This window comes from Megalobrama amblycephala, linkage group LG1, assembly GCF_018812025.1.
Source record: "Megalobrama amblycephala isolate DHTTF-2021 linkage group LG1, ASM1881202v1, whole genome shotgun sequence".
In the NCBI taxonomy this organism is placed as follows: Eukaryota; Metazoa; Chordata; class Actinopteri; order Cypriniformes; family Xenocyprididae; genus Megalobrama; species Megalobrama amblycephala.
Window position 1 is genome coordinate 44,942,376 of NC_063044.1, and position 122,201 is coordinate 45,064,576.

The 122,201-nt window shown below is 37.9% G+C and overlaps 6 protein-coding genes across 16 annotated transcripts in view; 3 read left to right on the plus strand and 3 right to left on the minus strand.

Annotated features, from left to right (window-relative positions):
• The first annotated feature begins 317 nt into the window (after positions 1–317).
• LOC125271270 (trinucleotide repeat-containing gene 6A protein-like) lies at positions 318–67,456 on the plus strand. 9 transcript variants are annotated; one of them, XM_048195384.1, is made up of 26 exons: positions 318–436; positions 1,059–1,180; positions 17,958–17,990; positions 37,746–37,797; positions 43,418–43,507; positions 48,576–48,893; positions 49,549–49,596; positions 51,693–54,269; positions 55,206–55,412; positions 55,528–55,694; positions 55,838–55,915; positions 56,058–56,109; positions 56,221–56,348; positions 57,190–57,348; positions 57,449–57,580; positions 57,912–58,049; positions 58,147–58,221; positions 58,309–58,747; positions 59,322–59,459; positions 59,786–59,947; positions 60,096–60,236; positions 60,523–60,630; positions 60,709–60,918; positions 61,026–61,093; positions 61,239–61,378; positions 62,883–67,456. In XM_048195384.1, exons 7-26 carry the CDS (start codon positions 49,551–49,553, stop codon positions 63,256–63,258), a joined length of 5,541 nt encoding a protein of 1,846 aa, XP_048051341.1. In that variant the 5' UTR covers positions 318–436; positions 1,059–1,180; positions 17,958–17,990; positions 37,746–37,797; positions 43,418–43,507; positions 48,576–48,893; positions 49,549–49,550; the 3' UTR covers positions 63,259–67,456. The 9 variants fall into 9 exon arrangements, with proteins under 9 accessions (XP_048051341.1, XP_048051334.1, XP_048051327.1 ...); XM_048195377.1 differs by having other exon boundaries at positions 37,746–37,793; XM_048195370.1 differs by lacking the exons at positions 318–436; positions 1,059–1,180; positions 17,958–17,990 and adding exons at positions 35,842–36,060; positions 45,504–45,596.
• Positions 67,457–70,356: 2,900 nt separating this feature from the next.
• Positions 70,357–72,870, minus strand: ndufab1b (NADH:ubiquinone oxidoreductase subunit AB1b). 2 transcript variants are annotated; one of them, XM_048195402.1, is made up of 5 exons: positions 72,608–72,870; positions 71,851–71,973; positions 71,522–71,609; positions 71,346–71,442; positions 70,357–71,226 (listed from the first exon to the last, which is right to left on the minus strand). In XM_048195402.1, exons 1-4 carry the CDS (start codon positions 72,776–72,778, stop codon positions 71,351–71,353), a joined length of 474 nt encoding a protein of 157 aa, XP_048051359.1. In that variant the 5' UTR covers positions 72,779–72,870; the 3' UTR covers positions 70,357–71,226; positions 71,346–71,350. The 2 variants fall into 2 exon arrangements, with proteins under 2 accessions (XP_048051359.1, XP_048051358.1); XM_048195401.1 differs by having other exon boundaries at positions 71,349–71,442; positions 72,608–72,869.
• Positions 72,871–73,643: 773 nt separating this feature from the next.
• Positions 73,644–75,891, plus strand: rpusd1 (RNA pseudouridine synthase domain containing 1). The gene is made up of 6 exons (XM_048195403.1): positions 73,644–73,901; positions 74,017–74,210; positions 74,317–74,440; positions 74,522–74,624; positions 74,703–74,804; positions 74,883–75,891. Exons 1-6 carry the CDS (start codon positions 73,860–73,862, stop codon positions 75,251–75,253), a joined length of 936 nt encoding a protein of 311 aa, XP_048051360.1. The 5' UTR covers positions 73,644–73,859; the 3' UTR covers positions 75,254–75,891.
• A 1,582-nt stretch (positions 75,892–77,473) lies between these two features.
• dctn5 (dynactin 5) lies at positions 77,474–80,050 on the minus strand. Its single transcript, XM_048195409.1, has 6 exons — positions 79,893–80,050; positions 79,566–79,634; positions 79,370–79,488; positions 78,363–78,474; positions 78,186–78,288; positions 77,474–78,023 (listed from the first exon to the last, which is right to left on the minus strand). Exons 1-6 carry the CDS (start codon positions 79,938–79,940, stop codon positions 77,926–77,928), a joined length of 549 nt encoding a protein of 182 aa, XP_048051366.1. The 5' UTR covers positions 79,941–80,050; the 3' UTR covers positions 77,474–77,925.
• An 18,365-nt stretch (positions 80,051–98,415) lies between these two features.
• gng13b (guanine nucleotide binding protein (G protein), gamma 13b) lies at positions 98,416–104,148 on the minus strand. The gene is made up of 3 exons (XM_048195421.1): positions 103,717–104,148; positions 101,401–101,533; positions 98,416–99,616 (listed from the first exon to the last, which is right to left on the minus strand). The coding sequence occupies exons 2-3, from the start codon at positions 101,496–101,498 to the stop codon at positions 99,511–99,513; spliced, it is 204 nt and encodes a 67-aa protein (XP_048051378.1). The 5' UTR covers positions 101,499–101,533; positions 103,717–104,148; the 3' UTR covers positions 98,416–99,510.
• Positions 104,149–111,389: 7,241 nt separating this feature from the next.
• Positions 111,390–122,201, plus strand: part of traf7 (TNF receptor-associated factor 7) — a 19,834-nt gene continuing 9,022 nt past the window's right edge. Inside the window, exons 1-17 of one of the 2 annotated variants that reach the window (XM_048195433.1) lie at positions 111,390–111,522; positions 112,522–112,654; positions 113,552–113,609; positions 113,944–114,029; positions 116,017–116,133; positions 116,278–116,370; positions 116,646–116,679; positions 117,713–117,896; positions 118,000–118,134; positions 118,218–118,435; positions 118,534–118,607; positions 118,702–118,750; positions 118,835–118,962; positions 119,047–119,129; positions 119,331–119,370; positions 121,454–121,570; positions 121,963–122,085. In XM_048195433.1, the coding sequence (XP_048051390.1) occupies positions 112,559–112,654; positions 113,552–113,609; positions 113,944–114,029; positions 116,017–116,133; positions 116,278–116,370; positions 116,646–116,679; positions 117,713–117,896; positions 118,000–118,134; positions 118,218–118,435; positions 118,534–118,607; positions 118,702–118,750; positions 118,835–118,962; positions 119,047–119,129; positions 119,331–119,370; positions 121,454–121,570; positions 121,963–122,085 (1,635 nt within the window). In that variant the 5' untranslated portion in view covers positions 111,390–111,522; positions 112,522–112,558. Of the gene's footprint in view, positions 111,523–111,579; positions 111,734–112,521; positions 112,655–113,551; positions 113,610–113,943; positions 114,030–116,016; positions 116,134–116,277; positions 116,371–116,645; positions 116,680–117,712; positions 117,897–117,999; positions 118,135–118,217; positions 118,436–118,533; positions 118,608–118,701; positions 118,751–118,834; positions 118,963–119,046; positions 119,130–119,330; positions 119,371–121,453; positions 121,571–121,962; positions 122,086–122,201 lie in introns of those variants that run through there. The other variant, XM_048195442.1, reaches the window with a different exon arrangement.

Here is a 122,201-nt window from a genome sequence, read left to right on the forward strand (position 1 = left end):
TTAAACATGTTTTTAGTACATTAAGAGAGAGGAAATGTCATTGCTGGCGATGCAGGCCTCACTGAGCCATCGGATTTCATCAAAAATATCTTAATTTGTGTTCTGAAGATGAACGAAGGTCTTACGGGTGTGGAACGACTTGAGGGTGAGTAATAAATGACAGAAATTTAATTTTGGGGTGAACTAACCCTTTAATTTCAGTCCACATCACGATTAATTTTAGGAATGAAACATCACCAGCCCATGAGCAGGTTCCTCATCTTGCCGCATCCGTACAGGACAGCATCTCCCCCTCCCCGTTTCTTTTATGTTTTTACACCACAAGATGGCGCACAAAGTTATTCAGCCCCGGAAAAAGGTGCAGCATTCCAGCAACAGACACGAACGCACATTGTAGAAGCATCTTGTGGAGAGCAAGTTCAGAGAGCAGAGTCAGGTATTTAAGGTTTGCTGCAATTCTCATTTGCTCTTTTCAGAAGGCAAATATAAAGGGCAAAAGTTCTTCACTTTATTGTAATCCAAATTGCTGAAACAAAGTCGGTGCTTTACATGTTGACAACAAACAAGCCAGCCTTGGAGGCTAAATTGGCACGTTATTGAAATCCATACAACATGCTCTAGTCTATTGCATGTTGAAATTCTTTAAGAAATACATTTTGGGTAAACTACAAAATGATCTTCAACTGACTTGAGAAGACAGCATCAAGTAGTAATTAATTAGTAATAAAAATAAGAATTATATGAGTCAGTCATCTCTGGTCAGTTTTTGTAGTTTACCCTAAATGTATTTCTTAAAGAATTTCAACATGCAATAGACTAGAGCATCTTGTATGGATTTCAGTAACATGCCAATGCTCATAAAAATTTCAGCCTCATATATTTATATATTGTTAGATGAACCAAAGTAAACATAACAAAAATGCATCAATTGGAATTGAGCTGAAGAAAGAGCATTCCTTTGGTGAGCTGGCACAGTGTTGATGGTTGGCACCAGCATATTATATGTCCTGTGTGTGTCCTCAAGAGAGGGTTTACCCCCCTTGTGTTGTTGCTTCCAGTTTCCTCCAGTCTCCCCCTGCCGCCATGTCTGGCACTGCTTTCGGTGTGCTGAGTGTGCTATAGTCTGCTAAAACCTGCTGCCATACACTGCGCTCTGGGAGTCCTTTCTACTGCATGCCAGGTAAGGGCAAACCCTCCACCCTGCTGCATACATACTTATACATTCAGAGGAAAAGAAGGCTGGGAATAGATATGGGCCCGCCACTCTCTTTTTACATACATATATACAGTATAATAAATAGAATTAGTACAGATCATATGGCGTGAGAAGCAAGCAAGAATACAGGGCAACTTTGCCCGTTTGCCAAATTGATGTGTTTTTGTTTGTTCTTGAATATTGTCCAGGATCTGGCAATATGTGGTGACATAGTTGCATATTCGGTTTTTGTGGCTGTGCCTGAGGTTCACTGCCCTGATTCTTTATAAATATAATTGTTAAACAAAGATGCACCTTTTGTTAACATTTTAGCACATACAGTGACTTCCAAAAAGATCACATGGGAATTTATTTATGTATTTTTTATTTTTTTTTAGTTCTGATTTCTTACTCATCCATGTTTTCACCCCCTTTTGAGTCTTGTCTGGTACTGTGTCCAGGCTCCATGCCAAGTCTGCCTCATTAAGGTGAAGCATATGCAGATCTGTTTTGTTTAAGCTAATGATGACCCTTATTTGTTGTGTCTGGTCTTCAGTGATTGGTGAACGTTCGAGTATATTTCTAAAGGTGGATGTTTTCTGTTTTCCTTTATGCTCTTGTCAGGAAATCTCTTGTGAATGTATGTATTTTCAAGACAATCTCATCTTTGAAGATTGAACGTTTTGAGGTTGCTTGTGGGGAGGTGTTGTTTCTTTCACATTGCCTTTGTGTTTTAATTTGTCTTGTAATTGATTCGTTCATCATGCCAGTCGGACGCCTGCATCCTGTCATTCTATTTGCTGGATCAGCACTGCTATAAAGGCCAAAGTCGATCTGTATCGTGCACACTATATGCTAAAACATCCTTTGGTAAACATGGAGGTTCACAAGAGCTTGCGACTCAGATGACTCACAATACAGCAGCTTCTTTAATGAGTGTGTCTGGTCTGGCAGTGGATCTCTGAAGGACTCTCCACTCACCTGGCACAGACACACAGATTCAGTGCCAGCAGCATTCGGGTAGCCTCCATATGTTTGGCCTGTCAGACTCTTAAAGCATCCCACATACTGGCAGTAACTCTGTCTTTATCTTTATCACGTTTTAAAACTAACACTCACAAGAGCCAAGAAACTTTGAAATTGATATTTTGTGCCCCGAATCCAACAACCAATGGTTTCAGGGTTAAAGTACTTTTAACATAATGTAGCTAATTGTTACTCAACAAAACAAGAAAATTGAATATTTTGAATTGAAAGACTTGGAACCACACACGTGATAAGGTCTATTTTTATGGGGTGGGGGAGCTTAGAGCTTGACAGATGTCATTATGATGTGTCAATGTTTGTAAAACAGCTTGGTGAAGATTAAAGTCATCACGAAATAGAAGATGCAGAGTTTTAAATGAGAAAAAATGGAGGACGGGACTTGCTTGTGAATTGACTGGATTGTTGGATGGTTGTGGTTTGCCCCGCCCTCACGCCAGTAAACTCGTCATCAGAGAAGAGAAGACATGTTGCTGCAAGATGGAGCGGATTATTTTTTATTAAAGATTATGAGGGCACATGAATTTAAAGGGTTTGTCCACCCAAAAATGAAAATTCATTAAGTACTCGCCCTCATGTCGTTCCAGACCTTTTTTCATCTTCAGAACACAAATTAAGATATTTTTGATGAAATCCGATGGCTCAGTGAGTCTCCATTGACAGCAAGATAATGAACACTTTCAGATGCCCAGAAAGCTACTAAAGACATATTTAAAACAGTTCATGTGACTGCAGTGGTTCAACCTTAATGTTATGAAGCGACGAGAATACTTTTTGCGCGCCAAAAAACAAAATAATGACTTTATTCAACAATATCTAGTGATGGGCGATTTCAAAACACTGCTTCATGAAGCTTCGAAGCTTTACAAATCTTTTGTTTCGAATCAGTGGTTCGGAGCGTGTATCAAACTGCCAAAGTCACGTTATTTCAGTAAACAATGCTTCGTTAAGTCATAAGTGTTTCGAAATTTCAATGGTTCATCACTGGGGGGTGTGACTTTGGCAGTTTGATACATGCTCCGAACCACTGATTCAGAACAAAAGATTCATAAAGCTTCGAAGCTTCATGAAGCAGTGTTTTGAAATCGCCCATCACTAGATATTGTTGAATAAAGTCATTATTTTGTTTTTTGGCGCGCAAAAAGTATTCTTCGTCGCTTCATAACATTAAGGTTGAACCACTGCAGTCACATGAACTGTTTTAAATATGTCTTTAGTAGCTTTCTGGGCATCTGAAAGTTAATTATCTTGCTGTCAATGGAGGCCTCACTGAGCCATCAGATTTCATCAAAAATATATTAATTTGTGTTCTGAAGATTAACAAAGGTCTTACAGGTGTGGAACGACATGAGGGTGAGTAATTAATGACAGAATTTTCATTTTTGGGTGAACTAACCCTTTAATAAAAAATAAAAAAAATACATGCACAGACAAATCATTTATAATAAATGCTGCAACATTCCATAAAAAATAAGAATTGTCCTTTTGTGTTCCACAGGTTAAAGGTCCCGTTCTTCGTGATCCCATGTTTCAAACTTTAGTTAGTGTGTAATGTTGTTGTTGTAAAATCTGTAAAATTTTAAAGGTCAAAGTTCAATGCCAAGCGAGATATTTTATTTAACAGAAGTCGCCTACATCGAACGGCCAGTTTGGACTACATCCCTCTACTTCCTTCTTTAATGACGTCACTAAAACAGTTTTTTGACTAACCTCCGCCCACAGGAATACACAAGAGTTGCGTTTGTAGAGTGTGTTTGTCACCATGTCGTCGAAATGCTGTTATTTTCATCCCGCAGTCCAATCACCGGGTCTGACTCCGGCTGAAATTGATAGGGTAAAATTAAAGACGTTTACAATAACACTGAGCGCGTGCATCTCCACGTTATGGTAAGAGGCGTGACTTTTCCGGGCACGGAGCGCTCAGAGCTGACGAATCACAACACAGGCAAGCGCTGGCACAATCAGAACTTTCTGAAGGAGGGACTTCATAGAACAAGGAAGTCATCAGCCCGTTTTTATGACAGTGGAAACAGCGGTATACAGATAAGTAAATTATGTGAAAAATACTGTGTTTTTTTTACACGCGAAACATGAACACATGTTATATTACACACTATAAACACAATCAAAGCTTCAAAAAACACGAAAAACGGGACCTTTAAAGAACAGCATACAGGTTTGGAATGACATGAGGATAATTACATGCTGACAGAATTTAATTTTTTTTTGTAAACTATCCCTTTAAGCAATATGTACCAATTGTACCAACCCATAGTGTAGCAAATGTAGTGAATGATGCAGAGAACGACCTCTTCTGCCTGAAATTTGTAATCACAGGACAGAGTTTGAATGGAACATCATAAAGATTTCTAAACTTCCTCTCACAAAATGAAATTTGATCTGCTTTACTTGGTTTACTATAGAATAACATGGAAGTATGGTGATTGCTTAGACTCTAAATCAGTGCTGGGTGGCAGTATTGTCTCCTGTGCATAGGCTCATACCAGGCCACAAAGCACTATTATGTGTGCGGTTGCTTTGGTATTATTCGAGCTGCTGCCTCTGGCTGTTTCTCTGTCTGTATCTGTGGCTGCAGTGGTGAGAGGTGCTGATTGCTGATCTCCTGTTTGCCACCACTGCTGCCTGGCCCCGCCTTTGACCAGAGCTGTGCATGGAATTTCAATGAGCTTTGTGAAGGAAAGAGACGTTGTCTGCCTCACTGTGCATGTCTGGTTGGTTTCATAGCTGGTTCTGATGTTGGGAGGTTTTTGCAAGCTTAGTTTTCCACTGGTTTATTTTATTTTGGAAGGCAAACAATGATGGGCACTGCGATTATTGGGACAGGCTTCCTTTGGATGGATCTAACAAAACCTGTCAAGAATATGTTCACATTATATTTCACCTCAAATGCAAAAAGAAATAATGTTTTAAGAATTTTTTAATGTTTTAAGAATTACATTTTTTCACCCCCATTCTCTTTGCTATAATGCAGAAGAATCTAATTCTGAAAAATTAATTAATTAATACTCCAGTCTTCAGTGTCACATGATCCTTCAGAAATCATTCTAATATGTTAATTTAGTGCTCAAGAAACAATTCTTATAATTATCACTGTTGAAAACAGTCATGCTGCTTAATATTTTTGTGCAAACTGTGATTTTTTTTTATTTTATTTTTTTTTTAGGATTTATTGACGACTTGATTTATTTATTGAAATACAAATCTTTTGCAGCATAATAAATATCTTTACTGTCACTTTTGATCAGTTAAATTAATCATTGCTAAAAAAAAAAAAGGTTCCTAACCTTTAATTTAGGTAGTAATTTAATCCAAGTATTCCAGTAATGAAAACCACTTTGAGAATGAGAATTTACACAAAAAATGTTTCTTAATAAATATTACAATATTTTTATATTTTTTTTATAATATAAGTATATATTTTTAGATTTTATTTGTCAATTTATAATATAATATAATATAATATAATATAATATAATATAATATAATATAATATAATATAATATAATATAATATAATCATTTTGATTATTTACACAGTGAAATGTTACTCTAGGTGTTCAGTTTCGATCTCAGGCATGTCTTATAACTTCAGATAAATGCCCGTCAGATCATCAGCTGTAGTTGAGCAGAGCAAACTTTAAGGTCTTTAGGTCCACCAGATTGTGGTATGGTGAGTGTTGGGCAAGAGCAAAGTGTCAAAGCTGTTATCTGAGTGCATGGCAGTGTGGAAAAGTGCCTGTGTGCATTTAAACAATGGTGGTTTTGTCAGCCTCTCACCCTGAATCAGAGCAAGTTAGTACTAGGACAAGTGTGTCTGCTTGCAAGGTATCCGTTGCATGTGTGACGCAGTGTTGAGCTCGCCTTGCAGCAGCTCAGGAGTGGCAAACGGCCCTGCTGATTTAGCTGTTAACAAAGGCAAGCATTCAAATGAATTAGGCTCTGCTCCAAGAAATGGGATGGGGTTGGGGGTGGAGGGTGGCTTAGCTGATAAATATTCATTGAAACTCAGGCATTTCTGCAGTGTTCTCACTCTCTCACGCCAGGGTTCTTTCTCTGTCCCCAGCTCCTTTCATTCTCCCTCTTTCATTTTGATCTGCATGCGTGATGCCACCTGCACAGAGAGGCTGAGGGAATCAAATAGGAACCAGAAGATGGTGCCCCCTGGTGTTCCCCTATCTTACTCTCCATCTCACTGTCTCCCTATATTCCCAAGGTACTCCTAGCCTGGGGAGTCTAGGTTTATCACGTGACCCTTTCGCCCATGTTCATGTGACCGTGTGGATTTTTGCTCGACACCACGTGTCGCCGAGCCACCTCAAAAAGAGGAAGGAAGAGCAATTTAAATAATAAATGGAAAAATTCTGCTATTTCACTGCATGTCCCCCATTACCTGTTGTCAGGCAGGTTGTTTGAGCGTATGTGTCAGCATGTGCATGTGTGTGTCGCTGGAGCGGCGTCTGTCAACAGCCTGACTCTGATTATGTGCTGCAGCCACTTGGGTAAGTTCCCTGACACTCGCATGCATTCGTTTGTGCTCCTTCATAGTGAAGTCATTGTCATGCGTGGTGTGTATGCAGAGCCCCCATGTAAATATTGCTATGCTGTCACTGAAATCGAAAGCATGGCGCAGTAACAGTGGGTTTGCTGTTAGGCTCTGATGTGCGCTCGATCGCAGACTCTTTTGAAATGGACAAAAAGACCTTTTGTTTAACCTCGCATGATTGTTTCTCTTCTGTTTGGGGTTATTACATGCTCTGGTGTTGTTCATTGTGACCTATATTATATATTAGCTATGTTACTCGTGCTGTATTTTACTGAATTGCGTGTGTTGTTTGAATATCCACCTGAAGCTCCACAGAAACTGGGGTAGAGAATGTACTGTTGTTTGGAGGTTGTAATGCAGTAAGTGGAAAGTTTGAGACCCATTAGACCTAGTGCTTATTATATCTCATGGGAGAAGCATGTGCTCATTGGGTGATCATTCTCAGATTAAATTATACAGAGCTGTGTGAGCACTTAATGCATTCATTCTTGTGGGCGCATTGAATGCTATTTATTTTTCTGTGTTAATTTTACATATGACCGAGAAAGTATATATATATATATATATACCACTCGAGTTTGGGGTCTGTAAGATTTTTAAATGTTTTTGAAAGAAGTCTTTTATGTTCAGCAAGGATGTTTATATTTGATCAAAAATATAGTAATATTATTACAATTTAAAGGAGCTATTTTGTATTTTAATATATATTAAAGGCATAATATATGATTTTTGGATTAAAATATCCAAAAACCACTAGAACAGTGTTATATATTTTGTTGACTTGAGAACTTACTTTATCCCAGATGTTTCCAAGAATGTTTAAATCCAGAGAAATAAGTAATTTTTCCATAGGACACTGACCGTGTCCGTGCGTCGCCTATCAATGACATCATACCTGCATTACCCTTGGTTTTATTTTGTAGAAACCATGGAAACACCAGTGACGCTTTTATATATTATATGTTTTATTAGACAGGGAGCAACTGTTTGGAGACATTTATAGACAGAAAATGAATCATTGTTATCAATTGTTCTTATTGTTTGAATCTCGTTTTCTTAAGTTACTGCGAGTACCATGTTTTACCATGACTAATATTGATCTGGCTTACTGCAGTTTGCATTAAGTGTCTCATAGGAGCCGCCGAGCAAACGCACCGAATAGCACTATAACTTTCAACACACAAATGTATCTAATATGATAAACAGTGCTGCTTTACCCCACATACTCTTGACCAGAAGAAGCAGAAGCGGCGACTGTGGCATAATAAAAGTTCTGCTACTGTCGAGCCGTGTGTCGTGCTCGTCTCTCATTAGCAATCACTCTAGCTGTCTCGTTGCGCTCCCACCACACTCGGCCCTGCGCTGCTTAATACTACAGTAAAGTTATTAATCTGATCCATGAACATGATTTCTGTCCAAGCCATATCCCGGTTCTTTTCCACCGGCTGTGAGATGAAAACGACATCTTCTAAGACTCCGAGCTCAATCTCGCCGTCATCAAGCTACGCCTTTGTTTTGAATCAGCGCCCTCTAGTGGCGAAATACTACATAGTGTGCCTTTAAGATGTAATTTATTTCTGTGATGACAAAGCTGCTAAATATTTTTGTGGAAACCATGATACATTTTTTTGAGGATTCTTTGATGAATAGAAATTTCAAAAGAACACAATTTTTAAAAATAAATAAATAAATAACTTTTGTAAACCTATAAATGTCTACTTTCAGTTTTGATCAACTTAATACATCCTTGCTGAATAAAAATATTTCTTTCAAAATCTTACTGACCCCAAACTTTTAAAAGTGTTTAATAAATGAATGTTTTATCACCAAATTCTTATTAGTAAATTTTATTGATTGAGATTTCAGAGGTTTTTAAACCACTAATAGTTAATCCTGGAACACACCAAGCCGACGATCGGACGTCTGGCAGTTTTTGTTCATTGGCTGACTAAGTTTTCTCAGTGTGTTCCGCGCCGTCGGCTGAAGTTGGTCCTCATCGGCTTTTTTTCGGCCGATTCGACATGTTGAATTGGCGTCGGAGCTCGTCGGTCAGTCTGGCCATCTGATCATTCTGCTGGTACGGATAAGCATTTCATCTTACGCAGGCGCAGAATGGACGAGCTAGTTGGCTGTCGGGTGTCGAGCGTCGGTTTGGTGTGTCAGGGACAATTTTGGACCCAGACGCTGCCGACGTGAGCCAACCCCACAGTCTGCTTTCGTCGCCATTAGTTTGGAGCCGTCGGCTTGGTGTGTTCTGGGATTTAAAGTGAAATAGTTGTCACGCTTTGTTTCTAGGCAATATTATTGTTGTGTGAATAACAAGCACACATGTAGACAACTGTGAAATCCAAAAATAAAACTGATGGCAAAAAAAAAAAAAAAAAAAGTAAACTGAATTGACAAACAAGCCATAATTGGCCTGCCAACAATTGGACTTTTTCAACTAAAGCATTAGCAGGTTTAATCCCCTGCTGTTCTAACCAGCAGCATTCGGAGGACAAAACGTCTCTAGCACTGTAGGTGTATGTTTGTGTATGTGTGTGTTTTGGCCTTCGTGCTCTGGTCTGATTATTGTTGACAGCCAGTCAGATTGTTTAGTCTGTTTCAGCAAAAGCCCCGGCTGAGAAGCAGTCGCTTCTCTTTTGGCCATTTCTGAGTCTGGGAGGAAAAAATGTGCTCTTTTATGCGTCATCCCAAGTATTGAATGTCATGCAGAGCTGCCTGGGGTTTTATGTTGCAAAGTTATGTAACTGAGTTTGAGTTGATATGCAGACTTCCTGTTGTTTAATTGCTTCAGTGTGGACAATCATGCAGAGGATTTGTTGGAAGGTATCAAACAAAGCTGGTCATTGTAAAGAAATCTCTGTCCATCTCTCTCTGTCTCTCTGTGAGTTGGGAGTGAGAACGTGTTCGCCCACACTTCTGGGAGCAGCGTTTAAATATGTGCTACATGCTTTCAACAACAAAATAAACAAAACAAAAATGACAGTAATGAGCAAACAGCAGTTAAGAAAGCATCTGATCATAGCGACATGCACGTTTGCACAAGCTCTGCAATTCGGCACTCCAGTAAAGTCACGTCTCATTTATTAATATATAGCACTTAATACAATAGATTGCTTTAAAGCAAGCAGCCTTACAGTATTAAACATGAAAAACGGTGTCAGTGTCGCTTTCAATTAGAATTACAACAGACCTTCCCTTCCCTGACATCCTAGGTTGTCTATGAAAGCCTGTAGACTGTTTTTTTTTATGTGAAGGGCTCAGGACATTTTTGCCTGTTACTGTACGAGCTCTCCTGAGAGCCTCTCTTCAGTTCTATTACATGCTCTAATTACCGTAATTTCTAGATGACACATAATGTTCTACTCGGAGCTGTTTATTTCCTCAAACTGGGAATTTTGCATTTTTATGGCAACACTATCAACAGCTAAATGAATTGGTCATTGATACAGTGGGCACGTAGTACAAGTAGGAGCTTACAAAATTCCCAGCTTTCAAGTTGTAATTACGAGCACTACAAAGATGTGAAGTTTTTATTTACGTGAAGTTGAAATCTCGTAATTATGGTAATTACGACATTACGCCGTGAACGAAAAGAATAGGAATTAATTCTAAATATAGTCTTTAGTTTTAAGTATACTTTTTATACATTTTTGTGTTTATTTTGTTATTAGAAGAAAGCATGCAGCACATATTTACATATTCATCTAAACGTCTCTCTCAGCAGTGTGGGCGGTGCAAGTATATCAGGACCTCGAACGTTCACGTTCATTCTCTTGTATGTTACGTATGAACGAGTGTGGCCAATGAGCAATAAGTTGCTGGCTGCAGTTCACTTAATGGCCATCGGTGTTGCTAATAACAAGGGTTTCTGAATTCTACTTATAGCCCCTTTAAGAAGTAAGCAGAGCCTCAGAGCACACCTACCTACTATGTAATCGCCACGTAGTTAGTTCAAAGGTTAGTTCATAGTTTGAAGGTGTTTACCAGCCAGAGTGAACTCTTCTGTAAAGTTCGCTTTGGCAAGCTGTTTCGAACTCCAAACGAACTTCGTTTCGGCCTGATTTAGTTTGAAATAATGTTACACCAGTTCGTTCTTCGATCTCACTTGAAGTATATCGGGACCTTAAGCAACTGCTGAGAATGCGTATAGCACCATGCTAAAAACCATTGAGAACAGGCAAAGACTATAGATATAGAAAGACGGTTCACTCCTATTAGTTGTGAATGGGAGAAACTGCAACGCGCAATATAGCGGAATAGGTCCCGCCAGCCAATCACTAATTGGTAAAGTCATCGCGTCACTGTAGCAGCCGTTAGAAGCTCCAGTTCCCATAGAAACCTGAGACTTGCGCTTAGGACTGCACATGCGCATTGGCTCGTCTAGCCTGAAAAATTAGCTTTTTTAATGCTGTTTGAGCATAAGAAGCAACATTTATGGGACAGTTCATGTCAGATTTTGTTGCTGATTTGAAATATGTTATTTGAGTGTGAGTTCACCAAGCAGTTTTTAAGATGTCAGGATTCGCCCATTCAAATAGATAGCACTTGGTCTTAGATGCCCGAAATAGCTGCCCAGACAAGTTGCAAATATGGCTGCCGGGTGAACAGACTTTCATTGAAAGGGACTTTAGGTTAGCAAGCCTATCAGATATAAACCACTGAGAACACATTAGCGACTGTGATTAAAATCATTTTTAATTCTAATAACATTTAATTCACACCAGTAAAAGGAAACTTGGAGAAAATATCCCAACTTTTTCTTTATCTTGGGGGGAAAATTTTTACCCTCAAGCTTGGAACATTCAGTCATCAGTGAAATATTTTAATGAAAGTCATTCATCCAGAGCTCAGTCCTGTTTTCAATCTAATTTCTTTTGCAGTGATTGTTATGAATGTGCAGAATCCCCACTTGGACACACTGTGTATACAGTGCCGTCAAGACAGATTTACAAGCCTCAATATTCAAGCTATTTTCAGCATTGTGATGAGGGATTGTTTAAAAACATCCCAACCATGGTGCTGTCTTTGCCAGCAAGAAATACCAACAGTGCAGTACTGTTCACACAGCCGCATATCTTGCCAAAACCCAGTCAATAAAGCCTGTTTTTAAAAGCTTGTATGGCACTGTTGTACGTAAACCATCTCGACTGATCCTCGGGTTTTCAAGAACAGAGTTCATCCAAACTCTATGTCCTTTAGTCATGTCCAAGGTTTGGTACACCAGCACTTCACACCACACATCCTGAATAGCTGCTTCTCTCAGAGACCTGTGTTTTTGTTTAAAGCCATAAAGGCAGCACTGAGCTTTTGTTCGTTACAGAACATGAGCCGATCGCAGCTTGGCACGCTCCCAGCAGCCTCCCGACTCTAAATACAGAGAGGTCTTTCATCCCTGCTCAGAATCTTCCTTACAGCAGCCAAACGTTGCACAGAGCTACAGCCAAGTGCCATCACTCAGTCCACACTGTGATTAATGCGCTCGGCAGACAAAACAGCACCGCATCTGGAAACAGCGGAAAGCCTGTTTTATTGCTCATGACTTACTCCCGACCCTGTTTTTAAATGCATTGGTATTAAGTGGCTGGTCAGTGCTGTTTTTAGATTAAAGGAGGTCTCTACTGTGTTGCAGTGGGTGGGTATTGATTTGCTGGTCCATCTAACAGGTGGCATGTTTGGGGAAATTTGGTCAAGTTTCCAGTGTGGCAGCATGTCCCAGCTAAACAAAAAGTGGCTAGTGTTTGGCCGCGCACAAAGACAGGAACAGCTCTACTTTGGCCATTGTACAGACAGCCCGGTTCTTGAGAAAACGGCCCTCACTTTCCCACAGAGAGGTTTGTGTTGTAATATGAGAAAGAGAAAAGAGAGAGCTCACTTCCATGACAACCATGACATCATCACAAACCAAACACTCTCTCTGCACTGTGCACATCCACTTGGTGCATGGCCTTAAGGAAATGGAGATTAAAGAAAACGACGCCAAGTCCTAAGTGCTGTTTAATTTGGACTGCAGACGTGGCCGACTGAATGTGTAGGAGTATGCAGAGGCCCCAAAATGTATTTGCGTTTCAAAGTTTCAGTGTTTTTGTTATGAAGGAAATATTGAAACAAGTTGCATTTACTTTAAAGCAATATAGCACAAACTCAAAAAATACATGAGATGCACTACAGTTTGTACATGTTAAACATATTTTATTTCTATGACATTTTTAACTTTAACAAAATTTTTGCTTGTCTTGCACATCCAGTGTTTATTAGACTCTGACAGATATTTCCCTCCATGTGTATTGTAACCATTGGAAATGATCTGTGTGTGATTATGTTGGCTTGGGTCTGAGTCATTAGTGAGAGGAAAGCTGTTAGTTCATTGTTTAGGTTTTGGAAGGACTGCTGTTAATATTGAATATAGGTTAGTATCGTTTTTTTCGATGTCTAAATACTCCATCCTGTCCCAGTTGAATATGCAGAGTCAACTAAAAGTAAGCCATTTACAGGTTGATCCTAAGAAATACTGTGGCTCTACTGCGATTTTAAAACATTGCTCTGTGTGTTTGAGCAGCCTGACCAGCCCAGCCAAGCATCAACCAAAGGTGTGAGTTTGGGGTGGGACTATGTGACTGTGAGTGTTTGGGGAAACCTGTTTTGCAGAAATTGTTACACTTCACCTTTAACCTCCCTTACGACTTGAATGTAACTTAATATGCACATTGTTTAGGTAAGTATTGTACTTCTGTTTCAACAATGAGAGTGATTATCTATGAGTATGTGTGTTTATGTGCATGCAGAAGTCAATAGGTCAGTAGTTCTTAGGCAAAGGTTCGGTCAAGGGTAAAGGCTACTTTGTGCTCAGACAACAGATCAGACGGGCAAGTGTGATGGGGTCAAAGGTGAGCTCATTAGGCTCAGATCAGTTTCGGTTTAGCAGAGCAAGACATACGAACACCAAGGAGCATCAAATTCAAACAATACACTCTTTGTCTGAAGTCTAGCCAGGACTATTTACGAGACCACTGCTATTTACTTTTGGTTTTAATGAAACTGTTATTTGTATTGGTGCCACTAGTTTATGCCAGTGTTAATGTAAAATGATTAAATTTTTTGATTATCTTTGTTACATCCCCAGTCTGAGGTTGGGGAAGCTAACATAAATAAACAAAGTGACTTTAATTCATTTTGACAATCTTAATTGTTCAAGACAGGTCACATTTAGTTTATCACAACTGGTTAATTTGTTTACTAAGGAAAGCAAGAACTGATAAAATGTGTACCTTGAATGCAATGTAAGTTGCTTTGGGTAAAAACGTTTGCAATGAATAAATGTACATGTTTTGCCACCCACTTTTTCATTTTTTTCCCATTTTACAAGGTTCTAAGCAATGAACCAAACTAACCAGATCTAAGATGAATCACAACATTACTAAGTTTAAAAAAAAATGGGAAAAGATACAGGTAAAATATTGTTCTTCAGTTCTTTTGTAAGGCAGTGATCTACTCATCCAATCATGAATTGCAAAATAGGACAAAAATGGTTCAATATAAAACTATTGCTCAACAGTGATTGAATATAAGTGTACAACACTATATATTACACTTCTTCTTTATTTTTGTAATATTTTTGTATTTTATTTATATATTAGCAAAGTCCCTTTAAGACAAGTCATTTCACTCGGCGGCCATCTTTGAAACGCCTCTCGGGCATCCTGGGCATCATGCAATCTCTTTGAATGGGGAAACATCAAATTCTCCAAAACTGTTCGCCAAACTTACGATTAAATTTCATATTTGAAATCACCAATGAAATCTAACAACAACCGGCTCATAAATTTAGTTTCTAAACGCTTGAATCATGACAAAAAAACTGTATTTTTCATGCTGGATCAAACTAATGCGCATGCGCAGACCTAAATGCGCGTCTCTTCGGAGGCGCGCGTCTGACTGTTTCTATAGAAACCGGTGATTCTAACGGCCGCTGCAGTGACGCAATGACTTTACCAGTCGGCGATTGGCTCTTATTTAGAAGGCGGGACTTATTCCGCCATATTGCGCGTTACACTTTCTCCCATTCAAAACAATACGAGTGACACGTCTTGTGTTATTCTATAGTCTTTGATATTAGTCTATAGCAAGGGTTTCCAAACTATATCCTGGAGAGCCACTGTCCTGCAGAGTTTAGCTCCAACCCCAGTTAAACACACCTGAACCAGCTAATCAAGGTCTTATACATACTAGAAACTTCCAGGCAGGTGTGTTGAGGCACGTTGGAGCTAAACTCTGCAGGACAGTGACCCTCCATGAGCACATTTGGACACCTATATAGTAATATACCATTATTGTTAAAAAAATCTGTTTCTCTGTGGAGAATGGAAACAACCATTTTTTGTTGCGCAAACAAAAAAGTATTTCCATGGTTTTTGGAAATGTACTAGATTGTTTAAACATGTATCATGGTAGTATCTTCTTTCAAATACCTTGAAGGTGAAGATAACATGGTAATTATTCAGTACTGTGATAAATATTGAAGAACATTCATATGAGACTAAAGCAGGTGGGACACGAGAGGGGTTGGTGACACGTGAGGTGTGTTTGGCCTTCCTAAACCGAAGGTGTAACACATTCTTCCAAAGCTATTTATGTTCTTTCAAGACAGGAAGATCACTTTTGTAGAACTCTGTGAATTAACTTCTATTTCATGGGCAGATTCATTGTAAAATAAGAGCAGATAATCAGGACACATGCATCAAATCAAATGTAATCAGGCTTGGCATTTGTAACGTGTTCCTGTTCATGTGTGCTTTGTATAAGCACGGTCCTCATGGGTATCATGCATGATACGAGTGTTACATTTTACTCATCTAGGGTTGAGAATGAGGTGAAGAAAGAGGAGAAGGGAGCGTACAGAGTGTGTGAGTGGATGAGGAGATGTTGTATACGCCTGGGGCTGAGAAGAGAGAAAATGAAACTGGCATACAGATGGATTTTTTCCTCTGCCTACAGCTGTGCACAACTAATGTAACCCAGTTACCATAATGAAATGAAGTAGCTAGCACTTCATAAAACCCAGACCGGGACCTCAGCTGTAAACTGGCAAGAGAGCAGGGGCTTATTTTAATCAATGGTGATAATGCAGAACAACATTAGCCCCAGTCCTGTTTTACTTTGCGAGTGTGTGTTGAGTGGGGAGGTTGGGGGGTATGTCTAGACTGAAATATTCTCTAGAGAGCCGAGGAAGTCTTGAAGTCGGACCAATATTTGACTTTCTGAATGTTAGCATCACTCAATACCTCATCATTGTGCTAAATATGCTAATGCTGCTTCTGCTAGTGCAATGACAGGTTTTATTTACTATAAAATGATTACTTCAAAAGTCATAGTTCACTCTATATACATTTTTCAGAAACTTTTGAGCTTTATTAACCTTAACGAGGTACAAGCGAGCCGCTTTTCTTTGTTAAATTGCAAAATGCGCTCTTCTAAGCCTTTTTCCTCAAAAGCATATTGACTGGCTTTACACTCTGCGAGCTGTAATTTACATGTCAGACGTTTGCTAAGCAAAATCATGTGCTATTTTTGAAGATGTTGAGCGGGTGAAATGCTATGGTTGGTGCTAATTTAATTATCATAGGAGTGTGGACAGTTGAGACAGTGGATCACAGCCCTGAAGTGCTTTTTGATTAATAGTCACTTATAGGGTTCTGGGCATCAAATACAGCTCAGCATGTGAATTAGCATCTCAAAAGGAAGAGAGGCTGATGACATCCTATTGTGAGGGGGAAATGACTGCATTTCTGCAGACCTGTCTTTTTATGTTTTGGCTCTTTCTTCACTAGGGTCCATTACAATAGAGAAACATGGTGCTGTGTGGCTTCTGCGTACTATGTATGCGTTAAATTTCACTGAACTCAGTTAGAAGTATGTTAAATAAAAGGCTTCCATTGAATGGGAAGGTGTTGGTATGTGAAGGTCTTTCTGTCAGGAAATGTTGCCTCTGGCATGCTACTGGGGGAATGATCTGGGCTTGTCTGCACCAGTCAGAATCACTATAGACAACTACATAACCTAAATCCAGCTTAGTGATATCTTAGTATTATGCTATTTATTAATATGTGGAATTATGTTTTATTTTATATTTTCATTTTGTTTCACATGTTCTCATGTTAATATTAGTTTTTGGTAGTTTTTTTTAATTATTATTATTTAGTTTTTTAGATATTTCTATATAGCTTAAATTCATTTTTATGAATTTTTAAGTTTAGTAGTTCTAGTACTTCGTTATACTTTTGAACTTCTTTTATTTTCATTTAGTGGCCATTGCAACATTTCTATTTTTGTTTTCATCTTATATTTATGTTTTATTTTATTTCTATTACAGAAAATGATTTTTAATAGTTTTAGTTAACAATAACAACACTGGCTTAAAGGATTAGTCCACTTTTAAATACACTTTTCCTGATAAATTTACTCACCCCCATGTCATCCAAGATGTTTATGTCTTTCTTTCATCAGTCGAAAAGAAATGAAGGTTTTTGAGGAAAACATTCCAGGATTATTGTCCCTATTCGAACGCGGCGCCAGTTTCGTTTTTTTCCGTAACTTGAATAGGGAAGGCGTAGGACATTCAGCGTAAGCGTTATGAAGAATGCGGAAGCGGAAAGTACGTTCAAGGCGATATTTTGTTTATAAAGCATAAACGGTTGTTTTTTTTTCCGAAAATGACCGATCGTTTCGCTAGATAAGACCCTTATTCCTCATCTGGTATCGTTTAAAGCCCTTGAAGCTGCACTGAAACTGTAATTTTGACCTTCAATCTGTTGGTAGCCATTGAAATCCACTGTAAGGAGAAAAATCCTGGAATGTTTTCCTCAAAAACCTTCATTTCTTTTCGACTGACGAAAGAAAGACATGAACATCTTGGATGACATGGGGATGAGTAAATTTATCAGGAAAAGTGTATTTAAAAGTGGACTAATCCTTTAAGCTTGTTTTGGAACATAATCGATCTAACAATCAATGCCTCAAGTGATATTTCACCCCAAAATGAAACTTCTGTCATTTGTTCACCCTCACATTGTTCCAAACACCAAAGAACATATTTTAAGAAATGTGTTGTTCGGACACCAGTGTTCTTCAAAATATCTATTTTTGTTTTCCACAGAAGAAAATCATGCAGGTTTTGAGTGACATGAGGGTGAGTACAATCTTTGCTCAATCAGTTTTGGACAAACTTTCTCTTTCAGATAGGCTTCACCTTGACTGCTAATACCCACACCAATACAGAATGAACCTCTTTTAATCTTTCTTTTGTTTGGACTCATGCATGCCGTAGCTGGATGGTGTGGCTTTGCCACTGTCTCTCTTTTCAGCCAGACCTCACATCATACATAACAATTCAGGCCAAATCATGGTCAGCTGCAGGGCACCGAGAGTGATTCAGCACACAGTGGTGTCCCGGTTCGCCTTTTTCTTTAATCAGGAGAAAAGGCCTTGATAAACAAGTTCAACTGGAAATGTGTCATCATCAAAATACTGTCCAGTACCACAGCTGTTAAATCTAATAGCAGTAAAGTGCAATGACTGCCAAATGGCTGCTTAGTAGGTCCAGACTAGTGAAAGGATGTGAGCCCCTCACCCAGTGCCTGACACCTGACACCAGATCCCATCCTGGGGGAAAAGGTTTATTATTGGATATCTTAGGGTACGTTTACACAACAACGATGTACTAAAAACAGAAAATCTTTTCTTTGTACAGATGACAACGTTATCAAAACTATCCCCGTTCACACAGATCCATGCCAACAACTAAAAACGCTGTATCATGGATGCCAGACAAGTAGTTGGCAATGTCACTTTGTAAAGAAAGACTACGCGCCTGCGCATATGCCTTCTTTTACAGAGCACTCGCCTCGCGCATGTCTGTCTACCTTATTTTTACAGATTACTGCACTTTGATATTCTTCTCGTTATTTCCCTATAGCTACTAATAATAAATAGGTTATGGCCCTTTCACACAGGACGCGGTATGTGCTGCGCTCGCCGCTGGGTTCAGCGCAGCCCTTCAGATACAAAGCGATTTGCGCTGCGCTGGCCAGAGCACAGTAGGCTGAGTTTTCCAAACTTGTACCGGGAGTTCTATACGTAGTCATTTGATTGTTGTTTCACCTTTCGGTCAGCAGCAAAGTATATTTCCCGTGCTAAGAGGTGAGCAATAGCAATAGCCCTGCTTGAAAAAAGAGAAAAAGAAAAAAAGAAGAAAAAGAGCAGCTTGACAGTGTTTGTCATGTCTCCATGACACAGCTTTTCTCCCGATGTCTCTATACGACCAGCAAACTTGTATTGTATAGCTCTGGAAATTCCAACACAGTAAATAGCAGTTCATCCATTTTGCTTTCCGATTGTTTGGATGCCCCGTTGATATTGGTCGCGCGGGTAATAGTCACAGAGCGCAGCGGCAAAAGTTGAACTATTTTGAACTTTGATGCGGCGTGCGCGCAAGCTGCGCTCTGCTGCGTCTGCGCTTTGGTCGACGCAGTTCTCGCGCGGCGCAAGCCATTGAAACAAATGGGTTTCATAGCGCAGCGCATACCGCGTCCTGTGTGAAAGGGCCTTAAGTCTTGCACATTCACAGAAAACACCTTATTTCCGCATTGAAAAATAAGGTGGATAGACCAAACATGTTATACTCGTGCATGCCGTCACCGTTTTCACAAATTCGCGTTTTTGCAGTTTACACGGAGATGATAACGGTATCGTTTTCAAAAGCTTCCACTTTGAAACCCGTTTTCAAAAGTTTGCATTTTCAGGCCACCAAAATGCCATTGTCGTGTAAATTAACGGCCAAAATGTATAAATTTTTTTCCGATTTTAGTTGAAAATGGTGTTGTGTAAACAACTGCTTAGCTTATACAATAGGTTAATACTTCAATTAGGCACAGATTTAAAGTAGGCCAACTCATGAATTCTGCAGATTTCCATACAATTGTAAAATTATGCAAACCTCCCACCCAGTGTTTATTAAAAAAAAAAAAAAAATCAAAATTTGATAATGATGTCTGTACATACATTTATAAATTTTATTTTTTTAATATTTAAAAATATTTTTCGAAAAATAAAGTTTTGCTATTATTACATGCATCTTATAAATGCCATATATCTATCGTATAAGTATTAGTTCTGCACTTCTGCTTCTTTTTTAACTTAATAACTCTTCCCCATGGAACAAAAGAATGTACTCATCGTTCTTTTTAAATCATTCGTCTGGCTTCTTTTTCCTGTTCAGTCTGATTAAATCAAACACTTCATGCCAGAGCTCATATCAAGGCCTCCATCTAACAACACATAATTAGCCCTAGCTGTGGCCTCTCCATTGTCCAGGCAGCACGTGCGCACCCCACAGTGAGGATGGATTAGGGGAATATGTGCCAAATTAAAATCCCACTGAGGAGTCAGCCCTGTTTGTTTTCCTTTTTTAATTCCAACCCGAGCCTTCTGAACACAATGCTTAAAGCTCTGGCCAGGACAGCTCATAGCATTGGGGAGTGGAATAAGTGTTTTTGCTAATTGCCCAATGTCCTCTCAGACCCAACATGTCTCTAATGTCTACAGGTTTGTGTACAGGTTGATACATTTCATAATCAGAATCTTTCAGTTGACAACAATTAAAAGTAAGTTCATTGGTAAGGTTTTTTTTTTATGGAAAAAATCGAATGCACCCTGGCTCAATAAAAAGATTAATTTCTTAAAGTTTTTTTTTTTGAATGGTACTGTTTTGCTTTTTTTGTTAAGCTATACAGTGCAGTCCAAAAGTCTGAGATCACTTTCTAAATGTGATGTGTGGCCCAGCTGATAGTCAGCAAAGCAGAACATGATCAATCAAGCCAATCAAAACAAAATAAAACAAAAGGAGTAACAGATATTGGAAAGGGAAAAACAACAAATGGCGAACAGACGGAAGAGGCTCCATAAAGCTGTTTCATTATTACAGGCTTATTTACCGCCAAGCAGAGCTACACATAACGAATTACCATTTGCCTCTCTAGTGTGCCGTATATATTATACTTTGTGGGCTATCATGACCCCCCTATTCCTAAAACAGGGGGTGTTGTTTGTAGAGGGGTAATTATGTAACGATTTGCTTCCATTCATTCAATTGGAGTAGATTCTCATTCATTTATAATTAACCACAATACATTGCTGCTGTAATTGCTTTAGTATTTAAGGAAACAGCAATTGCCTATTGAACAGTCTGAAGATCCTGTAGCTGGCTGCCTTCAGTAAACAATCACACTGCAGGCATCCGTTTTAGCGGTCAGCGTGTGTAAATGCAATCGGCATCATCTGACGGCTTGTGATTGGATCACCTGAGATGGGTGTTAATACCAGGTGTAAACAGGGACCATTGACAGGCTAGGCTTCTGCAACGGGACACCTGCACACCAGAGGCTCATTATCAGGATAGAAACGCTTGAGTCTGCAGGCCCTCACTGACAGTGTTGGGGAGAGTTATTTTTTAAAGTAATGCATTACAATATTGTGTTACTCCCTAAAAAAAGTAACTAATTGTGTTAGTTACTTTTTATGGAAAGTAACAGTACTTTTGCGATACTTTTTCTCACCTGGGCTGGGCTGGGCTTGCTTGTTACTAATAAAAAACACAAAAGTTCTCTCTCTTTTTTTTTTGGCAAATGTAAAGGCCCTTTCACTCCGAAAGTGAAATGAATAAGCCTCAGGCTGAAGGAAATGCAAATTCACACCTGTACTGTAGAGGGCGCTGCTCAAACAAACCTTTCAACTGTGCTGCCATTCTAGATCACAGAAGAATAGGATGCAGGAGAAGGAAGTTAAACATACTTCAGCACAAAAAAATTAAACGTGATGTTTATCTAAAGTCCTTTTTGCTTATTATGGTTGAATTGTATCATTAAAGGTCAGCAGCAAAGACATTGGTTAATAAAATGCGATTAAACGCATAAAGTATTGTGTTATTTAACATTTAATTATTGCTGGTTTGTGTAAACTGTATTTGCATTTTACTGTTTTTATTCATTGTGAGGAACACTAAATCTGTTTTCTTGCGAGTGAGTTGAGTAAATGCTCACGTTTAGTTTAGATCTACAGTAGCCATCATGTTTACACACAACTCCTCTGCACTTGCAATTTCTCTAGGGACAGAAGAGATGTCAGTTAATAAATGGAAAAACAAACTAACTTGCATTACTTATTTGAAAAAGTAACTCAGACATTATGTTTCAAATTTAAAAGTAATGCAATACTTTACTAGTTACTTGAAAAAAAGTCATCTTTACGTGTTACGGATTATGTAATTTGAGTTAATGTAATGCTTTATTTATTAATGCTTTTTTTTCCTCAGTCAGAACAAATGTGGCAGACATGTTACTTGTTCAGATGACATTTTCCAGTGAATATTCTTACTTTGGTCATACTTCAAGACTACAATCTGTGATTCCAAAGTACAGTATCCACATCATTGTGGTGACTGACAGCAAACATTAGATTCATCCACGCTGAGGAGTCGTGCCGAGGCACAATCCACGTAAAGATGATAATTCCGCAAATAACTGCAATTGCAGGTTTCAAACAGAGATGGTGACAAAGAGGCAAAACTTTAGGACTGCAGCTTTAAATGGTAATAATATTTCTCAATATTACTGTTTACTTTTACATCAATCGCCAAAATGGACACAGGATTGTGGTATGTCATAGACGGCAAAGGATAAATCCTTTTTGCCTTAAAAAAAAAAAGATTTTGAACAGACTTTAATTCCTAATTGGCTGCTGATGTGCTGAAGGGACTTAAAGGTTGACAGCTGTACTGCAGCGTGTGTTTGCTTTTGTTTGGCTATCTTGTTGAGAAAGTGAGCAGACGGACAACAGTTTGTGATGCCCAGCAGGCATCATGTCTGATTGTCTGCCTCCCCATTCTTTGTTTTTTCTGGTATGTAAACAGTAAATCTGCTACTGTCCCATTTATGGCAAGCATTTCACCGTGCATTTTAAAGCAGATTTTAAAATAAAACAAACCTAAACCTGACAAGTCTTTTGCAAGTTTATTGCATGATAATTTGTTAGACATTAGATATTTGTTCCTGCGTGATAATTTGTGTGACATTAGATACATTAGTGCCCCTGCGAGTCTATTTAGTGACTTTGCATTATTGAAAACCTGATAGCGCCAGGAAATTAACTCGGAATCATTTTGAGTCGGTACCCACGGTCAAGACGTGGAGGTGTGCAACATTATCCTTCACATAAATAAATAATCTTCTCCTGTACAGCCTTATCGCTGCTCAGTATGTCAATGCTCTGGAGAAAACACGGAGTGGAAATATCCCTGTTCTCTTTAGAGGTCTGGAAAGGAATCCAATGCTGTTTTTCCACTATGGGTTAAAACCTTTGTGTCTGAGGTTCATCTCAGATGGACATTGTTTTCCATACTAGGCGTTTTCAAGCCAATAGTCATGCACACACACACAGCTAATTCAATTAAAGTCAGCCTGTAATGGGAACATAAGACAAAATGTGGGCTTTATGTATATTACTGAAATTAGAAATGTTTATAAATATGAACACTTAAAACTAGACTTTTGGTTGTATCATTTTAACTATATCCACTAAAATACAGCTTTGATTATAAAATATAATGGTTTTGGAGATAATAAGAGTAGTATCTCATTACCAGCTCTGGTTCACGTGTCCTGAAGAGATTTCAAAGAGAAAGGGGATGTCTTATAACCAGGGCATCTGCTAGCATCTTACCTGCAGGGTAATACCTGGGATATACTCATTATAAAGATTTAGAGGTGAAGATGCTCATTAAAGGAAATTCACAGCTACCGAATCTCCCTGCGATCTGCTGTAAGTAGAGTATCGTAGCATTTGGTCTATAATGAGTGTAGTTCAGATGAAGAGCTCACTGTAATTAGGAAGCATCTGCTCAGGTGTGAGACCATTGTGTGCCTGTCTGCCCTCCTGATGCCACTACTGCACCCAGAGACTGAAGTCTCAGTGGGAGAACTACAAAAGGTTCAGATCTCTCCAAGCTGTTGATGTTAGCAGGCTTCCATTTTGGATACCTGACCAAGGTAGTCAAGTTCTTTACTTTTGTTGAGATCTTTAAGCATGGATCTTTCAGCAGTTTTTTACTGCTTTATATCATTTCGAATATAAAATTTGATTTGACTCGAAATGTGTGTGTGTGTGGTAAACCTTATGTTGAGGGGATATAAGGATGGCAATACCAGAAATCTTTGATCTTGTGGGAACATTTTTTGGTCCCCATGAAGCAAACAGCTTATAAATCATACTAAAATGATGTTTTTGAAAATGTAAAAATGCAGGAAGTGTTCTGTGGTGGATAGGTTTAGGGGTAATGTTGGATTAGGGTATAGAATATACAGTTAGTATAAAAATCAAAGTCCCCATAAAACATGAAAACCCAACGTGCGTGTGTATGTGTATAGGCCTTTTGATAAGATCCAAATATTTTAATATAATACTTATTTAATATTTATTTTATTTTATTCATTATTATACTGATCTCCAGCATTTCATTCTGTTGTCAATTAGTTTTATTTATTTTTTTCACACACTGTAGCAAAACTGCTTCCTGCATGTTAGTTATATCACAATGATAATCTGCTTCACCGCATATTTAAAACACCACAGAGGCAGAATGAGGAGCTAAAAATCAAGGCAGCAAGCATCAGACCAACTGCAAAAATGAGTAAAGACATTTGGAGACTATTTTAGCCAAAATGGTTGAAAGTCCATAAATACAATCTCTTGAAATGTGACATAATTGCTTATTACTTTTGACCAATAGGTGGCGCTGATCTGGTGTGGTCAGTGTTATGTGAAAATTACACGCATAAATTTTGGTGTCAATATGTAAAATCTTTCCAGAGATACAACCTCAGATGCAGTTTGGCATCATGCCATCAAATTCGCTGATGAGGTATATGAAAACCGTTTTATCTAGTTTTATATAAAGAAATTAATCAACACAAAATTCATTACTTATTGCCAGCATGGTTTGAAGATCATCCAACTCGAAAATCGGACAAACGGTCTAGGCGGAGTTTGTAAAATGAGTTTTTTTTTTTTTAAGGAAATCAAAATGGCGGACAGGAAATGCGGCTGACTATGGCAAAATTGGTACCAATGTTCTCGGCATGCCCCAATGAATATATTAGACAAGTTTCATTACAAAAGGAGAAATGAATCTAGGTAGCTCTGTCTCAAAACTTTTTGAGTACCTTCAAGGCATGGTATCGGTGACATTTACCGAGTTTCGTAATGATACGCCAATGCGTTCGTAAAATTAAGCATTTTACGACAAAATTCAAAATGGCAATCACCCAAAATGGCCTACATTGGAAAATTAAGTATTGTTCAACTCGACAAACTGCCCCGAATCTAAACAGAGCAGTTTCATGATTTTTGGTAAAACAAAAATATATTTCCTGACCACTAGTTGGCACTGTGCCGAAATTGTGCGGGTTCTAAACCCTCAGGTCATGGTTGTCATAACTTACACCAAGTTTGGTCTGAATACGGTTAAGCGTTTCAGATATATAACCTCACGTCCACTTTGGCGTGCTCTTTGTGTGCAAATTATTTGAAAACGGTTTGACTAATCAACTTGAATTCCATGTTTTTATGTCAGCATGGTCTGAAGATGATCTGGTTCAATTCTCATGAAAATCTGACATTCGGTCTAGGAGGAGTTAGAAAAAGTAGGTTTTTCAGAAAATTCAAAATGGCGGGAAAATTTTCATGACGAAAAATGATGTCATAGGGTGCAATTGTATTGTCCCTTTCTTGTATTGGCCCTTAAAATTTAAAAGCTATTAACATAAACATGAATGCAAATTTAGACAGTTGTTGTCACTAGAGGGATTGGGTTAGAGATTTCAAAATTGCTATGGCTAATGTTGGGACCGTCCTATATCCTTGTGCCCAAATATCACAACTTTTTTCCATACAGTTCCATGGGCTATGAGAATTTCAGTCTCTGGACAGTTACATCACTTGGACATTTTTTAGTTTGGCCACAAAAAAAATTCTTATACAAAAAAGAAGAAATAAAAGAAAAGCTGTATTCAGTTCATCAGATATATACTGGATGTTTTTCTGACATAGCTGAATAAGGGAAAGAAATGTGCACACATCACTATTGTCGCCATGTTCCGTGGCAAACAGCCGCATTTGAATAAAACCAATTTGTGCAGGACAATGAATATTTCAGTTTCTAACAGACAGCGTTAAAAGAAAATCTGCATGGAAAGCTGATGGTCTCATAGCAATTTATTTCTGTAGTACCAGCTTTCCACTGCCTGCGCTCACCCCCCACTTACAACCCAAAGATTGGATCTGTGTGAATTGAATTGAGTTGGTCTGCTGAAATATGATGCATTACATCGCCTGTCTGCTCTGCTGTTGCCATGGCAACGGGCGTCACATTGGCTGGCCCAACTGCACACGGGTTCTGCGGTAATGAGCAATTGGCAAGATGCCAGGGCAACATCCAACCAACCCCAGTGCTGGTTGTTTCTTTTTCCAGCGTTTACAGCTCATAATTCACAGATTCGCTCTGCATATTTCACCATGAAAGCGTGCTCACATCAGGATCCAGTAATGCGCTCTCTAGCCACCTTTTTGTCTGTAATAATTACCGTCATGTCGTGCCGCCTCATGGCTCGCTTTAGGATCAGTCAGTAAGGGAAGATACCTGACTTTATCATTCCTGCAGTATATCCCATTTTTGGATCCTTCGCCATTGTAGGACCGTGAATCAGTTTAGACCTTTTCACCCAAAAATGTACATTCTGTCATCATTGACTCCTGTATGACTTTCTTTCTTATGTGGAATACAAAAGAACATACTTTTTAAAAAAAAAAAAATGTCAATAAAAGTCAGTGGGGACCACTGCAATGTTGTTTTGGACCCCATTGACTTTCATTGATGGACAAAAAGAATTATTTAAAATTCTGTAAACCATTTTGTTTTGTGCTCCTCAGAAGAAAATAAGTCATGCTGGCATGGCACTGTCCCTTTAAGTCCTCACATGTGATTAAGTCTCTTTATTTGACTGGGAAAACAACTTATCTAAAATCAAAATCATTTTTTACTGTGGCAGCCTGATGATTGAATCAAACTGCATCCAAATGAATAAAGTAGTTAACTGTAGAGCTTTTTGGCTCCTTCTGGAATCCCAGTAATGTTAATGCTAATCAAGTCTATTAACATGTCAAGAGTTTTCTGTGCTCCTCCTCTTTACATGTTTCTCATGGAAGCCTGTCCTGTGGTGAAGTCTTTTGTTATACTAAATAAAAACACATGGATGGTATTCAGGATCTGGGGCTGTGAGGAGACTGATTTGCTACCAGACACCCTGCCAAGCTCATGGCTCCATATAATACACACGCTCTGCTGCACTGTTATGCAATAAAAGATTAATAGGAGGTAAAGCCAAGCACATTATTGGACATGCATACATTTTTAAAGTTTGAAGGTAATATGTTGTCCTGCAGAGCAAAAATAACCCCCTCTGACAAATGGATGCATTTTATCTATAGAAACTTGTAAAATAGACTGTAAGCATACACTACATTTTTATATATATTAAAAAAATATATAAAATTGATATAGTAAAAACCAGTGAATTGGTTAACCAACTTACCATACTATATACAGTGAAAATATTTAAATGATTTAACAATGTATTATTTGTAATTTTACTGTAAAATACTGTCAAATTTGTTTGTTTTTTTAAATAATTTACAGCCAAAAAACAGTAAAAGGACATTCCCAAAAGTCATTGTATGACACATCACATATGGTTAGATTTTGTATAAATATTTTTTCTCTGTTTCTTGTGTAAATAGTGTTGTGTGAACTTGGATACATTATGTGGCTTTCTGTTTTAACACTTGTATTATTATGGTGGTTATTAGTACATTTTAAGGTAGAAAGCAAATTTGATTAACATTACATCACTCAGTGGAATACACTGTTTGGTCATATAAGTTGTAAAATACACCGGCATCAATATCATTTCATAATATCTGAAACACTGCCTTATTTTTTACAATGAATTTAACAGTATAGTGCTGCTATTCACTCATTTGCTTCTCACAGTCAAATAGAGGTGAAATTGGCCATTTTCTTTCTGTCTGTGAATCATGCCAATGTGTAAAGTGGCAAGACAAAAACTATCTTTGCTTTTAATGTGGCCAGGTCTCTTTCATGTGTGGTTGGAAATGAAAGAAGACAGTTTTCTGCCGGAAAGTATGATAGATGGCTGTGGAAGATGAGTGGTCTGCTCATTAGAACTGCCATGAGGGCTGTCGAAAGAGAGAGAGGCATCATTAGGGCTCCCAATGTGCTTTTGCATTTCCTTTTTTTTTTTTTTTTTTTTTGTCAGTTCTCCTCAGGTCTTATATTTAAAATGCACCTAAAATAGTAGATCTACTACGTCTCAAGCAGCTGGTAAAAGCAGTTTATTTCAGTACAATTCTTTGCACTATATTTAATTAATACATATAGCTACATGCAGTTGTCAGAAACATTCCGGCTAGTTACTCGTGCAGTTAATTTAGTAAATTTTCCTGTTATAAAGGGCAGTTTAGGCCAGCATGAATTGTAAAGCTGTTCCAGGCTGGTTTGTGTTGGTCTCTGCTAGTTTGATCAGAGGAAGCTGTTTTAGCTCATTTAAGACCCTCTTTGGGACGGGGGCATCTCTAACACAAATATATGCTGCTGGATAAAACATTTCATTAAAAAAAAAAAAAAAAAAAAAGTCACTTCCAGGTTGTCATGTCACATGAACATAGGTGAGCATTTACCTGGCCCAACTTGCTGTTATGGAGAAATGGGGTGAATATTCATGATACTCACTTTATGTTCAGTTTTGTTTCAGTTTCTTTATTTTGATTCCATTCCATTTATATTTCCAGGTTGTAAATTACCTAATCATTTGTACATGTTGTTGTTCATTCATTATCAACTACTGCCTGCTGCTATAGGGGATAAAAACTATTTTTGGGCAGTGAAGGGTGTTTACAGGGCTATAAGAGAGCAGGTCAAAGTTTCTATTTACTGTAGTGAATATGGTCATGGTATGAGTTCATTCAAACCCTATTTTAACCTTCACTGCACTACACAGGGAGAGCTGTTTCTTACCCCTGCCCACAGAAACAACCCCCTGTGAGATACAACAATGTTGGTCACAAGGATATCCATCTATGTTATGGATATTATTTGACCCAAGCCAGATCAGATTAGCAAAATTTATCAAAGAATTCATCTTTATGCATAGAAATTGTTTTAATGAAAGAAGTTTTCTTGAATCTTGAATTGTAATATTATGGCTCAGGGTTCCAGGATTTACTTTTAGTTAAAGTGACATCTTTGAAGCATGTATGACATATACTTTTAAAAATACTTTTCCATACAGAAGACTGAAAGCACAGTGTGAGACTTCTAGAAGATTTCTCAAGTCTAAACTCATGCATGCCTTGCAGATGAAACACATCACACAGATAGGTGTGAATTATTGAGATGAGGGCGGCATGGGCACATGCAAATGAGTCTCATTTGGACCGGAGCAAAGTTTTTGAATGGAGCTGTAGGAGCTCTAGGTAAAAATGCCTCCATCTAAAATATACGCTGCATGCATTCATGAATGACAATAAGATCGCTCTTCCGAGCATCATTTGCATCTTTATATTGCATTTACGTGACTGGAGTGGATCTAAAACAAGTCAAGCTGTGAGATCACCACAAATAAATGTTTAAATGTGAAAGCGTGGAGCTCCATAAATATTTTGCAGTGTTAATCAAATTTGTCATGTTTAAAATGTTTGTTAAATTGAACATATAATCCATAATATGCTGCTAATATGAGAGACCATCTTATGTCTTTTGCAAGTTAACTGTTTTGTAGGCTATTATTGATAGGATATTATTGATCACTATACCACAGTATTTTATTGTAATGGATGGATGTATATATATAGGAGCGCATGGTCTCTAACATCCACCACATCCTCTGTGATGTTGCATTGGAGGAGTGGAAGATGACTCCAGTGGCAACCTGTGAAGCTATGGTGAACTCCATGCCCAAGAGGGTTAAGGCACCATGGAAAATAATGGTGGTGGCCACACAAAATATTGACACTTTACTTAGGGGACATTTTCACTTAGGGGTGTACTCACTTTTGTGGCCAGCGTTTAGACATTAATGGCTGTGTGTTGAGTTATTTTGAGGGTACAGCATATTAATTTACACTATTATACAAGCTGATACAGTACAGTCCAAAAGTTTGGAACCACTAAGATTTTTAATGTTTTTAAAAGAAGTTTCGTCTGCTTACCAAGGCTACATTTATTTAATTAAAAATACAGTAAAAACAGTAATATTGTGAAATATTATTACAATTTAAAATAACTGTTTTCTATTTGAATATATTTCACAAAGTAATTTATTCCTGTGATGCAAAGCTGAATTTTCAGCATCATTACTCCAGTCTTCAGTGTCACATGATCCTTCAGAAATCATTCTAATATGCTGATCTGCTGCTCAAGAAACATTTAATGTGTACAATTGTACAAAATATTTGTGTACAATATTTTTTTTCAGGATTATTTGATGAATAGAAAGTTCAAAAGAACAGTGTTTATCTGAAATCTAATCTTTTGTAACATTATAAATGTCTTTACTGCCACTTTTGATTGATTTAATGTATCCTTGCTGAATAAAAGTATTCATTTCTTTCATTTCTTTCCAAAAAAATAAAAATAAAAATTCTTACTGACCCCAAACTTTTGAACGGTAGTGTATAATGCTACAGAAGCTTTGTATTTCAGATAAATGCTGTTCTTTTGAACTTTCTATTCATCAAGGAATCCTGAAAAAAAAGTACACAACTGTTTTCAACATTGAAAATAATCATAAATGTTTATTGAGCAGCAAATCAGCATATTAGAATGCTTTCTGAAGGATCATGTGACACTGAAGACTGGAGTAACGATGCTGAAAATTCAGCTTTGCATCACAGGAATAAATTACTTTGTCAAATATATTTAAATAGTACACAGTTATTTTAAATTGTAATAATATTTCACAATATTACTGTTTTTTACTGTATTTTTAATTAAATAAATGTAGCCTTGGTGAGCAGACGAAACTTCTTTTAAAAACATTAAAAATCTTAGTGGTTCCAAACTTTTGGACTGTACTGTATAATATAATTAATTTATATCAATTTACACTATTATACAAGCTGTACACTCACTACTTTACATTGTAGCAAAGTGTCATTTCTTCAGTGTTGTCACATGAAAAGATATAATAAAATATTTACAAAAATGTGAGGAGTGTATAATATATATATATATATATATATATATATATATATATATATATATATATATATATATATAATATAATATTTGTTGATTATATATTTTGTGCTTTTTTGATAGATTATATAATAACACAACATTATAATAGGATATATTATCAGCAAGGATGTTATAAATTGAACAAAAGTGACAGTAAAGACATTTATAATGTTACAGAGGATTTCTTATTTCAAATAAATGCTGTTCCTTTTAACTTTCTATTTAATCTTGAAAACTATGTATCACGATTTCCACAAAATAAAAATCACAACTGTTTTCAACATTGATAATAATAAGAATAATATTGGAGCATATAATAATATATTAACATGCAAAACATTTTTAAAATTGTAATATTACACCATATTACAGTATTCGTGATAAAAATTGGGAGCAGGTGAGCATAAAAGACGTTTTTCAAAAACATTTCAAAAATCTTGCTGCCCCCAAACTTTTGAACGTTATATTATATTATATTATATTATATTATATTATATTATATTATATTATATTATATTATATTATATTATATTATATTATATTATATTATATTATATTATATTATATTATATTATATTAATTATATTATATCTATTTCAATAGAAAGGATGCTGTTTCCATAAACTAGCACAGCAGAGCAAAAATGGATGAGGCAATAGTGTGTATTAACATTTATAAATGACAGAGTGCATGGCTGTGTGAAAATGATAAATGCCTTGCAGAATAGTGGTCTGATAGATAAATCCAGCCTGGAAGCATGGTGGTGCAGGCTGATCTGCGGACAGTCGGACAGGTAATTGGTTGGATCCAGAGTGTAATTCAGCTCCGACAAATCCCTTTCACAGCTGGCACCCTGTCTGAGAGAGTCACTCTAGGGGGATGGGTGAGAGACAGATAGAGATTGAATATAATGATGGGGTAGTAGAGGAATTGGGCGAGAGCAAATGAAAAATAGCGCCCTTGTTGGTGAGACTCTGGGTACATCTGGGGTCCAGTGAATAATGAGGATTAGGGGGACAGAGGTAAAGACGAAAGAAGAGGACAGCTAACCAAAAGAAAGGCAAATATTGTGTGTGGCATGCAAAATTTGTCACAAAGCATAGTTTTGCAAAGTTTTGATGATTGAAATGTGAATATTTAGACTACTTTGAAATGTAACGCCAGCGTAACAGAGCTCACTATTAAGTGAGTTTGGAAAGCGAGTCTCTGAAAACCAAGGCCAGCCATGTATTTGTCATGCAAAGCTGTTCCCCTCCTCCTGCCCTGTCTGCCCGAGCACAATGCATCTGCCCGCGTTCCCAGGCTCCACTCGCTCTCGTCGGTCTGGGAGGGGGGAGAGCAGCCCACTGGCCTGACCAAACTGACCCTTGTCCTACTGCAGCTAACTCGCTCACAAGCAGCTGGCCCCGGACCTCCACTGATCATCAATATTCATGCCTCATACAAGATTCATTCTCAATACCACAGAGGCTGAGGCCTGAGCTGTCCCCAGCACTATGTGCTGTTACTTTCTCATTTTATTTTAGGACGTTTGTGATGAAACGAACTTGTTAAAGCAGAAATATGTCTTACATAATATTTGGAATGACTATGAATCTTATTTTAAGAAGATGTATGTCTATATTTAAGAACTTAATAAATGGACAGGACAAAAGTAAATAAATAATGTTTGAAGTTACAAAAGGCTCATTATTCTGTGATCTCATACAAACACCTGTTGACATAGTTTGGCAACAACATCATACATGCAAAATATCTTTGTATTGTACCTCTGAACTCAATGGAATGTGGCTCTACCTGCTCGTGTTTTTTTTAGCATCCTATTTTTGTGTGATCACACTCAAATTAAAATGGTATGTAAATTATGGGACCTGACATCAGGATTTGACTATATTGATCAAGTTTATACATTTAAACCAGGTTGTTATCCGCTTTCAATCGGTAGCTACTTCTGTGTTTCCTGCCTAGTGAGGCAGAATGAGTGCCTTCAAAAGGACAGCATAGCCGAGCCATTTTCAACTGTGTGCCACTGCTTTGTCTTCAAAGTGAAAACGCAGGCAAATTCCAGACTAAAAGCTGGTCTGTATCTATATTGTTGTAGATTTATTTAGGTTTTTCCCAGTCTGCACTTGGTTGGTGTTTTTGTCTTGTGATGAAAGAGTTGTAGGCTATATTTCACAATGCTGAAGGCATTCACTGTCAACAAACAAATGAACAAGATTGAGGAATCGGTTTTGTCTAGTAAGTTTCCCTAAAAGTGAAGAGCTTTGATTGCAACATTTTCATAATACTTTCATGACATTAAGCACATCAAACTATTCATGTAAACAAATTTTAAATAGGGCATCCATTAGAACACAATATTATTTTAAAATTCATAAATATGGATCATGAATGGGTCAGATTTAATAAAGTGAAACCGCCCGGTTTGAGATTAAATCAAATGCTATGTATTTGACTTTTATTATGGCATCTGTGTGACATTAGGAAATCAGTAATATTGCCAAATCATTAAAATTGTTGTAACCTAGTGTATATTATTTCATTTTACTTGCACATCGATTAATTTCCCCCCTGTTGTCATACAAATTTACGCTGTTTAAACAGTGTTGTTTTCTTAAACTGTATACTTGTCAGTTAAAGGGTTAGTTCACCCAAAAATGAAAATTCTGTCATTTATTCCACACCCATAAGTCCTTTGTTCATCTTCGGAACACAAATTAAGATATTTTTGTTGAAATCCGATGGCTCCGTGAGGCCTGCATAGGGAGCAATGACAATTCCTCTCTCAAGATCCATTAAAGGGATAGTTCACCCAAAAATGAAAATTTGATGTTTATCTGCTTACCCCCAGCGCATCCAAGATGTAGGTGACTTTGTTTCTTCAGTAGAACACAAATGATGATTTTTAACTCCAACCGTTGCCGTCTGTCAGTCAAATAATGCTAGTGGATGGGAACTTCTACTATAAGAGTAAATAAAACTTGCATAGACAAGTCCAAATTAAACCCTGCGGATCGTGACGACACATTGATGTCCTAAGACACTAAACGATCGGTTTGTGTGAGAAACCGAACAGTATTTATATCATTTTTTACCTCTAAAACACCACTATGTCCAACTGCATTCATCACTCGATTTGTTTGGTCTGATCGCGCTCTGACAGCGGCAGTGATGTCTCGCGCATATACTTCAATGAGAGCGAGACATCACTGCCGCTGTCAGAGCGCGATCAGACCTTACTAACGAGTGCTGAATGCAGTTAGACATAGTGGTGTATTAGAGGTAAAAAATGATATAAATACTGTTCGGTTTCTCGCACAAACCGATCGTTTCGTGTCTTAGGACATCAATGTGTCGTCACGAGGCGCAGGGTTTAATTTGGACTTGTCTATGCAAGTTTTATTTACTCTTATAGTAGAAGTTCCCAGCATTATTTGACTGACAGACGGCAACGGTTGGACTTAAAAATCATCATTTGTGTTCTACTGAAGAAACAAAGTCACCAACATCTTGGATGCGCTGGGGGTAAGCAGATAAACATCAAATTTTCATTTTTGGGTGAACTATCCCTTTAATGTACTAAAAACATATTTAAATCAGTTCATGTGAGTACAGTGGTTCAATATTAATATTATAAAGCGACGAGAATATTTTTGGTGCGCCAAAAAAAAACAAAATAATGACTTATTTAGTGATGGCCGATTTCAAAACACTGCTTCATGAAGCTTCGGAGCATAATGAATCAGCGTATCGAATCAGCGGTTCGGAGCGCCAATGTCACGTGATTTCAGCAGTTTTTCGGTTTGACACGCGATCCGAATCATGATTCGATACACTGATTCATTATGCTCCGAAGCTTCCTGATGCAGTGTTTTGAAATCGGCCATCACTAAATAAGTCGTTATTTTGGGTTTTTTTGGTGCACCAAAAATATTCTCGTCGCTTTATAATATTAATATTGAACCACTGTACTCACATGAACTGATTTAAATATGTTTTAGTACATTAATGGATCTTGAGAGAGGAAATGTCATTGCTCCCTATGAAGGCCTCACGGAGCCATCGGATTTCAACAAAAATATCTTAATTTGTGTTCCGAAGATTAACGAAGGTCTTACGGGTGTGGGACAACGTGAGGGTGTGTAATTAATGACAATATTTTCATTTTTGGGTGAACTAACCCTTTGGATGAGGTATTCCTGGACGACATTGGATTATGTCTATTTCTATAATGAATTATGTTGTTATTTTTTCCTTATAATATAATAATGTTCTTGTTATAACCCAGTTACTCATACATTTCCCTCCAATATTTGACTTTATATCACGTTGGAAAAACACATCTAGCAAAGCCACCGTGACAAGTGCTGGTGGTTAACCATCAGCTCTCTGGCTGTAACTCAAAACCTAGCGAGCTGCCTACCTAGACAGCATCTTTGAGCATTAAAATCAGCACGGCTTACACATCACTCTCCACAGCTGTTTCAGAACACAATGCTTCCTAATTCCCTTAGATGTCCAAAACTACTGCACGTGCCCTTGAAGCGCACCTCCTGAAACGCAGTTTAGGTAGGCAGCTCGGTGTGTTTTGAAACGCAGCCCGAATGTGGCCACCATTTTGGAGGTGAGTGTGTAGAGTTGGAGGAAGTGCTCTGAGAGCAGCGCTTGAGCTCTTCCTGCAGTTACAGGGATGAATGCATGAATGCGAGAGAAGAAAATGGCGATCGAGCAGGACAAATGTTTCCCCTCCTAGACTCTGCAAATGTGTTGAATTTCTATAGCCTTATTATTTGCTTTCATTTCATCTCTGCTGCACTTTAAACTACAAGAGGTGAGTTTTGCGATGCGTTCGTTCGTGTGTTTTTGTGATTTCCACCATGCTACACACATTTATCTCAACGTATCTAAGCTGAGCTCAGCAATGGAAATACACGGTTGAATGTTTTACCGTTTGCATGAGAGTTACACAATCTAATTGTTTATAAAACAAAAGTGTCTACTGTCTGCATGATGTCTAAAAAGCAAAAATGCATGTCTGTGGTACATTTCTTGGACATTGATCTGCTTTCACACATAATGGCATCGAAGTGACATTGCAGTCGGCTTTACTAAGTATCGTGTGTCGTTACTAACGTGTTTACAAACACAAAAGTCGAGTTAATTAATGTTTAATATTTAAATATAAGGTTTCATGCGTTCTGAAACGCTTTTCTGTAGTGTATTTTGGGAAAAAAATGTTGATTTAATTTGGATGTTTAATTCGACGTCCTGCAACTTTTCCCTGTGTTGACTCGTTAGTTGATAGCTATAACCTGGAGCATTTGCTCGATGATAATAATAATAAAGCAACAATGAACGTTACGATGAAATACGATAATGTCACAACACCTAATATGTTGTGAGCAACACTAAGCCCTTGTTTGATTTGTTGAGCAGTTATCGTGAATGAGAGAGGCTTTAGTAGCCAGCTGGTTTGTTAGCATTCTTAGCTCCTGAATTGCGCACATCGAGGAAAATGATCTTTAATACCTGGATAACAGTTAGTTTTCATTTTAACCGATTTATTCGCTTTAATAACTTAATACAGTGGCGAGTGTTAAATGCTACATGTTTATTTTGTGTTTAGCTTTTAAAGTACGCAGTCTCGGCTGCTAACTCAGAGGGAAAATGTCAGAGAAAAAGCTTGGTTTCCTTTTCCCAGACCAGAATAAAGGAAATACAGACACCCTGAAGTCGCTCGTTGAGAGTAAAAGTTGTTTGGAAACGTGTCGGGTGTGTTATATTGTAATGTTTTTAAGGGCAGGTCAAGGTTGCTGGTTTGCCCTGTTAGCAGCAGCTGAAGCCAGTGGTGGGGGAGGAGGAGGTTTCCCTGCTCTCTGCCTTTAACCGTCTGAATAAACTATAGCAAATGTTGAACTGCAATGTTTTCAATCAATATATGTGTTTATTAATCATGTATTATTTCAGCTCAAAGGTTAGCTAATGAATGTAGGCTGTTCTTCATGTCCCTATTACTCTGTATGTCCATCCATCTTTTCCTCTTTTTCCTACTATGGAGAGAGGCATAATAAGTTTATATTTTGGTTTCACATTGTAGTGCATGTTGTGGTGGTTTTGTTTGTTTGTATGTGTGTGGCTGTCATCAGATAAATTGCCCAAGTATGTGGCACTTGCTATTTTCACCAGTAATGAAACAGAGATTTTTAGAGAGAAGAAGTTGAGTTTTAGATCTGTTCGATTTACTGTTCCCAGGCTGTATAATTCCAAAACATTGCCTTGTCATTGCACACTTCAGTGTGGTTCACACAATATGTACAATAATTAAAGGTGCTGTTTGCATTCACCTCTCTAACGTTAAATATGTCAAGCATACCTATATAATCCAGTCCCACACTGATGTTGTCAGATTTATGCTTATGTATTAACTATTGGTTTTGTTAGCATTATATAAATACTAGAGAATGAAAAGTAAATGGCAGTTTATTAGTTTAACAGTTCTGTTTTATTTCCTTATAGAGAATTGGATGCTATTGCCACCAAAGACATTGAGGAGAAGCAACACAGGTCAGTAAGTATTCTCAACTCCCTGTAGTCATTTTCAGTTGTGTAGATGGGTGCTTGGTTTTTCCAAAGCTTGCATCCTTCTGGGCTTTTCCTATTCATGCCTGTGCTGGGCGGCACTAACAAAGCCGGGTCAAAGCAGCTGCTGCTGGTGTAAGCAAATGCAGTTCCATTTGAATTAAAGGGGTTCCCAGTGCTGAGTAAGCTTTGCTTTATTTAAAATGTTCAATGAAAACCGTGTTTGTGTAGCTCTTTGTGACGTTACTGTATTGCAGTCATGAGTCACAAACCCTTGCCTGCACTGTTTATGTCTGCCTGAGCTTGCTGTCATTTTTATGTGTACCAGATAAAAAACAATCAAGATCTCAGAACTGGTCAAGATATCAGTAACTCTTTCACTTTGATTTGTTTTCATCTTGTTGTGATGCCGTGAAGCATCAGTATATTGCTTAACCGGTTTGCTTTTAACTTCAAGTTAATCATAGACAGGTTTTGAGTTTTTCTTATCAGGGAAATGAACATTGCCCCTGTATGGTCATAACCACGTCCACACCTAACAATGCCAGAGAGAATAGATCATAACACTTGTAGTTATTGTAGTGCATTTCTAGCATTTGAACTATTTTTTTCTTGTTTAATGTGATTGTTTCGTAAGATTATGCTGCTTCTTTTTTTCGTCTGTTGATGCATAATAAACAAAGTCTCATTTAGATCATCTAGGGCTGCATGATGTGGGGAGAAAATCTAATTGTGGTTTTTCTGATAAAGATTGTGATAAGAAAAAAGCTGCAGGTTTGCTGTGCTTGTTTGTAGGGCTGAACAATTTGGCCAAAAGTTTGATTTATATAATTATTATGCATTCTAAATAAAAATATTAAACAAAATAAGATTGTATTACCATAATAGTTTTAAAATAAAAAAGGTTAGCCTAATTAAAATTTTTACAGTTCAACTGTAAAATAATAGTTAAAGCTGTCTTAATTTCTTCATTTTCATATGTTAAACAATCAAGCTTTTATTTTGGTCAAAAACTGCTGCGAGCCCTTAAAACTTCTCTAGTGGTGTGTCCCAATTTGCATACTATCTGTCCTAAATGGTACTCGAAATTAGAATTGGTGTGTCCCAAATTGTAGTATGTTGAAATGAGTATTCAAAAGATACCCGGATGGTCTTTTTCTGGTCAGAATCCGAAGTTCAGATCCAGGCACTCTTAACGGCTAATATTGCCCACAACCCATTGCGTGTTGGACAAGGGTTTGAACTACAAACAAGTGTTAAAAACTACAAACATGATGGAAGTGCGAGAAAAAGCATTGTGAACTTTTGTAAAGATGCATTTGGTCATTAACTTTTAAATGCATCATTATGTAAACATGAGTTCTCCGCATAAAAGACCCAGATCATCTTGCGACTACATTTCTCTCCAAAATGGTAGGAAATTAAATTAAATTGAATGTGGAGGATTTTAACTGTGACAAGATGATTGACAGGGCAGTTTAAATGGTGACAAGATGCACGCTGACTAAGCGACAGGGTTGTCCGTTAAAGACGCACTTGTGACGAGTAGGCGAATTGGGACGCAGCGTAGTTGACAGTAGCTGGTTAATATAAGTGTTTGTCATTACAAGTTTGGTAAGGTGGTTAGTGCATGTTGCGTTCACAAACGCACGCAATAAGCACCCCAAACACGAGCAGATGAGTTTGTTTGGAGCAGAAAATACTGCGAACTGATATCACCGGATTGTGAGCTGCTAACATGTAAATGCTGCGCTTCACTCTGAAACATGCAGCGCAATTGACCCTTCGCAAAGACCCGCCCCCTTAGTTACTGTTGCTTTGTCCGACAAGCCATGACACTGTCACGCCACACAGGGTGAAAAATGCATCGCGGAGCAAAGAGGACACTGACAACACATCGACAGACAAGACAGAGCAGGTTACTTATGATATGAAACAAAGTCCCAGCTTTAAAATTGTGTATCTTTTTTTTTTTTTTTTTTTTTTTTTTAGAAATTCGAACAATAAAAACCATTTTGTGGCTCTTTAATGTGTCGTGACAGATTGCGCCTCAGCTCAAGAGGCTCGTGAACCGATCATCTCTTCCTACTAGTTAATTTATAGCATCAAATAAACATGAATGAACATCAGAAGGAATGTTGTTTAAAACACAGAAAGACGTCAGTACACACCATTTTTCAAGTTCAAGTCCACCGAGGTTAATCATCTAACTCCTGACTGCTTTGTCGGTCAAAATGGCGGATTTGGCGTTATGATTGGTTAGATCGCTTGTCAATCAAACTCCCGGCGAAGGGTCAGTTATTTATTTAAATAAGTTGCGTTTGATAATTTCATTGTACCATGTCGCAATTTTGGTTTTATTTAAATTTCGCAGCCCTACTCAGATCAACTGTTTGTGAGAATTACGTGATGCGTTTATTTATTTAAAGTCTTGCAGTGACGTTATATGTGTGCTGGTATTATTTTTGACTGGTCATCTTTTAGCTGTGCTTATTATGTTGGCGCTTCATAAACAGATGCCCCTGTCTTTGTGTTTGTGTATGGGAGGCTTCTGTTGTTGAGATGGCCATCTGGTTAAACACTTTAAGGAGAAGAGGTTGTTCCTGGGGGAGGGGCAGGGGCAGGGCTGTGTAGCCTCAAGCTCAATCGTGATAGGCTGACTTTACCCCCCTGTAAGTGGCTATATTCTACTCTTCACATCAGATACTTGTTTGGCCCCCTCACGTATTTATGTGATGCTGTAGGCTTATTTTATGAGCTTGAAGGTTCCCCCTGGTTGTTGAAACAGGAGGCAGTGTAACTCTACCCCCCACTGTTGGTAACTGCTCGTCTTACCAGGCTACTATATCAGTAAGAGTGAAGTCACAATTATCACAGTCTCTCTGAGTGTCAGTTGTTTTTGCTGTCACGTTTTGTCCCAATAGTTTTTTAAATAGTTTTTAACTTTCTCAGCTTTTTAATGCTGTGGTTCGATTTTGTACCAAGACAGTGGTTTTATCATTTGTTAAAATTGTTGTAAATCTATTATTTTATTTATATATTTTGTCACTGACCTAATGGCCAAAGTCAGTGTTAGATCAAAATCGGTTCTGTTTATTTTCAGAATATTGCTGATGTTTTTTAAATCGATCAGTAACAATCATTTAAATTTTTGCATTGCGCTACTTGGTTATCATTTTTATTAACCACTTTGCTTAACCAACACAGAATAGGTGTCATTTTAAAGGCTTATATGTTTGGCTTGGCAGTGAATATAGGGAATATGACAGTCACAAAACAAGTGCTTTTAATTTTCCTTACGTTTTAGAAGTGCTCTATTTTCATAGCCTGAAAAAATAACTGAAAATGTCATAGTACACAACAAAAAGCTGGATGATGACGACATCACTGTTTTCTCCAATGCTGATATATAGCTAAATTAACTAAATTAAAACTATTAATTCTTACAACAGAATGAATCAATACTGAATGTACTTAAGCTAGACAATGACACCATGTTCTTCTAGAGCTGCTGTGCAGCCAAAATTATATACCAGTTATCACTGTAAAGCTGCTTTGACACAATCTGCATTGTAAAAAGCGCTATATAAATAAAGGTGACATGACTTGACAACAGATAGACTTGTCATGTATCGTTGAAAAGGTCTCACCTAGCAGAATACAACAAGCATACAAACTATACCAAGTATTTGTATGAAAAGTGCCACCAACACGTGTAAACAGTATACACATGATGCTTTTTTGCCACCTTTTTGCTTGTAGCCTTGCGAAAAAAATTTAAACCATAGTAGATTGCATGTCTTTATTTAGAGCAGATGGTCTCGAAACACAACACAAGACAATGCGTAGATTGTGTCGCCATCATGACGCAGTGACGTCATTTAAGTATGTTAAGTTATTAAAGTTAAAAAAGTTGATGCAAGATCGTTACGTTTTACTGTGTCTTTTTTAATATCAAGTCTAGGGATGTCAAGATTCCTCGATTTAAATTTGAGTACTCGATTTTAAAAAATCCTCGATTTACAATTTACCCGTGTTGAGTAACCGGCAAAATACCAGACGTGGCTCATTCCACGGACGAGAATCTATAAACCGCATTATTAGACTTATAGATTTTCTAAAGCTGCACGATGTATTAAAAACCATTTAAAAACCATACTATATAGCATAGGTCTATTCACAAAGGCTGTGATTCAATTAAATAAATATATGCCCTTCAGGTTAAATATATTTGCACTTTATTTACATGCGTGTAAGTTATGTGCGTCTCAGAGTGGCTCCATTCACAGTAAATGCTGCTCCACGTGAACTCTTATAATTTAGTGTGGACCGTCTCAAACTCCATCTCTGCATATGCTGTGAGTTTGGTTTGTTATAATGTTCATCTGGTAACGCAATGTGTGCCATTTCATCAGATTTGTAAGGTATATCGCTTATAAACCTACGCCAAAATGCATCAATATGTTTCTAAATATGCAATTTCTTCGCATTTTTAAAATAAAAGTTTAAACCTAGCTCTGAGTTTGCGATGTTCACATGTTCTTGTTCAAGAAATTAGTCACTGTAGCATTTCTATCGTAAGGAAGTGACCAAATATTAAAGATTAGGTAAACATTTGAATTAAATGTCGTATAGATTAATATTAAAACAAGGATTTGATCTGCTGTAAAGTGTAACAATGCCAGGCCGTTGGTGCCGTTCACAGGCATGTTGCAATACAAAACATACACAAGACGATTGTTTATATTATGTATTTTAAGTGTTGTTCTATGAAATCATATGATTACTTGCTTTTGATACTATATTTGAATCAAATATTATTGCCTCATTGTTATTATATATGTATTTTAAGTCATTTTAAAGGTTTAGGTCTTTGCTTTGGTCTATTTTTATTACCTCAAAAAATTTATATCCAATTTACTCGATTAATCGTCAAAATAAGTGACCGATTACTCGATTACCAAAATAATCGTTAGTGACAGCCCTAATCAACTCACTAATGACCTATCTCTCATCCACCCATCACCCACCCGCAATTAATTGGAATGTTATTTTTTATTACTTGGCCCGCCCACAGTTTTTTCACCGGCGGGAAAATATCCTTACTGGTAACTGATATGGTACCACTGTCATTCTTCCCTTTCTAGAATTAGTACATACAAGTATCATTACCAATACTGAGTACCAGTACACTAATACAATGTAATAATTAGCAGCCAATAATTTGTCCTGTTTAAAAAGCTAATCATATATAATCATGTATATTATTGTTAATCTAATCTGCATATTGCCAGCGAGTTGCTCACCTCATTGAGCTCACTTACTACATAAACATTGTATATCTTGCATAGATTAGCAAATCTTTGTTCACATCTAGAGTGTAGGTAGTCAATTGTTTGCCGGTTTGACCCACAGAGATAGTTGGCTGTTTATAGAGGAGTAATTTTCCAGTGTAATCCGTTAAGGAGATTACCAGGAGCTTTCTCCCTTTTACTAAATGCGTTGCTGCATCATTTATTCGGAGATGTAGCTGTCGGTAACTGTTAGAGTTGCTAAAGATGAAGCCAAGTTATCATGTCTTATCTGCTTTTTAATCCTTTTGTTTTCAGGGAAATCATTCGTAACACGGATGGAGAGTGGATGGAGGAAAGTGTAGAGCTCGTTGGAATGACGATAAGGAAGAGGGGGCTGGTATAAAGGTAGGAATGATTGTTCGTATACAGGGCTAAATATTACCAATAGCATATTTTGGGCTCAGTGTATTGTCACGGCTTCAGCTATCAAGCCATATTCATTAATGAAATTGTGCTATCTGTGTTTATTTCTGATTGGGAAAGAAAAGCAAAGCCGTCTTATCACAAATGACCATACTTTGCCTTTTATGCAGACCAAGGCACATCTTAGAAACTTGTCAGTGGGTGTAGCATTTTTCCACTGAGTGATGTGGAAAGGCTGATAGCTCAGGTCTTTATCTCTTGACCTTGTCTTCGCTCTCACAGTAGCTTAAGGGCCAGTGGTGTGACTGACGCTCAGTTCAGTCTGGTAACAGCGACTAAATGCTCACCTTGGAAAAGTTTGCAGGGGTGTCTGTGGTCTTGATAAAAGAAAGTCAAAAATTAAAATGTGTGGAAATTATGAAATGTAATGTAAGGAATATGGCTTTTTTTTTTAAAAAAAAACCTTCTTTAAAAGTAGTTTGAACTTGGGAAAAGACCTCACGTAAATACTGCATCTACTTCATTTGGTATCTGGGTGAAGCGATGCTGCTTAGAGATTCGCACGGCAAATATCCAAGAATCATGTTTCCAGTACCCACCCCTCCCAGGTTACCCCGGGTGACTTTTTACTTATCTGTTGGCCCAGATGTCCTTGTCTTCTTCATGATACAGAGTAATACTTGTGCAATAAAGTTGACTCAGTCAGCATTGCTGTATGCAAAACAATATTTTGCTCCCTTTATTTTGACTAGATAATAAACATTCACTAACACTTAAATGTATACCATGTCATGTTCATCAAAAAAAAAAAAAAAACAGCTGGAAACTATTTAGTCATCTAAAAATTTTGAAACATGTCCCAGTCTACCGTGTGTGTGTGTGTGTGTGTGTGTTTTCCTTTTTTTTTTTTTTTTTTTTTTTTGCACCTTTTAGTTTGAACATCTCAGTATATGAAAAGTCAAAAGTTTATCATGGACTCTCTTCTTTTTCTTCTACAAAACCAAGACCATGGAAAACCCTTCAAGAAATGATTTGTAGCGTCTGTGTTTTGCAAAGATGGTTTAGTTTGTTGACTAAATCAACTAGCTGTTGCTTAGCAATGACCATGCACAATATGTTTGCTTGCAAGGAAGAGCCACTGGCAAAGATGGCCTGCATTAAGTCATCGAGGCTGGAAAAAGCACTTAAAAATGCCAAAAGCAAAACTTCAGACTTCTAAAAGATAGTACCTTGTCTTTTTGGCTCTAATAGTTATAGATTACTGACATAGCTGGCACCAAATATGGAAAGCCATTTCAAGTCAGGACCTGTTCATGCATACTTGTAATTTTAAGACAAATGGCAGACCTGATCATGTCTGCAACTTTTTTTGGAAGCTTTGAAGAGAGACTTTTTATGATTCTCATTTATATTGAATTTTGTCTCCACTTGATTCAGCTTTTGACATTTATACAAGCACAAACTGTTTTTTGTCATTTTTGCATTTCAGCATGAACAAATAAATACACATATTTTTAGTGTTCCTGGAAAGATGCCTTCCGTTACTGCGTCAAACCGGAAAGCATTCATACTTTCTCTAATTTTGTAGTCATACAGGCTTGCCATTGAATGCACAACTGGTTGTTGCAGTGCAACAGATCTGCATGGTAGTCTGCTTGTTGCAACGTGACCACCTGACTTCCTGACGGTTGTCATTCCACAACAAGCGAGTTGAAACTGTCTGAACAGGAAGTTGCCCCTAAGAAAATACAGACTGTTGCATGGTTGCAGTATTATTTCACAGTTTTGTTTCCTTTTGAACTCAGCTAAAACATGCAAGTGATAAAGTAGACTTTAATAAATGAAAGCTCAAAAAAGCTCCCCCTTCACAGAGCCCCCACTACAGGCAGCAGGAGGAGCTGGCAGGAGTTTCAACTCGAGCAGTAAAATGACACCATGCCCCTCCATTTTTTTTTTTTTTTTCTTATGAAATGCAAAGAGAAGGAACAAAGCTGGATGTCTTTGAAGGCTTCTGGTAAACCTGGAGAGGAGAGGAAAATAAAGCTGTGATCTAATCCTGTATTACTTGAAGGTAGAGTTTCAGTTTTTATAATTCACTACAAATATGTATCTTGAGTTCTTCGAGTCCCTTTTCTTGTCAAATTGTTGAATATGTAAAATATTCACAGCTGTTGTCATGCGAATAGGAATTAATGCATTGTACTAGTCTGGTTATTGGTAGCTGTCTGTTCTAGACTGTGGCGGACCTGTTCTAGAAATGTCGGGACAGTTTCTGTTTTTATAAAGCATTTATGTAATTCTTTTTTTTAATGTGAAACTGAATTGCTGCTCTGTGAGGTCATTCCTGAAGAGGAAATTCCACAGCCAAAACAATGTCCATGAACAAACTGCTGGATATTGCAAACAGTTGAGCTGTAAATTTTGAGCTGAAATGTAAATTTTCCAATCTGTATGCATGAATAGAATTTATAGAACGACTGAAATCAGGTGCATTGCTTAGCAATTATTTTTATTCTTACAAACTAGATGCTTATAAAGTACAATGTCATGCTTTTGAGGACACGTTCCATTGTGTTCTTTGAAATCCTTTGCAATAACATCCAAATATGAAGGCACATAAATATAGTAAACATTCAGTATCATGGTATTACCATATGGTACTGTACCGGTATGTTAATACAACAAACGGATATAATAATTCTGGAATTAAATTTCAGTTTTTTTTTGTTTTGTTTCGTTTTTAAATCTGTTTATTGAACTTTTACAAGAATAACCGGTTACAAATACAGGAGAATCATGAAAAAAAAATTTATGATACTAAATATATTAAATATACTAAAAAAGTATATTTAAAAAAACTATAAAAAATAATAATAATAAAAAGTGTAATTAAACAAACTAAAAATAAAAAATGTAAAAAAAAAAATAAAAAAAAACACTCAATACATAATGTAATACAAAGAATGTCAAGCATAATGTCTCAAGCATAGAATATATGCTGGAGCATAAAAGTTTACACATTTCAGCCTAAATTTCAGTTTTTAAAGAGTTATTACATGTAGTCAGTATTGAATGGTTAAGACACTTGCAGGGTACACTGTAAAGGCCCTTTCACACTGAGAGTGAAGTGAAGAAGCGAGGCGAGGCGAATCGTGGAAGAACGGACCTTTCACATCAAACTCGAAACTACTGATCATCTTCTGCTAATTCACACCTGCACAATAGGTGGTGCCGATCAACAGTGCATTTGTCCTCATGTATGTCTCTCGTATATGGCATAATATACAGCGTTAAATTAAGATGAATAAAGTTTGGTACTACACTAGAAACACAAACTATCTATAATGCTTTAAAATCTATAATGCTTAAAAGAATACATCTAAAATATAATTAGAGGTACAATTAGCATCAAGCTACATTTCAAAATTTATGATTATTAATGTCTTTGCTCAAAACGCACTTTAAACCATAATCGGGTTATTGTAATAACTTCTGACGTGATCTAAAGTGGGATTTGATTCGATAATGGGCAGACATGCATTATTTGTATGTTTAATGGATTGAACTTTAAATCTGCTTATCATTTGTCACAAACATCCTTTATTGTTATAAAAATACCACGAACTGCATAAAAACACAGAAAACGTATGTCTATTTGCCTTCGTATTTTATCTGTAGAAAAATGTTTCTCTCAATTTATATACGGAAGAGCAGGAGATTTGATTACATTGATGATTGACGGATTACATGATTGACAGATCTAAAATTTTGCTCTCATAATCATAACAATCGCGCACATGGAAGAAAATGGACAGTGATCACATAATTCAGTGGAAAATTAATATAATCTGTATAAAGAAAATGTGAGAATAAATCTGTTCTTAGATACCAATGATAATCTCCTCCTGCATACTCTTCTTCAGTGTTTGTTTACACTAGTAAACAAACAGCAGCTTCTCCGGGCACGTGATCTAAAGCTGAAATCTAGTTGACGGCCCGTTTCATCGCGGAGCGGCGGGGGGAAAAATCGACAAACGGGTCGAAAAAAATCCTTGTTTTTTCGCGTTGCCAATGTTCACGCCCGATGTGAATGACCTCATAGGGATCTATTGTTTCGATTCGCGCCGAATTTCATGTTAAGTCTGAAAGGGCCTTAATGTTGTAAAACAGTTTAATGCATGTTTACTGTTAAGAGGTGCACTGTTGTCTTTACTTGTACTTGACAGTATCCATTTTACTTGTAATGTGAATTATTACAGAAGTGAAAGCAGATGTTAATTGTACTCACTTCTGAGGGAAATAATTGGATTATGAAAAGTGGTCTCTATATGACAGGTGGTTGTAGGGGAGGGATTGAAACGTAGGATGTCTACTTGATGTCTGCTATAAAGGAATATTCTGTTTTTTAAAGAGAATTTTGTCCTGTAGTAATAACAAAAACTGGAGAATCAGAAATATGCACTAACTCTTCTCAACCAGCTTTTTTTTTTTTTTTTTTTTTTTTTTAATTTTGCCTTTTTGATAATTTTCACTAGGGATGCTGTTGTGCAAGATTGTATTAATAAACTGCTAGACTATGACAACAACTGTACTATTTGTATGACGGTAGCCGCAAGTCTATACTATGTTAGCAACATTACAGAATGGTTAAGTTTGTGTCCAAAATTTCCCTCAATTATTCAGCCAATGTAGAGGGAGCATCATTAACAAAGTGGATTTAACATGGTAACCTCGTAAACCTCACTAAATACTGTTTTATTTAGATTATTGGCCTTCAAAATGTTTAAAATTTGGTCAATTTCAAATGTGGTACTTTCTGTTTTTTTTTTTTTTTTTTTAAGTTTTCCATAGTTTTTATTCTTTCTTTTAGTTCTGGGGCAGATTTTTAATCTCTAGGTCAGGAAAAATTACACAAAGAAAAGATTTTCTTTAGGCATCATTATTAAGCTGAAATAGATTTGTTGATTAGCTTTAAATTGTTCAGAGTTTTGTAGAATGAAAATATTGAGGTTTACATAGCTTTTAATACCTGTTATTGTTCTGATTTCAGTGCCAGAACATATCAAGTCCAGTTTCAGCCAGCCTCAGTCTGCCAATTAGAACAGCAGCACCTCCACTGTAACCTGCGCCATCAGCAATGCCAAGAGGGCCCCAGCCAGCGGCCAGCCCCAAGCCCTGCCTCGGTACCCGCTCTGTGAAGTTTCGTCGCATCTCTGTCAGCACAAACAGAAAGAGCTGTTGAAGCGTGGGCAATCCCTCACGGTCCTTGCTGCCACCCTGGGAACTCAAGTGCAGCTCAACTCTAGCCAGCCAGGGGAGCTTACGACTGAGAGGTCTGTCCTACACTGCGCCCAAAGCCACCTCTCAGGTACTAGCTCTCTACAAAGTGACCTTGCCGATTACGGATCAGCCAGGTGCGCTGAGACCGATATGTAGGTTTAAAGTTAGCCATTGGTGATGGGCAGAGGCATTCCATGCTGCAAAATAACATGTTAGTTATATGTTCATAGACTACTGTGTTTTTTTTTTTTTTTGTTTTTTGTTTGTTTGTTTCAACTAAAAACCAAAATGAATGTTAAATGTTTTGTTTCTTTGGTATTTTAGTAGTCATGTCGATAAACTGGCTAATATTTCACCATTTTCAGATAGTAAGCATTGTCTAAAGAAGTATTAGTTGTCCCTTGTGTCGGTTGATAAATGAGCCTTGTCAAAGCTTTCAAATATTTTGTTGTTTTTTTAAATGCAATTATTGTGTAAAAATATATGCAGATATTAGATATTGCCATGTGCATCTGCCACTGAAAAAAACCATTAGTCATGCACTAATTTAATGTCCAGTTCTGTAGTTAAGCTAATAGGATCACCCATAAATAGTAGCAGTGTTGAATTGGAATTGTCGTTGGACATAGCTGTAGAAATAAGCAATAATATTTGTTACATGGTCTTAGCGTGTGGCCTTTTTATTGGTGTTGAGACCTATTTTGCAGCTGTTTTTCCTCACGGTGTTGCTCTTTGTTTCATAGGCATGGCTCCCATTCGGGATTCTGTCAGCCACTCCCCTAACCAAACAGGTGACTCACTATTTCTTTTTCCTCACCATGTGCTGTTTGTTTACCATTTTTGTTTTGTTAAGTACAAAAGTCATCTGAAGACTTGTTCATCAGTTTGTGTTTAGGTAAATTGCAAGTTGTCGTCAGTATCTCTGGTGCATGCTTAATGGTTACAATGAGTACCTTTGATTTACTCTTTTAATCTAAATTTAGCCGTTTGCTCTAAAACTTCTTGTAAGAATTATTATAATGTCTTGGCATAGGTAAACTGACTTTCCCTGTTTCTGCCAAATCTGTTTTTGTTATACAAGACCAGACCAATAGTACCGCCAACTGTTTCAAAGTGCTCACTTTTCTGAGTCGGTTCTTGCATTGTAAGTCAGAGAATGTACACTGTGCCCATGACACAGTATGTCTCCTTAAAGGGATAGTTCATCCAAAAATATTAAAAGCTATCATCATTTACTGACCTTGTGGTTCTGAACCTGCATGACTGACTGACCTTCTTTTTTTTCAAAACATCTCCTTTTGTGTTCAACAGAAGAAAGTCATACAGGTTTGGAAAGACATGAAGGGCGAGTGAATGATTGCGGAATTTCCATTGTTCTCTCCCGTTAACTTGTAGACTACAAGTCTCTTCTTAGTTGACGTCTCTTTTTGTCTCCCCTGGAGAGATGAAATATGAGATCGAAATTTAATCTAACTGTAATTTTCCTTTACCTCAGTGACCTTCAGCAGAATCTCCCATTTTACTGAGTCACTCTTAAACAAACAGTTTACTTGAGACCAGCAATGAGATCTGTGCTGCTTTGTCTTCCCATATCTGTTGGTAACACAGCCGGGGAGAAGGATCTTAGACTTGGCAAAAGAACAGTGCTCAGGGAAGCTTGGCAGCCATCTTGCAGAAAAATATGAAAGCAAGAGCAGGCTACCAGAAAATGCTTATTTCAAGGAATGCAGCAGTTGTGTTATTGTTAGTTCAGTGCTACCACGCTTGTTGCGTCCAAACAAAATGAGCGAACTTGCAGAGACACTTCACACTTGGTGTTGCAGCTTGCAGTCATCCGTCTTTCCCTCCTCTTCTATCCTGGCTTGCAGCATGATCATGCTGCTGCTACAAAATGGTGGCAGCTCTACTACTGTTTCAGTCTGGCTTGAGTGAGACACCTCTCAGCAGGACAGAGACAGGGCCTATGGGCAGTTAGCCATTGTCGCATAATCCATAAATGGGCAAATTGTTACAAATTGTTTTGTATAAACTCTACCAAATGCTACTTTTTCCAGCACATTTATATACAGCCATTGGAATGTTTATGTTTTATTTACACTGGGTGTATTAAGAATAAGGATATTTTATTGTATGAGTCAGTGGAACTGAATGTGCTGAATGTCTAAGGCCGTGTGGGCACTAAAGCATTTTTTCCAAGGCTAGCATATTTTTCCAATTGTTTTCAATGGGAGCACTATGTTTTTTAAAATGGCAGGAGTGTAATGAGGCGCTGAGCATCTATTTCATGGCGAAACGCTGAACACTCGCTATTATTTACTGGTCACCGAGAGTTGAAGAATATTCAACTTCAGGTAAAACGCGGTGGGACAAATGCAACACCGTCCAACCGCCACATTCTGCTATTACAACGTTAACAGATGACAAGAAGCATAATAACAGAACAAAATAATTTAAAACAAGAGCCAGAGCAAATACATTACATTGTATCGACATTTTTATATAGAAACGGTACAGAAACAATCTGTACAGAAACAATTATCTGTGAAATGAGATACTAGTAGCCTAACATTTCCGCGGATATTCCGTGTCATAGCAAGCAAAACGTCTCAACTGAAAAAACGCTGCACTGCCGAAGCACTCTCAAGCGCCCACAGCTAGGTGTTTTCAGCAGTGCGCCTAGCGTTTTCAGCTGGCTAAAAACACTTCAGTGGACACACGGCCTAAATGTCTTTCTGAATGTCTAAATTGTCCCAACAAATATTTTTAGAAAGGTACCTTATGTTTTTAGTCACTACATTTTATTTAGTCCTTTCTAAACAAACACTGTCAAGATTTTTTTCTCTGTTTGCCATCTGAAATTATTTGACCTTTTATTTTGTTTTCACAGGTTTGGAACACGCTGGTCTGGAACCTCAGTATGAAAGTTCACCGTGGAGCTCTGGCTCACCTTGCAGCGACTCAAATAGCAACTGGGGAAAAGTCATTGCAGATAAGGGAACCTGGCCCTCCATCACTGGTAGTGACCCAGAGTTAGCCTCAGAATGTATGGATGCTGACTCTGCCTCCAGCTCTGGGTCAGAAAAAAATCTTAGTATGATGGCGCCTGGAAGCACTGGTGGTGACAACAATGGCAATAGACAAGGTTCTCATTTCATGATTGCAAATGGCAGCAATAATGTGGGTAATGGGAGTGTTAAGGGGCCTTGGGGTGTATCCAATGGCTCAATGCTAAGCACATGTCAAGGCTCCGGGGATGGCCCCAGTGGCAAGCTGACAGAAAGCAGCCATGGCAAAATTAATGCATGGGGTACCCAAGGTTCCTCAACCAATGTAGGTATAAATCCAAGCACTTTGAACCCAAATGCCAACCATGGTGCCTGGCCCGTTCTTCAGAACACTGGGCCCAATCCCCACGGGCCGGTGGGGAACGGAAATGGTGGCACCAACACTCAACAAAGCACCATAGGTCAAACACCCAGCATGCAGAGTATCAACTCTAAGATGTCCTGGGGATGCCTGCAGGAAAATATGTCCGAAGCTGAAGTCAATGGTACAAACAAGGTTCCAAGTGGGCAGCCTCAAAACCTTAACACTGAATTTAATGGACCAAATAACACTACTAACACGATGACCTCTAGTTTACCAAACTCTACAGGTTCAATGCAGATGAATGAACAGCCCCCAGGGCACCGAGCTTGGCCTATGAGTAAAGGGGGCTCCCCTCAGCTCCCTATTTCTCCAGTCTCTAATGGCACTTCCATTTCTCAACACGGCAACAGTGAGGGAATTAACAGCGGGTCTTTTGGTACAGCATGGAGCGTTCCGTCCAGCACTAATTACTCTGGAGACAAATGTTCCATCCCTAAAGGCCAAGCTGTGGGCGACACTGTGAATGCAACTCTAATGCAGTCTGGAGCCAACGGCTCCTCTGTGAGTGCTGCTTTAAAGAATAATAATAATAACGGGATAGGCGGTCGTGGAGGAGGTTGGGACTCAGCGCCCGCTACCTCACAAAGTATGTCTTGGGGAGCAGGTAATGGTGTGAGCCCAGCTGGGATCCCCCGCCCCTGGGGGAGTGCCTCCTCCTCCTCTTCTTCCTCTTCCTCATCCTCTTCAAACACTGGCACTAAGGCCTCAAACGGCGGGGAGTGGAACACTTTGCCCAACAACAGTCAGCATTCCAATGATGGCACGAATGGAAGCAGGAAGGGAACTAATGGATGGAAGTCTTTGGAGGATGATGCTCTTGGTATAGGGAGCTCCGTTCAAGCGTCACAAGGCAGCACATGGAACAAGTCTACAGGCAGTGAAGGTAGCGGAGAGAGCTCGGGAGGTCGCAGTGAGAGGGACGGACAGCGTGGTGGCAACCGAAGGAGGGGTAATCAGCAGGGTATGATCAGTGCAGCTCTCTCTAGAATTGACGTGGACCCCAGGGTGCTGTCTAACACGGGGTGGGGACAAACTCCAGTCCGCCAGAACACTGCCTGGGATGTTTCAAGCTCAGATAAAAAGACAGGAAATGGACAAACAGGCTGGGGCAGTGCTCCCCCTCAGGCATCTAACTCAGGTGGGTGGGGAGATGGACCCAGCACCAACAAAAGTAGCGATTCTTCAGTGTCTGGGTGGACTGAACCGAAACCTTCAACTGGCTGGGGAGAAACCAAAGGCCCAGCTGTGCAAAGTGGATGGGAGGATGCCCCTTCTGTTACAATGAACAAGGGCAGTTCCTCATGGAATAGCACCAAGGATGAGAAGTCCTCTTGGAATAATGCACCGAAGGCAAAGCAAGGATGGGGCGGCCCCTCTGCTGGAGAGGGATGGGGCGGAGAAGGCCCAAAGGGAAACCATTGGGGAGAGCCCCAGAAGTCTAGTTCAGGTGGCTGGGACAGCGACAGTGACCGCTCTGGATCAGATCGCTGGAGTGAGCCTGGGCGCTGTGGGACAAGCAACACCTGGGGAGGCAATGGGGGCACCAATGCTCCTGACCAGAGTGGTCCAACCACAGGATGGGGAGAGCCACTGAAGACCAACAATCAAAACCAAACCTGGGGTGAGCCAATCAAACCAAGCCACTCCAACCCTGCTTGGGGTGACAACACAAAACCGAACAACTCTTCAGAATGGGGCAAGTCCCAAGATTCCAGCATGGGAACATTCAGGAGTGGGAACACCTCTCAGACTGGAGCCCCTAGTCAGAACAAGCCTACAGGATGGTTGGGGGGCCCGATGCCTGCTGCCTCCAAAGAAGAATCATCCACTGGATGGGAAGAGCCATCCCCTGAATCCATCAGACGCAGAATGGAGATCGATGATGGTACTTCAGCATGGGGAGATCCCAACAAGTATAACAGCAATGTAAATATGTGGAACAAGAACACTGCTGGAGAGCAGGATGGCATGGTTGTTTCTCAGCCCCCACAAGCCCAAAGCTCCATGGCTCCAAAGGAAAAGAACTGCAGCTCAGGTGGGTGTCTTCCTTTTTGGCAGTGCCTTGGCAATTATTACTCACCCATTATATTTATCTTTAGTCATGCAGTCATCCCTTTGGAATTTTTCTGGATGAGCTTTTTCCTCCCACCCCTTTCCTCTAATACCTCCTGCACTGACAAGCTCTAAACTTAAGCGCAAGTGTTTGTGTGCATGTCTATATATAAATGTATTCATGCAGTACATTGAAATTTATATACATTGTAGAAACGCAGCTTTTTCATTTGTTTTGCGTTATTTGCTAAATGAGAAATGTAAAGGTATATGTTCAAATAGTGTTCCCAATTTATTTGAAATTGGCAGTAGATGAGCTGTGCTCAGGGAAAAATAAGCTTGGGTTACGTTCTGACCGATGGTGCAGTCATATGGCAGCAACTTGAGCAGGAGGGCACACATGAACAGGGCTATTTTTGAAGGAAGTATTCAGGGCATATGCTGGATGGTGAAAGTGCAAAAACCTTAGTGGTTAAATGTAAGCTGATCCATTAGAGGGACTTCAGAGTAAACAAAGCTTACATAAGCATGTTTATGCAAGGGTCGGATTTGGGCCATTGGAAAGTTTGCAAGTGCAGTCCAGTGCCACTTTGGAGTTTATTTGTAAAAAATTAATTACGTTGTCCTTGTTTACAGATTTCAGTTTTAAAACTATAACCTTGCCTTGTTTCAAGTATGTTTAAATATTTTTTGATGCAAATGAGGTGTTATATAGTTATTTGCCTTGTAGCTAATGCATCACACTTCTGATTCTTGTTTGCTCTGACAATTTAATTTTTTTTACAAAAAAAATAAAACTACACCTTTTTAATTGTGCTATCCTTTCATATGTTGCCTTCACCATATGTTCAGAACAAAATTTTGTCTGCTGGTCTTTGATTATATTATTTTGTTTTGTTTTTTTGCCCTCTGCTCACAGGGTGGGGAGAGCCATATGGTGGGCCACAAAAAATTGAGTCCTCTACCTGGGTTGATCATGCTGCTCCACCTGTCACTGTGGACAATGGCACGGCTGCTTGGGGAAAGCCTGTTGATACAGGTTCCAGCTGGGAAGAGTCAGGGAGGGACTCAGGAGGCAGTGGCTGGGGCATTGCTGCTGTAGGACAGCAGTCACAGCACAAGTCTGGTATGTCACAAAGAACTTTGATTTGTTTTAAACCCAATGTTTGCTTGTTTTTTTCCCAATGTAAATGTCAGGGAGAGAAAAAACTTTAATATTGTTTTTTTTTTTTTTTTTTTAGGATCCAAACCTATGCAAGACAACTGGTGTGGAGAGGAGATGTCTATGGCAGGGCAATCCAACTGGGGGGAGGAGGAAGAGGAAGTAGAGATAGGCATGTGGAACAACAATCCATCACAGGAAATGAACCAAACTGGAAACTGGTCCTACAAGAAGATGCCTCCAAAGGTAATAATTCAGACCTGATTTAGCCTGGCAGAACTACTTAAAGAATAATTCACTGAATTTACTGTATTTTCACAAGGACTTAAAGTGAAAAAAGTATGTGTACATTTTTCTTGCTTATTTATGCTTACCCTTTTCTTCCTTAGCTAAACAAAGGACCCAACAAGCAAGATGATTCTCCATGGATGAATCAGTTTGTGAAACAGTTCAACAACATGTACCCTGTAAGGGCTAATAGTCTGATTGTTACAATTTTGAGGTTTTACTGATTGTGAAACCTGTTTATGCTAAATTTCAGGTGACTGTAAATCCTTTGTGAAACAAAGTTATTCGTTAGCATGCTTACTCTTCCATGTCTTTTTATAGAGAGATTCTGCTGAAGATTCCCTGAAGAACAATAAGATGGATATGTCTGGAGGTAGGTAACATTCACATGTTCTTTCAGTGCTGATATTGAGCAATGTTTTTCACAGTCCATGATTACTAGCATGATTTTGAACAATCTATAAATTCCTCTCATATTCTGCAGGAATGACAGACAAGCGCATTGATGTTGACAAGCATGTTCTTAATATGGGAGACTACGGAAAAAATCCTGCTTCACGTCACCAGATTCACAAAGACTCTCCCATAGACCGTAATCCCTATATGGATAAGGTCAGTTATTTCCTAGTCTCCTGTAGCAGTAATGGAGCCTTCACTTTGAACACAGTGACTGTTAGTTTTGCTTGTTGGTTTCTTTAGCACCCTCTATGGGAAAGAAATGCAACTTAAAGACCCTATGATGTCAAAATCAATGTTTTATGGCATATTGGTAAAATTAAGAGCGTCAGAGTAAAAAATAGTGGTTGAGGGGGTGTATTAAAACAAAATTTTAAGCTTGGTTTCTTATTTTAAATCATTAAGTCATCTTGAGGCCCCTTGGAAATTTTAGAGCCACCATTTAGAACCACGTCTGTTAGATTTGTAGTCATATGCTAATGTATTTTAAAGTAATATCTTAACAGATAAACATAATTAAAATTTGTATTCTTCCAGGAAAACCGGCCAAAATATACTGACTTTTGTGCTCTTGGCCATATAAAAAATAAATCATGATTTATACCTGTGATGTGGCTGAAGGCTATTTAAAAAAAAAAAAAAAAAAAAAGGGACAAGACATTTGGTATGTCCCAGCCCAAACTTCCTGTTTCACAAGAAAAAGTCTGGTCAATTTCATGGGGCATTTAACATCAAGTCTTTCAGGAGTTGTAATCTCTTTCTTTATTCTTATTCCAATTTTCCCATTGCCTCCTTAACTAAATGAAAAATCTCCTAAAACAATTCTTAAAACATGCCAAAGAGGATGCTAACATAGCCTTTCTGTCTCCTTTTCTGTGGCTGTTAATGTGTCTTTCTCTGGTGGCCTGGTGTTCCTTCTGGTCTTTGACGAATGCCTCACTGCTGTTGTGCTCTGCGTCCTGCTTCTCTCTCTGCTTGGCCTTTGATTGTGCTGCAGCTTTCACTGCCTGTGTATGATAGCTCTGTAGCAGAGGAATTCCAAAACTCACAGATCACTTCCATGCAGAATCTCAGCTATTCACCTACAAATAATGCACAGCCAAACCAGTGTAACTTGCCAGGGCCTCACCATCCAAACTCTGTCTCTGTTAGGCAGGTGAGTTAGTGCATGCTGCTCCCTGTGTGCTGAAGCTGTGACTGCACTGGACTGCCGGATGCTCATTATTTACTTGTGGGGTGTTTGTGTTTCTCCACAGAATGTAAACATGTACAGTGTCGGTAATGCAGCAGCACAAGGCCGGAACGCCCAGCAGCCTCCAGCACAATCTCTGAACTCCGCTCAGCCCAGTCTACGCAACCAAGTGCCTCCTCCACTACTTCCCTCTCAGGTAACACCACTTGGGTTTCTAAAGCTCAGCTCTCTTTGAGATTAAGCTTTGTGGTATACAAGTTTCCCACAGTCCAGAAGTATCAGGAAATTTCCTGTGTGATTCCACCTAGAAATTAATCAATTAACTCTTAAAAGTAGGGCTGCATGAATTCTAATAGTGATTTCCTGAGAAAAATTGTGATTTGCAATTTTGAGTTTTTTTTTAAAGACAGGATTAATGTAATTTTGTAAACCAGATATAAACCATTAAAATATGTTTGTCTTCATTTTTATCTATACATTTTTCATAACAAAATTCATAACAAATGTGTACAATCTTTTTTTTGCAGGTTCCTCCACCCCTGTTGAAGTACTCTCCCAATAATGGAGGTCTGAACCCTCTGTTTGGCCCACAGCAGGTGGCTATGCTGAACCAGCTGTCTCAGCTCAACCAACTGTCTCAGCTTTCTCAGATTAATCAGTTACAGGTATTGATCTCACTGCAAGTAACAGCCTAGAAGATATTTAATTGATAAGTTACCACGTTCCCAGCGATACTTATGACTTTATTTCCCCTGGTCCTAGCGTCTCCTTTTGCAGCAAAAAGCGCAAAACCAGAGGGCCATGCCTGTTAACAGCCGCCAGCAACAGGAACAGCAGGTTTGTGATCTCTTGGACCAACTTATGTGTTTGTTTCTTTGTTTCTTGGCTTGTTTGACGTCATTCTCCATTTGTGATGATGTGTAGGGTCGTGGTTTGGGTCCGTCACAGCAGATGATCCAGCCTCCTCGCCATCTCGATCCCTCCCTGATGAAGCAGCAGACTTCCCCTCAGCCACCCTCACTGCATCAACCCAGCCTCAAGTCCTATATGGAGAACTTCATGCCCCCCAATGCCTCTGACCTGCAGAAAGAACAAAGTTCCTTGAGCTCGTTCAGTAATTTCCCTTTAGGTGGGTGTCCTCCCCATCTTAATATAGGCCAGACTGACTCTATGTTGCACCAAGCTGCCAAGCCCAACACAATGTTTGCCTCTGACATGTCAGGCTATCAGCCAGCTGGCATTAGTCAAAGTCATAGCCTCCTAGCCCCACCTCTGAGCAATGGCCACATGGTGCCAGGCTCTCCCATCAACCCTCGGGTAGGAAAGAACTTCTGTCCTGACAGCAGCTCTCTGCCAGCAAGAGGTGAATACAGTCTATCTATTTTGTTGTCCCCAGCAAAATTTCTTCTTGCATTTTATATTAGAGGGAAAAGGAAAACAATGCTGTGTTGCAAAACCTTTTGATTTTAGACCCTTATTATTTGATTGGAAATCCAATGTTTGGCTGGCATACATATGGTGCTTCTACTTATAATTTCTGCCGCTTGATGATAAGGTTGTTTTTCTTTGTATGTGCTTGTCGCCCTTGTTATGTTCTCCCACAGTTTTCATGCACTCTGTAATTTTTTTGTTTGTTGCATTGGCCAATCAGTGTCTGCACCAATGCCACTGACATAGTGGTGTGAACAGTGTCACACAAAAGCCAAAGTGTTGTTACGACACCATTTCCAAAATAAATTATTAGAATTTAAACTTTTTTTCAAAACTATGATTTCAAAGCTTTGAGGGGGGGGGGGGGGAATTCTGAGTGCATTTAAATTGCTGCTCCTGCTGTTAATTCCTGGATACCAGAAATGTTGTTTACTTAATTTTCTGTCAGGATGTGCATTTTCTTTTCTCTTTTTTCTTTTTTAATTTCATTTGTTGTATTCCTCTAGGTTTGAACTCAAACTTGAATGTAAGCAACCTCGACATTGGTAGTGTTGGTTTTAAGGAGCCACAGTCCCGTCTGAAGAAGTGGACTGCCATGGATATTTCCGTTAACTCGCCACTTGATCAAAACCCCAGCAAATCTGGTGGGTTTCCCCATTTGATATTCCTTTTTTTGTGATCAGTCATAGATAGCTGCACAGCTTTTTTTTATATATATATATCAATGTCAATTAGTGCATTCCATTTAAATGTTGTTCTATTTGAATATTATTTTAATGCTGCTAAGAGTGAATCTGACCATTAAGGCAGGGTTACATTAAGTTGAATTGGTAAATAATGTCATGCAGTTGACCTTTTTCCATTATCAAGGAAAGTAATCAACAGTCATTTTTCGTCAGTTATGCAGCCCTAATCTTATCTCAACAAAAAAAAGTGAGCGAAAAGTCTGATGGGTATGATTTTACTATAGGTGCTATAACATCTGGCCTGAGGCTTGAAGACTCACCCTTTGGTCCATATGACTTCATGAATGCCAGTAACACTCCCATCAGTCCTCCTGGCTCTGTGGGAGATGGCTGGCCCAGCCGTGCCAAATCACCTCATGGTTCCACCAATGTCAACTGGCCACCAGGTTCAAATCCATTCGCTTCATAAATGCTTTACGTGTTCCAATCAAATCTTTCATTGAAATAGAATATTACAGAGAAGCTCAGTTGGTTGAGCATGGCTCTGTGCCGTTGTGGCATGAATTAGCTCACCATGTTATGTTTATTTGTCAGAGTTCCGTCCTGGTGAGCCCTGGAAAGGATATCCAAACATTGATCCTGAAACTGACCCATTTGTCACTCCTGGCAGTGTGATTAATAATCTCTCCATTAATACAGTCCGGGATGTTGATCACCTCAGGGACAGAAACAATGGTAAGTGATCTGATAACCAGCTATTTCCTTATAAAGTACCATTAAATTGATCCAAAGCAACAGTAAAAGCTTAAACTTGAAATATATTAAAACAGACCAGTTAGATTCAATTGATATATTTCACAATATTTCTGATCTTACTGAAATCTGATCAAATCAATTCAGCCTTGATGTAAGAGAATTTGCTCAAAAACCATTAAAAAACTATTGAATGGGACTGTAATTTGCTGAATTTTATGTATTAGTGATTTCAATAATTAAATATTGAATTTTTCTGTTCTTCTAGGGCCATCCTCATCACTTAACACCACGCTGCCTTCAAATAGTGCCTGGACATCCATTCGTGCCTCCAACCACAATAGTTCCCTCAGCAGTACAGCACAAAGCACTTCAGGTTGGTGTGCAACCACTTAGGCCGAGTCACACAGGCCTATGGTTCAAATACGTTCAGTTAACTTTTTCTTCTCTGCAGCCAGAAACAGTGACTCCAAATGGTCTCCTGGTACAGTCACCAACACCTCTTTGGCTCACGAGCTGTGGAAGGTTCCTCTCCCCTCGAAAGGTATCTCTGCTCCGTCCCGCCCTCCACCTGGCCTGACTGGCCAGAAACAGCCCTCATCTTGGGACAACGGCTCTCTGAGACTGGCAGGCTGGGGTAGCTCTGACTCCAGATTCAACTCTGGTTAGTCACAGTTATATTCTCTTTCACCTATACAGACTCTATTAACATTGTCAGTACTGTAGAGTTTGAAAGAAATGAGAGAAACTCTAAATGATCATTGTTCATAGGTTCCAGCTGGGGTGACAGCAGCTCAGGGAGAACTAATTGGCTTGTTCTCAAAAACCTTACACCTCAGGTAAGAAGTTTTAATGATTTGGACTGCATGAACTCATTCACATTGAAACAGGCAATTCTAGAGGAAATTCTAGAAATCTAGATATTATGTGTAACACCACAGCAAAATCATTTCTTGTGTAACTTGTGTGTTCCTTGTTTTACAGATTGATGGCTCCACCTTGCGAACTCTGTGCATGCAGCACGGTCCACTGATCACATTCCATCTGAACCTTCCCCATGGCAACGCTGTCGTCTGCTATAGCTCTAAAGAGGAGGCGGCAAAAGCCCAGAAGTCACTGCACATGTAAGTCGATCTTTTTTTCAATGCAGGTAAAGAACAGAAATGATAGTATGATTGCTAATAATTTCTGAGCTGTGTAAGAGGAGGTGAGTGCATTTCATTCAACTATACATAACTTTACCACTTCTGCCTGGAATAACTAGATTCATCAAATTTTTTTTTTTTTTTTTTTTTTTTTCAGATTGGTTTGTAATTGTAAAAAAGTAGATTTTTCAGAAAATGTACAGCATAAGACTGCAAGTTCATGTTTTCTTCTTGTGGTGCATTGTTACTATTTTGAGGTTTAATAGATTCCTGTATCAAATTAAATGACATTTTGTCTTTAAAATAATATTTTTCTTTCATTCAAGAAATCAGCTTATGCAATTCAGTATTGCAGTGGTTCAAAACCTTTTTGACTTCAAGACAGATTAAGGAGAAGATTTTTAATTTGATGAAATATTTTATAGTTTATAGTTTTTTCTATTTATACATAGAAAAATTGTCTTGAGGCCCCCTTAGGGGCTTTCGTATTAGAGGAACCTTTTCATAGTTCCTAGAACTATTGGCTGAAGTACCCGGATTTTGCCGTGTTGGCACCGCAGGAACTTGGAACAATTTTAGTTCTAGGAACTCTTTTTGGGGGCACTAAATTAGCTCCTACTTCAGAGTAGGGTCTAAACCAGCACTATAGGAACTATTACTGACTTGAGTGTACGTTGATTGGTCAAACGCATGTCAAACACGGACACCTGGCATTTTTAAAAAGCCGTGTAAACATATTTACATAACGAACATGGAAAACGGCAATAACGGCATTTACCTGTTGTCTGCAGGGTTGTGTTCTTTTCTCTTCCTCGATGATATGTAATACTGAAAGTTGTCATAGGAGTTTTCATCTCTTAGCCCCACTTTTTGCTCTTTCAGTCCTCTAAATTATGCGTTTACATTACGTCTCGGTTATCACGAAACCCACAACAAACACATTTCCGATCATGGCTTCTTCCATCCACCAGTTTTTAGTGTTTGTAAATGCTGCACTTAAAGACGCCACTGTCGGCCGCTTCAGAGTTCCTATTTCCTGTGCAGATGCAGTCAGGTACATGGCCCGGGAGAGAAATTAGTTCTCAGGGAGCTATCCTAGTGGCTAGAACTATTCAGTGAGAAAGCCCCTCTTGAAAGTTTGCGGTAGCCCCCCTGGTTCAGAACCACTGCACTATAGGGTGAAATGCATATAATTGTTCAGTCAAAAATTTTAAATGAAGTATATATTATAGTATTCTAAGTGATTACATTTAAGGTTCCTAACTGGACACATGAACACTTCTTTTCTCCATTACTGTTATTGCTTGTTGAATTAAAGTTTATTAGCCTGCTTTCTTATTTGGTTGAAAAGCCGTAATAATGTGGCAACCTCTATGCAAAGTGGTTTCCAGATTCCCAGAACCCCATGCTGGAGTTCACACAGACTTGAATGAGTGTGAGGCACTATACTGATAAAGGCTCTGCTCTTCCTCTTCTTCCTCAGGTGTGTTTTAGGGAACACTACTATTCTTGCAGAGTTTGCTAGTGAAGAGGAAATTAATCGTTTCTTTGCACAAGGTCAGTCAATGACTGCCTCTCCCAGCTGGCAGACGCTGGGCTCTTCTCAGAATCGGATCGGATCCATCGAGGGTTCTCACCCCTTCCCAAACCGCACTGATCCAAATCACTGGAACGGCAGCGGGCTGTCAGGAGCCGGCAGCGGAGACCTGCACGGCTCGTCTCTCTGGGGCGTTCCCAATTACTCCACGAGCCTGTGGGGCAGCCCCAGTGGTGGTGAGGGGGGGAGAATCAACAGTCCCTCCCCCATCAGCTCCTTCCTTCCTGTTGACCATCTGACAGGAGGTGGGGAGTCCATGTAGTGCATCTTTCACCTTCTAACTTAAAAAATAAAAAACGACGACAAAAAAAAACAAAAAAAAAAACTTACAAACCCGTGACCTCAATGTGGAAATAGTTAATCATAATCATATGACCATATATATATTATGTATAAAAATCAAATGGCACTAGTTAGACTTTCTTCACTTACAAAGAGAAAAAAAAAAAACAATGCGGGGTCACCCTGTGGAAACAAGTTACGTTTTTTTCTGCACATATGTCCACTTTGTTTTAGCCCAAAACATATCAGTTTGAATACTTGAATCATGCAGGCCAATTCTATAATGTGAAAGGATGTATTTACACTTCCAGGTAGTGCTCTTCATACAGAAAAAGCTTCAGTTGAGCTCATCTGTTTATTCATCATGTTTATTTGAATTCCAATTCTTTTCGTTTTGTTTTTATTATTTGCATTTTGTTTGCTGACAATGTTGGAGTTTGAGCTTTTTTAACTTTGCACTGAATGTGGTTTTTCTCAGTATAATCTGCAATATGGAGGGAGCCGACAGTTCCAGTGTAGTTGTTTACTCAAGGATGTTCTTAAAGTGTGCGCTCTACTATGCCTTGATGTACGCCTACCTTATTGTGGTATTGTGGAGTTCGAGATCAAGATATAGATGCTGACTTAGGATTATTTGATGATATTACAGAAATAAGTATTGCACCAATTTTGTTTTAAAACTAAAGAATTTAGCTCTGCAGTGTAAAAAACTGTAGCCACAGCTGTGACTTGCAAACCCGACCTGCAAGCCAGGGGGAACAGCACTTTCAAAATAGGCTTTCAATTTTGTTTTGGAGGCGTCACATTGTGCCCTCTTGTTTACAAAACTTTTTGAGGGGGGAAAGTATGGTCATTCTTCCTTTTATTTTAAATGGAAAAATTACAACAAAAAAAATGCATAAAGAATTTTTTAAAAAATCATATAAAAATTATAAAATACAAAAATGTAAAAAAAAAACATAAAAAATCAACTAAACAGGAAAAAAAAAAAAGAAAAAAATCTTGAGGATGAAGACGAAGCTTTCTATCTCTGGGAATACTGATCAGTGTTTGGCCATGTCATTGGTTATTTTATCTATTCCTCTTGTCTGCTAAATAACCAGCATGGTTCTCAGGAAATATAGCCAGTTTTCCCCCATAGAAACTCCTTGTAGGAAAATCCAACTTTTAGCACTGAAACTACTTATAGCTCTGTAAGTTTTTCTCTGCCAAATAACTGCTTTAAGCTGGAGACATTCTACATACTGCTTTTCGAATATGCTGTCTTTTTATTAATGAGTGGATATGGTTTGCTGAATCACTATCTAGTCCTTCCCTTTTTCCCACTGAGTGGCTCAATGTTTTTCGCTTTGTGACTGTCGAAGTAACTGTCAAATGTCATAAGAAAAAGCAGAAATCTGTAACTATGCATACTGTGGCCAATGACTCGGCCTACAGAATCGCTTTTTCTTTGTCTGAAGTAATGTTTTATATGTTTTCAGCAATTTGCATATACATTGTTTGATATATATATAAATATATATATATTTTCCTCATCGCCAGAGCTGGTGTTAAAGAAAAATTGTTTGGTTATTTTAACAGTGCAAAAGTCGTCCACATTTCATTGCCTTGATTCAAATTGTGTCCGAAGATGCAACAAGTCAAGTGGCTTTTAACTGTTTACAAATAGAAAATGATTGTAATGTGTACAGTTTGGTTGTGTTAATCTGAAGTTCCTTACAATATTAATAAATCAATGTTTTGGCTGCTCATTACCATTTTATTTTCATTTTAATTTTTTGTTTGTTTTTTTTTCTTCCCCCCTTTTTCCCCCTTTTCCCCCTTCCTCAAAGCTGGTTTGTCATTGAAAATGGCTTGCCTCTGTACTTGTGGCCAAGGAAGGCTGGATTAGAGGTGAATGTAATCTGTTGCTGGTAGTTTAAATAATAATGTGCATAGATTTACAGACTATTTACCTTTTATTGTACTATATTTTAGGTGCACAATTTATGAGACGCTTCAAGAGCGAGAGGGAGAGAAAGATGTCAGCATTAGGCTAAGCCATGGACCTTAATATTTGTTTAAGCTGTTGTTGTTGTTGTTGTTGTTTTTTTTTTTTTTTTCCTCCAGTTTGTTTTATTTGAGAAGTAGAACTTGTGTGGTGTGTTAACTTATCCATATTTAATGACTCATCGTACAAAACCCTGAGTATTAGCCTCACTTTATGGTTGCGTGCCAGTATTGAACCATTTTAAGTAACTGCTTTACCAAATATTCTTCAATCAAAGGATTTGTTTACTTAATTCCAGACCTGGCTTATCTCATTTTGTTTTTGTCTGACTAATTTTAAGTGGAACATTGGAGAGAAACTACATAACGAAAGCCGAAAATGAGTTTTTGGAATTGCACTTGGTGTACATAATGAACTAGAAAAGCTTGTACTGTATTTGTGTTCTGGAGGCAGAGTGTAGCTTTGGAGACTGGACGGGCCTTTTGTTTGTCTTTTATTCTGTGTGTACAATGGCTAGACTCTTTAAGCGTGCGTTTGTGCCTGCGTGTTTGAGTGGTCCACTCCATTCCTGCGCATCAGGAGCCCAAGTATTCTCCTCTTGTACGGGGGCGTATAACTGCAGGTATCACCGATCGGATTGCCGTGACTTTGTTTACTCCCTCGATGTGGATTGCTCAATCTTTTGTGCTTTAGTTACATGTTCGTATGCGTCCGGGAATAGCGTTAGTCCTTTCTGGAAGTGTGGCGCTGAGCTTTACCAATGGTTCTTGAATGGGTTCTTTCCTGCTGTCATGGCAAACGTGCTAGTTTCCCTATTCTTCGTGGCTTTGTTTTTCTGAAGTGAACTTTGAAAGCGTAGGGAAAAGCCATTGGCACCCAGTTTGTTTCCACTTACAATTATTCATTTTATTTTATTTTTTGGTTTCATTCCCATCCCCCCCACCCCACCCCTTTCCTCTTAATTTTGTTTTATGTATGTGCAGCTGTTTGGTGTTAGACAGAACTGTCATGCTGAGACATTTTGATAATTCACTGTCATGCCAAATTATCGAGTAGGGGGAGGAAAGGGATTTGTTTTGTAAAAGCTGGACAATGTATATGCTTCAAATGTCACTTGCAAAATGGATGTTTTGAGGATATTCATGAGCAATGTACAATCCCCATTTTTATAGCCAGGTTGAACGTAGAGGAAACGAAAAAGTGACTTGGCCTGACATTCTACTTTTGTACTGAAAATGTCATTCTTTTTCTGATTTATCCTGTGAGCAAATATACCCATGTCTTTTAAATGGTTCCTACTGTTGAACAATGTGCTAAGGCAATTGACTTAAACTGTGAGTATTGCTGTCATGTCATTATAAACCCAAAAAGCTTTAGTAAAACCAGCACAAGAAACGGACGAACGAGAGTTTAAATCGAAACTTCCACCATGGGGAAATTCTAAGAGAGTCTATGCAGTGTAGGATGAGGCTTCCATGTCTGTGTCTTTGCTTAGTGAAATCCTGACCGCGGTAGCGGTCGGATTTAAAAATACGATTCCTGTAATGTGCCATGATTGAAACTTTCTTTGATTTTATTTTTTGTCTCAAAAATTGGCCAGTTGTAGCAAATGGAGGGTCGCATTAACATTTCCTTTTTCACAGCGCTCCTCACTGAACGGGCTGTGGAATAGCAAATTCTTCTAGTGGTCTGTCCAGAAATAGTTTGCTCACATGTAACCTATATGCACACTGCTTTGGTAGACTGTTTGAAAATTAATAGAAATAAACATCAATAAGATAACTTAAATGAGCAGGAAGTTCTTTTCAGCGTCTTCCTGGGGTCATCTTAGAATTTTAACTTGGGGAACTGCACTTTTTGAAGGACAATCCTTATTTGTATTGGTAACAATTGACACAAGGTTTAGTCTAGTAATACATGGTAGATACTCAAATGTGTAGTGATGAATGTTTTCTGTAATGCTGTTTTTTTTTTCTTTTTTTCTTTTTTTTTTTTCTCTTTGTTGCTTGGTTTTCGATTTTAGTACCCTTAAGTGCATATGTAACGAGGTAGAGGTAATAGAGTAGTTTTAGGTCTTTTGTTGGCTGTACTTGTAGACTGATAATAACTGTTTGTAAAGTCCTGATCTTGATATCGGAATACAAAGCTGTATAACTTGGGTACAACCCGCAATAAAGCCTAACAGTGATGTGATGTGTGCAATGTTTCTTTTTTCTTTAACCCATTTGTGCCCAAATTTTTCTGAATGGTTTCATGCATATAGTCCTGTTAATAGTGTCCTATGTGAACATGTTCTGCATTTATTTTTCCCAGGTTTTTGTTTTTTTTCTTAAAAAACGTGTTTGAATGTGCGGCAACTATAGTTGCCGGTGGGCAAATATGTTGTATGCACCCCTCAATGTAAAATTTGAATAGGAGGATAACATTTATGCATCTAACTCAAAATAACTGCTTTCAACAGATCAAAAGATGAATCAAAGTTGAAGAACATTCGATGTGAACACAAAAAAGCTGCATCTAGCTTATCTCTTGAATATGAAAACACAACAAACAACAAATCCGTTTGTTTTAAAGTGGTGGAACATAATGCAGAACAAAGTTCAGACATTAAGTTGCTCCAACAGAGCATTGTGAATTAAAATGTTAAATTACATTGTTCATTAGAAAAAATGACATCTATATGTGACCCTGGATCACAAACCCAGTCATAAGCTGCACAGGTATATTTGTAGCAATAGCAAACAATACATTGTATAGGTCAAAATTATTGCCAAAAATCATTAGGATATTAAGTAAAGATCATGTTCAATTAAGATATTTTGTACATTTTCTACTGTAAATATATACAAAATTATTTTTGTAAATGGATATACATTGTTAAGGACTTAATTTCGTCAACTTTAAGGCAATTATCTCAATATTTCAATTTTTTTGCACCTTCAGATTCCAGATTTTCAAATAGTTGTATCTCGGCCAAATGTCATATCATAACAAACCATACATCAATGGAAAGCTTATATATATATTCACCTTTCAGATGATGTATAAATCTTAATTTCAAAAAATTGACCCTTATGACTGGTTTTGTAGTCCAGGGTCACATATAACAAACAAACAAAAAATAAATTAATTAAAAAATAAATTAACAAATAACAATATATAATATATAACAATATAAAATATTATGAAAGCAAAAAGCACTAAACAAGACCAATAACCTTGATTTATTAACTCATTAAACACAGTATACCCCATTTCCCCATGATATATGTACTTACAAGTCATTTGCCCACCGGCAACTATAGTTGCCGCTTGGACTTTTGACTAAGTATACAAAAAACTATAGATCTCTTGTAAGATTTGTTTTGTTTGGATGATTCTAGAGACCCTCATGATTACGTAGATATATATATGTCAACAAAAAAATTCTAATATTAACATTAAAATTACTTTTCTTTGGGAGGGTTTGCCTTCACTATACTTCCTGGAAGTAGGGGTAGGAAGTTGACAGCCTCATGTCACAGGAAGGAAGTGAATACCTGTTCTTGAAATCCTTTTCAAGTGAATACCTGTTTTTGTTCTTGAAATCCTTTATTTGGATGTTTTCTTGCATGTCATTGAGAAATAAAACATGGAAAACATCTAGAAAAAAACCTACAAAAGGAAAATGACAACCATACACTGCGGCAACTATAGTTGCCGGTGGGCTAAAATGGGTTAATGTACTTTTCCTACAAATGCAATTGGAAAACACTCAAAAGTCATGTCTTTATCAAATGTTTTGTTACATTTTGGCATTAGAGCTATGCAAATATGTAGTCACTCAATAGTTGCCAAGGGCCTCGTTACAAAACATGGCAACACTTTACAATAAGGTTTATCAGTTAACTACATTAGTTAATGAACTGTACTTCTATAGCATTTATTAATCTTTAATTTCAATTTTAAAATTTACTAATACATTATTAAAATCTAGAGTTGTATTTGTTCATATTAATGCATTGTGAAGTAACAAGAACAAACAATAAACTGCTGTATTTTTATTAACGAACATTAACGAATACTAACAAATAACTACAGTAACAAATGTATTGCTCATGGTTAGTTAATGTTAACAAATTTTATTTATTAATTTAATGTTCTAAAATGTCATTAATTACTCACCCTCATGTCGTTCCACACCAGTAAGACCTTCGTTCATCTTCAGAACACAAATTAAGATATTTTAGTTGAAATCCGATGGCTCAGTGAGGCCTGCATAGGGAGCAATGACATTTCCTCTCTCAAGATCCATTAATGTACTAAAAACATATTTAAATCAGTTCATGTGAGTACAGTGGTTCAATATTAATATTATAAAGCGATGGGAATATTTTTGGTGCGCCAAAAAAACAAAATAACGACTTTTATAGTGATGGCCGATTTCAAAACACTGCTTCAGGAAGCTTCAGAGCATAATGAATCAGCGTATCGAATCATGATTCAGATCACGCGTCAAACTGCTGAAATCACGTGACTTTGGCGCTCTGAACCGCTGATTCATAACGCTCCGAAGCTTCCTGAATCAGTGTTTTAAAATCGGCCATCACTATATACGTTTTTTTATTCTCGTCGCTTTATAATATTAATATTGAACCACTGTAGTCACATGAACTGATTTAAATATGTTTTTAGTACCTTTATGGATCTTGAGAGAGGAAATGTCATTGCTCCCTATGCAGGCCTCACTGAGCCATTGGATTTCAACAAAAATTAATTTGTGTTCCGAAGATTAATGAAGGTCTTACGGGTGTGAAACGGCATGAGGGTGAGTAAATGACAGAATTTTCTGGGAGAACTAACCCTTTAAACTAAAATTAAAAAACTTATTCTGTAGACGTTCAAAAAAAACAGTAACTAATAAAGATGATTAACATTATTAGATCTTTAAAATCTCAGTGATACTAAAATAACACTAGAGCTCATTTTGATTACCATGTGTGTCATGCACACTGTTATATACAGTAGTTATATGGGTCTACACACACACAAAATTAACTGCTTTTAGAGGCTTACAACATGTTTACATGACAGACTCCAGTCAAACAGTGGCCTTGAAAAAGTAGTTTTATTTTACATGAAGGTGGGCTATCATGTTGAGATCACTTCAGTACTGCTGCAGTACTAAATCATATAAATCATGGGTGACGCTTGCAAATATGGTACTTTTTATAATTCCATTCTAACTGAAAACTTTTGCATGATGCCACATGCAGATGTCATTATGAAATCCATGGCTAGTTTGCTTTTGGGAAATGTTAAATGGTCTAATACACCTTTAACGGTGCAGTATAATTTCTGTGCCATTAGCGGCACCAAATCTCCAAAAAAATACTTTTCAAACAGGTTTGAGTGCTTTCAGAGTCATGGAAATGGAACTTATTTGTCTTCTAGGCTTTTTTTTTTTAATCCAGTAATCATAAGCAGATGGAAGAGTCAAAGAAACTTGTGTGGCATTTTGCAGTTTCCTAAACACTGCCTCAGTCTGCTCAAAGAAGTGTTAAACGTGCCACACATTTTGAAACGGCTTACAAATTACATACAGCCATCTATGCATTTTAAACTGGTGAAGGATGCAGTGTTTTGACAAAGAAAAGCAGCTATAAAGGATCTGCAATGACATTCACAAAGTGGCACTGACCTTGTAAATCAAGTAGCAGTTTTACTTCCCTTCCACTAGAGGGACCAGTGAGGCTTCACTTGTGGCATGACAAACCAAAGAATTACAGTTTAGTCTTGGCTTTATTTTCAGCTCAAGTTCCCAAGAGTTTATAGTGACATTTTCATTAAATACAATGATACACATGACAAGGCAGTTGACTCCATATGCAAGAGACAGAACACAGTATGATAGAAACTGGACACTGAGTGGATACAGCTGATCCACATCCATATTGTTTAATGCAGAGTCAATCCTACCTGCAAAAAAAGATGAAAAGAAACATGAGAATTCAGGATAAGAAAATTACTTTTACCAAGCATGCATAGGATTCCTATTGTAGCTCATAAGACAGGACTTGCATGCATATCATAAGACTTGCCTCTATTCATACACATCTTTTTTATCTGCAATGTACTGTACGATCTCCTCAGGAGTCATAAGCTTCTCCGCCTCTGCATCTGGGATCTCAAATCCTGTGGAATTTGAATTCAGAATTCAATGTTCATAAGATGTGACAGTTGTCAAATGCTACAGAAACAACCCTCTACTAACCAAACTCATCCTCCATAGCCATTATAATCTCCACCTGGTCCAAGCTGTCCAGCCCCAGATCTTTCATGAAGTGAGACGATGTTTGAAGCTTGAGGAGGGAAAAAAAAGAGATTGATGTTAGATTAGGAATATGTATAAAATCTCAAATGTTAACCAAGCAATAAAAACAAATCTGTATATCCACACGGAAAAATTAATGAAATGTATTAAAATGTGTGTTTTTACAGGTGAATTGCACATAAATCTCCTTCAGATTTCAGTATTTGGAGGCTAAGGTACAAAATGACCCATGCAACAGCACAGTACAATAAGTGTGAAGTATCTCTCACCTTATCTGGGTTGATCTTGTCATACAGTTTAAGGACGTACATAACACGGTCTTTGATGTTCTCTAAAGTGAGGGGAGGAAGATCACCGTAATGCCGACACAGATGAACAGACAGGCCTGAAATCTAGGGACATGCAAACATATACATTTATTCATTTAGCAGAGGCTTTAAAATCACTTAAAATGAGAAACATATTATGCAATTTGTCACAGAGACCAAATATTCATAGCACACAATGATCAATAAAAATAATGAAATCCCCCTCTATCAAGAGAAGGCACTAAAAAGATATTTGACCCAAAAATGTGTCTCATTTGTCTCCTTTTGTTCCATAGCAAACAAAAGATGTTGGACAGACTGATAGCTTCGGTCACCATTTACTTCAGTTTTCCTCCATACAGTCAAATGAAGTGGCTTCATGTTGGGAATGACATGACAGAATTTTTATTTTTGCGTCAACTACCCCTTTAATAATAGCTACAATAAAAGACGCAAAGACACTAGCAGAGCAGTGTTGTCCTAGTGCTTTTATTAGGTTAACTAGTAGCTATTTCTACTATAAATAACAAAGTCGTGGGTTTAAAGTCTTGCAGGTCACACTGATGTAGCAGATGTATGTTGTGAATGCACAGAGTATGGCTGACATGCACGAATAATTCATTTTTCTCTTCTTTCCTCGGAAAGACACAGGTAGGTCACTGAGTAATCCAGCACCAGTAGGCCACACACAAACACCCCCCATCTGCAGAAAGCTCACCCGCACTAGGTCAGTCCACCTCGTCCGCTGGCCGCATGAGAGGACAGAGAGCGCGCGCTGGTCTGAGGCGAGGGGCGCGCAGGCGGATCTTGTTAGCACGTTGCCATGATTTAACCTTGCAGAGGCGCGAGCGACGGAGCGCATACAGTGTGCAAGCGCACGGGACGCCATGTCTGTGAATTTCTATCCCACAATTCACTGCGACAATAAACTGGACATAAGTTTGACATGCGCGTGCGCACTCGGTCAGGGCAAGTGCGACTGTTCTCCGCGAATCGGTTCTTTTGAACAGCTCATTCACAAAACGAACAGTGCGAACCGAACGAATCCTGGAAAGATCCGACTCAAAGGAATCCATTATTTTTAGAGGAACGTTTCAATAATTTACTCTGTTTTACTTTCTTTTAATTATTTATTAATGTTAAATGTAACTGATAAATATATATAAAGCCATTTAAATTATGGGATATTGTATATATGTAACATATGTGACCCTGGACCACAAAACCAGTCATAAGGGTTAATTTTTTTGAATTTAGATTTATACATTATCTGAAAGCTGAATAAATAATCTTTCCATTGATGTATGGTTTGTTAGGACAGGACAGTATTTGGTCGAGATACAACTATTTGAAAATCTGGAATCTGAGGGAGCAAAAAAATCAAAATAATGAGAAAATCGCCTTTAATGTTGTCCAAATGAAGTCCTTAGCAATGCATATCCACTCACAAAAATACATTTTTGATATATTTACAATAGGAAATTTACTAAATATCTTCATGGAACATGATCTTTACTTAATATCCTAATGATTTTTGGCATAAAAGAAAATTTGATAATTTTGACCCATACAATTTTATCGTTGGCTATTGCTACAAATATACCCATGCGACTTATGAGTGGTTTTGTGGTCCAGAGTCACATATGTTACACATATACAATATCCCATAATTTAAATGACTTTATATATATTTATCAGTTACATTTAACTTTTTTTTTTTTTACAGTGTATGGTCACATATGAAAAAAATAAAGGCTTTTATTTTGAAAGCAATCATGGCTGCCAGTTACGCATAGGGTCGTCCAGTAATGGTCTATGAAAGTAAATTAATTTGCTCTACTCTTATAGAAACGTCCAAGTGTTGTTTCGCACGATTATTGAAGAAAATATAAACACGATAAAATGTTTTCTCTGAAGGAGAAGGTTTGTATATTCGCGCAGAGACAAAATAAACAGAAGACTTGAAGTGAATGATCCACAACCAGCATGCTGCACAACAACAATTAAGGCAGGTATTTATTTTATGTCAGCTTATAAAACGGTGGCACGTTTACATAGAGAATATTTCAATATGTTACAAAAACTTGTTGATATACCACGCAGAATAACCTTGGCGTTGTTTTGCAGGAGATGGAGACCATGGAGCCTGCGAGTCTGGAAAACTTGTGTGTTTTGTACCACAGTGCAAACTATATAGTTGTCAACAAACACTGGGACATCCGTATTGACAGCAAAATGTGGTATGAGAAGCAGACGGTCCAAAGTCAGCTGAAGCATCGCTTCCCAGAGCTTGCAGATCCTGACACCTACTACGGATTCAGGTCTTTTTCTCCAATGTTTCTATTGCTTTTCTATGAGCTGAGACCAATAATCACATCACATATGTCTTATCAGCAGTTCATTCATATGCATTCTTATATTCTGCAGGTTTTGCCATCAGTTGGATTTCTCTACCAGTGGTGCTTTGTGTGTAGCACTGAACAAGGCAGCAGCAGGACATGCGTACCGCTGTTTTAAAGACAGACTTGTTACCAAAGCTTATCTTGCACTGGTACTGTAGCATTCAGATGTCCAGTGAATATATATAAGGTTTTTTTCCTAATAACATAGTCTATTTTTATTTCCTGTGCAGGTCCGTGGTGTTGTAGCTGAGGAGAAAATGAGCCTAGACTTTGCGATAGGCAAGAACATAACAGAGGGCAAGACCCATATGATGTGCACTGAAGGAACAGAAGGTCAGAATCTCTTTTACTTCAAAATTATACAACCAGTTGAAACATATTCATGCATCTGATTCATATTGTATGCGGTAGGTTGTGAGAATCCCAAACCCTGCCAAACAGAGCTCACTGTTTTAGAGTATGGAGCATATGACGGAGATCCAGTCACAAAAGTGCTTCTGCAGCCTCTGACAGGTACAGTGTCATCAACAGTTCATAAAAACATAGATGTTGTCAAATGGAAAAAAGTCTTAAATATCAAAACCCTTGTAGGACGGACGCACCAGCTCCGAGTGCACTGCAGTGCCATTGGTCACCCCATAGTGGGCGACTATACCTACAGTCTGCGCACAGACAATGCTCCGTATCGCATGATGCTGCACGCCTACTTCCTCCACATTCCTCTAGAGAATGAACCCATCCATGTCATAGCCCCAGATCCCTTTACACCCAGCCTCGACCTCAAATGGGCACCACAAAGATGTGTGAACATTCTGGAGGATTTACTGAAGAATATTTTAACAGAGCCACAAGCTGAGATCCAAGAAGAACCCGAGCCAGTGCGCAGGAAGAGCAGCCCAGTGGAGAGTGAGGAGCAACGGGCACAGTGTCAGCAGTGGTTATGTGAATGGAACGTGGACTGAGGAACACTCGCGCTGTTTTACCAGTTAACTGCTCAAGCTACACTGCAGGCTGCTTATAGGGTACCCTCTTCTTTAAAGGCCAGCCCTCCTCAAGAACAGTGTACAGGAAGAACTGAAGGCATAAAGGGGCATTAAACCATTTGGCTGATCTGTGTATGAAGATCGCTGTGAGTGAAAGTGCATTATGGAGACCCCCCACGCTTATGTCATCCTACACTAGCGTTCAAAAGTTTGGGGTCGGTAAGATTTTTAAAATGTTTTTTAACTTTTTTTTTTTTCGTCTCTTATGTTCACCAAGGCTGATCAGAATTGCAGTAAAAACAGTAATATTGTGAAATATTATTACAATTTACATTAACTGCGTTCTATTTTCATCTATTTTAAAATTGTATTTATTCCTGTGACAGCAAAGCTGTTTTTTTTTTTTTTTTCAGTCATTATGACACAACAGTCCTCAGTGTCACATAATCCTTCAGAAATCTTTCTAATATGCTGATTTGGTGCTCAAAACAAATTTCTTATTATTATCAAAGTTAATATTTTGTGGAAACCATGATACATTTTGTTTAAGGATACTTTGATGAAATGGAAGTACAAAAGAGCAGCATATATTTGAAATAAAACTTTTTGTAACATTATAAATGTCTTTTATTCAGTTTAGTGTCTCCTTGCTGAATATATATATATATATATATATATATATATATATATATATATATATATATATATATATATATATATATAAAATATGGTAACACTTTACAATAAGGTTCATTTGTTAAACTATTAACTAAATTAATGTATTAACTAACATGAACTAACCATGAGCAAATGAGCAATACATTTGTTACTGTATTTACTAATCTTAGTTAACATTAATGAAAATACAGTTGTTCATTGTTTGTTCATGTTAGTTTACAGTGCATTAACTAATGATAACAAAATTTTAATAATGTACTAGTAAATGTTGAAATTAACAAAGATTAATAAATGCGGTAAGTGCAGTTCATTATTAGTTCATGTTAATTAATATAATGTTAACTAATGAACCTTCTTGTAATGTTATCATTTTTTTTTTTTTTTAAATCTTACTGACCCCCAACTTTTGAAGCTGAGAGAAAGAACTTTTTAAAAAACAAACCCCCATTAAAGAGACAGTTCACCCAAAAATGAAAATTTTGTCATCATTTACTCACCCCTAAAGTTGTTCAAAACAAAAAAAGATGATATTTTGAAGAATGTGGGTAACCAAACAGTTGATGGGCCCCACTGATTTCCATAGTATTTTATTTTTCCCCTCTATGGAAGTCAGTGGGGTCCATCAACTGTTTGGTTACCCATATTCTTCAAAATATCTTCATGTTCAGCAGAAGAAAGAAACTCATACAGGTTTAGAACAACTTGAGGATGAGTAAATGATGACTGAATTTTCATTTTTGCGTGAACTATCCCTTTAAGTGCCTTTACCTCTTTCAAGTATGCTATGTGTACAAGTGGTATTATTCATTGTATGAATGCATAACTGTATGGTTTTAAGTTAACATTTGTGTTTTTAAATCAAGTTTTTCAGTAATTTATTATTTTAATTAGTTTTTGTTGCAGTCTAGAAGGGGCCAAAACTCACCGTTTTGTCCACTAGACAAACAGTCAAGTTATAACAAACAGTCAAGTTATAACAAACAGTCAAGTTATAACAAGTTAATTTCTGTACTTAAATTGTGTGAAGCATGTTTGTAGAAATCCATTGCTTAAAATTGACTGAACGATCCCTACCTCACAATCTGAAATTGTAGCTTTGAAACATGAAATTTCATCTCTCTCTTTATCTACAAAGTATTTTTCTTGCATGTCATCCGGTTCCTTACACCGTTAGATAACCTTTGTACAGCTACAGTGGCAGTCACATTTGCCGTTGTTTAGTGAGTTTTCAAAATCTAGTCATTTTAACAAGAATTCATGTGATCGAGAATTTCGCATTAGGGTGAAATATTCTTTCAAAAGGTTCCTGTTGGTCACATGGATTCATTGCTTTGACCAGCAGAAAGCTGCTTGATTTGAAAGTGATCTCTGAGCTGTGCTTCATACATTGCTACATTATTGACAATAGACTCTTTTAGCCGACCGAAATTTCATGAATGTGACCACACTTAGCTAAAGGAATGTGTTGTTTGGTAAAAGCCCCCAAAACATGCTGTGATCACTTAAAACGAGTCTTAAAACTTTTCTTAAAAAAGCATTTATTAGCATCTGTAATCTGTCTTTGCACGCAGAACAGGTTTAGTGTTGCAGAAATTGTACTGTTCAATAAATAAAGGCCCTTCTGTCTAACAGCTAATCACTGTGTTGTGATATTTTTCCCAGCCAGGAAAACAAGACTGTGGTGTGCACAGCAGCGACATGAAATGAGAAACATTAACAGAAATCTAAAAATACTGACATGAAAAGCAGGAGATATGTGGTGTTTGCGTATAATACACACATTTATACATTTTAGATTCTATGTTAACATAGCCATGAACACAGTAAGGGATTTTTACTGCAAGTGGTCACATCTGTGAACAGAATTAATATTGGCATTTCTAGAGCAAGGGAGGGCTGGGGAATATTAGTCCACATTGGTTCCTTTGGTCCCAGAATGAAAAAGTGAGCAAGACACAAACTGAAGTTCAGTCCTAGATCTGGCTGAGAGGGAGGAATTTCTGGTAGTAACTCTTGGTAACGTCGATCATCAGTTCCTGTGTACATTCAGGGAGCTCTCCTGAAAATAAACCTGAAGTAAAGAATAACAAAGAAGCTTACATTTTGCAAGTGATATCAATTCATTGTTGGCAAAATATAAATAAAATAAATCCACTTCACTTACATTACCAGATGACAGTAATAATAAACAATAATTCTAATTAAAGAGCATAATATATCTGAAGGTGTTGACCTGGACAGCCAGAGAAAACTGTAAATGGAGGAACCACTGTCTCTGGGGGAAGGACAGTGTTATCCAGTATCTTACAACAGTCCTTCAAGACACAGCGTCGACCCTAAAAGAAAACATGCTTTATCACCGCAAATGTCACACCCACAAAACAAATGAGAGGATACAGATGATACTTACAATCACACAGTTCTTGCCAATGTGGACATATGACCCTATCTGAGCAGCGTTCACAACACAGTCCTCCTCTATGAACACATGGTCCCCAATATGCAAGGGGAAGAAAGCCACGCTAATGTACACAGAGAGCAAACATAAGCAAGTTAAAGGCTTAGTTCACCCAAAAATGAAAATTCTGTCATTTATTACTCACCCTCATGTCGTTTCACACCCATAAGACCTTCGTTAATCTTCAGAACACAAATTAAGATATTTTAGTTTAAATCCGATGGCTCAGTGAGGCCTGCATAGCCAGCAATGACATTTCCTCTCTCAAGATCCATTAATGTACTAAAAACATATTTAAATCAGTTCATGTGAGTACAGTGGTTCAATGTTAATATTATAAAGCGACGAGAATATTTTTGGTGCGCCAAAAAAAACAAAATAACGACTTATTTAGTGATGGCCGATTTCAAAACACTGCTTCATGAAGCTTCGGAGCACAGATGAATCAGCGTATCGAATCATGATTCAGATTGCGTGTCAAACCGCCAAACTGCTGAAATCACGTTACTTTGGCGCTCCAAACAGCAGATTCGACACACTGATTCATCTGTGCTCCGAAGCTTCATGGAAGCAGTGTTTTGAAATCGGCCATCACTAAATAAGTCGTTATTTTGGGGTTTTTTGGCACACCAAAAATATTCTCGTCGCTTTATAATATTAATATTGAACCACCGTACTCACATGAACTGATTTAAATATGTTTTTAGTTCATTAATGGATCTTGAGAGAGGAAATGTCATTGCTGTGAATGCAGGCCTCACTGAGCCATCGGATTTCATCAAAAATATCTTCATTTGTGTTCCGAAGATGAACGAAGGTCTTACGGGTGTGAACGGCATGAGGGTGAGTAATAAATGACAGAATTTTCATTTTTGGGTGAACTAACTCTTAAATCATACACATTCCAGTTCATCAGTGAGAAAACAGATGCTTTACATTAAATCCGTAGCATTACTCACCCTTTGCTGAATTTTTTAAACGGCGGTCTGATCACACTACGACTTTTAATGACACAGTGGCGCCCAACTCTGACATTAGCAAGATCTCCTCTGATGATACAGTCATTCATCACGATAGTCTAAAATACAGACCATTTCAGAAAGCTAGCACATTTGCTGATGAAAATAACAGAACGAAACAGAGGAAAAAGCTCACTTTTCCATTGAGGACGATGTTTTGACTGCCGCAAAGCACCGACTGTCTGCTGACTTTGTTGCCTGATGCCTGGAGAGAACAAATGTCAATCTTACCACCACCATCATCATATGACGCTCCAGCTTTAAATAAACTACATGTGCAACTGATACAGACGTTTACTGACTGGTAGGTTATGACAAACCAACACTTTTGCGCTGGCGGTAACGTTATCATCTTTGTTTATTAGAAAACATAGTAGGTTTGCAAAGACAAACTAGTCGGTCAGTTGATTCTGAATTTAATATTTGCAACCGCGTGATTCAACTGAAGAATATTATAACATACCGTCTCGATGTATTCAGCCTTGTTGTATAATATTTCACACAACTCCATCTCTGCACAATTTTATTGTTTTGTTGGCGAAACCCCTTCGAATGTCCGGCAGCTGTCAACCGCTCCCTCGCTATTTCCGCTTCCGGTTAGTGCCAAGATTGCAGAACATCGTTCAAGATTTTTTTTTTTTTTTTAATTTATTCATTGGTATATACCCATCAAGTGAATTTTTAAGACAACACTTTAATTTGGAAGAAAATACCTGTAATTTTGTCAAGTTGAAGTGATCGTCTTTTTTTTTTTTCTTGTGTGTTTCCAAATATTTTCTGGAAAAATATGTCTTATTGGTTGGAGACAAAGATTCATTCACTGCCCACTTTTGCTAGGAAACATATTATGTTTGGAATGCTGTTGGATGATAAAAATAAATAAATAAATAAAAATTATTAATGTAATGTAGATTCTGGGGAAATTCTTCATTCATAAATGCAAATGTATGAAGACGAAACCTTATTTTTCTATATTCAAAAGAGACTTTATTTGTAATTACTTTCCATCATTGGAATGTATGAAAATGAAAAAGGCCCTGAAATTTGTTGGAATAATACAAGACCTTGATCACTTAGAAGAGGAATGAAAAGACCCCTTCTTAATTTTTTTATTTATTATTTTTTTAAATATGTGTAAAATAAATAAATAAAAAAGATGAAATGTTTTAGATTATTTTCATTGCAAATGTACAAACATGTTAATGAGAGAATTAAATATGTAATATTTATTAATATGCATATAATCTATAAAAAATAATCGAACAGTAATTTCCAAATGTTGTTAGTTTCTTTTAAATATAAATTTTACATAAATGTGTATGCGTTTTATGCTTTCAAAATGGTTTCCATATCAAATTTGATTTTTTTTTTTCATAATCGTTTTTCTGAAAGTGTTTTATACATTTACTTATTTTACATAAATGCAAAATACTGTTAGACCGCATGATGGCGCTGCTGTATCGTTTCACAGTTTTGAGTCCCGCAGTACGGAGGTGGTATTATTTTAAAACGTGCCTTATTAATCCATAGCTGTATGTGCTCGTGGGCTCGAATCCCAACCACGTGGTTGATGAGCTTTTATCAGCACATCAAAAATGATTAGCCTATGTCAGAATGATGTGAACATTTACTATGCAAAAGTTAGTGTAATAGGCCTATGCTCTAATAATAGCCTACAGTAAAATCTAGTGATTTAGCTTGCACTCTAAACCAGCTGAGTTTTTTTCAGTGTTTGTTTTTATCACATAATAAATTCTCTGCTCTGCAGTATTTCTGTTTAGTCTTGAGTCTGGGAATAGCCTCCTGAATGCACACACACACAGCCCCCTCACCTTGACTGAAATGTGCTCAAGCAAATGCAGTGTTGTGTAAGACGGTCCTGTAATCCCTCGCTGACCACATCTGTCAGCTTGAAATTCTCTTATAGTTATACAATACCACAGATCAGTTATCACAATGTCACAGCAAAGGTCACTTTGACATTGAATCGACAAGTTATTAGATTGTACACACAGCTATGTGTTGTGCCCACAACTTACATCCCCAAAACTCCCGATATCACGGTCTGTTGCCCTTCGTGGGTCTTTAACAGAAACAGTTAACGGTAAAAAATCTATTTTTATTAGACCAGGCAGAGAAATGTGTTCATGATTGGCTGCTGGCGTCTGTGTGGGAGGATTTGTCTTGCCCATTTGAGACTTTAGCTTATCGATAGATTTACATCAGGAAACCATATCCAGCATTTGAACTCAAGAAACTGTTTATGTTTCCAAGCACTAAAGAGGAGCCTTTATCTCCTTGTGTATCTGCTGAAGAGACTGTTTTGATATTCACATAAGCGAGACTTTCGCTGATTTCATCAACTAATGTGGTGTTTATTCTGTCTTGTCCAGAGATGACGAGATGTTTGTCGGGGTTCTTTAAATAACAAACTATTTTCATAGGCTACTTTTCTGAACGCATCTCTTAGCAGTGAAGTTCTCAGCACTAGCTGAGCTAAAAATAGTTCAGGGGTCATAGTGTCTAGAGAATGTGCTTTTAGGTACTGTGTGTGTGTGTGTGTGTGTGTGTGTGTGTGTGTGTGTGTGTGTGTGGTAAACCCTATGCTATGGGAATAAAATGTCCCCACAATGATGTCAATTAGATTTAGGAATTTTTTTTTTGTTCTCTATAAGGAAAACAGCTTAAAAATCATACAGAATTATGCTTTTTGAAAATGTAAAAATGCAGAAAGTTTTCTCTGGTGGGTAGGTTTAGGGTTAGAGGATAGAATATATAGTTTGTACAGTCTATGGAAAATGTATATGGAAGTGCCTATAAAACATGGAAACCCAACGTGTGTGTGTGTGTGTGTGTGTGTAAATGCACAGTAAGATATAGTATGTGAAGCCTTGCCATCATCGTATAGTCATCACTGCAGCGGCCAGGGTTTCAGGAGGGCTTTATATAATACATCCTCCATGTCTGTGGGCGACGGACACGCTATCTGATGAGAAGAGCCAGTGGAGCCAAAGTCAGGACTGTATCGAGTGTGTCGAGATGATTTGTTCTGCCTGTTCTTAAAGAGAAAAGGGAAAGTGAAGGCACTGTTAGCATGACTTCTTTTTTTCTGTCCTTTAATTGCTGTTTCTTTCTCTCTTGATTCTCTTGAGTGTGTAGGTTTGTCTCTGTTGCGCTGTTATGTAATGCTTCCTGGGAAAATGCTATCTAATGCCATCTTCTCACAACTGGATCATATGTATTGAGTCATATAATTACTTTGGTGTAATGCCAGTTGAAATGGGTGTTTAGAGATAGATAGATAGATAGATAGATAGATAGATAGATAGATAGATAGATAGATAGATAGATAGATAGATAGATAGATAGATAGATAGATAGATAGATAGATAGATAGATAGACGCATTACCCAGTTATATTGGATCAGCTTAAAGGGATAGTTTGAAAAATTTGATGTTTTTCTGCTTACCATCCAAGATGTAGGTGACTTTGTTTCTTCAGTAGAACACAAATGATGATTTTTAACTCCAACCGTTGCTGTCTGTCAGTCAAATAATGCGTGTCAATGGGAACTTCGTCTATAAGAATCAAAAAAACATGCACAGACAAATCCAAATTAAACCCTGCGGCTCGTGATGACATATTGATAAGAGACGAAACCGAACAGTATTTATATAATTTTTTACCTCTATTGCACCACTATGTCCAACTGCCTTGAGCATCCAGTGTGTGAGGTATTATTGAAGTATAAGCGTGAGAGATCACTTCCGTCATCAGAGCGTGTTTTCAGACCTCACACAACAGGTGCATTAGAGGTAAAAAAATGATATAAATACCGTTCGGTTTCTCGCACAAACCGATCGTTTCGTGTCTTAGGACATCAATGTGTCGTCACGAGCCACAGGGTTTAATTTGGATTTGTCTGTGCATATTTTTTTGACTCTTATAGATGAAGTTCCCATTGCCATCCATTATACGACTGACAGACTGCAACGGTTGGAGTTAAAATCATAATTTGTGTTCTACTGAAGACACAAAGTCACCTACATCTTGGATGCTCTGGGGGTAAGCAGATAAACATCAAATTTTCATTTTTGGGTGAACTATCCCTTTAAATCTAGTATTAATTGACAAATTCTGGGATCTCACACATATCTGGCTCCATTCTGAATCTGAAAGGTCATACTCATTTCGACATGTTTAATTTGATAGGTATGTCGGTGTGTTCTTAATTTTCATTTTTAAATGTCAACTACCCAACTACAATATTACACCTATATGTAACACAAATTCTATTAATAAAGCACTGAGAAAATGACCATGACCTTGGTATAAAAAGCCCAGTTCTTAATGATAAATCACTTAATAAACCTTGTAGCAACAACACGATTAAGTTCATGTTCTTCATCCAAAGCAATTAATAGCATCCAAATTGCAGAAACATTCCCCTTAAGGGCCTTGTTCACACATAATAAAATATTAAGTTGTCTGTCTAGACCTTCTAGTGCCGTTTTAACTTAAGAAACTGTGCCTTCATTAGCCATGTCTGTCTGTTTTAGCATTCCTATAATCTTTGCAACATCTGACAACAAATCAATCATTAATTATGAATCAGATTCAATTGTGAAAAGACCTAACAGAGAGGACAATTATGTGAAAAATGCTTTTGTGTGTGAAAAACAATGGACACCTTTGAGGTTTCACCAGCACTGTGAGTCCTGTCCTTGCTTTGGCGCTCCACAGTGAGGTGACCTGATTTTGCAGGCTCTGAGGGAGAGGCCTTTCTCTGTGGAGGTTAAGACAGCCCGTCAGACTCCTTTCCTCAACTGCTTTTATAAGCACCATCACACTTACCATCCTTTTCCTGCTTTTTACATCAGTTTAAAGGAAGATGTGTGTTCATAATTTAACTGAATCCTATATTTATGTTAGAGATGGAACAAACTTTTATATAGCACAGACTGGATAAATAATTGGCCCTTACAAGTATAGACCTTGATGATACTGATAAAATGAAACAACTCGTTTAAAATATGTTTTAAAGGTGCCCTAGAATTAAAAATTGAATTTACTTTGGCATAGTTAAATAACAAGAGTTCAGTACATGGAAATGACATACAGTGAGTCTCAAAATCCATTGTTTCCTCCTTCTTATATAAATCTAATTTGTTTAAAAGACCTCGGAAGAACAGGCGAATCTCAACATAACACCGACTGTTACGTAACAGTCGGGATCATTAATATGTACGCCCCCAATATTTGCATATGCCAGCCCATGTTCAAGGCATTAGACAAGGGCAGGACGTCTGGATGTGCACAGCTGAATCATCAGACTAGGTAAGCAAGCAAGAACAACAGAGAAAAATGGCAGATGGAGCAATAATAACTGACATGATCCACGATATCATGATATTTTTAGTGATATTTGTAAATTGTCTTTCTAAATGTTTCGTTAGCATGTTGCTAATGTACTGTTAAAGGTGGTTAAAGTTACCATCGGTTATTACTGAATTCACGGAGACAAGAGCCGTCGCTATTTTCATTATTAAACACTTGCAGTCTGTATAATTCATAAACACAACTTCATTCTTTATAAATCTCTCCAACAGTGTAGCATTAGCTGTTAGCCACAGAGCATAGCCTCAAACTCATTCAGAATCAAATGTAAACACCCAAATAAACACTGTACTTACGCGATTAGACATGCTGCATGATCTTTGTAAAGATCCATTTTGAGGGTTATATTAGCTGTGTGAACTTTGTTTATGCTGTTTAAGGCAAGCGCGAGCTCCGGGGGCAGGGAGCGCATGATTTAAAGGGGCCGCAGCCTGAATCGGCGCATATTTAATGATGCCCCAAAATAGGCAGTTAAAAAATGAATTTAAAAAAAATCTATGGGGTATTTTGAGCTGAAACTTCACAGACACATTCAGGGGACACCTTAGATTTATATTACATCTTTTGAAAACACGTTCTATGGCACCTTTAACATTTTTAACAATAGTAAATAACAATTGATCTGAACACATATTTTCATGGCTAAAAACTGCATTACAGAAATAGAACAGTGGTTTTCAAACTGGGGCCTGGAGACCCCTAGAGGACCACAATTGGTTTGGGGGAAAAAACACACTTGCTGACATTATTATTTATTATATCTATTGACATAGGACTACCAGAAAATGGATGGATGGATCTGTTCTTTTTTATTATTTTTTATTTTTTAACTAAATCTTCTTTTTTGAAAATATGTATTTGCACAAGTAACAGCACAAGGGGGCAGTTGTGGCTAGGTTTGAGTCTCAGTACTGGCAAGAAATGTAGGTGGGGGGAGTGAATGAACACTCTCATTATGCTGAGCACCTAACCCCCAATCACTCCCTGGGTGCCGTAGCAAAAATGGCTGCCCACTGGTCTGGTTGTGTGTGTGTGTGTGTCACAAGCACATCACAAGCACAAATTCTGAGTATGGGACACCATACTTGGCCACACGTCACGTCAGAAGAGTTGTTGTTTAATTATGTGTAAAAATATCCCAAGAGTAATCCCATTCTATCCAAAAATTGCAGGCAATTTTGTCTGATTTATAAAATGTTACTAAGAATTATATAATTATGTTATGCAAGCACTATAATCCATATTCTAGATTTGGGAGGTGATTTGTGGTAATGAGGAAGTGCTGGCTGCAGGTATTAGTCGAAACATAGTGTGATGTACCCAAACAGTGTTGCATAACATTTAAAATCAGCCCTGTACCATAGCAATGTTACCCTTATGCCACCTAGAGAGTGGCTTAAGTCAACAATCACACACAGATAATACCCTTATAGGAGTTTAAAGATAAAACACACTTTATGCTTCATGTTTACCAATGACGGCATCAGAGTTCTGCATGTCTTTGACGTAGGTCATTGTGTCTGTTGTCAGTATGGGGATGTCCCTCCTAGAGCAGGCCTGATTTGGTGACATCTGGCTGGAGTGTCACATTGACAGCTGTGTCTCGGTGCCAAGCAGAGCGGCTAGTGGCAGGTGTGTCCTGCCAAAGGGATGCATACAGACACACACTTCTAAGCAGTCTCTGGACAGCGGACCTGCGGAGAACACTAAAGTCACATCTCTCCGTCACTCTCTCTTCTTCGGCCACCGGCACAATGCAGGCCTCTTTTCTCCAGGCCCGCTGCGAAGATCCAATCATGACCACAGACTGGGGTCTTCCTCTGATCATCGCTCTTCTGCTGCTTGGGCTCCTGTACGCGTTCCTCTACCTGCCTGCTATCACGCAGAGAGCCCTGCTGGAACAAGCCCTCACCAACCAGAACGCCAGCGTGGACTTCCTTCCTAAAGAGGACTGAGCAGAAGTTTGCATTCGTCCATTAAGGATTGAAACGACTGTTTGTTATGTCCTTCTATGCAAGTAACCTGAACCTTGAAACCTCTGAAGCAGCATTTCTTTATCAGGTGATGATAATGATGAAGAGAACAGACGGCCCCAGCTTTTCTTTTGAGTTTTTGTTTTATACACAAGATTAAGACACCAAGAATAGCTCCTGCTCTGGAGATGTGAATGGTGAATCATATTTTACCACAGTTGGAGGAGGAGGGGGAGGATTGTGCAGTTCTGAGATTTCTCACCACATAGGACAGCCTTGTGTTTCCAGTCCAGCCCGAGGGACAGGAATTAGTCATACAGAAGTCATCATTACAGCTTATCATGTCAGCCAGAAAGAATCACTATGATATTAGAGCTTGTAAATATTCTGTTTAAAATCCATGTTCAATCAAACCAGCACAGAACTAATCTGTTCAGCTCGAGGAAGGTGGGTGCCTTTGGATATAAACCAGTAAAAAAAGAGAGAAAAAAAAATGTAATTGTTGTAAATGTATTATTAATGATTTTTTTTTTTTTTTTTTTTTTTTTTTGTGAAAATAAAGAGACCTTTCAGATTGTAACGATTTATGCTTAGTTTTTCCACCGTATGTAGATGAATTTCATAATATTTACAAGTTACAACAATAATACAACAAATTGCATGTAATGTATTTGAACCGAACTTTTATAACAAGATCATATACAATATTTGAAGTAATAAAGTTCTAATTGTATTGTATTATGTCATCTAATAATGTGTCTTATTGATAGAATGAGTTGGTTCATCTTTCATAATTAAACTGAATGTGTTCAGATATGTTCAGGGAACAGGACGATGGAGGGCAGACTCCGACTTTGTTGAAGTCCTGCAACCTTCACATGTGACGTAACATCTCCTGCAGCCAGCGTGCATGTGTGGCTATAAGTGTGTGTGTGTGATGGAGAGACAGAGAACACTATATAGAGCGTATATCACACATCAAACATGTACTTGGAACAGCCTTATATTATTATTATTTATTTATTTATTTATTTATTTATTTTTAAAGATATTAGTAATTATGAGAACCACGCTGATTTTAGTTATGTGCAATTAAAAGAATAAAAATATAGGCTAGACAAATCTATGTATTTATTATTTCATGTACTTTAGTTCATTTCATAAAAACCTAATTATAAAATTGCCATTTAATATAGGCCTATATGCAAATTATTTAAAAAAATAAATAAGTTTTTTAAACAATAATTAATTATTTAAACTAACACACAATCGGTTTAAATACATGGATTGGATTAAGTAAATGGCCTCCATAATAATTGCTTATCTTCTAATGTGCTCAAGACATTAAGTTATAGGAGCAAGGCTTCAGTGGAATTCTGGGATCATGGTGCTTTCGTATAGTGAGGTAAGCTGATTTAATCAACAGCCTTCAGTGAAAAAGGAGATCTATTTTGTTTTATTGTATTTGACGGGAGTGCCCCATCATCAGATTAGCGCTTAATCTCTTACTGTCTTTAACTCTAGCAGTGGATGTGGGGTGTCACAGAATCTCTCTTGTTTGTGTAAAAGTAGGCTACATGTTCAGTATGCCTAATTTTTATGTGTGAGTGTGACCAATCGAGCTCTAAATCAAAGGAACTGTTTTATCTGATAGTTGCTTAAATGCAAAAAAAGAAGAAAAATAGAATTCTGAAAAAGAGAAAAGCCATAAAGACTATAAAAACGGCGCCTATCACCGTTGATTGGTGGTTCTTGTGTGTCTCATGGCCAAACGTCTTTGACGTCAACGGCGCCATATTTGATTTGAAGATCGTCATAAAATATACATTTAAAATAAATAACAGTGTTTTGTTACAAAAAAAGTAGTGTTGCATGGAAGTAAGAAAATCTGGATTTTAAATGATAGCAAAATTGTGAACTATCCATTTTTAATACAAAACTCTCACATATTTCAAATGAATACTCAAGACCGTTGTCTGTGTGTACTGTTGCAGCAGCTCCATTCTCAATAGGGGGTGATTTATAGGACACTGCATCCAACTGTCATGCAAAAAGGGTTAATACCATACACAGTCATCCATATAATGCTTTTTGATCTGGGCTGGGCAGCTTTATTTGCTAAATGACTGTTAAATCTTCTCTAGTGATTTTAGGAGTTGGGAGGTGGGTTGGTGGGTGGGCTCAACTAAGGCTTATGCAGAAAAGATGCCCTAAATGTGTGTTCATGTGGGTTAATGCTCGAAGACAGAGCCATTAAAGTTTTACCATGACAGCAATGTTTTATTGAGCAGCTTTCTCCGGACTAGGATATTCCAAAAGTTAGATCTTGCTGCAAATGCAGACCTCATTATTTATTTGTGTGAAAAAATGTTTTTTTTTTTTTTTTTTTTTTTTTCCCTGTGAGATGGACTATCAGAACTCAGTATATACAGTATTGCAGCTCATGTTATAAAGGATTTGGTTCTTTTATATTTAATTCATATATTATTATATTATATTATATTATATTATATTATATTATATTATATTATATTATATTATATATATATTATATTATATTATATTATATTATATTATATTATATTATATTATATTATATTATATTATATTATTATATTGGGTTTGTGTTTTTACAGTTAACTGAAGCCCAATTAAAAAAGTCCAAACAAAAATTAATCATCATTATATAAATGATCTTCATGTTGTTCCAAGCATGTATGTCTTTCTTTAATGAAAGTAAGTCCTGTTGACACTGTATATTCTGCTAAAACATCTTTTTTTGTTCTCTACTGGATTGGAACGACATGAGGGTGAGTAAATGAGAACAGAATTTTTATTTTAGGATGAGCTGTTGGTTTAAAGTGTTTGCTATTTTAGCAAAAATAAATATGGTCATGTAGTGTTGATGGGCCTCCTTTGATGGTGCCGAAGGAACTCTATCTCACTGTGCATCTTTCTATGGCAGGGTTCCAGTTTCATAAAAGTGCTCCAGCATGTGCAACCTCATGGGATGAAGCAAAAGGATGCTGTACTGGAGGAGGGAGTGAGCCGATTACGTGATAGATAGACCTACCTCGCTCTCTAGCAGGGACCTCCCTGACCCACCCTCCCCCTTCCAGAGCCAAATGGAAAGAGAAGGTCTGGTTATTTCTGTGATGTCTGTCCATGAATTGTTAATGCCTTTGAATTGGCTGACTGCGCTTTGCTGAGCCTGAACTGGTTAATTAGACCTAAGGGACCGAGCAAGAGAGAACGAAACTGACAAAGAAAAGTGGCATCATCTACTCTGAGAGTATGCACAGTAGATCTCACCAGGTTGAATGAGAAGAGAAATCTATGTATCTGATGTTATAACTCATCCAGTGTCAGAGAGTAACTTTTACATTGATTCAAGGGAAACATTTGACCACTGTTTTTTTTTTTTATTTTAACTGGAATGAAACTGGAATTGTAATTGATTGTATTGATATTGTTTTTATCTGAATTGATTAGTATTTTTATAATGTTTATATAATTAAATAATTAATTAATACTTTTATTAATTAATCAAATTAAACATTTAATTGATCAAAAATGACAGTAAAGACTAAAAATAATTAAAATAAATGCTGTTATTTTGAACTTTCTGTTCATCACAGAATCCTGAAAAAAACGTCACGTTTTCCACAAAAATATTAAGTAGCGCAACTGTTTTTAACATTGATAATAATAAGTGCAGCAAATCAGCCTATTAGAGTGGTTTCTGAAGGATCATGTGACACTGAAGACAAGTGTTGGAGAAATTTAATTTGAAAAGTAATGCATTACAATATTGCGTTACTTAGTTACATTTTATGGAAAGTAATGTGTTACATTACTTTTGCATTACTTTTTCTCACCTGGGCTTGCTTGTTTTTTTTGTTTTTTTATAAAAACAAAAAGTTCTTTTTTTGGCAAATGTAAAGGCCCTTTCCCACCAAAAGTGAAATAAGCCTCAGGCTGATCACAAATATGATGTTTATCTAAAGTCATCTTTGCTTATTAGTTTGGTGGAATTGTATCATTGATGGTCAGCAGCAAAGATGTTGGCTTATAAAGTGAGATTAAATGCATAAAGTATATTTGTTTCATTTAATATATTTAAGTATTATATTCTGAGATTCACTGTTTTTGTTCATTTTGAGGAATACTGACGTTTTGTGCAAGTGAGATGAGTAAATGCATGCTCACATTTAGTCTAGAACTACAATAACCATCATGTTTACACACTACACCTCTGCACTTACTCACGATTTCTTTCAACATGTGGACAGGAGATGTGTCAGTCAATACACGGAAGAACAAATTAATTTGTGTTACTTATTTGAAAAAGTAACTCTGATATTTTGTTGTAAATTTAAAAGTAATGCATTACTTTCCTAGAAACTCAAGTCACTTGTAATGTGTTACCCCCAACACTGCTGAAGACTGGAGTAATGATGCTAAAAATTCAGCTTTTCCATCACAGGAATAAGTTCAATTTTAAAATATATTCAAATAGAAAACAGTTATTATTGCTGTTTTAATGTATTATTGATCAAATAAATGCATCCTTGATGAGCATATGAGAATTCTTTCAAAAACACTGAAAAACCTTACCAAACCCAAACATTTTTAAACGATAGTCTGTTTAAATACTAATTTTGCTCCACTTTTTTAATTATGGGGGCATTTTTTTACCCAGAGCCCCCTTTAAATTTGTAATCCTGCTCTAATCTGATGCTTTGCGTAATTTCGTAAGAAGTGTATTGTAGGTGTTTTGTACTGCGGGTGGCATTTCAAAAAGTGCCCACTAAATATTTTATCTCAGCTGTGCATTGCTTGAGTCTGCACTGTCTGCATGATAGTTCCTCTTAGATTTATTAATAATCCATAACCATTTGTATGCTCTACTTGTCTACATTTTAAACCCAACCACAAGTTAATTCAAATGTTGCAAGAGAACGACGTAGAAACAAAGAATGCAACCTCATTATCTCGCCATAAACATTGGTACGCTGGCAAATCTCCAGCTGTTGCGAGCACACGAGAGAGCGCTATAAAAGGACGACTGTGGTCTTAAAGCATGTACCCTGTGTTTCTTCTTTTGGAATGTTTCTAGAATCTTGTCGTCTTTTGGTCAGCGTGTTGCCATGGAATTCCCTGAGTGCCGCTCCCTCTCCTTATGTCACACGGTAAGTTAGAGTGAGTCAGTATTTTTCCACATTAAGACATACAGCATATACAGCTGCCATCCGTCTTAGAAGGCACACAGATGATGTGCACAGTTTGGAATGTCCCATAGACTGTGCACCATACTTAAAATGTTGACCTTGGCAAAAATATTCTCTCAAGAAGATGCATATTTTCGGTGCACTTTTCAGAATCTGTGAGTTCAGCGATTAATATTTAGGGTAACGTTTGATGATTTTACCTCTATCTCAGCTGCTGATGATGTGAAATGTTGTGGATGACTTGGTCCCAGACCTATTCCCCATAAGGCACTGCTGCTTCTACACCACATGGTCTGCTAACAAAGCACCAGAGATTAAAGAGCTGTCAGCTCGGGGCTTTAATCTCCTAAAGAGGGACCGCTGGGGCACACAGGCACGTCACAGCACATACTTCCTGTCACTGCCTGTTGTCTGAAGGAGGGATGGCAGTGACAGCATTTATGCACGACTTGATGATGCTTTTTTTTGCAAAAGACTCACAGTGTTTTCTTAGACAAGATGTGAGTTTCATTCGGTTGTCTGAGAGATAGTGGGAGTGGCCATGTAACACCGAGTGAAATAAGAGGCATTCAGTCCCTCTTGGGCAGTTCAGCCAGATCGTTGTGCAAACACAGCAGGCCCACTGGGGTTAACTCAGCCATGTAATGACACCACAGTGGAATAATGGGCAGCCGTGCTCCAGTTTGTTTTTGTTTGCCTTGTTAAAATGGATGATTCTGAATTGCGAGGATACATACCCTGGGAAGGCACCTTTCACTCGCATAAGATCAGACCGCCGTTCACAGCATTAGAACCATACATCTCCCTCATTGAGCACATTTGCACATGTACCAAAATTGGGCCAAAGATCACAATCCCAACACGCATTTCCACTCATTCAATTTACACTCAGCCAGTTCCAATTAGCCCAGGGCGCGGAACAGAAGAGTTTTGAGGGGAGAGGGAAAAAAATGGGTGTCTCCAGAATCTTTGCACTGTCCTCATTTGAGGAAATGAAGCATGGCCTCGGCTTGACCCGTCTCCCCTGGCACTCAGGCAAATGGAGTTGGGCGTGCAGGTGTTTGACAGCGCAAAAATATACGTGTAGGTTGACTATATAAGAGTGCACTGACAGAACTGGATCAGTTGCCTTTGCCAGGGGACAAGAGCCACTCTGCTGTGACAGAAATGGCTCATAAATGGCCACACACTGCATGCTACTTATCATATACTGTCTTAAGTCTGAAGAAGCCTACTTGCTCATTGCTGCAATCCATCTCTCAACCCCTGATACCAGAATGAACAATTCAGGCATGCTTATGAGTCTCGAGTCCCACTCCTTTAGTTCTGATTCTGAAGTGATTAGTTCTGAAGTGTTTCTTCAGTCGAAAAGAAATGGAGGTTTATGAGGAAAATATTCCAGGATTTTTCTCCATATAGTGGACTTGAGGGTACAGCGGGTTGAAGGTCCTAATTGCAGTTTCATTGCAGCTTCAAAAAGGGCTCTACACGATCCCAGCCGAGGAATTAGGGTCATGTCTAGCGAAACGATCTGTAATTTTCTAAAAACAATAAAAACGCATATACTTTTTAACCACAAATGCTCCTCTTGCACTGCTCTGCGATCCGCCCCACATTACGTAATCATGTTGGAAAGGTCACGCGTCCAAAATCGTTGTTTTACCTTTTTTTTGTGAAGGCCGTTTGACTTAGTCTTTGCACGTTCACATTGTAGACATTGGATCGGTACTTCCACCTACATGACGTGTGACCTTTCCAAAGTGATTATGTAGGCCTAATGCGTGGCACATTGCAGAGCAGTGCAAGACGAGCATTTGTGGTTAAAAAGTATCTCGTTTTTATTTATTTTTTTAGAAAATGGCCGATCGTTATGCTAGACGAGACCCTTACCCCTTATTTACACTGCACACGTCTGCGGTGCGTTACGGCTCCGGTGAGGTTTTGTTTCGTCGTCTACGCGGTGTCAACTCACACCAGAAGCATTTCGGAAGCAAAGCGGCTGGATTCATGAGACCACGAGATTTGCCTGTCCGATTTTGTTTTCCTTGATTTCTCGTGTTTTTAATAGCTAAATGATTATATTTTGTCCAGTTTAATTGTGTTTATTGCCATGCCCTACAGACAAAGTTAATAAGCCTTTAAAAGTCCAGTTGTGGATGACAAGGATAAAAGATTTTCAAGTTTTTCAACTTCGAAACTCTTGTCGTCAATTTCTGGCCTCCTAGTGATGTGAAATATGAGCAGGAGTCTTCACAGGGTGATTATTTTGACTTTATTTTGTATTTAAGCTGCATGGCTTGGACACGGTGTCCGTCGAAAATAGACTTGGCGCCTATCTTTAGCGAAGCAGTGCGGCAAGCCGCTTCTGGGACGTTTCTGAAATGAGCCGCGGCTGGTGTAAACACAAGGATTGACTAGAGTGGCCGTGGATCGACTCTAGTAGCCCCGTCGCAGCCATGACGCAATGCAGATGTGTGCAGTGTAAATAAGGGGTTATTCCTCGGCTGGGATCGCGTAGAGCCCTTTGAAGCTGCATTGAAACTGCAATTTGGACCTTCAACCCCTTGTACCCCAGTGAAGTCCACTATATGGAGAAAAATCCTGGAATGTTTTTCTCAAAAACCTTAATTTCTTTTCGACTGAAGAAAGAAAGACATGAACATCTTGGATGAGGTGGGGGTGAGTAAATTATCAGGAAATTTTAGTTATGAAGTGAACTAATCCTTTAATGAACCTTGGACCATGAAACCATGGTACCTGAAAATCAGGTTAATGATAGATCAGCTAGCATTACCTATTGTATACAAATAATGAAGAAAAAGCTTTATTATGAGAATAAAATAAAAAGAATATATATATATATATATATATATATATATATATATATATATATAAAATATCTATTTTCAAATATCCCCAACAATATTTCTAAAAATGTGTTTAATATAGGGGAGTTGCACCACACCATATATATATATATTAAATAGCTATTTTATATATTTTAACTATATAACATTTTTAAGAAAAATATTTTCACCAATGTTTTTTGAAAATAATGATTAAACATCTACCAATGACTTATAAGAAAAGTTGATTTGAGTTGATAGCAGACTTAACAGCCCAACTTGGTTTGTCGTGTGCTCATGACACGGTCATGCATGAGCACTGCCTTGTGGGTAAAAATAAAATGATGTGATTAAGGTTGACACTAACTATGTTTAAATGACCACAAAACCTGGTGTTAACCTCATCTAAACTGGACCTATGTGATGTTAAGGGGTTAAATACTGCCTGGATCACACTTTTACACACTGAGATTGCTCTCACAACACATCTTTTTAGGATCCTCAAAGGAGAACAGCAAGAGTGTTTTGAGCAGCAAGTGGTTTTACAAGTCAGAACCCATCATTTATTCTCTCCTGTAATATATCTATTCGCAGTCCATATGCCCTTCTTAGCATAAATCCCCATTTCAGATCCAGATATAGGGTTCAAACACATGTATTCGCCATATTTAGATTAAAGAGGCATTAAGCTTTGCCATATATGCAGATTTATGGTCATTGTGTCAGACTTCGTCAGTGTAGCACATTACCCCAGATGTGTACATTTAAGCAGACTATTGGTCCATGTGATCCCATATGTATTTAGAAATGGAGATTTGTGAAGGGGGCTGAGAGAGTGGATTATTTGGGGCAGATTAGAGTGTCATCTGCTGCGGGTTCAACCGGCGTAGAGAGCAATCATGTGAATGTGTGGCAAGGCAATGGGCATCAGGATTACCAATCCTAATCTTAGAGAGTGAGCCATTATCCACTGTGTTAGTCTCACAGCCCCAGAACCACTCATGGCTTTTTTTTTTTTTTTTTTTTTTGGTAAACGGGCGATGGCTGTACGGTCCGATACTCACAGCTCCATTAAGTGCATAAAGATGTATTGACTTTGATTAAAATGCCTGGCAAAGTTTCACTTGCTATACACAGATGGGTCTGAAATGACTGAATTAAAAAGTGTGCGAAGAGCTACGTTTTTCCCTAAGTTGGAAAGAAAAGACTCTGATGTGTTCCATTATTTAGCAGAGAATGTGTTTGTAATGCTTTTTTACAGTGATTTGGGAATGTGGATAAAACAGACTGTGTTCATTGTGCTAGAGGACTTGTTCTACCTAATCTGTTTTATGACTTTCCATTTGCAAAAGAGGTACCAGATCTGTTAAAGATAGTGCTGTTGCTTCTCTCAGTAGGAGGTGAAAAAACATAATTACTACTGCATGTCAGTTTCAATTACTCTCACCAATATTGTTTAGGATGAATCGCTTGTATTCTTCATTTGCTTTGGATAAAAGCATCTGCTAAATGAATCAATATTAATGTAATTGTGGCGACCAGGGCGGGCGAGAGCCGTGAGGGAACGGCGCGAGGCCGGTGGCGCGAGAGTTAACGAGCTACACCTGGGAGGCGCACCGGCCTTGAGTCTCTCACGGAGGAGCTCCGGGAGCATAAAAGGAGGAGCGACGACCGTGGAGGACGAGAGAGGACCAGGCCTGGACTTTATGTTATGTTTTATTATGTTTGTGTGGCCGGCAGACGTCCGCGAGGGTCTGTCGGCATTACTTTCGTTTTGTTCTTTGCTTATTTTGAATTAAACTTTTGTTGAACGTTCGCCGGTTCCCGCCTCCTTCTTCCCACATCTACTGACCTCGTTACAGTAATATTTGTTGAGAAAAGCCAAATAAATGTAATTTGAAGAGATTAGGTTACATTATTTTAAAGAAAGCACTTAATAAACATAAAAAGTGACTTTAGAAGTCAATATATTGTTTGATTTATTTCAGTATCATAAAACATAAGCCTAGCACGCACCTACAGTCCACAGCAATCGATTTTCAGTTGATTTTGTTTAACTGTTTGACTTAGGGGCTGTCCATACAGAACACGTACAGAATCTTGTTTCTTAAAGGTGCAACAGGTGATTCTCTACAGAAACATTTTTTGTTATACTGGTTGAAAGTCTCCTCATATCCTGATAGCAATCACTATATTAAATGGTCTAAATGTATTTTTATAAATATATATCGTCTGTGGAAGGCGTAGGACCCTAAAATGTTCATCCAATTATTATATTCGGTCCGAATGAAATAATACGATGTCCTACCTGCCTGTCAACGTATGTTTTTACATTCCCTCGCACACCCTGTTCACGCAGACATCATACGTCATTAGCGTGTTTCATGCTATGCAGAGTTTATAGAGACAGACGTCAGTCACGGAGCACCACAAACAAACAGCAGCCACCTTTTACAGTTCCTACCGAATCAGATCAATGATCTTATGTTGCGTTCACGCCATAAGAGATGGCAAACCTGTGACGTTCTAGCTGGAGCTGTTCAGTCAGACTCAGAATTATGCGTTTTGATCAACAGTATCAACGCTGAAATTAATCTTCAGCAGTCACGTACAAGCTCTAAGTTGTTTACGTTCATTATTATTGTAATTGTTATGTGCTTTGAGACTTGAGATAGTTTAACGCCATCTCTTGTGACACTTTGCTGAGATCAGCTGCGTGTGTTTGTTCATCTATTTTGGCGGAGGCGTGGCTTTGGACGGCGATTTGCAGGAGGGGCGGGATTGTAGGCTTTCAATGCTAGCAGGCTAACATTAGCATTTCTCAGATCACCTACTGCATTTTAATTGTTGGTCTATGCATACATGCAGATGGATGTCTCTTTTTTGTGTCACATTCTGCTGTTTTTCAGCATCTCATCATGTTTTTAAGACACTGTGTAGAGTTAACAGTAGTTCAACTCTAAATGTTGAACCCATTCATTTGAGTTCCAACTCAACTGAATATATATAGCTGTTTTGTTTCTCTTATTCTTTGGCTTGGAAATACATAAAGGTAGTAATTCAAGTTTGGATGGCTCTTATTGTAGGGAAATCTCATATGACTTACACAAAATGTTGTGGCCATGAATTAAGAATTTGTTACCATGTTTTAGTTAAATTGTGGCCATGTTGTACTGATTTGTGACCTTATTTGAATCCCACAATTTCACAAAAAAATTGGACACAAATAAATATGACGTGGCCGCAATTTAACTAAAACAAGGGGATGAATTAATAAGTAGTGGGAACACACAAATTCTTAATTCATGTCCAACGTTATCATGTTTTTATTTTCCCCGCATGTCATGTGCAGGGCTCAGTATTGGGTTGAAGGGGCATGATTTCATTTTTTTATGACTGTTTTATTTTAATCACATCTATCTATCTATCTATGACCACCATAGTTATTTCTATAATCTCAATATAATTATTGTGTAACAGGACAGATATAAATTGCCATGACACACACCCAATTGAAACACACAAATGACATTAAAGCTGTCTAAAAATCCTCTACTTTATTCAATAAGATGTTTTGTAAAACATTCAATAAAAAAATGTAATCACTTATTGCTTGTTATTAAACTAGTACTTGATCTTATGCATATTTTCTCAAAGCATTCTCATATGTAACACACCTCTAGATAATTAGACAGATTTCTACTGTTTGAATATATAAAAACATGAACAAATCAAAAGTCATAAATTAATCCCACATCCTTGCCATAAGTGCAGATTGAGCTATTAATCTAAGAAAAAGAAAAAAGCCTTGGCCAGTGCACAACCTCTCCGTTTGCATATCCATTCAATGCTTAAGGGTGCTGATGGTTTACAAGTCCCTCACAACACACATACATTCTTTTTAAGGAAATTGTGTACAAGGCAGTATTCAATGGTGACCTGGCAAGATGCGTTGTTTTTTTGTTTTTTTATCCTTTAGCTTTCAAGGAAGGAAGGGTGCAGTTGAACAACAGCAGGTCCATTGTAGCTTCTAAAGCAGTCGGCGCCGACAGCTTCGGTGGTGATGCAAACCATAAATAAATAAATTAATGATCATAAATAAGTTAATAAATTAAAACGATCTGTACATGTTTTAAAAATGGTCTGTGAGAGTGCGGAGTGTGGTGTAAATAGTACACGAGCCTGCAGGAGACATGAACATGCTGCGTAACAGAGGGAAACTCACAAATTTGCTGCCTTTGCCTTTTTGAGGCATTTCCTTTCAACTCTGTCATGCAGTATGTTGTCTAACAGGCCTTTTCTGGCATTTCCATGTTGACACTACATGCCTGAACTCAAGATCAAGCGTGCAAGCAGCGGCGACAACACTGAAGTCAAAGAGAAATTCCACTAACTGCATATAAAGATATATCGATGGTTATAAATATAATAGTAATGCATGTCAAAGTGTCCAATTCTGACTATATCGAGCTAGTGTTGTGTGTGTTTTTTTTTTTTTTTTTTGTGCAGTGGATGCTAAACTGCTGTACATTCATGATGAGGGAATGAAACAGAGAGCAAGCGCCGTGTGATCCTGTCAGGCTGGTGGAGGCTCAGACGGGGGGCTGGGGTGACCGCTGCTGCTGCTACTCTTTTATAGAAGCACACACTTGCCCTTCTCCACCCAAGGGTTGTTCTTCATCAGCTCGGGATTCAGGAAAGGGTCCTCGGGCACACACTCCTCGATCCACTTCACCAGGCTGAGGAGAGGAAGGAGAAGTTTCCTCATCATTCTGGGACACAGCGCAAACTGCGCAACCTATTTAAAGTGACAAACCTCGCGTCTGATGCAAAAATGGCTACTATTTAGGAGTAAATAGAGCAGAGATTTGTTCTGGATGTCTGCGACTTTGAACACGGATGCTGAGTGATTTATGAAATTGGGGTCATGCGAGACCGCACCCATGTTGAACAAATGATAAATGAGGGTGATAATCATGTAACTCTTTGCAGAGGCACCATCCATCACAGACGATTAATAGAAATGATGTGTCCAAGATGAGAGTGATGATCTCAGATTCATGTGAGACAATTTTTAAGTCATCATGACCCAACTTTATGACTTTATAACTGCACAATAACACTGGAGGAAACACCACGCTGGCGTAAACTGGCCTGTTCACTACTGGCCGGTAAAATGTAATCTGTAACAAAGAAATTACCATTGTGAATATTTCAGAGCCCTGGGACGCAGGGAAATGAGATGTCACTGTAATGTGACAGTGGCGGGTGTGACTAAGAGGCCATGCTTGCTCTCAAATTGGAGAGTAAAGCACCAGAGATCTGAGAGCATTAGCTCTGTCCTGAACAATCACCAAGAGGACCTGACCTCCGGGCAGCCTAATTTGTGACATGAGGTGAACCTGCAAATTCAGAAATAACTGCAATTATGAGTTCATGGTGACATTAGGGTTATTCAATCAGGAAACAGGTCAGGGAAAACCACTGACAAAACTGATTACTCTTCATTAAAAAAGGAACTATGAAGTTGGAAATATAGTAAGTGGATAAGACAAAAAAAAAACTAACTGTACATTATCCAACTTATTAAGAGACTATTTACCAAACAAGTAACAGACAGACAAGAAATAATGATTTGAGTTGAAGTTATTTTATTATTATTTTAAATGTTTCTTACTTGTATTACTTATATTACCTAGTACTTACATCCGCTTAAAGCTTCTGCTAAAAAACGGACCCGCAATGGCCATTGCTGAGGGTTTTTTGCTCACCATATCCACCTTATTTTTAATGTAAGAGTGGGTGCAGCCATTTGCAACTAGTGTCACCTGCTTCCATTTATTTTAGAAATGTTTCTTGAGCAGCACATCAGCATATTAGAAGGATTATGTGACACTGAGGACTGTTGTGTCATAAAGACTGCTGAAATAAATTCAATCTTAAAATATAGTTATTTTAAATTCTAATAATATTTCACAATATTTTGACTGTTTTTTATTTTGTATTTTTAATCAAATAAATGCAGCCTTGGTGAACATAAACAGACTTTTGAACAAAAGTGTATATTGAAATATTACTGAAACCACCCTTAAAAAGGCGGCAGCAAAAGAAGTCGCAAAATTGCTCCAATTACCTCATCTTGCATTTATATGCAAATAGAGAGGCCACAGAGTGATATTAGAGACATGAGAGTAGCAGTAGTACTATTGTCAAACCAACGGTCAAATGTGCATTTGAGAGTTCATTATTTATAACAAAACACTGGACAGCTCAAAGCCACAACTGACCAATGAGAATTAAGTATTTGTATAATAAAAGGACAGAATATATGGGTGATGTTTCGATGACTTGATGTTAGGTTTTTCTGTGCTTGATTGTGTGACGTACAGTACCAAAAATAGAAGCAGGGTAGAAAGGGTCATTATCTTTTCTGTTGTGTTACGAGGCGACAGCATAAAATATATGGGTTGCAACTTGGAACAGAGACTATCACAGTGTGAAGAACAAAAGAAATCACACTCACTCTGTCACTGTCTTTGAGGATTTCTCCCTTTTGAAGGCCAGCTGGTACTTGAGGCTTTCTACCTCCTTCTTCATTTGGGGCAGGTCCAACTCATCCATGACTGAAGCTTGATGTGGAAGTGCTCAAACTTAACCTAAACAACAGGATTGAAACAAGAAATAAGATTGTTTCTCGAAACCGATTCTCCTACTGAAACTGCTTTAGCGTATCTTTTACATGACTCAGTGATTCTTTCAACAGCCATTCCAGGCGAGCTGTGCCTGCTCCAAATAAAAATGTAGCATTGATGTATGTTTATGTATTTTTAACAGCTGATTTTGCATCAGTCAATGTGGATTGCAATTAAAAATCTTGCCAAATCAGCACATCATTTGATGTGTTTGCAACTAATGATTTGTGGATGTGATCTGTACGTCCATGCTGAACAGATCGCTTATGTTAAATGATGTGAAAATAAACAATGCAATGACTACTAACAATGCAAAGCTACTTTTTATAATGTTTATTCAATTACTTTGACTACCTATAATGTATGTGGGTTTTTTTAAGCAAATAATGGTATATGTGATTCATTTTATTTATTATGTAGCATTTGATGAATTCATTTAATTAAAATGTATTGGCCGCTCTTGTGTTTTTGTTTTACAATTAAAAAGGCAAAAAATGTGCCGTTACTAACTTAAGGGACTGTTTCTAAACCTTTTCGTGTTTTATCACCATGTGTTATAAGTCTGATTCAGTCATGCTACATTATATTTTTGACTTGAAAAACAGATGTCACCAAATGAATCACATTTTCTTGAACATAACTACACATATTCTGTTATTTTATTTTTGTTTTGGCCCCTGTTTTGTTCTGGGATGTACTGCATGCATGTGTTTAGCTTTGAAATAAATAAATAATTCAGTAATTAGATGCTTGTCTAATGCTGGCTCCTTTCTGAGCAGGGATAACTTGGGTGATCAGAGTTTGCGTCTTGAGAGTTTGAGTGTTGAGAGGAGTCCAGCATTAGGGCATGTGTGTGAGCCAGAGACAGTTCAGCATGCAGGTGTTCTGCTGCCTGTCTACATCCGTCCCATAAAGGCTTTTAAGCGCTTCCCAGCAACACCAGCCAGACACTGGAGCCTCTCACTCTTAAAAGCTCTGATTTCACTATCTGAGACTAAACACACTCAGAGCAGCTGGGAGACTGTGATGTTCTTCAAATCAAACATGATGTTCAGAAATAGTTGGGGGACAAAGATGTTTTGCAAACTGCATGATGAACTGTAACGCTCTAAAAATTTCCACTTCTCTCAGGCCACCCATAAATACTTAATTCATATGGAGATATTCATGAAATTCATGACATTGTGTCCCGATACAATGGAAGCAGGAATCGGTTGTTGCCAGAAGGTAAATACACTGATTTCAGTGCTTCACTGAGGCCCTAAACAAATATAGAATCAATAATGTCCTAGAATATACAGCAGTTTGCCGCAAGGCATAAACCTTTTTCCCCCTCATGAACCAAATATTACTGATGCATGACATATTTGATGAAACGGATGCATGATACCATTTTATACGTGTTAGTTTGATTGTAACATTACGTGTAGCCTATACTCATCAGTGCAGTAGGACTGTGTGACATATTAGATGGAGGATGAGGATGAACTTCTCAAGCCAAGCTCTTCATCTAGGTCGTTCAATGATGTAGGTCATCTCCATGTAGCATCAAAATAGGGGGGATTGGATTTTAGTTTGATTGAATTCAAAATATAATAGTTACCAAACAGAAGCATATCATTATTGTGTCATCATAACTGATGTAAAATGGTGTGGAAAGAACTAAAGAAGATAAATCAAATCTGTCAATGAATGTGATAGATGCGTTTCGTGGTCATCTGATGAAGACCAGAGCATGACTTGCTTATCTCAGTTACATCCAGTGGGTATATTAAGGTTTCACAGAGCAGATAAAACTATTAAGAAGCTATACTGCAGGAATTGTAGGCTTCTTCCTGTAAATATAGGCTGCCTTTAAATAACCCAATGATTTTGTTAATCAAAAAAGAGGGATGAATGAGGTAAAAGCAGGACGCTGCAAATCGAAGTTTTATGTAACACCGGCAAAATCGCTGGCAGCCACAGCGGTGATGGAGGGAGTGGAAAAACAATATGAAAAACACACACACACACACAAAAAATAAGAATATATGGATGTCAATCACCAACATTTCACGCTAACATCATAAGTTATGTCAACTGTAATCAAGAGTCGATCGCGGAAAAGATTAGATCGATACGAATTCACATTGAATTGTGTCGCTTACCTCGGTGATGTGTCTTTGGGTAATACCCGAAGCCCGTCTTTGGCGCAGACTGTTCTTATCTATGGGAAATGTCCTTAGATTGAGCAAAAAACACACATACGCCTGTTTCTAATTGGCGAAAACAAACGATGGACGAATGTGTGTCCGCTGTAGGCAGCCGAAGGACTGGGCAGGGAGACTGAAGATAGGCTCCGGCAGTAGCGGCAGAGACAGCTGAAACGATGCTGAAGAAGTTGAGCTGATGGCAGTGGTTACAGCCTAGTAAAGTGCAAGGACGCTGTTCAGTCGCTGCTGGGCCAATGTAGAGGAGGTGCTGGGGCAAATCTGTCTGGGAGGGGGGAATCGGGGGGCGGTTATATGCTGTTGAAGTCTAAATGTCTCTTCTAATGTTGGAGACAAAAGGACGCCCGATGTCCCTTGCCTATTCGCTAGAATTGTCAGTGTAAGTGTTTTGATTTCCCATACGGATTTGCTCCTACTCTTCTGGTAGCCTACGCTTTATCCAGTGCCTATGCCCTAATATGGCAAAATTGAGCTTCAACATGTTACAAGATTAAGCTTTTCTGTCAAAGAAAACATTTAGCTGTGCGATTATTTTATATCTTATAATCACACAGCAACAGTGCTTTTCTGAATACCACAGCTGTGAGCACCAGCCTCGTGCTTTAATAAAGCAATTCAATAAACAAGAAAAAAATTTTGTTGTCTTGTTTATTTTCTCTCCGCCAACTAAAATAGTTCCAGCTAAAACATCAAGCTTTGCGTGTTGCCAAGCAACTGAAAGACTGAAACACGGTCTGGAGCGGCGTGTATTGTGACCCGGAGCCACAGAGTTTTCCCCTTCCTAACTCAAAGAATTTGTGTAATCCGCTCCAACTCCCCTCCGGGTTTTCCATCTCTCACTCCTTGTTTATTAGTGAAAGAAACCGCGCTCGTTCCGGAGCGGAAATATTTACGCTGCGACTCTCAAAAATTGTCGCTTGCCAATATTTAAAGCTATACTACCTATTTAAAAAAAACAAAAACAAAAAAAAATCCATCTTCCAAACCATGCAGTGTTGCCAAGTCCGCGATTTTCCCGCGGAATTTTTACACTGTTGCCGCTGGTTGTTTTTAATGTCAGCGGTTTGAATCGACCCCAAAAAACTTGATATTTAGCCCTTGGAATGCGAATTTGACCAGGGGAGCCCCGCCAAAAACGCAGATTTTACCCCGCGGAACGCGATTTTTACCGTGGGAATGCGATTGGGCTAGTTTTGAGGAGCAATAGTGAAAACCTGGCAACCCTGAAACTATGTCTTTACTTTACCCAATTGACCCTTTGCCAGGAGTTTGATTGACAAGCAATCTAACCAATCATAACGCTGAATCCGCCATTTTGACCGACCAAGCAGTCAGGAGTTAGAAGATTAACCTTGGTGGACTTGAACTTGAAAAATGGTGTGTACTGACATCTTTCCGCATTTTAAACAACATTCCTTCTGATGTTCATTCATGTTTATTTGATGCTATAAATTAACTAGTAGGAAGAGATGATCGGTTTACGAGCCTCTTGAGCTGAGGCGCTACAGCAATCTGTCACGACACATTAAAGAGCCACAAAACGTTTTTTATTGTTTGAATTTCTTTAAAAAAACTACACAGTTTGAAACTGGGACTTTGTTTCATATCATAAGTAACCTGCTTTGTCTTGTCTGTCGACGTGTTGTCAGTGTCCTCTTTGCTCCGCGGTGTATTTTTCACTGCGTGTGGCGTGACAGTGTCATGGCTTGTCAGACAAAGCAACAGTAACTAAGGGGGGCGGGTCTTTGCAAAGGGTCAATTACACTTTGATCAGCTTAAAAATTGTTTATAGAGCTGTCAGATGAATTCATCATTTAGCCGTGCATGTCATGTCATATTCGTACACAGTGAAAAGTAGTTCCGGCTGTGGGTAGCTTGAAGGTGAAAATTTGTTGTCACTACGAACTAGAAAAAAACTGACCATGGTTCACTGAAAACAGCAAACCTCTGGGGGGAAAAACAGTTAGGCTATTTAGTTGCTCTGAGAAGATTTGTACACTGTGTACACCATTTGTAGGCTATTCATCGGCACAGAGCAGCAGAGTCAAAGCACAGCCATAACAATGTTTTTCCATAAGACACATATGCTGCAGTTCTATTTTTTAACTGCTAGAGGGTCAAATGAGTGTATAGACTATCTGTCGTACAATACCGTTCATTCATGAAGAACAGAAATAGAAAAAATTCAAGCTGTAGCTTGTATTAAATAGCCTATGTTTCAAATACTATTGCACACAATTTGACATAAACCTGAAAGCACTGACAATAGTATTCTATCAAAGGTGTTAGGGCTGTAAACTGCTCACAGGGAGATTTAAATGTTTGTCTGTTGGCTGATACAAGGGCATCTGTCATCTGCTCATCTCAGAGCAGCACTCATGTCAGTCTCCTGTGGCATCACACCCAAGAGCAACATCACGAGGTGTAAGATGAGGAGAGGTGCCTGCAGGACAGCAGGAGCAGTAGATCAGATGAGCATCCTTTTGTGGGACCACCATCACCATGCAATGAAAGAAGGGATGTATTGTTGAATCGCAGACAAATCTGAACAACTAACTAAACAAAATGCAAAGATGGAGAGGAAGTTGCTGTCACTAAACAAAGTGAACCACAGCTAAAAATACTACATAATTCAAAGTACCCATGTGCTTGATAAGATTAATGGTGAACATTTCTGTGTGGATTAAACATATTCTGAACGTTGATTGCAAACCTCCACCATAAAGTCTATAGTGTTGTCTGGTATTTTTTTTTACCAAAAGAGACTGCTTTCAAAGCGTATCCAATACATTTTTATTGGTATCAGTTAACCTTATAGCACCATGCATTAACCAGTTTGAACCATTTTCTTCAGATATTTGTGTTTCACAAACAGAAACTGACTAATAGCCACTGACCAGTTCTCCCTTCAGCCATCTACGTCCTAACTTTAGCACATCCTATTTTTATTGCATCCAACATTTATTGCACAGGCATACGGGAATAATGGAGCTCTGCTCTGAATACAGTTAATGGATCCTGAATGAAGAACTTCCTGCTCTGCCGATGGGGTCAAGCTTTTGATGGGTCCGCTGGCTATTCTTTGGCTTAACAGTGCAAGGAGTATCTTAAGTGGACAACAGTTCATAGAGTCTGTGATGCTTCATCAAAGAGAATTTACACAGATACCCTATAATAGCCTGGGACCACATTCTGAAGATAAAGACATATCCCATGTGTCCTAAATTGATGGGTGTCCATGAGAAGCTCTGCCATTAGTGCTTTAACACAAAGAGAACATGCAGGGGATCTCTAATGGAGGTTGCAACTGAAAAGAAACAAGACCGTAGCAGCCTAGACATATTCACATTTCTGCATTATTTTTCGCCTTAAGATACCTGTGACTCTGAGAACGGCATAACGGAGCATCTCCAGCCAGGTGAATGCATGTCAAATCATTCCCCTTCACAAGTGCACACAACAATACAAATGTCAAAGCATTGTTGTGATCTTATATATTGAATATAGGACACAATTTTAGGTAACCTATTATAATATTTTCACGTGCATTACATATTCCTAAAATACTGCAATACAACAGGTGACATGCTTTTACCAATTGTGTTACACATGAAGGAATATTTCACTAAAATATCTATAGGCTACTTGACAAAAACTTAAGGAACATCTGTAGATACAAGAGTATTATTGTCTAAATTATAGTGTTAGAGCCATTTCTGCTGCCAGACTCTATAATGATCTGCCGAGTGAAATGTGAATTACAGAGAGGAGTTGAATTCATGTCCAGACTCAGGATCTGAGCAAACAGCACCCCCTTCCGTTTAACTAAAAAACCCAATATGGTAGATCCAGACTCGTAATGGAAACAAAAATGTAGATGCAGAATAGACTGTAGGCTACACAAAAACTGTACACGGAATTATGAAAACCTTACAATCATAAATAAAAGATTTACTAACAAAGTGTGTAAACGTGACGTTAGACACGCGCATGTCGAATGTTGTTTCGTGAATGAATCTTTTAAATGAACGAATCGCACGAATCGTTCATTTCCATGCTCACTTTTTCCTTGAAGTCTATTTTTTGAAGCGTGTGATTGCTTTGGTGATTTTATTGTCTTCAAAACATGCAGACTTGCTGAACGACTCGGAGTTAAATCAATTGAGCCAATCAGTTACATCACTCAATCATGATTCATATACACATATGGCGCAACCTGCAGGATTCAAAAGATTCGACTCATTGACATGATTTGTGTGTGTGTGTGTGTGTGTGTGTGTGTGTTTTATTTTACAAGACAAGTATAAGACATTGTAATACATATCAGAGCATATAAAACAAAGAGTACCAACAATAACTAAAATACAAAAAGAAAATGTATATGAAAAAATAACAATAAAAAAAGAAAAAATAATAGGATACAAAGTGCTACATAATTATTAGGGCAGTTACATGAATTTGAAAAGCTTTAGAATTTGCATTGTTTTTATAAGCTTTTTGTTCTGTGATCTCATGTTTGAAAGAGTTTCAAAATATATTGTGAGATCAGTGTTATAAAAGGTAATATATGAGGGTTTCTTTTGAGTTATTTTTGTCTTATGAATATAAAACTTTGCCAAAATAATTAAAATAATTAATAATTAATAACATAATTTTGTTATGGGTTTTGAAAACAAAGTAAAATGTCATGGGGTTCTAAATTAAGAGCTCTGTTTAATTTTTTTGTTATGTCTATTTTAAAGTCAGTCCAAAAATAAATAGAAATGGGCAATAAAGAAATAAATGTTCAATATCCTCAGATACTCAAAAAGTTCATTTATCACAGACAGTATGGATATATCTACTAATGCTGCATTTACAGGATAACATCTACACTGCGTTCCAAATTATTATGCAAGAGACAAATCAGTAAGATTTCTGTACAATAAACATTCAGATTTTAGTTTTTCTAAGAAAATGTTTGTTTGTTTATTTATCCATGTCTTTTTAGATAACTGGTATCAATCTCAGACAAAATAATTTGCCAGGTCTATAGAAACCCTACTTAGAGGTTGTTCCACATTATTAAGCAAGTCACAGTTCTCATGCAATATGGGGAGGAAGAAAGATCTTTCTGAAGATGAAAAGCATGAAATGGTGCAATGTTGTGCAAAAGGCACGAAAACAACTAATATTGTGTGAAACTGAATGGAGATTATCAGATTAAGATTTGTGAGTGATTTAGAGCACAACAGAACTCGGTCAGATAAAGGCTTATTAATGAAAGTTCCTGTCAAAAAAATTAATTGTATTAAAAGGGCAGCTATAAAAAAGCCAGTGTTGAGCAGCAAACAGGTATTTGAAGCTGCTGGTGCCTCTGGAGTCTAAAGAAACTCTCCATGCAGGCTGGCAGTTGTGCGTAAAGATGCATTTCAGCCACTCCAAACCAAACCTAACAAAGAGAAACATTTACAGTGGGTATAGAAATACATGAAGACTCATTTTCAAATAGTTTTATTCACTGACTAATGCCGTACTACAATGGATGGTCTAAATGGATGATGGTTGGTGAATGGCCACCATGTTCCAACAAGACTGCGACGGAGCTGGTGGGTGATGATTTGGGCTGGAATACTGGGAAGTGAGATAAAGAGGATTAAAATGACTTTTGCAAGATATGTGAAGTTCATAACTGGCCATTTTCAGCTATGTTATATAAAAGGAGGATAATGCACAGTACAATGCACTACACTGTAAAAAAAATCCCGTTGTTTCTACGGAAAAATACCGGCAGCTGTGGTTACCAGAATAATACTGTAAAAATGACATCAAACCGTAAACATACTTACGGAGTTACATGTGAATTTTACATTTTAAATATGTATATTTAACATTGGATTTCAGTACACTGTAAAAAAAATCCCAGTAAAATTTACGGTAAAATAACGTATTTCATTAACTGATATAATGTTAATTTACCAACCTAATGAAGTACTAATATCTGTTTTGTACCTTTATAATACACTGACAGTCACCAAACACAGTGGTGATGAGAGTCACATGATGAATCAAAGTTCATCACAAGCAGCTTTTCCACAAGCTGAGAAGGACAATACTAATATATAGAAGGTGCACACAGTGTCATTCACACACACACTAAACACCATCATGGTAACATGCATGAAATTTTAAAAATGCAATAAACATTAATTTAACAACATTAGATGTAACATAAAACCCTAATGTACATAACTGATTAGAAAAAAATGAGAAAAACTAAGAAGAAACAGTTATTTCAACAAAAATATATCAAATGTGAAGTGTCACGCAGGGAATTGTGGGAATGTCAATTTACGGTTTTTCACTGTAAATTTGACAATGAATTGTTATTTTTCACTTTCAAAAACTGTGAATTTAACGGTATTTTACCGTAAAATTACATTAAATGTACCGTTAGATCTATTACAGTTATTCACCGTATATAGTATGGAAACTTTCTGTAAACCAATTAACAGTTTTTCACCGCAGCATTTTTACAGTCTTTTACTGTTAAAATCACGGTAATTTTTTACAGTGTATTGTACAATGCACTATGCTCTATCCCATGCTGCAAAAAAACACCACAGCAATAAACCTGTTTGAAAATGTATTTCTACACCCACTGTAAATGTTTGGTTAGTGGTGTCTAAAATGCATCTTTACGCACAACTGCCAGCCTGCATGGTGAGGTTCTCAAGACTCCAGAGACACCAGGAGCTTCAAATACCTGTTTGCTACTCAACACTGGCTTTTTTATAGCTGCCCTTTTAATACAATACTTTTTTTTTGACAGGAACTTTCATTAATAAGCCTTTATCTGATCGAGTTCTGTTGTGCTCTAAATCACTCACAAATCTTATGATAATTCGATAATCTCCATTCAGTTTCACACAATATTAGTTGTTTTCATGCCTTTTGCACAACATTGCACCATTTCATGCTTTTCATCTTCAGAAAGATCTTTCTTCCTCCCCATATTGCATGAGAACTGTGACTTGCTTAATAATGTGGAACAACCTCTAAGTAGGGTTTCCATAGACCTGGCAAATTATTTTGTCTGAGATTGATACCAGTTATCTAAAAAGACATGGATAAATAAACAAACAAACATTTTCTTAGAAAAACTAAAATCTGAATGTTTATTGTACTGAAATCTTACTGATATGTCAATTGCATAATAATTTGGAACGCAGTGTATGAATAATTTTGTCAATGATTTCTTTTACTTTATTAGATATTATATATAGTAAAGTCCAAATGCTGTGCCAATATAGACCAATGAGTTTTAAGCCATTTTGATTGACATGAAGGAATGGATCCAACATTAAAGGAATTTCTTATAAAATTGTTATTGAAATGTTTATCAAAAAAGGAGAGACCATTTACAAAAAGCTGAGGATTTTGTAAGGTTGTATTACTAACATCTAAATCTGAGAATTTGGTTAACATTATTATGCCATTGGGATAGCCTTAATTACTTTGTTAGCCTATATTCTTTTTCAATTGACATGATTGAAAATCCCCAATAAAATCATAATTGTTCTGATAGTCTTTAATATGCAATAATTTATCGCCGATTCCAGGAACGTGTTGTGTCAATTCCCGACAATGAAGCGCATCTGCTGTTCCGCACTACATTTCCCACAAACCCTTGCTGCGCGAGCCTGGGCGTGTGAGAGAAAGATTAAAATTGGACCATCTGCAGACTTTGATTTAGCATCAATGGTGAGATCCTACATTGTTTGGCTAAATAGACATGCGAGATGTATCTTGTCATCATGTCTTTTCTGTAGCAGAGCTAGAGGTCTATCTGACAACATTTCGTAAAGCTGAATCCGATGTTTTATTAAAGCTGCTCGAAAAACCAACTTCGTCGGCTAGCCAACACAGCTAGCAGCTCACTTTAGGCATGCGAATCACTCGTACATCATCAAACGTGTGTGCTTGCTTGTGTTTTAACGGGGTTGTTGTTGTAAATATGGTGTAGTAAACAAATTATGTCTTTTATTTCCGTTTAATCCGATGCTTACGTTACAAGACTGAGCGATTTTTCGCAATCACCCGCTAACAAATCTTGGCTGTGTCTCAAAACATAGTTAGCTGTCTAGTTTAACAGTATTTTTGCGATCGGACCATTCTAAATCTCACCATTTTTTAGTCATAAGGACACCTAAAGCGTTGATGTTGCTGTTCTGCTGACATACAGCCGCCGGCACTGTTTATTTTGACAGATGAACGCTTTTGATTTGTTTTGACGCTGTGTCAGGAAGTGTCTAAATGTCTTCACAGCTTATATGTTAAATGTAAATGTATATAACGAGAGTGAGCTTCACGTTTTCGAGAATGGGTAACGTTAGTTGACGGAAAAGTGTCTATGGATACTTATATTTTAAGAGAATGTCAAAATAATAAATAGGATGTTTATCTAAGGTTCTGTACCAGGTCACCATTTCTTAAACGTTTTCACCATTTTAATCACATTTTTTCTACTAGTTTATTTTAAATGGTCCTGTGGGTTGATTTATAATTTTCATACAAAATACAGGTATTCCATGAAGTATCTTAATAGCAAAAATGAGCACAATGCTGTTTACAATAGTATTAGATGAAGTATTGCATATCACAGACATGCCTGTGTGTGTGTGTACCATAATATCTTGTTTCATAAACTATATGTAGATATGGATGTATGTTAACAATATATTTTTTCCCTATTGTCTACAGGCTGCAGCAGCTCTTTTCTACAGGGCTTTGCTGTATTATGAGCTGTTGTAAACCGTCACGTTTCAATCGATTCTCAGGAGGATCTGTGCCAGGTGCCACTATCGCTGTACCCTCACCTGACATCAGCAACCGGGTAAGAATGTGATATGTATTTACATTTGAAGAGTTTGGTTCCAAAACGCAATAACTCCATTTTTATTATTTTGAGTAAAAAGGTGTTTTCTTTACCAATAAAGTGGCAAGATGAAAACCACTATTTCCTGTTTCAGACTTTCACATAGCATCTTTTGGTTATAAAAACATTAAAAATTCAAATCTATATTTTGATTTTAAAAAGTTTATTATAAAAACTTCCCCAAAATGCAATAAATCCATGACACTTTTTTTTTTTCAAAATGCAATTAATCCATCAATATAAAAGTTATTTTTCAAATTGAAAATACACAACAAAGTAAGTTGATTCACATATATGACAGGGTCTAAACTTTGCCAATATTTATCTTTATATTCAGGCATTTTACTAAAAATACATTCAGCCGTCGCTCCCAAAATGAATTCAACGGGTCATCTTGTTAAAGTTATAAATTATTTGTTATTACTGATTAAAGAGCATCTGGCGCCACCGCACGGTTAAGTAAACACATTTGCCGAGTACATTGATATTAAAAACGGCTTTTTAAAAAAAACTTCAATGTTTACATTCCACGCACATTGTTTTCAGTGGTGCGCTGTGATTGGTTAAGAGCAGATATATCGCGTTCCGCAGAAAAAGGAGACTGGCGTTTGTCGCGTTTTGGAAAGAAAGGGAGAAAACATGACAGAATAACACGACGGATATCGCATTTTGCACAAAATTAATAAATGACTTTTCAATACCGACCAGATACAATACTGATTTTGGCGGAAACAAAATTTTTTGAAAATGGCGTTTATCGCGTTTTGGAACCAAACTCTTCATTTATTGAGCTATGGAAAGACTTCAGTGGCAAAAATTCTCATTGTTTTCTTATTTCATAATCTTTGATTGCAGACCAAAATGGAAGCTAGTTTTGGATCCACGTTTCCAGCAGTCCCTCAAGTAGCAAAAGGTCAGTGTTATCTCTTGAAATACTTGGACTAGAGGCTGGAAAATGGTCATTAAATACAAAAATATGGCAAAAAAAAAAAAAAAGACTTAACATTTGAAGTGGTCCTCAGGGAAACAAAATATTTAAAAATATGTATGTTGGTACAGCCTAAAAAATAAAGGTTATCAAATTGACTAAGATTTACATTTTGAGTGTCGTATCTCAAACCACTATGAAAGTAATTACTGGTGTTGAAATTGACCTAGATCAGCACTGATTGGACAGAAATCCATGTGAGTGTTTGCCTAGCAACATGGTTCAATCAGTCGCTTGTAACTGTGCTTTTTCATTTCAGCGGAAACCAATTACAAACAGCATCGTAGAACCCCTTCATCCTCCAGCACTCTGACCTACTCGCCTCGTGACGACGATGATGGCATGGTAATCACAACGCCATCCCTTTTCAAAACAGACAATCACATTTACATACTGTGGAATGGAAATCAAAAACCTCACGATTTTGTCATTGACGTGCATCACAGTGGGCTTCTGGATTAGCTGATTTGCTGTTTGGAAGGTTCTTCGTTTTCAAACCAAAAATTATTCAGATATATTTTTACTAGAGGGTGCAGGACGCTATAGTTCATGTATGTAAGTGAGGATAGCATGTGACATTATACCCAAAAATTCTTCATACAGTGGACTACCAGTAAAATTGATACAAATTTGGGACCAAAAATTATTCAGACACTTTGTCCTCCTGACCATGTTTTGCTTAAGTGTTATCTGACATAATTAAGGTTAATTTTTTCTGACACAGTTTAACTCTGAGATCTTGTCATATTTTATTACCATTTTTTAAAACTATAGTGAATAAACTGTATTAATGAAAGAAATGTTCAAGGTGTCTGAATAAATTTTGGTTTGACTGTATCTGTTTATGAGTGGCTATGTATACCGTTTATTTTTTCCCAGACACCACAGCGTGAATATTTGTATAGATGTCGGCTGTTTTTTGTGCCTTGCTAGGTGCAACAGATTTGCTTTTCCACCAAATTTAAGTGAATCAGAAGATGTTGAGGTGCTTTCATCCTGTCAGTCATTTTGCACATTCACAGGAAAGCCCATTTATGAGAAGTGGGAAGCTTGAGGTAGTTGAATCAGAATATTTTAGTTAAGGACTATATTCAGCAACATAAACAGTTGTTTTACTACTGTTGATTTTGGTAACACATGTCTTTCCTGATTACAGTGGTATCAACAGTATCTTTGTAAAGCGGGATTTTGAAAAGAGGGGGCGTGTCTTACTCTGTGGCTTTTTCTATTCCGGAAAGCAGGGTTAACTTACCATAACTTTCGGTTGGTTAACCCAAACCTTTCTTGAAATTATCGGTTCTGTGAATGCAAACGGAAGTTCAGTAAACTCAGAGTATGTTAATGGTGAAAACGCAAACGCTATGTCCGAAATAGAGTACTGAATAGGTACTACATTTGAATTTGAATTTACTTCATGATCATTAAAAAAATATATAGTCTAATATATATAATAAAATATATACTATATAGTCTGTTTTTCAAATACTATGTCTTTGGACATACTACTCTTTTGGTGTACTGTTTTTCGCATACTGTATAGTAGGGAAGGGGAGGTGCACCATACTACTTTTTTTTTTTCCCCTTCTTTTTTTTAATGGCAATTTACATTCTTACTGCATATTGCCACCTACTGGGTGGTTGTGCAATTTTTTTTTTTAATCTTTTGACTTATAATCTTCAATCAGTTTTTTAGTAATGTGAACAATTATATTGTTTGTTTTTGCTAAATATTAAAATTATACATGAAAAATTATTGCTTGAACTAAAAAATGGTTATATAAGTTTTTTTTTTTTATGTTTAGCCATTTTGCTTATACATTTGTTGTAAGGTGAGATGTCACTTATTTTTTGTTATAGAAATAAATTATTATATATATAATACCTCTGGAAAAAAATGTTGAATGCAGATCCATGATGTGTGAGATGAGGAGAATAATATAAATAGATTAAAATCAAATAAACATTGCTTTGTTATAATAGTGCTTTATAGTTTAAGAAATTTTGTAACTACATAATATATTATTGTGTAAAATCTGTCATGCCCACTGAAGCATGGTACGATAGGGCATGTATGAATGCATGAATACTTCTCTTTAGAGCAGGTTATGTTCAGAGAATAAGTTGTTATGGCTACTTACATACCCTGTAAGTTACCTTTTTGGAAGTAAGGGTTAAGGTAATCGGTTTACTTATCCGTACACTTATGAGTATGTCACTTAATCTGCTTTCTGGAATACCCTCCATCTCATTCAAAAAAAGTAAAAAAAAAAAAGAAAAGAAAAGAAAAAAAAAAAAGTGTTGAAATAAAAATAAACTGACTCTGTCCCTACAGCCGCCCATCAGTACCCCTCGTCGGTCAGACTCTGCCATCTCGATTCGCTCCCTGCATTCTGAGTCCAACATGTCGTTGCGCTCCACCTTTTCCCTGCATGAGGAAGAGGAAGACACAGTGAGTGTCAGCAATCTTCTGTTTCCTATTCGCATGTTGATCTAGTGTAGTGACGCAAAAGGCTGACAGACATACACCTTTGCCAGGATTGACATTCTCTCTCTCTCTCTCTCTCTCTCGCCCTCACTCTCTTTTCTTACCCAGGAGCCGCAGGTGTTTGCAGAGCAGCCCTCCGTTAAGCTTTGTTGCCAGCTGTGCTGCAGCGTGTTCAAGGACCCCGTCATCACCACCTGCGGAGTGAGTCAGCCAACCGTCCCCTCACCTCTCCCTCAGGATGGGGCTGTCTGTCATGATCTGGTTTCAGGCCATTTATTGATTTCCTGTCAGTTTGGGCCGTGAACAGCACGCCTCATTGACCCGTTTCCTACGGCACTGTCGGGCTGTTGAACACCACAGTACAAGTGTCCGTTGAGAGATGAATTACATTTAAAATAGCTGAGTAGATGAAAAAGTAAAATTCATCTCTTATTCACTCTCATTGTGCTCTCTTTTTCTTCCTCTTGTCACCTCAGCACACATTCTGCAGGCGATGTGCCTTGACCTCTGGTAAGTATAGCAATTTTAATCTATGCATTTGTCTTGCTTTCACCTTTCCCATGATGACTGTTTCTGCCAGCTGTGAGGAAGTACAGTGAGGGCTCAACACAATTTACACAATTACAAATAAAAAAGACCGCAAGACCGTCATTCATCTTCAGAACACAAATTAAGATATTTTTGATGAAATCCGATTGCTCAGTGAGGCCTCTCTATAGACAGCAATGCCACTGAACTTCTCAAGATCCAGAAAGGTTCTTAAAACATATTTAAAACAGTTCATGTGAGTTCAGTGGTTCTACCTTAATATTATAAAGTGACGAGAGAACTTTTTGTGCGCAAAAAACCCCAAAATAACGACTTTTCAATGATATCTAGCGATGGCCGATTTCAAAACACTGCTTTGAATCTTATGTTTCAAATCAGTGTTTCAAAGCGCCAAAGTCGTGATTTCAGCAGTTTGGCATTTTGAAACGCGAAAATCACAAAATCTCACAAAATCCTGTGGGAAACACTGGTGGAATATATTTCACAAATTCTCTTGATGTTTTTGTGAGGTTAATAATTTTATGGTCAGAGTCACAGACAAAAATATAAATTTGTAATAAAAAAAAAATAGCAAAATAACTTTACAGAGCTGGTAAGAAATATTAAGATTTCAGGGTTTTTTTTTTTTTTCATTTTAATACATTTGTAATGTTCTTTTTAATATGTTTTTGCTTCGCCATTAATCAAGTATGGAGTGCAGATTGATGTTAAAAAATAATTTAGTGCATTTTATCATAAAGCTGCAACATAACAATATGTGGAAAAAAGTAAGAAGTCTGAATACTTTCTATCTGAATATTTATTTATAGTTTCTAAATTTGCTTGCCATTAGCAGGAGTGGCTTTAAGTTAATTTTAGACCGAGTACAGATCTCTACCTCTGTTCCTGTTTCATTTCCTCGCCATGCTGAATCTTTAATTTCATGCTCTTAATTTGACTTGTTTTTAACATAGAGTAACTATTTTGTTTTGCCAAAAACCTTGTGGTTCCACAGAGAAATGCCCTGTGGACAATTCCAAGCTCACAGTGGTAGTGAATAACATAGCGGTGGCTGAGCAAATCGGTGAGCTTTTCATCCACTGCAAGTACGGCTGTCGGCCAGCTGCTTCAGGCAAGCCCGGTGCCTTTGAGGTTGACCCACTTGGCTGTCCTTTCACCATCAAGCTCAGCACCAGGAAGTGAGTATACAGGTTCATTTCCTTTCGCAAGGTCAGCTTGTGATTTCTGTTGTTGCGACATAGTTGTGCAAAGAAAGCATAATGACTCTGTTTTGTGTGGCAGAGAACATGAAGTGAGCTGTGACTACAGACCTGTTCGCTGTCCCAACAACCCCAACTGCCCTCCGCTGCTCACCATGAACCTGGAGGCCCATCTGAAAGAGTGTGAACACATCAAATGCCCTCATTCTAAATATGGGTATGGAATTTTGGAAAGGCTAACATTCTTTTCTTCAGTTCCGTAGATGAACCTTGAATTTATCTCTGCCGATTTCTCTCCAGTTGCACCTTTATTGGGAATCAGGATACATATGAGACGCACCTGGAGGTGTGTAAGTTCGAGGGGCTGAAGGAGTTTCTCCAGCAGACGGATGACAGATTCCATGAGATGCAGGTGACACTGGCGCAGAAGGATCAGGACATCTCATTCCTGCGCTCCATGCTGGGCAAACTCTCTGAGAAACTAGACCAGCTGGAGAAGAACTTGGAGCTCAAGTTTGGTAAGGACACAAAGCTAATTCTTAACCGCTTACAGTTTTTAAGCCAAAAGATGCATGAATGTTCAAATTGTTGTTGTTTTCTTGTGCTAATGTGGCAGATGTGCTGGATGAGAATCAGAGCAAGCTCAGTGAAGATCTGATGGAGTTCCGAAGAGATGCTTCCATGCTGAACGTTGGTCTATTTTCGCTCTGGTTTTGCCAAATTGAGACGTACAGTTTTAGTGTTCCAGTATTAAGAGCTTTCTAACTCATCCCTCCTTTTGCAGGATGAACTGTCCCACATCAATGCCAGGCTCAATATGGGTATACTGGGCTGTGAGTGTCTCTTTCTCATTTATACTCTTCATTTCTGTGAATAAAATGAAATGTCATCATCTGACTGTATAAAATGTTTTGCAGCCTACGACCCTCAGCAGATCTTCAAATGCAAGGGTACCTTTGTGGGCCACCAGGGTCCGGTATGGTGTTTGTGTGTGTATTCTACCGGTGATCTTCTCTTTAGTGGGTCATCAGATAAGTCCATCAAGGTAATTCCGCCTGCCATCAGCAATCTGTCCCTGAGTATCCCTCTTCATCCAGATAAATCTTCTGTACTTCTATGCTCATCATAGGTTTGGGACACATGCACCACATACAAGTGCCAGAAGACCCTAGAGGGCCATGACGGCATAGTGTTGGCATTGTGCATTCAGGGGTGAGCAATTTTATAATTTTCATGGTCTTTCATCAAACTCTAAAATGACTTTTCACTGCCAGTCATCGTAGTAATGTATTAAATGTTTACAGCTATAATAAAAATTGACAATTGATTTGAGAAAGGGATTGCAAATGTTGTTTCATGATGGCTTTAAGTGGACAGGAGATCTTATAAATCCTTTTCTTCTTTCTGCTGCAGGAACAAGCTCTACAGTGGCTCAGCTGATTGCACGATCATTGTGAGTGTTCCTGAAATGCATATGTCAGAGGAATTAAACTGTTAATGAATAGGGATGTGCTCAACGACTAGTTTCATTAACATTTAAAAGTTCAACATTTTGCAACCGACTAGTCTAACCCTTAACCCTTCGGGTTAACAGACAGTCTTTGTTTGTGATCCATTTGAAATAGATTAGTTAATCTATGAACAGTCAAATCCCATACTGAATGCTGCTAAAAAATAGGTCAGAAAAATGCGATGTACTTGCCATCGTATGTGATCCTTGTATATTAAACTTGAGCGTTCACTTAAAGGGTTAGTTCACTCAAAAAATTACATTTCTGTCATTAATTACTCACCCTCATGTCGTTCCACACCCGTAAGATTTTTGTTCTTCTTCAGGACACAAATGAAGATCTTTTTGATGAAATATGAGCGTTTTCTGTCCCTCCATTAACAACTATGCAATTACCACTTTGAAGCTTCATAAAAATAAGTCTAAAGCCCGGAACACACTAAGCCGACGCCGATGAACTAGTGGCGACGAAAGCAGACTGCGGGATTGGCTCGCGTCAGCAGCGTCTTGGTCCAAAGTTGGCCTGACACACCAAACCGACGCTCAGCGCCCGACGGCCAAGTAGCACGTCTGTTCTGCACCTGTGTAAGAAGAAATGCCTTTCCATACCAGCAGGTGGCAGTAGCTGAACAGCCAATCAGAATGATCAGTTGGCCGACTGACCGACGAGCTCCGACTCCGATTCGAAAAAACCCCAATGAGGACCAACTTCAGTCGACGGTGCAGAACACACTGAGAAAACTTAGTCGGCCGATGAACAAAAACTGCCCAACGGCCAACAGTCGGCTTGGTGTGATCCGAACTTAAAACTAATCCATATGAATTGAAATTTCATCAACTCACACATCAGTTGTGGTTCACGGAAGCTCAAGCATGTTTGCTTGACATGCGAGAACCAATGAGGTTCATTCTGGTGTGTTACGCAGCACGTTTGAGCTTCTGGAAGACATTTGTTCTCACGCATAAAGCAGATTCGGTTTAGCTTCTGTTTATGTTCGCTGGTCAATGTTTATATGTGATTGAAAGCCTAAATTCAATTCAGGAAATTTGGACTAAACCGCTCAATTCATGTGGATTAGTTTTACAATCACTTTGACTTTTTGAAGTGTCAAAGTCGTAGTTGTGTATCTGTCAATGAAGGGACAGAAATCTTCATAAAAAGATCTTCATGTCTGTTACGAAGATGAACAAAAGACTTATGGGTTTGGAACAACATGAGAGTGAGTGACAGAATTTTCAATTTTTGGGTGAACTAACCCCTTAAGCAATGTTAGCCATTATAGACATATTTATTCAAATCAACTAAATCAATAGGCAGCGCAAGACCAATAAGTTCAAATCTAATAGCCTATTATAAACAGATTTCCTAAAATAAAAGTTATTCCACATAAGTCGGCACTTTAAGGTATTGTTTGTGACCATGGCAACCATTTGCGTGTCCAGGTTTGAACATGTTTCTCGTGTATGAAATCTGCACAAATGATAGGCGGCAAAATCGCAAAAGGCTTGACGTGTTCTGACAACTGTACATTATTTATGCGTATTCTCTTTGTTAGGATGTTGATATACCAACTGTTCAAGTGTCAAGTAAGTTTCATTCAGAACGTTTCTCCTTTAATCCGTACTGTTTCATACCGTATTGTTGTATAACCAGTAGTAGCAGGCTTAATTATACACTAGTTTGACGTGACATAAAAGAAAAATACACAAAATGCTCTCTCACGTTGCACATCTTCCGAGCGGACATTTCTCTGAAGTCTGAACCTGCCGCGAGTGAAAACGAATGCTATAGATATACGCTTTTCAAAATAATATATTTATTTTAAAATTTAACATTAACATGACGGTAATGTAAACGTAGCCTCTGTAAGAATATATAGCAAAACATTAAATGTGCAAAAAAAAAAAGTAAACTAATAGTATTTCCAGTTCTATTAGCAGCAGCAGTATCGTTTAATCTCGCACATCCCTATTCAAGACACGGTTCATGTGCAGCTAATGCAGATATACACTTGCTCTTCCTCAGGTTTGGGATATCCAGACCTTGCAGAAAGTGAACACTATTCGGGCACACGACAACCCTGTGTGCACTCTGGTGTCCTCTCACAACATGCTCTTCAGCGGCTCTCTCAAAGCCATTAAGGTCAGTTGCGCCTGTTGTAGAGAAGATTTGCGTGTCTGCAGACACATACCCAATCAAGCAGCTAATATTGAGCTTTATTCTGCCCCATTTGCTGATGTGCATGTTAGCTGTTTGATGTTTAAGTGATGTGGAGGATGCGGTCGGTGCTCCAGCAGAGAAGAGAAAAGCACTGACTTGGGTTACTGAGGCACAAGTGGAGCAAAATTAGATCTACTTGGCTCTGAGAGCTTGTCTGAAAAGCACAAGCTGTGCTCGTATCACCATGGTGATGTGTGGGAGGAATGAGGGAGTGGAGGATAACAGTAAAATGATCTCATCTCTCTGGGACTTTCCAGTTTGCCAATTCTGAATGTTCTTTAATTGATGAAACATCTTTCTTCCTCTCTTTGTAGGTGTGGGATATTGTGGGCACAGAGCTGAAGCTAAAGAAGGAACTGACTGGCTTGAATCACTGGGTTCGAGCTCTGGTTGCTTCTCAGAATCATCTGTACAGTGGATCTTATCAAACCATAAAGGTTAGAAGTTTTCAACTTTTAACTGCTTAAATAGATAACGGCTCTGACAGTTGCTTCAGGAATGCTCAGATGATATAATAAAGGACAATCTGCTGTTGATTGAGTAATAAGATGGT

Coding starts and splice junctions, on each gene's coding strand:
- LOC125271270 (XM_048195384.1), top strand. CDS start 49,551: ATGGCTCCCATTCGGGATTCTGTCAGCCACTCCCCTAACCAAACAG. Junction 59,948..60,095: donor CAATGTCAACTGGCCACCAG/GTTCAAATCCAT, acceptor TTTATTTGTCAG/AGTTCCGTCCTGGTGAGCCC. Junction 61,379..62,882: donor GCCCAGAAGTCACTGCACAT/GTAAGTCGATCT, acceptor CTTCTTCCTCAG/GTGTGTTTTAGGGAACACTA.
- ndufab1b (XM_048195402.1), bottom strand. CDS start 72,778: ATGGCGTCCCGTGCGCTTGCACACTGTATGCGCTCCGTCGCTCGCGCC. Junction 71,974..72,607: donor GGTGGACTGACCTAGTGCGG/GTGAGCTTTCTG, acceptor GCATGTCCCTAG/ATTTCAGGCCTGTCTGTTCA. Junction 71,610..71,850: donor ACAAGATCAACCCAGATAAG/GTGAGAGATACT, acceptor TCCCTCCTCAAG/CTTCAAACATCGTCTCACTT.
- rpusd1 (XM_048195403.1), top strand. CDS start 73,860: ATGATCCACAACCAGCATGCTGCACAACAACAATTAAGGCAG. Junction 74,441..74,521: donor CCAAAGCTTATCTTGCACTG/GTACTGTAGCAT, acceptor TTTCCTGTGCAG/GTCCGTGGTGTTGTAGCTGA. Junction 74,625..74,702: donor GTGCACTGAAGGAACAGAAG/GTCAGAATCTCT, acceptor TGTATGCGGTAG/GTTGTGAGAATCCCAAACCC.
- dctn5 (XM_048195409.1), bottom strand. CDS start 79,940: ATGGAGTTGTGTGAAATATTATACAACAAGGCTGAATACATCGAGACG. Junction 78,475..79,369: donor TTTAAAAAATTCAGCAAAGG/GTGAGTAATGCT, acceptor TGTGTACATTAG/CGTGGCTTTCTTCCCCTTGC. Junction 78,289..78,362: donor TTGGCAAGAACTGTGTGATT/GTAAGTATCATC, acceptor GTTTTCTTTTAG/GGTCGACGCTGTGTCTTGAA.
- gng13b (XM_048195421.1), bottom strand. CDS start 101,498: ATGGATGAGTTGGACCTGCCCCAAATGAAGAAGGAGGTAGAAAGCCTC. Junction 99,617..101,400: donor TCCTCAAAGACAGTGACAGA/GTGAGTGTGATT, acceptor TCCTCTCCTCAG/CCTGGTGAAGTGGATCGAGG.